Source organism: Embiotoca jacksoni, unplaced genomic scaffold (assembly GCF_022577435.1).
Source record: "Embiotoca jacksoni isolate LCO1_2020_lvr unplaced genomic scaffold, fEmbJac1.0.p SCAF_21, whole genome shotgun sequence".
NCBI lineage: Eukaryota > Metazoa > Chordata > Actinopteri > Embiotocidae > Embiotoca > Embiotoca jacksoni.
In genome coordinates, this window is record NW_027185352.1 from 2418821 (window position 1) to 2562999 (window position 144179).

Consider the following 144179-nt stretch of genomic DNA (forward strand, 5'->3'; position numbering starts at 1 on the left):
AGAGGAAGATCACCACCCGGCAAGATGGCGCAGAAGAGAACAGTCGCCGTCCAGGTTGCTTCATCTCATTTGCACTAGTAATCCCTTATTCTATTTTATCCCTTATTTTATGTATTTACTGTTATGACACATGTTTGTACAGTTACTGAACACCCCCATTTCACTCAGTGTTTTACTTTGTATCTCTGCGTGTGACAAATAAATCGATTGTCGACGCTTGATATATTTATAAATCAAATGGCATAAGTATTGTAACGGTGGTGTTTATGTTTTGTTGGATAATGCTGCTAATGCCACTATTTTATATCTATCCTCTTTCCAGAAATGCTGTTTTCTGCTTGGAGATAGGAAAAGAGGAAGGTTTTAGAAATTGAATGACAGTAGTAGCAAACAGTTAAAAAACATGGCTATGTTAAGCACCATCTGAATTTTTCTTTAAAGCTCCTTTGTCAAAGGCTGAAGACCAGTTGATCCTTCTCAACTAGCTGTTCAAACCTTGTAATTAATAAATATTTATTTGCCAGGGTGGAGAACATTCCTGATTTATGCACCAAGAAAAAACATTCATTAGATTTGGTTCTTGGTGGTATAGGGCCACTAATGTCGGAGGACATTAAGGAGACATGTACTGAAATAAAAACAAACAAGGAGAAACTAAACTGTATTGGACATGCTGTGCTTAATTTTAGGGTAAACCACTAAGTGGGAGCAACATTCTTCAAGAAGTTGTATGAACAGATAGGTGAATAGTTGGAAAATATTTTCCCATTAGTAGGGATGATAGCTTCAGGATGTGGTTCTCTGTTGGGGCGACAGGGATGCCTGATTTTTGAAAGATGAAAACAGGAAGAGCGAGGAGGCCAGGTGGAAGGGGAGGGTCAACTGGGAAAGCTTGGGAACAAGACAAGCTGTGAAGGCAACTGCTCTCTGTACAGCGAGGAGGCAGAATATAGTAAGCCTGTCGCCACAAACATGGCAGATTACTTTCTGCCAGATTCTGCATACCTTGGTTAATTTTGCCATGTTGTATTAAAATGGTGCAACCAAGCTCATACAAATCAAGAGGTACTTTCTTGACAGTTCATGACTGACATAGATTTTGTAGATAATCTATTGAATTCATGCATTGTGGAAGGTCTGCATTGGTTTTACAACACAAAAGAACATCACCAGAGTTTGATTGATTGCTTTCATGCTTTCTATTTTGGATCCAGCAAACATCTTTGGATTTGGAAGTTAAGTAAACAATAGCCTGCTAGTGGCTGAACATGAATGGATTCTGACAACACTACCACAGAAAGTGTTGTTTAGCTGGTTAAGTAGCAGCTTCAAACCCTGATAACCATCCATCCATCCATCCATGTCGCGGTGGCAGCAGGCCAAGCAAGCTGACCCAGACTTCCCTCTCCCCCGCAACATTTTCCAGCTCATCCTGGGGGATCCCGAGGCGTTCTCAGGCCAGCCGGGAGATATAATCCCTCCAGCGTGTCCTGGGTCTTCCCCGTGGTCTCCTGCCAGTTGGGCGTGCCCGGAAAACCTCCAGAGGGAGGCGCCCAGGAGGCATCCTGGTCAGATGCCCGAACCACTTCAGCTGACTCCTTTCGACATGAAGGAGTAGCGCCTCAACTCCAAGTTCCCTCTTGATGTCTGAACTCCTTACCCTATCTCTAAGGCTGAGCCCGGCCACCCTACAGAGGAAACTCATTTCGGCTGCTTGTAGCCGCGACCTCGTTATTTCGGTCACGATCCAGAGCTCGTGACCATAGGTGAGAGTCCGAACGTGGATCGCCCGGTAAACTGAGAGCTTCGCCTTCCGGCTCAGATCCCTTTTCACCAACACGGTCCGGTGCCTGTTGTACTGCTGCAGCCGCAACAATCCGGCAGTCGATCTCCCGCTCCATCCTCCCCTCACTCGTGAACAAGACCCCAAGATACTTAAACTCCTTCGCTTGAGGCAGGCACTCCGTCCCCACCTGGAGGGAGCAATCCACCAGTTTCCGGCAGAGAACCATGGCCTCAGATTTGGAGGTGCTAACCCTCATCCCCGCTGCTTCATACTCGGCTGCAAACCACCCCAGTGAGTGCTGGAGGTCGCGGTCCGAAGAAGGCAACAGGACCACATTACATTTAGCTGACGCTTTTATCCAAAGCAAATTACAATAAGTGCATTTCAACCATGAGGGTGCAAAACCCAGAACAACAAGAATCAAGAAAATACAATTTCTTCAAGAAAGCCAAACTACAAAGTGCTAAAATTTTAAGCGCTACTAAAGTTCTCCTATTCAAGGTAAAGTCGGAAGAGGTGTGTTTTTAGTTTGCGGCGGAAGATGTACAGAGTTCCCGCTGTCCTGATGTCATTGGGGAGCTCATTCCACCATTTAGGAGCCAGGACAGCAAACAGTCGTGATTTTGTAGAGTGTTTAGCTCACAGTGAGGGAGCAGCAAGCCGATTGGCAGATGCAGAGCGGAGTGAGCGGGCTGGGATGTAGTGTTTGACCATGTCCTGGATGTAGACTGGACCCGATCTGTTCGTAGCACGGTACGCTAGATAGGTAGATAGGTAGGTAGGTAGGTAGGTAGGTAGGTAGGTAGGTAGGTAGGTAGGTAGATAGATAGATAGATAGATAGATAGATAGATAGATAGATAGATAGATAGATAGATAGATAGATAGATAGATAGATAGATAGATAGATAGATACTTTATTAATCCCCAAGGGGAAATGTTTTCGCTGCAGCAGCATTATAGGTACAGGAAAGCAATAAAACAACAGTAAAACATTAAATATAAAAATGCACAGTATATACAATAAATAGAATAAAATAAAATATAATAAGTAAATTAAATTAAAACTAACTAAACAATAGTGCAAATATTTAAACAAACAAGAAAACAGACAACCAACAGTGTTATTGTTGTGTGATGGGTTTTGCCAGAGGTGAGTTATTGTACAGTCTTATTGCAGTGGACAGGAATGGTCTCCTGTATCTGTCCTTGTGACAGCGGAGCTGGAGGAGCAAGTACCAATGTTTTGAAACGGATGCAGGCAGCTACTGGTAACCAGTGAAGGGAGCAGAGGAGCGGAGTAGTGTGAGTGAATTTCGGGAGATTAAAGACCAGTCGAGCTGCTGCATTCTGGATGAGCTGCAGAGGTCGGATGGCAAAGGAAAGGCCTGGCGGAGGCCAACACCCACTGGAAACGAGTCTGACTTATTATCAAGAATACGAACACAGCTCTTACAGCTCTTACTGCAGTAAGCCTGCACAGCTTGCAGCACCCCCCCCACAAAAACCGCCAGGGCTTCTCCAAGTCCACAAAGGACATGAAGACTGGATGGGCAAACTCCCAGGCCCCCTCCAGTAGTCTTGCGAGGGTAAAGAGCTGGTCCACTGGTCCACTGTTCCACGACGAGGACGGAATCCACACTGCTCCTCTTGAATCTGAGGTTCGACAAACGGTCGGAGCCTCCTTTCCAGCACTCCGGCATAAGCTTTGCCCGGGAGGCTGAGTAGTGTGATACCCCAATAGTTGGAGCACACTTTCTGGTCCCCCTTTTTGAAAATGGGAACCACCACCCCGGTCTGCCAGTCCATGGGCACTGTTCCCGACTGTGATAACTAATACTGCTCAATTCAGTGGAGCGCAAGGTGCAAGGTTTTCATACTTGACAATGGTCCGTTGGTACTAAAAAAGCACTGAAGTTTGATGCACAACCCGAGGAGACAGCATTACATATATTGCAATCTGATTAGTGCAATTCCCCAAAAATCACATAGGTAAAGTGTCTCCACAACATCAGTGTGGAAATGAAAAACGGTTTATAGTCAGCTGCCCACAACAAGCTACATGACCTATTCAATAGAAGAAAAGTCTGGTATGTTTTAACATTATGAAACATTACTTCCTTTTTACTAGTTTATGCTTGATTCATCAAATGTGCTGACACAATTCAATGGTCACTTGAAGTTTTCCACACCAGTTCTATGAGCCTGGGGTGAGAAATGAAAAAGTTTTAGTCAGATCTGATATAAATGCTGTGCCTGAAGTGGCTGCAGCAGTGAGCTAATTGTAGAGCTGCCATGTTTTTCTGCAGCCTAAATGTAAAATGGCCAACTGTGCTGTGGTCAGGAGTTAAAATCATTTAGAGCTTTTTCTAATGAGACACTGCAGACAGCAGGTCTCATGAGAAGGATACTCTTTCCACTTTCCATGACTTTATGCACAATAAATATTAAGTGACAAGATGATTATTGGTCGACTTACTCATTACCCTCGTATGTGCATACAAGATTCCGAAGGACAAGAACAGACTGTTGAAATACTATGAAGTTGTGTTTATCACGTGTTGACATGTTTTTACTTTTGACATTAACCCTAAGGAAGACTCCGTTAATTATATTAAGCTTTTGAATGGAATACTATCAAGCAGTCACCTCCAAAACAAAAATGATTACAACGAAACAATCCTGCCTCAATATTCCCTTGTGATCCTTTCTTAGCCCTCAGAGCCCCTTTGTTTCATTTTAGTCAGGCTGTGAGCCGGTAAAACATGGCTGCCGTTAACATCATCACCTATGTTGCCATTTGCATTCCAAGATAAACAAGAGCCACCATGTTTAATTCATGAGACTGACCACTGCCTTTAAAATCAATCTTAACCAAGTTATCCAACGCCACTTCTTTTCTTTATAGGGAGGAATTGTTACCATCACCCTGGATAATGTCTGTTATGACTGCTATCAGAGGATGACTGCCAATACAGCCCAATCTTCTTCAACTAGGGTAATTTATCCACCATTATTATATGTGTATTATGGTGTTTACGGTCAAAAGTATGCAGATACCCCTGTCCCCTTACTACTGCATGTTTGGATTGAAGCTGTTTTTAGTTAGCATAAATTATTGTAGGGAAGAGCATTTATTGAGAGTGTTTAATCTAATAATTAAATTTAGAGCATTAGTGACTTTTAATAATCAAGACATCCAAGTTTGTCATGTAAGTAATGAGGCGATTGGGCAACGTGGAGGCCCGGATCTAAGAGGTGATAAATGATATTGTTTTTGTACAAGTTGCACATAGGTTCTGAGAAAAGTGTTTTTCTCCATTTCTCAATAAATGTTCCAGTATGAGTTATCTTAGAGGAATTTTTGGAAAACAATTCTATTTTTGGGAAAGAGCTGTAATGTGGACTATAGAAACGTGCCAGATCTTGTGCTGTACCGTTTCAGCTGTGCCATAACGTTTTAGTGTAACTTCAGTCAGGCTGCAAAGTCTCTGGTAGACAGGTATAAAAAGAAAAAAGAGTGGGTAAAATAGTCTGTCTACTTTTCATGAAAAATGTATCAGATTTGCTGAAGAGTCCTTTGATTGCCTTTGATTTGGAAACCATCACAATCCTCTGTTCATTTTGTGTGGTGTCTACTTTAATGCAACAATAAGGACAGATCAGTAAAAGTGTTGAATTAGAGAAACCTTCCATCTACTTTTAACCGACATTATCTAGCTTACCACCTTGACTATAAAACAATGCTGCGTTAAATGCAAAGTAACGCATTTTTACTGTGCGCTGCTTCCACTGGCTTTATTCTGATCTTTATTGGACTTTGGAAAGTCTACAACCACAGCTTGTCTTAATACTCATTGATTGGTCCTCAACTTCAAAGTGAAACATATTATTTGAAAATGAGAACAAATCATAAATCAAACTTTTGCATTACTGGTATCGTATCTCACTATTAGAAACATTCAGACAGAGTTGAGAATGGATTGAAAAAGCACTGAGCAGTGTTTGTTAACCAGATTGAAGGTGAATAAAATCTTAAAGATGATTTCCTCCTTCAGTGTCAAGCTAAATGTTAAAGATGAATGATCAGAGATTTGACTGGGCAGGTGTTGGGTGGTGTGAAAAGACCATCAGAAACAGATTGTCATAATAGCTGTGGTAGTCACACTGCTTTCCTGTCTGCTGTGCTACAATAAAACTATAGTTAATTTTGTGCTGCCACCAAGTGGTCAATATAAGTATGAGAAAATGTTTACCTATATAAACTAAAATTATGTCATGGTGTCATGGTCAGGTGCTTTGGAATAATCACTTTGCAGATTAAATACAACAATCAATGCATTCTCTGTTCTTCAGTTCAGACTAGATGCATAAACATACACACATCTGAAATAAAAGCAGACTTCCTGAGGCAGATATTCTATGTGTGTTATGATGTGGGCGGCTTGTCTGCTCTTTCAGAAAGTCAGCACTCCTCAAAGATTTTGGGGCACTAACAAAAATAGGGAAGTCTATAGTTCCACGGTGGAAAACACGCTGTAACTGATAAAACTGTGACTGTAACTGAAGCTGATAAAACCACAGTGGGAGGTACTCTCCTGTTTGCACTGGCACACGTCACTGAGATAGGTTGCAATCTAGCAATCCTCATGTAGGTGTGTTTATCAGTGGATAAAAATATGCCATCTTTCTACTTTTAAAGCAGTCTGATGGTGCAGCAATCTAATATACCCTTGAAAATGCCCAAACCGTTCAGAGGTCAGATTTACATTACATTACATTACATTTCATTTAGCTGACGCTTTTATCCAAAGCGACTTACAATAAGTTAATTTCAACCATGAGGGTACAAAACCCAGAACAACAGGAATCAAGAAAATACAATTTCTTCAAGAAAGCCAAACTACAAAGTGCTATCAGTAAGTGTCATTTTAAGTGCTACTAAAGTTCTACTGTTCAAGGTAAAGTCGGAAGAGGTGTGTTTTTAGTTTGCAGCGGAAGATGTACAGAGTTTCCGCTGTCTTGATGTCGGTGGGGAGCTCATTCCACCATTTAGGAGCCAGGACAGCAAACAGTTGTGATTTAGTAGAGTGTTTAGCTCACAGTGAGGGAGCGACAAGCCAATTGGTAGAAGCAGAGTGGAGGGAGTGGGCTGGGATGTAGGGTTGGACCATGTCCTGGATGTAGACTGGACCCGATCTGTTCTCAGCGCGGTACGCAAGGACCAATGTCTTGAAATGGATGCGGGCGGCCACTGGTAACCAGTGAAGGGAGCGGAGGAGCGGAGTAGTGCGAGTGAATTTCGGGAGGCTAAAGTTTAGTCCTTTTAACATTACAACCCCAACGTCTTTACACACCTATCAGCCACAACATTAAAACCATTGTCAAGTGAAGTATTGATTATTTCATTACATCAGTCCCTGTCAATAAGTGGGATGTAGCTGCCTTGGCTTTCATGTGGATGTTACTTTGACACATATGACCAACCAATTCATTGCTGCAGACCAAGTACCTTGAGGGCAACAGATTTCCCTGATGGCAGTGGCCTCTTTCAGAGGCATAATGCGGCCTGCCACACTGCCAAAATTGTTCAGGAATGGTTTCAGGAAGATGAAAAAGGTTCAAGGTGTTGACTTGGCCTCCAAATTCCTCAAATCTCCATTTGATTTGGCAGCTGTGGGATGTGCAGGAAAACCAAGTCCGATCCATAGAGGCTTCACCTCAATTTGCAGGACTTACAGGATCTGCTGCTAAGATTTCAGTGCCTTGGACACCTTCAGAGGTCTTGTGGAGTCCGAGCACCCACATGTCTGTCTGTGATGGTGTAGATCACCATGGTAACCTATGTTGCAGCTATGTCGAAGGTTAACTTCAGAAGATCAGCTCAAAATCTGTCAACATTAAACTAACAATACAAACTCAAATTCCAAAAGGATTCTAACAAGTACAGAAGAATTTTTAATAAACTGATAACAAAAACAGTCTAACGTTGCATCAGTTGCAGTTGAATTTACATGCAACACATATTCATAATAGTTTGTTTATCATCAGTCAGAGAAGGAAGGAAATACTCTACAAGTAAATATAAAAATAAATATAAGAGGGAAAACAAAATGGGAAAACTATGTCCAGGGGTTCATTGCTGAGATCTGGTGATGTAATTTCCTTTCACCTGGAGGTTTGTATCCTCTTTGATGTTCTAACTACTGAGGATTCTTGACCTGTTAGACTTATTTTTGGTGATGTCACTATGTTCCCAAATCTATACTTCTAACACAGGTTATATGTTACAGGACACTGACCACATCTTAGAGTATACAATAAACCCAACTGAGAGCTGCTTTAGCTGTGCGATTATACAGAGACCGGCAAAACAATCACCAATTTTGTCAGGTTTGTCATTATGAAGATGTTCTGTGGATTGTATGACTTTTGATAAAAACAAAACAAGAAAATAGACCCATATTAAACTTCTGTATGTTGGTCACCTTTACGGGGTGACTCCTGGACACGAGGCATACAAAAAAAACAACACAATATGGCATTAATGCTTGACTGAGAGGAATTCATCTCTACACCACACTACTATCAGTACTGTTACACTGTGCCAGGCTGAACAGGCTTCATGGAGGACTCAGGTTTACCTTTCTGCAGGCCAGTTCTCATCTGCCCTGTTTCGATGCCAGCAGAAGCAGCAGATCTAGTACAGGAGCAGGGAAAGAAGTTGAATCCTCCTTTCAGACAGTCAGGTATTGTATCTTTAGTAGAATGTTGACATTTTGGTCAACATTGGAGCCTCCAGAATGGACAGTATGTTGGCCAGTTGAAAATGTATTGATATGCTATGTATTATTATATTTCTACTTTTTGTTTGTGCCAATGCAACATGTGCGTTACATCAGTCCCTGACAGTTTTTAAAATACCTAACATATCTGATGCATTTTCATGCTGTATCCTACAGAGCAACCACCACCATCATCTGAATATGCGATCTGGAATGCTGTGAAAAATAGCAGGATACTGCATGAATACATCTTCTCCAGGATTCTGAAAATTGCAGATAACTTGCACTGGTACTGCTTCAGCCAAGTGATGTCACAGAAACACAAACAGCAGTGGCAGTTAAAGTGTCTCCCTTTTTGAAGGGAAGTAAAAACAGGATTCTGTGTTTTTATAAAGAATGAATTACTTATAATTTGGTCCTTTTAATTGAATTAATTGAGGTTCAGGTCTAGTCAGGACTCTGGGACTTCTAAAGGAGGTCCATCAGCCATGCCAGTGATTCCAGTCTGAACACAGACAATCGTAAGCGTAACCTAAGTTACACCTGTGTGGCTGTCGCTCTCTACCTGCTGTGGTGTGACTTGACATCAACTTGATGCAAATTAATGACTAACGGTTGCTAATTTTTCTACATTCTGCGAATAATATGGTGTGCTAAATACCTGAGTTACACAAATTTCCAGTTGAATGAAGGCTTGAGATACATGGCTAGCATCTGTGTTATGAAACATGCTAGTTGGGGCCCATCACAGAAAGTCCTCTGAAATTAGGTTCTGAAAATGTTGCTTTCCTGCCTATAATATGTAGATTCAGCATAAGTGAGTCGCAGACATGAGAGCTAATGAAGCTGTCATTCCAAAGCTGTGTTACAGAGGGCTGGAGAAGAGATGTAAAACTTTGTTTGAATCTGTCTAAGTGGCCAATTAAGCTGTTCTGAAAACCTCTGCAGGCAGAAACTGCTGGTTAATTGGCAAGAAATCGGGTGATTCCACAACACATGATTAACTTCAGTGCATGAGTAAGCTTTCAGCTAATGGACACAGTTAACATTTGTGACATGTTGTACTTGCTATGGGAAGCACTTTGTCTTTTTTGCTTTGATAGAAGGGTTCTTAAGTTGCCAGTTTCTGAAACTCTTATTTATGTGGTACTGTAGTCCTACCAAACCTATAAATGTTCTAGTTTGTACTTTAGACATACTGTACATCAACTGTACTGCAATGAGTCTATTTACACAATAATATATACAGCAGGGTCCTTTTTGTGACAATGCCTGTATGATGTGATAGTGTTGAATGAAACAAAGTCTACAGACTGCTGTCAATCTTGCAAGAGGAGCCCATTATCCAAAGACCGAACAACCTTGATAAATATTAATCAGGACCTTCAAAATCCCACATTGTACAGGAAAATACCTCATTACAACTACTCAGTCTCAAATCTTGTTTGGCAACACCAAACCAACTACAGCCCCAGTCTGTTGCAATGTCATACTGCAGAAACCAAAGGAACACGAGAGGCAAAGGACCCAATGCGAAGGCCTTAGCTTCTCTGAATATGTGCTTCATATACACTGTTTTAGAGATACCTCTGTTACACAGTAGTGGAAGTTAACTGTTAGAAAGAAGCTTCAGAACAATTATTGAAATATTTCAGTTTCTACTGTTTTACTAGATTTTGCTCCAACAGCAATTAGCTGCAACATTAAAACCACTGACAGGGGCAGTTAGCAATACACCATTATTTTACTGTGGTATGAAAATTATGTTTATCATGCCATGTCCACTTGACAATCTCCCAATGTTGGACAGCACAAATAGTAAATAATACAAAATTATATGAATTTTGACATCAATAATTTCCTATTTTAGCATGTCAATATTTCTGTTACAATTGCACATGACAGAGTGATATTTTGTGTGGGATATATAGTAAAGAGCATTTTATTTTGGAATTTAGCTTGTGACTCCAAATCTGTGTATTTTCAAAGAATGCTGTGATTAAATTCAAAAATAATGTGAATGGTAAAAATTGCGATTTTACAGTTTTTTTGGTCGCTGGTTGGTTGGCGGCAGTGGGGATACTCACGAGCCTCCGGCTGAGCGCCGATGTATTGGAGTTCTCGAGAACGAGAGGGTCACCTCCATGCACCTGCAGATTGCAGGGAGGAAGACTCTGACTATTGTTTGTGCTTATGCACCAAACAGCAGTTCGGAGTATCCAGCCTTCTTGGAGTTGGTGGGGGGAGTTCTGGAAAGGGCGCTGCCTGCCGACTCCATAGTTCTCCTGGGAGACTTCAATGCTCGCTGGTTGGTTGGTTGATCGATGTAACTGAATCATTCACTAAACCCCTCCCCTCAAAAAAGTCAAGCTTTAAAAAGGCCTGTCAAGCTTTACATTTCTCCACATGCTTAAGTATTATGTAGACAGTTAGAGCCACTGTTGTTATTTAAATAGTTTGAAACGTGTCTTTTGGCTCATTACTTTCCAAAACCAAAACCACAAGAGCAATACAGTATATAGAAATAACAGACCTGCATTTGCCTTTGTGTGCTTGAATCATCCAGTGTTTCAAAAAATTACAATGAATTATTGACAGTAGGAAATCTGCCAGTGCTATCAATGTAAAGTGCATATCTGCTGTGTGTCAAGAGAAGTCCAGACAACCATTGCAACAGTAACTACGGTGACTGGAGTTTAGAAAAATGCCAGTTCCAGTAAAATTATTTATCTGTTACAATACTGTAAAATGGCCTACACAGCAATGAGTTGCAAATCAGACATGTTGCTATAGAGGAGCATCACTGGTTTTCAAAGTTACAGTTGGATTCACCAGAGAGAGAGAGAGAGAGAGAGAAGGAGAGAGAGAGAAGGAGAGAAGGAGAGAAGGAGAGAGAAGGGAGCAGCCCTTTTTTTGTCAAATTCTGCAATCATAAAAAAACAAGAGCAAGAATTGTTTAACTACTACTTACATACCACCCTTGCAAATTGATTGCTCGGACTAGGTTCTACAATAACTAGAGTTTAAGCACTAGTTATCAATTAATCCTCCTCCGTGGATCGCCACCTTGACGTGGTGGAGGGGTTTGAGTGACTCAGTGATCCTGGGAGCTATGATGTCTGGGGCATCAGCCCCTGGTAGGGTCTCCCAAGGCAAACTGGTTTCAGGTGAGAGCCCAGATTAAGATTGGTTCAAGAAGACCCGCCGATGAATAGCAGCCCAGGATCTGAGGTCACCTCGCCCGGGTCAGGGAAACCGGTTACCCTGCCGGAGCCCGACCCGGGAGAGGAGCTTGCCAGCGAGCATCTGCTGGCTGGGCCTTCACCCACTGGGCCCGGTCGGGCTCAGCTCGAAGAAACAACATGGAGCAGCCATCCTGTGGACCCACCACCCGCAGGGACAAGCATCGGGGTTGGGTGCAATGCAGACCGGGTGGCGGGCCGAACCGGGGGACCCAGCAAGCCGATCGCTAGACCAGGCATAGACTAGTTCTAGGGATGTGGAACGTGGAGTCCTGGAAAGGGCGCCGCCTGCTGACTCCATAGTCCTTTAGCCACCATATAAAGCAAATCTCCAGAACTGTCTTCTTTCATCTACATAATATTAATAAAATCAGGAAAATCCTTCCTCAGTGTGACGCAGAAAAACTCATTCATGCGTTTGTTACTTCTTGGCTAGATTATTGTAATTCCTTGCTGTTAGGATGTCCAAATTACTCATTAAAAACCTTGCAGCTGATCCAAAATGCTGCAGCAAGAGTACTGACGGGATTTAGCAAGAGAGATCATATTTCTCCAGTTTTAGCTTCTCTTCACTGACTTCCTGTGAAATCAAGAATAGAATTTAAAATTCTCTTGACGACTTACAAAGCTCTACATGACCAGGCTCCATCATATCTTAGAGATCTTATAGAACCATATAATCCTAGCAGAGCACTTCTCTCTCAGTCCGCTGGTCTACTTGTGGTTCCTAGAGTTTCCAGAAGTAGAATGGGAGGCAGAGCCTTTATTTTTCAGGCTCCTCTCCTGTGGAACCAGCTCCCAGTTTGTGTTCGAGGGGCAGAAACCCTCTCTAGGTAGGTAGGTAGGTAGGTAGGTAGGAAGGTAGTTACTTTATTAAGGGGGAATTATTTTTGCTACAGCAGCCTTTATAGATACAGGAAAGCAATAAAATAACAGTAAAAAATATTAAATATAAAAATGCACAGTATATACAGTATATATATATTTAAACAAACAAGAAACACACACACAACAGTGTTATTGTTGTGTGATAGATTTTTCCAGAGGTGAGTTATTGTACAGTCTTATTGCAGTGGGCAGGAATGATCTCCTGTATCTGTCCTTGTGACAGCGGAGCTGGAGGAGTCTATTGGAGAACGTGCTCCGCTGTCCCTGCAGCAGGTGGTGGAGAGGGTGATCAGGATTATCCAATGTGGATAATAGTTTGTTCAGTGTCCTCCTCTCCACCACCTTTTCCAGGCTGTCCAGTTTGCAGCCAATGATGGAGCCGGCCTTCTTAACCAGTTTTTTAAGTCTGTTGGTGTCGCCAGATCCAATGCTGCTCCCCCAGCAGACCCCAGCGAAGTACAATGCACTGGCCACAACAGACTGGTAGAACATCTCCAACATCTTGCTGCACACATTGAAGGATCGAAGTTTCCTCAAGAAAAAGAGTCGACTCATCCCCTTCTTGTAGACAGCATTGATGTTGGTCTTCCAATTCAGTGTGTTGTCGATGGAGACACCCAGGTACTTGTACTCCTCAACCATGTCCACCTCCTCTCCCAGAACTCTCAGCGGTTGTGAAGCCCTCATCTTCCTCCTGAAGTCGACCACCATCTCTCTGGTCTTGGTCACATTCAGGAGCAGGTGATTTCTTCCCGCCCACTCCACAAAGTCCTCCACTACTGCCCTGTACTCCTCCTCCCATCCATCCCTTATACACCCTACCACTGCAGAGTCATCAGAGAACTTCTGCAGATGGCAGGACTCTGAGTTGTACTGGAAGTCAGTGGTGTATAAGGTGAACAGGAAGGGAGACAGAACAGTTCCCTGAGGCGCTCCAGTACCACTGACCACCGCATCAGACAGCACACTGCCCAGACGGACAAACTGTGGTCTGCCTGTCAGGTGGTCAGTGATCCAGGAGACGGTGGACGTGTCCACCCCCACCACCCGCAGCTTCTCACTCAGCAGCAGTGGTTGGATGGTGTTGAATGCACTGGAGAAATCAAAGAAAGTGATTCTCACAGAGTCACCGGTTCCATCCAGGTGCGACTGAGCTCGTTGCAGCAGGTAGATGATGGCATCGTCCACTCCCACATGAGGCTGGTACTCAAATTGCAGCGGGTCCAGTGAAGATTTCACCAGCGGCCTGAGGTGGGCCAAGACCAGCCTCTCCAGCACCTTCATCACATGAGATGTGAGGGCAACCGGTCGGTAGTCGTTGAGGCCGGATGGAGTCATCTTCTTCGGTACAGGAACCAGGCACAACGTCTTCCACAGCACCGGGACTTCCTCCTGCTTCAGGCTCAGGTTGAAGAGGTGTTGTAGGACCTCAGCCAGCTGGACGGCGCAGGTCTTCAGGACCCCAGGGCCGAAGCCGCTATATACTGTAAATAAAGTTGAATTGAATTGAATTGAATCCTGGGAGACTTCAATGCTCACGTGGGCAACGACTGAGAAACCTGGCAGGGGGTGATTGGGAGCCTGAGTGGTGTTTTGTTATTGGATTTCTGTGCTAGCCACAGTTTGGCCATATCAAACACCATGTTTCTACAGACTAGATAGTCTGGAAAAGGTGGTGGAGAGGAGGACGCTGAACAAACTATTGTCCATCTTGGATAATCCTGTCCACCCTCTCAACCACCTGCTGCAGGGACAGCGGAGCACTTTCTCTAAAAGGTTCCTCCAGCTCCGCTGTCACAAGGACAGATACAGGAGATCATTCCTGCCCACTGCCATAAGACTTTACAATAACTCACCTCTGGCAAAATCCATCACAGTACAATAACACTGTTGACTGTGTTTCTTGGTTGCTTGTATATTATATATATAGATATATACTGTACTGTATGTGTATATATATACTGACTGTTTATTGTTTATATATACTGACTGTTTATTGGTTTGTTGTATATAATATATATAGATATATAATGTACTGTATATATACTGTATATGCTGTGCATTTTATATTTTATATTTATATTTTTTTACTGCTATTTACTGCTATTTTATTTTATTGCTTTTCTACTATATTATTCTATTCTATTATTTTATTCTATTGTTTCTATTATTGCTTCTGTATGTATGCTGCTGTGGCGAAAAAATTTCCCCTCGGGGATTAATAAAGTATATACCTACCTACCTACCTACCTACCATGTTCAAGCACAAGGTGGCTCATAAGTGTACCTGGTACCAGAACACCTTCGGTGTGTTCGCTCAATCAATGATCGAGTTTGTAGTCGTATCATCGGATCTGCAGCTGTATGTCTTGGACACTCGGGTGAAGCGAGGAGGAGAGCTATCAAATGATCACCACCTGGTGGTGAGTTGGATCAGATGGTGGGGGAGTTGGCTGGAAAAACCTGGCAAGCCCAAACATGTAGTGAGGGTGAACTGGGAATGTCTGGTGGAGGAACCAGTCCGGCAGGTCTTCAACTCTCACCTCCGGAAGAACTTCTCCCACATCCTGAGGGAGGTTAGAGACAGGAAGTCCAAGTGGACAATGTTCAAAGCCTCTATTGTGGATGCAGCCGCTAGGAGTTGTGGTCGGAAGGTCATCTGTGCCTGTCATGGCAGCAACCCGAGAACCCGGTGGTGGACTGGGGGTGAGGGAAGCTGTCAAGCTGAAGCTTTCGGTCCTGGTTGGCTCTCCTGAAGCAGCTGAGAGGTACCAGCAGGCCAGAAGGGCTGCAGCTGCGGTTGTCGCGGATGCTAAAATTTGGGCATGGGAGGAGTTCGGGGAGGCCATGGAGAAGGACTTTCGGTTGGCCTCAAGGAAGTTCTGGCAAACCATCCGACGACTCAGGAAGGGAAAGCAGGGACTACCCAAGGCTGTTCTCAGTGGGGGGGACTGCTGACTCGGACAGGGGTCATTGTCGAGCTGTGGAAACAGAACTTTGAGGAACACCTAAACCCGGCCACCATGCCCTCTGGAGAGGAGGCAGCATCTGGGAACGCCTTGGGATGAGCTGAAAGATATTGCGGGGGAGAAGGGAGTCAGGGTCAGTTTGCTTGGACTGCTGCCACCGTGACCCAACCCCGGATAAGTGGAAGAATGGATGGATAATACTTACATACCACCCTTGCAAATTGATTGCTCGGACTGGGTTCTACAATAACTCGAGTTTAAGCACGGGAATTGACTTGAGTGTGGTCTTACTTTGGGATAACCATGAGATGATGCTGCTAAAATGCAACACATTTTAGCGAGGTTATTCTTGAGGATTATCAAGAGATGATGTTGCACCAACACGGCACCTTTTCATTTTTGTGCCTTCAGACTATTTGGTGTTTCCGCTGCATATTAAAAGACAGCCTCCACCGAGGTAGGCTCACTTCAGCCTGATAAGATCTGGCTGTATGTCTCATGGTTATTGTCTAGATTGCAACTTGGCCGCTCAGACAGCATATCTCCTTTTCAGCCAACATCACTGACTGCCTCTTTTGATGGCATTGGCAAATCTTTGATTGACTTCCTTTGATCCTACCCTGAGATTCCTATTTCCCTCAGGACTCTTATGACGGAACTGCTTATGAAACCTATGCAACCTGTCTCCAGCGGATGCACTTTTACATCCCAGCCTCACTCCTCTGCTTCAGTTACCACGTTAGCGTGTCGCAGTCTTTTCCGTTGGCATGAAGACATGCTGGCAGGAGTTGGATCAAAAGACGAGGTGCGGTCACAAGCCTGGGTCAATGCAAATGCACTACATATGCACATGGTAAGCAACAATTTTCAGATAGAATGAGGCATTCAAATCCTAATTGATTGGTATTAAGTGCCACAAAAACATAATGAGATGAGAGATGATTTTGACCGTTGACAGAAATCCGGTGGATTTCCGGTGTTGACCCCAAATCCTGACTTGAAATGGGCAGTCTGAAGTGAAATGCAGATGCTAAAAGCAGGTATGTTGACACAGGACTTTTGCTGGATCATTCGGTTTGATCAGACATGTCCTTCTCTGTTCAACAGAGCAGAAACCAAGAAACAGGAAACTGTTGGAGAATACAGGCATCATTCCCGCAGCCTCTTGCATGCTAAGTGAGTCCGCTACCATTTTAGCTAATTCTCCTCCCTGTAGTGCACAAGCTGTGCTCCACCTCTGACCTCAGCCTCCCCTCCCTCCACTTTTCCATTTTGCAAGGGGATCTTTGCACTTTCCTGCCTTTGTCGTTCAGAATATAGTGTTTTGCAAGATGTACCATTCGGAGACTGGCCACTAAACAATTCCTAACAAAGTCCTACCCTCTCCTTACAAAGTCCAACCCTCAGTTCCGAACAGCCAATAGCCAATCCGCAATCAACGTCTCGGCACACTGCTGTTTGATTGGTTATTGACTGTAGCCTATGCAAAACTAGATTGTAGTGTCGCCATCATCGCCATTGATTTACCTAGATGTAAATATTGGCCGCTGGACAAAAGTTTCATGTCGCTAACTATTATTGTCACTCGGGATAAAAATAAGTTTCAATCAAAGAATGAATGTAAAAAAATGCTAACTTATATATTCGTCCATTCATAATGTTCTTTAGTGGTGTATGAACATAATAAAGTAGTTATTGCGGTAACAGTCGCCGGTCAAGATTATCCAAGAAAAGTATAATCGGAAGACATTAATGTTTAAATATGGTACATTGATTCTGTGATCCCCACTTCATTTACAGTAGATGGGGAAATGATGTTAAATAAGTTTGAGCTGGCATCGCAGCCTGCTGTTGTCGAAGAAGTGCAAATTTGAATGAATGATAAAGCTGCTAAAATTGTTTCTTTTAGTTATATTAATACATTCATGGCTACTCCGAAAATGTGTGTTTAATCAGCGTCAGTTTAGTATTAAACTTAAAACTTTTTGCAGTCGTGGGGTGAGGTGACGTTAGCAGTTTTATTGTTGCACGGGCTTTGGTCCGAGGTGATTTAGTGTATCAGGCAGGTACATCAGCATGACATGACATCAAGACGTGGACCACCTTGCATTACGTGACCTATGGAAAATTACTGATAAATGTCAGCAGATTACAGTACCTTGTCCTGTTACAGAGTACTGTTCATTTCCTATACATATCGCTGAAGTAAAAAAAAAGTTGTGTTGCTTGATTTGAGCAGTTGTTGATGAAATGATTCCACTTGTTTTCTAATTGTAAAGTTGAAGTAATTCCATGTGTTTTCCTAATTGTGAAGTTGTTGTTGAAGTAATTCCACCTGTTTTCTAATTGTAAAGTTGTCATTTCAAAGTTCTATTCCATATTTTGTGTAATATTTGGCCCTGATATCTGCAGAATGCCAAAGATGGGTCAACCAGACTCCTACTGGGCAGGTGTCATGCACCTGTACACCCAAGGGAAGTTTTGATTCTCCACAGGCAAGAGGCCAAGGACTAGTAGGTGGAAGGCTGCCACTGAATGCATTAACTCCTGTCCTTTGACTCCTATGTTCAATCTGGGCTCCAATGCGGATGTGGGGAATCCCCATAAAGTGTGGTCAGTGCAACAACAAAATGCATTTAAACAAAAGTGAGGGAAGTCATTGACATTGACTCCAAATATTATTTAGTTGGAGGTGACTATCCCCGTTGCAAAAGGTGTATGATCCCTGTATGCCCTTGGAGTGTAGACATCATCAATTAGCTGGATCTCTCTCACAGGAACAAATTTCCAGCTATCCTTACTAACAGCTGGCACTGGACCGAAAATGTGTCACACTCTTGAAGCCGAGAACAGAAGGGAACAGCTCAAGCTACCTCCAACAAGCCTTGCAGGAAATTCACAGTGAAGAGTGGGCGAGAAGAACAATTGACAATTGTGCAATTCTGTGCTAGGTTATGTTTACAATAATACAACATATATGTATGCCATATCATATTAATTATATATAGGTCGTATTATCAACTATTAATCCTAAGGGATAGACGAAAGGCTGTGTTTGTGAATGAAGGTGTAGACAACAGGGTGTGGTTGTGAATGAAGGTGTAGACGAAAGGTTGTGAATGAAGGTGTAGACAACAGGGTGTGGTTGTGAATGAAGGTGTAGACAAAATACTGTGTTTGTGAATGAGAGTGAAAGTACTGTGCCAAACCAAAAGGTCACAGGAGGGGGTCGGCAACCTGTGGGGTCACATACTGTTGTTCTTTGAGGCATAAACAGGAATAGACGGCTGTCTGGAGGACTCCAGGGTGTGAAGGAAGACAACCACCACCTCCACCAACCAACAAAGGATACATCAATACACATGACTTTTTGGTGTCTGGATTATAAGGAGACTGGGTCAGGGAAAGTCAGGAGGTCAGACTTCGTGAACTGACACATACTCTGTTGCGGTCAGGGAAACATAGTCTGGACCCAGAGCTCTGTAAACTGATTATTCTGTTGCTGTTAAATAAATATCTTGAAGCCTGACATATTCTCCTATTGCCTCATTAAAGAACACGCAGGACTGGGGGCTGACACATATTGGCTTTGTACTAGCATGAGCCCAAGTCCAACACTATTTGGCTGATTATGAACTCCACAAGAAGACATGTGTCCTCACCCAGGCTGAAGCTATTTACCAACAGCCACCACCCTTTAGCCCCTCCCCGATGCTGTAGTTGTTGTGGCTGGATGCTAAACATGTCCTAACGAAGTCCTAACATGTCCTGCCACATTCCTACCAATTCCTAACAAAGTCCGACCAACTCCAAACAAAGTCCTACCCTTTCCAAACAGTGGGGCATGTCATGGGCACTTTCAGAGATATAGGTGGAGTGGTTCACAACCACTCTCAACTTCAGAACTACATATTTCGTCGCTTATTAAGCTGCGCCCCAAATGTTGGAGATAAATAAAAGCTTAATTACTACGAGCAAACTAGAAATGCTGGGGATTGAACCCAGAACCTCATACATGAAAAGCATGTGCTCTACCACTGAGCTACATCCCCCACAGCAAAACTACAATACTGCAAAAGAAAGTGTCACAGTACGGTAAAATGTGGAAAAAATATCCCGACAGGCGAACTTTTGTCATAGTAGATTGTGCAGTTTCAACACGTGTTATGCTTGATAATTCCCTGATAAAGACTGATAGAATACACAGTATTGAGAGTCTTTGACGAATCAAGAATGCCTCTGATTGCACTTGTCAAAACGAGGACAGGAGGCCCAACTCCACCTGCCTTGGATCAACAAGAAGACAGATAATGCGATGGCCAGGAATCAAACCCGAGTCAACTGCTTGGAAGGCAGCTATGCTCACCCCTATACCACCATTGCTTCCATTAGATTTACGAACTAGCCTACAGGGACAAAGGGCAGCGAACATGAGCGGAATCACATGAGGGAAGCACCTGTAACGTGTGGTTACCCAAACTGGAGGGGAAGAAGGGACACTCATTTGAGGTCAGTGGTATACAGATTACTTGCACATTTTTCCCACGATAGACAGATGGCTTGAAAGTGGAGTTTCAACACGTGTTGTGCTTGATAATTCCCTGATGAAGACTGATAGAATACACAGTATTGAGAGTCTTTGACAAATCAAGAATGCCTCTGATCGCGCTTGTCAACGCTAAGGAGTTTCTACGACCATCGCTCCCTAATGTAAAACATAACTGGCAATCAGTGGAAAGAAAACAATGGTAGTCAACAAAAGAAAAAATAACGCATGTAATGGCAGCCATTGCCCATTGAACTTTTCAAACGCCCACAGTTCTGTAACAGTCCCTTTACTATTAGAACAATTTGTTGGGATGGAGGGTGAAACATTTATTCTTTACCGTGGTTGTCCGAGAGCCCAATGCCGTCCAGTCAGCAAGAGGAAAACAAAACACATGTGAAGAGTGAGTGAATCAGACAGTGGCAACGTTGTCCCAAATATTGGATCTTGCTCGCACATTTGTGCACCCTTTGAGACGAGCTCACAATTCCCTGACCGGGAATCGAACCTGGGCCGGGGCACTGAAAGCCCCAAATCCTAGCCACGAGACAATCAGGGATTGGTTCTATTGTCGTCAGGCCAATTCAATGTATTTTGATGATACCTTCTATTTTTTTTTCAGCTGAAAATGATGAGAAGGGTTGTCCTGCTCTTTTGGATAAGTAACGACGAGGCATCCGACGGAATTGTGCGCTCGTCCCCCTGCAGGTTTGAATCCCGTTAACTACCAGATATGTGACTTTTACTCCTATGTTCATGAGCTGCATTGGTGTCAACTTTTGATAGCAATCCATTATTGCCCATTTTCACCCGCCAGATGTCAGATGTTGGCAAATGGCAATCTGGGCTAGTGAATTGTCACACAGCGCCGTGCCTATGTATTGGGGTAGGCATTGGTGGTATAGTGGTGAGAATAGCTGCTTGCCAAGCAGTTGACCCGTGTTCAATTCCTGGCCAATGCATGAGATAAGTCCAGTCAGCGATTGGCATTTGAGGTCAGTGATCCTTCTTTTGAAACGGATCTTTTAGTCACGTGTAATGGAAGAGTTTAAAAACTGCGATGAAACCTATGAGACTTGAAAACAAGTAGGCATGTTGCGTTGCACGTCCTATATTGTATGTGGCAACCCGTGGGACGCGACAATCCACCCAAACCTGAGCTTCTGGTAGTTTGCTTGGCACCCGGCTCTCACTTTTCAGCAAAGCTTTCATCCAGCTCTTTTGCACACAGTGATTCCACGTTAACAGATTACATCCACTTTTGAATTTCGCCATCCAATTAAGGCGGCGGAAATCTCTTGGTTGGACACCAGCGCATTGGAGTGCCAAAATAACATTCCCTGATCAAGATTTCATTCTTGACCGTGGGGGTGTGAGTACCCAATCCGCATCAGGGAGACATGGCAATGAGGAAGGATGATAACAAGCGTAATTAACCCACTTACCACGTTGTCCCAAAGTTGGATCTTTTAATAACATGACTAGTACTTTGGTATAAAACAGGGCTTCTTCCACCCCCTTCCCTGACCGGGAATCGAACCCGGGCCGCGGCGGTGAGAGCGCCGAATCCTAGCCACTAGACCATCAGGGAGACAAAGTGACACCGTTTACAGCAGGCAAACTTTGAAAACAACATCTCAACTTACACTAATTATGTTCAAATGAATCCAAGTCCTGAAAGTTATAGTTGTACACTGCAATCCTCTCCAGCATCGAAGGACATTCTACGACCATCGCTCACCAAGGTAAAACATGACTGGCAATCAGTGGAAAGAAAACAATGGACCCATATAAATTGTAGTCAGCCAAAGAAAAAACAACGTATGTCATGGCAGCCATTGCCCATTGAACTTTTCAACTTTCTGCTTACAGACAAATACTTTTTTCTTCATCCCTACTTAGCAGTTGCAAAATAATCTGTCTTGTGACAGGCGGGCTGCCAAAAGTCAAACAGGTGCAGTGCTTGCTATTATCCAAGACTATCAGGAAACTGGATCTAACCAGTGAGAAGGAGACAAGGGCTGTGTTCCGAATACCGTACTTCCTTTGAAACACTCACGTATGGCACTATTTCATGGTAGTATACTTACTGGTCAGTACACAAATTTCAACGGGTTCCAGGTGCTCTGTTAAAGGCCGCCCAAATGCAAGGCTTCATAGCTCGTTGGTCTAGGGGTATGATTCTCGCTTAGGGTGCGAGAGGTCCTGGGTTCAAATCCCGGACGAGCCCTTATGACTACAGTCTCAGAAAAACACAAGCAATATCGTCAGTTTGAAAAAGAGTCCTTGATACACTATGGTATTATTAAATATGAACATGCACTACCTGCACTTGACAATACCCAGATTCTGCAATAAAAGAGTCAGAAGTGGAGGAGTTTCGGCGTCCCTCTTCTGAGGCGGTAGCCTAAGCGATGCCCAGCGATGACATGATTTTTGAAGTGGCAATTTGCATTGCAGTTCATTAAGATGATGAGCAAACTAGGCCAACTGGAAGTGTGCTATTGCTGATTGTTTAGCGCATCCCTGGTTTTTACATAGCCTTCCAGACGGTTAGAAATCAGTTGTAGAATAAATGCTTTTACCGAATGAGGTAACTCAGACATGGCTTCAACGTTGTGAAACTTCCTGTGGAAGTCCCAGCGGGGCATATTCACACGTCTTTCTTCAGCATGAGACTCTCGTTCTTGACCGTTATTGTATAGCAGATGTATTTAGTGGCAGCCCTTACGCGACCCTGCCGCCACCGTGGGAGTGAAGGAAATGAATGGATACTTGATCTGCCAGAAAGGAAACTGGAAAAGTGGTCAAATTAGCAAGTTTCTGGCATTCACGTCTCAGGAGTTGCGTTTTATTTTTATTTTTTTTATTTTATTTTATTTTATTTTATTTTTTTTTTTTTTTTTTTTTTTTTTTTTTTTTTTTTTTTTTGTGTGGCTTGTTGGTCAAGGATTATGATTCTCGCTTCGTGTGCGGGAGGTCCCGAGTTCAAATCCCGGACGAGCCCACAGTTCTGTAACAGCGCCTTTACAGTTAGGACAATGTGTTCATCCGATGGATGGGGGGTGAAACATTTATTCTTTACCGTGGTTGTCCGAGAGCCCAATGGCGTCCAGTCAGCAAGAGGAAAACAAAACACAGGGGAAGAGTAAGTAAATCAGACAGTGGCAACGTTGTCCCAAATATTGGCTCTTGCTCGCACATTTGTGTACCTTTTGAGACAAGCTCACAATTCCCTGACCGGGAGTCGAACCTGGGCCGCGGCACTGAAAGCGCCAAATCCTAGCCACGAGACAATCAGGGATTGGTTCTATTGTCGTCAGGCCAATTCAATGTATTTTGATGATACCTTCTATTTTTTTTTCAGCTGAAAATGATGAGAAGGGTTGTCCTCCTCTTTTGGATAAGTAACGACGAGGCATCCGACGGAATTGTGCGCTCGTCCCCCTGCAGGTTTGAATCCCGTTAACTACCAGATATGTGACTTTTACTCCTATGTTCATGAGCTGCATTGGTGTCAACTTTTGATAGCAATCCATTATTGCCCATTTTCACCTGCCAGACGTCAGATGTTGGCAAATGGCAATCTGGGCTAGTGAATTGTCACACAGCGCCGTGCCTATGTATTGGGGTAGCCATTGGTGGTATAGTGGTGAGAATAGCTGCTTGCCAAGCAGTTGACCCGTGTTCAATTCCCGGCCAATGCATGAGATAAGTCCAGTCAGCGATTGGCATTTGAGTTCAGTGATCCTTCTTTTGAAACGGATCTTTTAGTCACGTGTAATGGAAGAGTTTAAAAACTGCGATGAAACCTATGAGACTTGAAAACAAGTAGGCATGTTGCGTTGCACGTCCTATATTGTATGTGGCAACCCGTGGGACGCGACAATCCACCCAAACCTGAGCTTCTGGTAGTTTGCTTGGCACCCGGCTCTCACTTTTCAGCAAAGCTTTCATCCAGCTCTTTTGCACACAGTGATTCCACGTTAACAGATTACATCCACTTTTGAATTTCGCCATCCAATTAAGGCGGCGGAAATCTCTTGGTTGGACACCAGCGCATTGGAGTGCCAAAATAACATTCCCTGATCAAGATTTCATTCTTGACCGTGGGGGTGTGAGTACCCAATCCGCATCAGGGAGACATGACAATGAGGAAGGATGATAACAAGCGTAATTAACCCACTTACCACGTTGTCCCAAAGTTGGATCTTTTAATAACATGACTAGTACTTTGGTATAAAACAGGGCTTCTTCCACCCCCTTCCCTGACCGGGAATCGAACCCGGGCCGCGGCGGTGAGAGCGCCGAATCCTAGCCACTAGACCATCAGGGAGACAAAGTGACACCGTTTACAGCAGGCAAACTTTGAAAACAACATCTCAACTTACACTAATTATGTTCAAATGAATCCAAGTCCTGAAAGTTATAGTTGTACACTGCAATCCTCTCCAGCATCGAAGGACATTCTACGACCATCGCTCACTAATGTAAAACATGACTGGCAATCAGTGGAAAGAAAACAATGGACCCATATAAATTGTAGTCAGCCAAAGAAAAAACAACGTATGTCATGGCAGCCATTGCCCATTGAACTTTTCAACTTTCTGCTTACAGACAAATACTTTTTTCTTCATCCCTACTTAGCAGTTGTAAAATAGTCTGTCTTGTGACAGGCAGGCTGCCAAAAGTCAAACAGGTGCAGTGCTTGCTATTATCCAAGACTATCAGGAAACTGGATCTAACCAGTGAGAAGGAGACAAGGGCTGTGTTCCGAATACCGTACTTCCTTTGAAACACTCACGTATGGCACTATTTCATGGTAGTATACTTACTGGTCAGTACACAAATTTCAACGGGTTCCAGGTGCTCTGTTAAAGGCCGCCCAAATGCAAGGCTTCATAGCTCGTTGGTCTAGGGGTATGATTCTCGCTTAGGGTGCGAGAGGTCCTGGGTTCAAATCCCGGACGAGCCCTTATGACTACAGTCTCAGAAAAACACAAGCAATATCGTCAGTTTGAAAAAGAGTCCTTGATACACTATGGTATTATTAAATATGAACATGCACTACCTGCACTTGACAATACCCAGATTCTGCAATAAAAGAGTCAGAAGTGGAGGAGTTTCGGCGTCCCTCTTCTGAGGCGGTAGCCTAAGCGATGCCCAGCGATGACATGATTTTTGAAGTGGCAATTTGCATTGCAGTTCATTAAGATGATGAGCAAACTAGGCCAACTGGAAGTGTGCTATTGCTGATCGTTTAGCGCATCCCTGGTTTTTACATAGCCTTCCAGACGGTTAAAAATCAGTTGTAGAATAAATGCTTTTACCGAATGAGGTAACTCAGACATGGCTTCAACGTTGTGAAACTTCCTGTGGAAGTCCCAGCGGGGCATATTCACACGTCTTTCTTCAGCATGAGACTCTCGTTCTTGACCGTTATTGTATAGCAGATGTATTTAGTGGCAGCCCTTACGCGACCCTGCCGCCACCGTGGGAGTGAAGGAAATGAATGGATACTTGATCTGCCAGAAAGGAAACTGGAAAAGTGGTCAAATTAGCAAGTTTCTGGCATTCACGTCTCAGGAGTTGTGCTTTTTTTTCTTTTTGTTTTGTGGCTCGTTGGTCTGGGAGTATGATTCTCGCTTTGGGTGCGGGCTAATGCATGAGCTAAGCCTCCATGAAATGAAAATGAGTTTTAAGTTGATCACACCACACAAGTATAGGTTGTTAACTACCCATCCAAATTTGAATGAAAATAAACACATGAATTATTTTAAATGAGGGTTTGAAATAGAGCTCCAGGCTTTTATTGCGTTTCACCGTGAGAGGAGGAGCCATGCAGAAGGTTACATAAACCGTCTGTGAGCTAACCTTGTGACGTCGATAGGTTGGCTTTAAGCTCTGCCTAAAAAAACCTGAGCTGAAAACGGGTGAGAAACTGTTTAACGGTCTAACTCCACATTTCAGTGCGACAAAGTTTTCTAGCTTTGCCCCATCTTTCAGCAACTCATTTGACACGTATATAATGTACTGAGAAGCAAATCTTGGGATTTGCTTTACAATGCACCACTCAAAGCCACACATTAGAGTCAAAAGTTCTTTACTGACGTTAATGCAGACATAGCAATCACATCAGTTGGATAATCCAAAATCTGAGTCAGGTCACAGTCCAAGATCAAAACCAGGTAATCAGAAAATCAGGCAGAGGTATGGAGTAGAAAAGAGGCGACGGAAACAGAAACTCAGGTCATACACAGAAAAGTCATCGGATTCAGGAAGTTAATGCTGGTACGATGCACAGGACACTACAAAGAATTAGCACAGGAAGTAAGGGAGATGCAGACTACATACACGAGAGGGTGGGGAGAAAATTGGAGACTCGTGAAAACAATACAAGCGGGAAAGACGATCACGACAGTTTAAAGACACGAGGACTGCAGGTGAAGCGACCTGAAACAACACGACAGGTGAATAACTAAATAAAACACAGAATAAACATTTACAGACTGAGAAAATCAAGAAACTTAATGGACAGAACAAGACGTAACACGTCCTGTCAACAACAAATTTCAACACAATTTAAGATACACACGCACACCACACACTCAGACACAATACCATGACTCTAAAACATTAGTTTTTCTATATTGCAAATTATAGCAATTTTATCTCCACGACTGTGGCAGCTCAATAAAGAATGAAGTTTACAGCAGTTGAAGCGCAAAAAAGGAAGACTGGCAATTTAGCATGAATCCTAATCAACAACACAAAATTACAAAATGATCCATCCTCCTCAGTACAAAAAAAACAGTTCAAATCAATTTCAGCACACTGAAAACATGCTCAACTACAAGTTAAAAATGAAAAACTACTTGTGGTATTTGTATTCATCCATTTATTGATTAAGAACAGTTGGAGCAAATGCCTTCAAAATGTTTTTTTCTTTTACTTTTAACATACTTTCAGCTCCTGATCCCAAAAACTGTATACAATTACATTTACATCATAAAAATATGTACAATCACAGATATTGCACTGAAACGTTCCTAAAATGGACATACAATGAGCCTTTTTTTCAATGTACAGTACTGACAGATTTGGAAGGTGAGATATGTGGTGTGAAAAACGTTTTTCGGAGTCTCTGAATTTCTTAATCCAACCTTATATTCCTCTTAAAGTCAAACAAATCCCACGAAAAAATCAAAACCAAGTCCAATATTGCGTGCCTGATTTCTCGGTGCAACAGAGCCCCATTTTAGTTTCTTTTGACTCGATCCCACATACGCTGTCCTTCTGCCAGAAACAGAGATTAGCATAGTTACTTCAGAAAGTATTCTGACCCATTCACTTTGTGTGGTAGATTTCATTTTAAATGGATAAAAACTCTCTCATTTACAAAAGTATTCTGGCCCTTAATTGAGTGCTTTGTCGATGCCCCACAGGCAGCGATTACAGCTTCAAATTGCTGCAGTCTCTGGTTGCTGCCCTCCGGAGCAGGGAATTGAATGTATTTGAATTTAGCACACATGAAATTCTGCCTCAATAGTTCAGGTTTTGTCTCATCGGAACAGAGAATCTTTTATGTTGTTCTTTCAAATACCTTTAAAAACATTATGGCAAATGGTCTCATGCCATCTACTCACGGGTCTAAGCTCTCTACCAGGAAGGTCTGATTGATGGAGTGCTGCTGAAACGGCCGTCCTTTCATCAGGCTCTCCCATCTCTGCATAGGACTTCTGAGGCTCTGTCACCGGGACCATTGAGTCCCTGGTCACCACCAAGACCACTGCTCTACTTAATTGGTTACGTTACTCAGTTTGGTTTGATACCCAGATTTTTAGGAAGAGTCCCGGCGTCATGGCTTCAAGCCCTTGCCCTGATCGAGGCCTTGCTGCAGTTTTATTGTGGAGGTCTTAAATTAATTCCTTGGACTTAAGTTTGGTTTCTGTCCGCACATGTAGTGTGAATTGTGCACCTTTCTAAACTGTGTCCAATCCATTCAACTTGCCACAGGTGGGTTCCAACCAGGTTTTTAACCCATCTTAAGGATAATCAAACGGGATAACCTGAAGATAATTTGAAGTGCCACGGCCAATAACCTGAATACTTTTGTAAATGAGAGATTTCCTTTTTTTTTTTTTTTTTTATTTTGTATAAAATTCTAAAAACAAGTTTTTGCTTCGTCATGGGTTGTTGAGGGAGTGACTGCTGGGGAAAAATATAAATTTTGTGTCAATTTGAAATTTAATTTACAATACTGTAAAGTATGCAAAATTTGAAGGGGTCAGAATACTTTGTGAAGAGACTGCATATACTGTATAGATTGTTTTTTGGTGCTGTTTACCATATTTGGTGCTCTAATGTGGTTAATAGTGAGATGTGGATTAAGCTGTAATTTAAACTATTGCCAATTCATGAAATGCCCAATTTTGTATTATGTGTTTAAAAAATTGTCAACTAAAGTATAAAAATTGTTCACGTAAAAATATTGGAATTGGAATGAAGTGTCCACTGATAAACCAGGGTCATCACCTCCCTCTGGATCTGTGCACCCTTCGGTCACTGAGCTGTGTCATAAAAAGTACTTTTTAGTTTCAGATTAATAAAAATATCACTGATATTGATGTGCACAATAAAAACTAAATCAGTGAACAGAAGGAGATTGTACAGCTACCAGGAAAGAGTTCACCAAGTACACAGCTTGTGTTTTGAAGTTACAAAGGTTCCTTTCTTTAAACTACCAGTCACATGGACAGACAGCAATCAAAGCACAGGCATATCACAGACTTCTAGGGAGGCTGTTAGGATTGATGGCAAGGTTTTGGATCTGAATGAAGTAGTTTGCTTTGATACCGCATTTTTTTAGTGCTTCTTCATCGAGTCGAGGACACGCAGGATGTGCAGAAAGAGATTGACAATGTCCAGGTAGAGGTTGATAGAAGCCAAAATGTGCTCCTCGGGGGAAAGCTGCTTCATCAGCAGGTGGGTATCATAGATGATGAAGCCGCAGAAGACCAGAGCCCCAGCTCCAGCCAGCACCACTTCTGTAATGTCACTGTTGAGGAAGAACTGTCAAAAGAACAGAGTCAGCATGAAGGGCGGACAAGACGGAAGGTGTGTGTAAGATGAGTGGTGAGTGGGTGGGAGCAGAGAGCAGCAGGCACATTAAAAGGCCACAGGTATAGGGATAATCCTATTGCACTAAGGCTGGGCAGTTGCAGGGTTTTCACTACCTTTAAAACACTTAAGTTTATTCAAAAGGAAAAACAATATTTTTTGTGAAGGTGTAGGTTGTGAGTGTAGTTAGACAGAGAAAGAATCAGCTTCATGAGCTCCTAAAGACGTTCTGCTTTTAGTTTTTAAGGTGAGATAAACTTCTACTTGTCTGACAGAATCGGGAGGAGATACCAAGAAGAAATAATCATTTAGAAGAATTTTCCCTCTGGAGGGAAAAATAAGAGGAAAATAAAACGGAAAATACAGTTTAACTGAAAAACCCAGCTGAACACTGAAGCAGACTGCCAGTTAACGAAAAGCGTCTGTCCAGCTAAGAGGAGGAGACGTTAGACACACAACATAACCTAAGAAAGCATTTATCAAAAGTTCAACTGCAATAACTGCTCAATGCTAAACAAACTAACACTCCTGTGTTTTAAAGTCAACAGCTAGCAAACAAGCTAAATCGAAAAAATGGTGGCGAAGGAAGAGCAGCAGAGCAGCAGCACAGCTGTACTTTGTTATAAAGCAGTTGGAGACAGGATTTCATCAGGGACAACTGGAACTGGTGCAACAGCTAAGATGTGAGGCTTCAGCCTGGCACACGGCACTAGTGTTAATCATTTTTGAACTATATCCTGGCATATCTTTTATTACAGTGGTTATGGTAGCACATTTGCATATTATAGATCACTACTGGACTCTCCGAGTGCTCCTTTGAATTTTCGTGTGATTTTTGACTAAGTTGTTTCGTTCATGTTTGGGGGTGTGGCCCTATATGTGTTGAAACTGTAGAAAGATTTCCATTTCAGTGTGATCGTTTCTGTTGTCATTATTATTATTAAAGAACAACAACAAACAAAAGTTGTTAAAGTGTTATTCAAATCCATTTATAATAATATTTAATTTAGGAGTTCCAGGAAGTGTTATAAATGACATCTTAGGATTTATAGCTTTCTTTGATGTCTGAACTATAAGCCTCACCGATTAGTTAAGACTAGATCCTTGTAAACGATATTCACGAAACATCTTCGAGAGCTCCCAAGGTTTAAAACTGTTAGGAGATGGGAGGAGGACTTTTACAGGCTTAAGAATTTCTTAAGCAGAATTTCTTAAGCAGACGAGGATATTGGCGAGTTTGATGCTGAACTTGTACATTTCTTCCTGACTGTTAATGAATGGAGCGAAGTAGCGACATGATACGATTTGTGAACGTGTCCCCAGAAATCCTCGATCATATGTGCAGCCCTCGTCTCTTTGTCTATCTGTCTGTTTTACCTCTGTCATATGGAATGGACACATTGATGTCAGACAGCTTTACTCACCCTCATAAAGCTTGCAATGATGAGGATCCACAGGCAGGCGAAGAGCCTGTAAGGACAGAACAGATCAAGCGTTACATTCCTCCTCCAAAGGGGAACCGCCAGTCTGACGGTGGAAGCAACAGCTGGCTGCCAGCAGCAGCCACAATACATTTTAGGTGACTTTATTGTCTATCGCAGGGGTCACGAGTCACCGGGTAACTCAAAGTAGCTAAAAAAGGTTGGAGACCTCTGGTTTATCCAAACTGCATGTAGAATGGTGGAAACCTGTCTCCACACACCTCTCTGATGTCAGATAGGAGGCGTCTGTGTTGCTTATGATCTGTAGCTTTCCAAAAACCAACAATTCACACATACTTAACATTGACTGGCTACACATTTGACTCAAGGCACGTTTGGACAGCGTGTAAAAATTCGCCACTTTTTAAATTGATGCTACATTGTCAACTAAAGAAATAAATTCCTCAGTGGAGGGAAGACCAACTTTTACTTCCTCGATATGCTTCAATAGACTCTATGTAGCATCAACACTGAGTAGAGATCCACATTTTGAAGAAGTAGTCCTGAGACACAGTCCCTCACCATGCTCCTGTTTTGCTGAAGTCTCTCTTGGACTGGAAGGTGTAGGCTGTTAGTCCAGCAAACACGGCACAGGTCAAGAATAAGGCTTGCAGAATTGTGGAGTATTCATAGAAAGTCACTGTGAAGAGAAAAAACTGTCAGGACAGAAAACCAACAGGCTCAAAGAGGGGAAAACTACTGACTTAAAAAAAAACAACGTACAGGCTGTGGCCACGGATACCGCCTCCAGCAGAGTCTGAGAAAAAATACCATTTAATTAATGTACACTTACTGTAAGGATTACAGTCTCTGAGCAGATAGGATTAATTTAAACTGTAGCCCATCTGTTACAGTGATGGACAGCTTTAATGTAGTAAAACTTAAGCTTCCAAGAGGACACATTCACCTGCCATCTAATCTACGTTCCCTAATAGCCAGCGGGACAAAACAACCACAACAACAATGGAGCTTACAAACACAAGCAGCAGGTAGAGGTTGACGGGATGTCGGTGCCGGTACATAGCCAGGGCCAGCAGCAGAACCAGAGAGAGCAGAGCCGTAACCAGAACCACAGCTGGACTGAGGAAGAAACCAGGACACAGACAGAAAACATGGCCGACGCTGCTGTGCGAGTAATACGCATAAATGCACAACCAATGAGTGATGCAAGATTAAAAGGTGTCCGACGGTGTGCTACTCTTCACCGACAGTGGTATACTACTGTCGCTGGTCTTCTACTGAAAACAACTCATTTTAAAACGGCAGGTGTCACTTGATACTGGCAGACCAGTCTTACATCACATCAGCAGCGTCACATTATATATGAAGGTAGTTACATGTAATTCAAATAAAATAAATGTAAATGGAATCCATTACAGTTACTGAGAAAAAATAAGTAATTAAATTACGGATACTATTCAAAATGTTGCTCATTGAAAAGGGTTTATGTATAAGGCTTATATATAGAATATGATATTCAGTCTGTTCCTTTGCATATTTATATATATATATATATATATATATATATATATATATATAGGGAATGCCCTCTGTCGACGTACAGACAGACTCGATTCTTCTGGAAGAATGCGCTCAAATTTTGAGCGCTGTTTTTGATTGGTTCTTATTTGAATTTGTCTGCCAATCAAATTAAAGTGTACTGGTCCAACCAATCACACTTAGGCAGTCAGCCTTGTAGTCAGATAAGATAAAGACGTAGTTCGAAAAAAAATCATAGGAACCGGTGTCGGAAACTTGTGAACAGTGATAGTGATAGTTTTGTCGTCAGTCAGCACAGAGTTGAATTGTGGTTATGGGAGCATCTTCCTTAAAATAAAATCATTCCAAACTTAATTGAAGTTTCATTGGAGAACTGTTAATTAAAGTCTGACCGTAATCAGTGTAATGTTAATAATGTAGAGTACTATATATTGAAATAATTCAGTTACATTACTTATTACAGTTTTAAATTTGGTAACCTATTACATTTTAAAAATAACCATACCAACATTTCACATAAATAGTGTGAATTAATGCAAATGACACATTTTCAGTAAAAAGAATTGGCATGTGCCACAGAACCAGAACATCTCTTCGTAACTGCAACCAATTCCACTTGGATATGTTTTGTTTATTTTCTTTTGTTCGTAACTATAATCGTGTTTTCTTCCATACCTTCTGAATTATAACACAGTCCAATTCCAAAGCTAAATAGGGGCATAACGTGGATATAGAGGAACTTGAACAAAGGAGCTTGTCTTAATATAAATCCCTAAGCTTTCAATGTTGAGTGGTTCATGAAGCTGTCCAATGTAACATTTAGTCATTCACATATTGTTTAGATGCCATCCTCACCTGCTGTGGACAAAATCCTTGATAGTTTGAGAGAACATGAAGAGAGCGGAGGTGGCTGTAGTCAAGATGATCTGCAAGCTCAGGAGGGTGTACACCTTCCTCAGGAAGTCTGACCAACACAGACAGCAGTAGGGACAAATTATCACAGCAGCACCGTCCTTTATCTGGACGGTGAATGTATACCAGAGCAACCCAATCTGGGGCCTGTGGGCCAAGTTTGGCCCGCACTGTGTTTGTTTTGGCCCACCATGGTGATTATTTTCCTTATTCTTAAGTGCTGTAAAATCAGAACTAGCGTGACTCTAAAGAGCAAATTTTGTGCAGCTAAAAAGTACACAATACAAGTTTTACTGCAATGTACAGCGTAGTGCTGTAATGCTTACTATTGGCTCACATTGGTCTGTGTATTATCTATCATATTTATGATATTATTGTAGTATTGTCTCTCGTTCCTGCTGATGCTCGTGTGTCCTAGGTCACTGACTTTGGGCTGCCCATCTATAAGAGATCGAGGCAGTGACACACTGACAAGGGGAAATTAAAAGCAAATTGACAAGATCACTGTTTATTCACTGTAATTCACTGTAAATTCAGCAAAATAATGAAATTACAATTATGCAGATTCAAGAGTAGTGTTTTAATAATTCTGAAATTCTATTTTAGATTTTAAAGTTGAATTTTCTGTCAAATATATTACATTTTGATGATCCAGATCCATTTTTGGCTCTTCATAAGTAAGAATTTGATGTGTAGCTAATATATGTAAAGAAAATACCATGAGGAGACTTTATTAATTAAACAGTTTACGTGAAGCACAGTCAACAGATGTGAACAGCTGTTGTTTTTAACTAGCTTAAAGCCGGTGTGAGCAGCTCGTTAGCGGTGGTTTGCTGTGAGAATATAAAAGCCTATATATGCATTAACACTGATGTTTCACCTGGTGATGTCATGTTTGGCCAACGCAGCTAACATCGTGGAGGCTTTTTGTAAAACCAAACATTAGCTATAGTGACCACAGTCCGATGGCAGCACCGTGAACCAGCGGCAGCTTCCATGTTGAGCTGCTGTCAACACACCGACACCGACACCATTGGACTCACCCATACGGATCTGGATGCTGGCGGTGGCCACATTTGTGCCGTAGTTAAAGTCGTCTTCAATAGAAGACCTGGGGTACTTTTCGCTGCTCATCCTGTTCCTGTCACGTTTTTCTCTGATAAATAAGAAAAGAGAGGTCGTTACTGTGGATTACTGGAAAATGCGGAAGTCTTGTGTCCAAAGTGTGGGATGTGCGGATCGATACTGAAATATCGACACTTCGAATCCCAAACGTTTCTGTCATATCATCTTTTTCTTTTCATTTTAAAAGATCGATATATAAACTCGGTGATTTGGAATAATTGTGTATTTTACTATCAACAGAAAAAGTAATTAAGCTTTGAACAGTATCAGTCCAAGGAAGACCCAGTTGGTAGGAACTACTTTTCCTTCCGCCTGTCACAGTCACGTGTGTCGGCGTTGACGTCAGCAGCCCACAGTCACTGAACGAGAGCAAACCGCAGTTCGACGCTTCTTTTTTTATCTTTTTTTTTTTTAAACAAACTTTATTAACATACAATGACGTTTTACTGCAAACAAGTCACATCTTAACATTAAACAGAGCTCTTTTTTCTATCATCTTTAATAAATATGTCGAAGGGACAATGCTGCAGACACAATAAATAAATAAAATCAACAGAAAACAATTAGGCTACATTTAAATATAAAATGCAATTGACTCATTTTAGTTTTTATTGCTTTCTAATCTTGATTTAATAATGTAATATATTGCTGAAAAATATTGTATAAGATATAAAAAAAGAAGCTTTGCTGATGTAATTTGTGTAAAAAAATTGCCAAAGATATATGATGAGCTAATTTTTTTAATTAGTCAAATCATTCTAAGAATTATAATGTCAATGATTTATGCTTGTTCTTCATCAACTTGCTGAAACACCTCACAGTAGATGAGACAAAGCACCAAAAACATACAACAAGTACGTGGGTTGTAAACCTCACACCTGAAAAGGGAAACAACCTTCTTTTCAAATAAACGATGTGTGGCTCTTTTTTTTTAAGGTCAATATAAATAAGAAAACCGGCTCGACAACTCAGAGCGCCAGCAGGATGACTCGTGCTAATGGAGCTCAGGATTCTGAAAAAAAGCAAGTAGTCCAGCTTTCTGTGACGAGATGGATTTGTATTACATGATTGTGCTGCAATAAAACAAGAGGACACTTTGGATGTGGAAATATAGACAAACCCCAACCCTAACCTGCCCTACGTCGTCTTTGGACTTTGTGTTCCTGAATTAGTCCAGAGAGGTTTTGGGACATCCTCCTTTGAAATTAGCCTCTGTGAGAGAGGTGGCTCTCTGGGAGCCTTTTTTTTTTTTTTTTTAGCCTTTTCTAAACTTTTTCTGAAACTACCAGGAAACTCACACATCATCCCCAGTATACTTGTGTTCCCAAGAAACACTACTGAGTACTCCGCATCCAGTGGGGTGGTGTTTTTTGTGTGGATCCTGTCAATGTGGGCAATGACATTTCAATATTAAAATATAGGCCCTCTCTCTCTCTCCTTGCCCCCTAAAGTCTGAACTTGGACCGGCACTATGGGCCCGTATTTGCACAACATTGTACTTATTCATACTGCAGTTGAGCGTCACTGTGGTGGTTGTCTTTTTTATTGTTACATATTTATACTTTTCTTGTTTTGTCTTTTTATTTTGCACATCGTGGGACTGTGAGAAACAATTTTTCAATCTATCTGTATGTCTGTATGTCATGTGGTGGATTGACATTAAAGTTGAAGTTGAAAATGAAAATGAAAATGAAAATGTTGTCATTATTTAAAAGTAATTTAATCTACCAAACACCCACGATGACATATCAAGTTAATAAATAAATTAACAAATTAATGTCAGCTGGGTGTCCAGTAGCCTGCATGATGGCAGGAAATATCCTAAATCATAAGAATATGACACATTGAAAAGGTATTTTTACATGCTCAGAGCAGTATGCATTTTTTGTTAAACTGAGCTTTGATTGACTTTAAAAAGAAATGCTCCTGAACAACACAGAGAGATGTGAAACAAATTAAGGGAAATGGATGGACAAAAGAAAAGAAGTGGAGAGAAAAGAAATATAGTCGAGAAAAATACAGAAAAGGAGTGGGACTATAGAAATGGTCTTTAATAAGCCTTCTATGAACAGTGGGATTGCAATATATTCCTGTTATGGGGGTCGCATTTATCATTATTATTATTATTATTATTATTATTATTATTATTATTATTATAAATCGGTTGTTATAGCCTTATAAAGGCGGTGGTGACTATGGGTCTTTAGGGAGTTTCCGCAAACCCTCCCTACCCACAATAATCCAAACCTGTTTGATAATGTTTTACCTGGTAACAGCACAACAGAAATTCATGATTGGCCAGTGTGGTGTAGTGGGCTGTCTCAGAGCATTTGGTTATAACGATGTGCCCTCATGCTTTCGCTTCAGATTCTTTCTTTCCGCAAAGTGGACGCACGTCTCGCCATTTCTCACTCATTTGACAAAACAACAAAAGACGACTTGATCAAGCATGAAGTTTGCAGTTTTTCTTGCAGCCCTGGCAGCTGTCTACTGCTCAGTGGACGCCAAGCACAGTAAGTGTCTACCTACTGATCTACCTTTTGCAATGTAAATTTGGCCATTTTCCTGAAGAATGTTAGATTTTAAAGTAAATTTGCTTTTATCCGTGATTGCTAAAAAAGATAAGTGTCAGTTTAATTAGGCTGTGTTTCTGATAGCCAACATACAGAACAAATGGCGGGTCAAAGGCTTTTATTTAGCTGCTAGTGATTTGATTAAAAAAAATAAATAAATAAAATAAAATCAAATTAAATAGAGCATATTTTCATTCCAAACATTCCAGTGGCTCGAGTAAGAGTGATATTACAGCCAAACGCAAAAGAAAAAGACATGTATGTCATGTTTATAATTTATTGGAATTCCCCTGAAACGACTGGATTTAGTTTCGATTTCCTGGAAAACAACTGCTGTGACAACAGCATCCTCCACTGGCCGCAGGCTGCTACACACAGATGGCTGTTTCGAATTGCCAAGTACATTTCTAATTCTCAGGTGATATGAGAAGCAACTATAGGATACAAATTCTTGACTCTTTTCGTTTTTTCACCAGAGAGCTTAATGCTGTGGAGATGTTCTGGTGTCAACATGTTGCAGACTGGAAAATCGCAAATAATTTCACATTTGAAATCATCTCTGTGAATTTTTAGTCTGAACTGGCCCTTAAATCAAGAAGGCACCTTGGTAGCGATTAGTTTTATATTTTATTTCCCCTTTTTTGAGTTCAATTAGTTCATTTGTCGGTATGGTTGAAGATAATCAAGTCTTAAAAAAACGTTTTTTAAACATCAAGTCATTATGTGAGTCCTGTGAGCTTTATGGAAGCATGCTATGATTCATTTTTAACTTCTCTTCATTTTATACATCAAACATTCACAGATGGTGCAATGTGCACTTTACAATACAAAGCAGTTGATGAAAAAATACGAGACACATACTGCGATTCAGTGTAATTTCCGTCTCATGTTTCAGCAAGTGGTCTTTACAGTTTTAATACATGGAATCAGAAACATGTTTTTTGACAGGCTGCTGCTCAAAAAAATTCGGATAGTTTTTTCCTATTTCCTCCTGTAAGTTGCAACAGGTAAAATGGCGCCCTGTAGCGTTCATGGTATTTTGACATGGTTTCTCTTTCTGTTTTACCTCTAGCTCCGCCCAAGGTTCTGCTGTACAGCCGTAATGCAGGAGAGTTCGGCAAGGACAACGTCCTCATCTGCCATGTGAGTGACTTCCACCCTCCTGACATCACCATCCAGCTGATGAAGGATGGCGTGGAGATCCCTAATGCCGAACAGACTGACCTGGCCTTCAAAGCCAACTGGCACTTCCACCTGACCAGGAACGTTCACTTCACACCAGCAGCCGGAGAGAAGTTCAGCTGCAGAGTCACTCATGGGACCAAAGTCACAGAGCACGCTTGGGGTGAGTTGGGGTCAGCCAAAACATGTGACACACATATTAAGTTTTTCATAACCAAGAAAAGACAGAAATAAACGATATATTAGCATCTAATGCAGTCAGTAAAACATTAGGAAGTAAAAATCAATCAATATACATCTTCATGCAGATCTGCAACAATATTGATATGTTGTTTATAATCATAGAAAAACACAAAATCTACAAAAGTACATGGGAAAAAAAAATCAAATATGAAGGAAAACATCCCATGCCAAATGCAGATGTTGCTTCACCAGCATTTATGAGATGAATGACAACCTCTGTGTTCATTCTTCTTTTTTTCTTTCTACAGAGCCGAACATGTAACTGCGAGTGGAGGCCCAGCTAACTGATTTCCATTCTATGTTGTCTGCGAAGTGACTCCATCCCTCTCCAGGAACATCACATTTGATGAGAGGTTTTGTCCTCAGTAACAGCAGCACTTTCTCTTCATTTCTTCAATCAATCATCATGATCCATCGATCATAGCTTGTCATGACTTTCTTACTTTTCTTTTCACAAAAATAAGCACTTAGCTGTTTATATTCATATTGTACTATGAGTGGATGCTGGGGCTGCAGGTGGATTGTAATTTAACAATGTGTTGCTCAGATTATTTGTGTTTGAGAAATTCTATAAAAAGTTGAAATGTCAAGTTGCTTATGTTTGTTTTGCTTATAATATTTCTCTTCATTTGCAAACTGACAAATTAATTACTAGTTAGTTGTATTTTTTTATGGGCCAGACAAATTGTGTTCTGTAGTTTAATTTGATCTTTCAAGATATTTGTTCCCTACAGCCGAATAAACGTCTCTTAAAAATTTCTTGTCTTCATTTTTCAATCACAAACATTTCCAATTTTTTAAAGGGATTTTTATACAAATAATATTTGTCTTTAGGCTTTGGTAAATGATAACACCTAATGGATTCATTTCACAAAGAAGTCACTTAATATGCTGTGTTATATTACAGATATACAGATATTGCCCTTCGATTTGATTTCATAGCTTCTATGTAAAATAATGTGCTATACAATACATTATATGGTAATAACACATGGAAGTAGTATATACTGGGGTGGTAACAATGAGATAATGTGACCGTCATCTTCCTGGTGGTTTGTATCATAACTTTTTTACAATAACCTTAGATTAGGGGCTTCACTGAAAGTGGGTGGACTGTTATAGCTGGTGAAGAGTGGAGCACCTGGTAGTGCTGGTAGCTCCAGTAAGTGAACACTAATGGAGGAGACAGAACCTCCTGCAGTGTGTGTCTGCAGGGTGTATAGCCTGCTGTACAAGGTCACATTAGTTTTGAACTGTTCCAGCTCTCTGTTGTCCTGCTGTCGGTGTGCTATACACATTGTGAAAAATGTACAGATAAAAGCGCCTCTTAAACATGCTCTAAATTAAACGATTAAAAAAATATAAGGTGAAAATGAACCCTCCTTTTATTGCTTATTTCTTCAACTTCAACTTTAATGTCATTTCACCATATGACATACAGACATACGGAGAAATCTAAATATTTGTCACAGTCACATGGTGTGCAAAATAAAAAGATAAAACAAGAAAGGCTAGATATGTAACAATAAACAAGACAACAACCTCAGTGACTCTTACCTGTAGTATATATATATATATATATATATATATAAACTTTTACACTATGGACCCGTATTTGCACCACAATGTGTATATATATATACACATTGTGTAAAAAAAGTTCCCCTCGGGGATTAATAAAGTAAATACCATACCATACCACCATAAAAGTTCCGACTTTATGGGGAATGAGGGAGAGAGTTGAGCATCCTGACAGTCTCATGGGCGAAGCTGTTCTAATGTTTCAATTAAATGACCACCGAAATGGTCATATTATATAGTAATTTTAGGTTTGTCTATCTAAAGCAAGTTTTCTTTATAAATACCTCAGTGTAATTGTTAACTATCGGCCCTAACAACCCAAAGGAATATTTATCTGATGAAACCACGAAAAGGAGAACATGTTAGAGTAAGCTCTACCTAGCAACACGTTCTATTTATTTCCCAATTGGTCGAATTAGAGACGCATATACCTGATAGGTCTAAAGTTATGCTGGTGGGCGGGTCTGATTGGCCGAGTTGGTACTGCGCGTCCCGTGACGTAACAGGAAATGTTCTAGAAAAACACGACCTGTTTATTACTTTCGGTTTGACTTGTTCACCGTTTCTCTTCTTGAAGCAAACATACAGTAACTTTACCACAGAGACCGTCTTAAGGTGAAATCATGAAGGCCCCACTGTGTGCAGTTGTTGTCGGTCTGCTATGCCTCGCGGGTTCGTCATTTGCCAAAGATGGTAAGTGATCAACTGTACTTGTTCATTTTCCAGTTTATTTACAAATGGCGTAAGATCGTGAAATGGCGTCGCACATTTAGCTTTACCAGCCTCGAACGAAACAGAAGAAGAAGTAGCCCAAAGAAATGGGTCCTCAAAGTAAAGTAACAACTTTTACAAAAGCTGTGTGTCACAATAGGAACCACTTGCAGAGTGAAATGATTGTGTTCCCTTTGACGGCGCCGTAACGCAAAGTGCGTAGTCGGGGAATACTGCTTTGGTTCGAGGCCATTTTATATATTTAGTGATGTGATGTGATGTGATGTGATGTGTTGTGTTGTGTTGTGATGTGTTGTGTTGTGTTGTGTTGTGTTGTGTTGTGTTGTGATGTGATGTGTTGTGTTGTGTTGTGTTGTGATGTGTTGTGTTGTGTTGTGTTGTGATGTGATGTGATGTGATGTGTTGTGTTGTGTTGTGTTGTGTTGTGATGTGATGTGTTGTGTTGTGTTGTGTTGTGTTGTGATGTGATGTGTTGTGTTGTGTTGTGTTGTGATGTGTTGTGTTGTGTTGTGTTGTGATGTGTTGTGATGTGATGTGATGTGTTGTGATATATGATATGATGTGATGTGATGTGATGTGATGTGTTGCTCTGTGCTACGAGTCCCTCTAAACCGACGGAAATAATTAATAACCGAAGCCTGAACTTTTTTTTCATTTACATCTGGCAGAAATGCTCATTTTTTTACTCCTTCTCGTGGCATAAAACGGTAAAATCTCCTGTAACACTTTATCTCAGTGCCAGAAACTAGAACCCCAGCTAGATTTATGGCGCAGTGACGGAGTAAACAACATTTATACATAACATATTGTGAACACTTTGGTTGATAATGTCAATTATAGAAGTAGTGAAATCCAAATGAATGCTTTCCAACTATATGGTGTTTTCTGTTGTTAGCTCCACCCAAGGTTCAGGTGTACAGTCATGGACCAGGAGAGTTCAAGAAGGTCAACACCCTCCTGTGCCACGTGAGTGGCTTCCACCCTCCAGAAATCACCATCGAGCTGCTCAAGAACGGAAAAGAGATGCACGATTCCAAGCAGACTGACCTGTCCTTCGAGGAGAACTGGCAGTACCACCTGACCAAACATGCACCTTTCACTCCAAACCAAGGAGAGCATTTTTCCTGTAAAGTGACTCACATGGGAAAGTCCAAGACTTACAATTGGGGTATGTGTTTGTTTGTCTCTCTCTGCTCCTTTGTCTTAATAATTTATTGGTATAACCATCATTCGGTAAAGCTTTTCTTAATAAGTTTTAAACCACACACAAAGTGACATATTAATGCAGAATAGAATAGAATAATAATACACCCACAAGGGTCGACTGATTCATTATTATCACCTGTCCTCTTACCAAACGCCTCACTAATTCTCAGGATGCTAAGCTAACACTATGCATGCTATGCTCATGCACCAAAGAAAAGACACGGCCTACTACAGAACAACCACAGGAAACATCACACCACCAACCTGAGACAACAGGTTTACGAAAAGAAATGTACAGTCTTTATTACATGATGCTGTCAAAGATGTAAACAAGACAAGCACACACTCATTTTTCCTTCCCATGAAAAAAACAACCTAAATCTTGATTAATTTCTACATTTGTAGTTTTCTAGATGTAAATTAATAAGCAAACATAATGAAGAGACATGATTTTGGAATGGGATACAATGGTTTCTTTTTTGTAAGATAGCATACAAAACAAATACATAAAGAAATCAAGCTTTTTTTCTTTTTTTTTAACTAGCTCTAGTAACAACAATATACTACTTTAAGAAATTAATTTGGAAACTGCAATTAACTGAAACAAAATCCACAAGGCAGCCTCGTCACATTGTTCAATTTGCACTATCATCCCCTAAATTTTTTGACTGACAAATATAATCTGAAATGCTGAAACTGCCAATAAATAGAAACACAGATTTAAAAATGTAAACGGAAGCTATATGGATGGTTGTTGCAAGTGCAGCATTTGAGCTCTTGTGGCAAAAAAAAAACATTCAAAATGTTCAGCTTTACATGAACCCCTCCAGATTAACAGTATGAACTGTCCTGATCAATATGCTTTGATTTCTCTCTACAGAACCAGATATGTAATTTCTCCACCATGTCTGGCTCCAGGTAAATAACATATTCATTCATATTCATTCATATTCATATATATATATATATATATATATATACTAAAACTAAATCTACTGAATTCATAAATAGCAGTATATATATATATATCCAGGAGCAGTTTTGAGTGACTATAAATAGTTTTTATCCTTTGTTTGTTCACCACAGGTTTCGTCAGTGTCCGTGAGATGAAGAAGATTGGAACGGATCTTAAGTCCTGGAACTGTCCATGAGCTTGAGTTTAATTGTAAAAGACACTGCACTTAGATTGGCTTTGTTTTTTGTTTGAGAAAATGTTAATGACAATACAGCCTCATTTAGTGATTACTGAGCAGAGGAGGGCAGAAAGACTCCAAGTAACACACCTGTTACAACTGGATCAACTGGGCTCGTTATGAATGAGGATTAAAAATGGCCAAATATTGCTTCTCACTCAGCTTCTACATCAGGTTTTTTTTTTCTTCGCTTTTTTGGCTCTACATTGTGTCGCAATCAGATATATGAGTGTTAGTCTGTGAATGTGCACCAGAAACAAATGCTATCATCAAGTCAGGCATAGTCAAGAACTCTGAAATTAAAAAGATCTAAATACAAATAATTTAAATGTAAATTATTCTCAAAACATTTTGTATAAACAAATATTTTAAAATAACTTTTTGGTCATGATTTGATTGAATATTCACATGAAAAAGGTTATTTCCTCATTCATTCTTTTGTACTTCCTTTCTGCATATAGGATAAAAGTGAGCATTTGCCTATGTTTATTCTGAAGTATATACTAATGAATTTCTGTTTTCTTTTAATGGATTTTATACAATATGGTTAGGGAATAAAAATATGTCAAAATAAATAAATTTGAAAACATGTGATACTGTTCTGAACTCTTCAGTTCATTGACTTCTTAATCCTAATAAATGAAACATTTTCGTGTGTTGGAAGGAACAGTGCCTGTTAGCTGTTAGTTTAAAGCTTTAGTTTATAAGTTTATAGCTTCACATGTTTACGTTAACCTGTGAAGCTGTGAACATGTCCTTTTTACAGTAAAACAAAAGCTGCACGATCACATTTTATTTATTAATGTTCCTCAATTGCTGTTCTTAAAATGTTCTCTCAACTTCTCCAACTTTCATAAGCCATCTTTTATATATTTATCAATGCTATAAACGCAACTATTCTCACAAATGTTTTTTATGGAATAATCTAAAAATCTTATACAGAATCTAATTTTTACTTTTGGAAAATTGTTTTAACAGCAACAGTTTGCTTGTAAAAACGTCTATTTAAATGTGAAGGACTTCTGAATTCATATGAATATATATTGTCAGACAATGGGATGAGTATGAAATAGTAACTGTAATGTGGCCAATTACAACTACATCAACAGCAGTCACTTCCAGGTATTTCCCAGCTGCTGCTTTGAACTGCTAAAATTGTCAAAATCTGTCAAAATCACCATAACATGTAATTTATAGACAATAGCTGTGCTGTTGTAGCAGCTATATTTACCTGAAAAATGATAGATCATGGAGAAAGTTGGAAGCAACAGAATGCTTTTTTCTCTCTCGTTCACAGCCACTCTGACACTTTTTCATAAAATTGAGACAGATTTCACATGTTCTCATATATTTACAGATAACAGCAGTAATGAAACCTTCATCAACTACAACATTTTATTGTAACTGAGACAGTACAGGAAACTGAATAACCAAATCATTGGCCTAATACTCCCATGGACTATTTTTCTGCCTGTATTTTCCATAATTACAAAAACCTAAACTTGAAAAAATACTCTCATTAAATTGCAGGATTTTTTTACTCATAATTTTAACAATGCTATTGTTATTACTTTTGTTTAATTTGATTGTTTTTGCTGTTTAATAGTGATGTTACGAGGTGTGCCGACGCTTCGAAGCGTGTGTCGAGTAACGGAGGGGGCGTGTCCTCGAAGCGCGTGTCGAGGCTTGCTTCATTTAGGGGAGGAGCCAAAAATGATGACGTCCGAAGCCTCGCTGTACCACGTGACTGCTTCGGGAAGTGGTTCAGATTTTGCAGGGAGGTTTGACAGCAATATAAACTCTTCAGGCTCCATTCAAAATGTGGGTTGTTGGTGGAGAGTTGTGGTCAGTTGAGAGTTTAGATAGTTTGGAGAGTTTAGAGAGAGAGAGAGATAGTTTGGAGAAGTTAGAGAGAGAGAGATAGTTTGGAGATGTAGGAGAGTGAGGAGAGAAGGAGGTGATAAGATGGAGCCAGCTAGGAAGAGGAGGATTTCCCCTGTGTGGGAACACTTTGATTTGATAACTCCTAATAAGGTAAATCTAACTCTATTTCAGACACATTAGGTTTGCTTATCAAGAACTGTATTTTTCACAGTTTCTTATTTTATTCAAAGGTGAGTTGGGGTACAATAACAACACCTCATCCATGCTGAGGCGTTACCGTGCCTTGCATGAGAATAAGGAGGAAACTGGAGCGTCACCCAGCCAAGGTAAGTCATTACAATATTACAAATGCACCATCACAATTTTTCCCTCTTCACTTTTGTTTATTGTGCAAATAAAGACAGGTAACAGACTCTGTATTTATTCTCTTTTAACCAGCCACCAGAAAACCAGAGCTGGATGAAGCCCTCGTCTCCATGATAGTGAAGGACACACAGCCCTTCAGTATTGTGGATGATGTTGGATTCAGGGCATTTGTGTCCAAACTGGATCCTAATTATGTTCTCCCTACAGGGCAGGTATGTATGGGTGCATGCATGAAACAAATGAGTACTTTATTGTGTCTCACAGTTCAGCACTATGTATTTTTTCCTTGAGGCTCTGAAGGCCATGGTGGAGGCCAAGTATGAGTCAGCTAAGGAGAAGGAGAAGGCTAAAGTGGAAAAGGTGGCTGCTGTTAGCCTTACTTCTGACATGTGGACATCCACAAAACCAAAAACTGTTGAGAAACTGTTATTTCTGAATAAAAATGAATAAAATGTCCCCTGTCCTGTACATCATTGTCCAAGTTACACAAGCATATTCAGTCCCCTCTTCCTAGTTCCACAAACACTTCCACTGTCCTCTGCCTGCTGAAGCCCATGCCATTTTCCTAAAGTGACAGAAAAACATGATTACACAACTTGCCATATCATATGATACTACCATTTTGGGAAAATTTACACACACAGAATACATTCAAAAGATATTTTATTATGCACATATGTGATAATTTATGTACAGAAATTATTTGGTCATACATTTTAGTAATTCATAGTCATTCCCAACAGCCATAACAGACACAAACATTCAATGCATCACGTGATGTGGTTCAGATACAGCTGCCTGTCATTATACACTTGGCCAGCAGGTGGTTTCGTGTTCACGTGAAGCTTCGAGTAATGAACCCTTTCTCGAACCAAATGGCTGAAGTGGTTCGATGCCTCATGAGGCTTCATCTCACCATCACTACTGTTTAATAATATTCAATGGGTGGGTAAATGTGACACGTTTTTTCGCCTGAAATATTTCAACCGGAAGTTGTTCCTCCGAGCGGAAGCAGTGCCGGCTCAGAGCGGAGCACGAGCCGCTTCAGTCCCGGGAACATACATCCTGCAGCATGGCTGCGATCGGGGTTCACTTCGGTTATACATGCGCCTGCGTGGCGATATTTAAGGTGAGTTGCGTTCAGTTTAGCTCGACCAGCCGTTCACATGCTGAACTTCTTATCACGGTGGTCACGAACTGTAAAATTCCTCGGAAATTGCGGTGGTTGTTAAGCTGCTGGTCAGCTCCGTTATCTACATAATATATGAATGAAAACGCCGCAGCGTCCTTCTAAGTACTTCTTCACATATGGTACATGTGGTACATGTGGTACATGTGTTTGCCAGTCAGACGTATTCTTTTAAAGTGCGCAGTGAACATTTAGTGAAAAGTAGGCCCACTTCATGTACAATGAACTGAGGGAGTAAACCCGGCAGCCTTCCTTTAATGGTTCCTCCTAACGAGTGTAATGTGAGTGACTAGTACCTCCTTCAGTAAATGTACCTCCTTCAGTAAATGTACCTCCTTCAGTAAATGTACCAGCAGCACATGCACACAGGTTACACTTTAAACGCATCTCCTTCTGATTCTTGCTTTTAAAGTGTAGCCTATATTTTGAAATGGCTGAACGTATTCAGATTTTTCCTGCATTACTTATTCTTCACAAATCTTAATGGATTGGAGGTGACAGAACATCAATCATAGTCACCAATTTCAATACAGTCTCTTATCAAAATGTAAAACTTTTGCTGTGTCCAGCTTCTTTATTGTGGATATCTAAGGCTCTGTTTTTTGTTGTTGTTTTTTTAACATTAAATAGGTCTGTACAATCTTAAGAAGAAATTGCCTGTATTTATTAAAGAAAATATACATTTATTTATATTTTTGCCAAGTAAACAAACAAATATTTTTTGTGTGTTTTCAGGATGGCCGGGCTGATGTGGTTGCTAATGATGCAGGAGACAGAGTGACTCCCGCGGTGGTGGGCTACAGAGACACTGAGCAGGTACAACATGCGTCACTTCTCTGAAAGGGATGATGGAGATTTGTAGAAATGAGGATGATGACCAATATTCCCTTTTTATTCTCTTTTTATTCCAATTACTTGTAAACATTTTGGGGTTCAATAGGTAGGTTATCATACGTTGTATTTATTATATTCAGGATTTTTTTCTTGTTCAAAATGAGGCGGTGGCGGTACCATCCTGGTGCGTGTGTGTGTGCACACATTCAACGTGCCATCAACCGGCTGGTTTTACATATAGAGCCTCGGAATTCCAGGTTTATTTTCTGGCTTAAAATTTGCTGGAGCTGGTAATCTGGTAATTTTATTAATTTAGTCAACGACAATTATCACGTTAAAGCATCTCAAATTCAATCAAAGGAGCCCTGTGTAACATTTAATACAACATAAAAGCTAGTGTATTAATTTACACACAAAATTATTTAAAAACAAATCTAAGCTGTTGTTTATATGTACAGTAGATATAGATATAACAAAAGCTTTTGCATTCATTTACACATATTAATACCAACGGAATGTTTTAACCCTCGAATAATGTCAGGGTAATTTCACATCCTTCACTTTAAGCTGTTTTCTCGGTCATATGACCACCAGTCATGCGTTATCTTTTTTTTTTTCAGAATATAAGGCTATCCAGATCTTCCATCCGTTGATAGGATACTTTCATATTTTTATATTCAGATTTATATTGAAGGAAAACTCATCTTATGAAAGCATTATGTTTTTACAAGCATCTCATCATAAAGTGCTGGTAGTAGAGATTTCTGTTCATAATTGAGTTGGAGAAATTGTCTTGAAACTAAAAATATTTGAACCTTGATAGTGGGATACTCTAAAATGTGCTCAGTGCCTAAAAAACATAAATGTCATTGTTACATTCACTGACGACTTCTGACCACAACTTTTAAATCATTGCACACATTTATTCATCTTTTTAAAGATTAATATCAATATCTGTTGCCTAGATACAGACACTATTATGCTAAGATACAATATACTGTGTTGGAATAAATGTACAAAATGTTCAGCCTCATTGCTGGTTGCCACATTAATCATCGTTACTGCTGTTCCATTAGCAGTCTTGTTAACAGGCAGCTCACTACGTCTGTGTGCTCGTATAATTATATCGTAAAAGGTCATTGGTACGATTTTGTATTTGTCTATAATGTAGCTTAATGTCAATAATGTTACTTATTCCATTATTTGTCCACAGTTGAATTATTAGTTTTCTGATGCCTCTTTTTTTATATTTAAATTGATACCATAAACCTGTTTCAACTATTGGGTTGAACCAACAATGCATCAAAGTGTCTTTTTCTTTTTTGTGGTTATTGACCAACTTGTATCTTCTGCAGATTGTTGGCATCGCAGCGAAGCAGGGACGCGTTCGCAACGCTGCCAACACAGTTGTTAAAGTGAAACAAGTGTTGGGGAGAAGGTGACGCACTTCATTCTGTCTTAACGCTACAGGGCAACCAGTGTCATAGGAGAATACATCACTTGTTGGATATTCAAATGAAATAAATGGTCAATTAGAATAAGAATTGTGTTAAATGCATGTTATGCAGTTCAAACATACACCTAACATAATAAAAACGCCTTTTAAAAAGGATTTTACAGTCACAGCAGGACATACTGCTTCGTGAAAACATAATGATAAGAGTCTGACTGAGACCAAGTTCTTCCCAAAGCGTCAAACTCTGCTTTTGAAAAAATGTCACAGTTGTACAACAAGTTGATCTTTTAGGAGAACGTTCATGCTGATAACACTTAATAACAAGGAGCTCGATTCTTGGCTTGAACACTGGAGGATGCAGTCATCCTTTATATACATTAAAACCAATTAAATAACAGATTTCTTCTCCTTTGGTAGGTTTGATGATCCAGTGACACAGACTCACAAAACAGAGACCAAGTGTCAGGTGAGTTTGTTGACAGAAATTCTCTCTGCTTTTAAAGTCTTTAAATGTTTAAATTGAATACTTTATGATGTTAGATTTTGTTTCCTTCGTTGAGAGTCTTTTTTTTTTTTATCCTTCTGTTAATATTATTGAACAGCTTTCATCAGTCAGGAGCATTATGGCTTTTTATGTTTGTCTTACAATCCCATTTGGGCAGGATCTATATGATTTATATGATGGTTGGGTTTTAAACTTTGCAAAGTTATGGTGCACGGTCTGGTCTTTCACAGACTTTGGAGTTCTGCAGAAAACTTGTAACCAGTAGCCTGTAGTTGTCGAAACAAGGCTGCAGAAAGGATTAAAAATTGATTAGCTTAGATTTGAAAGATTAGCTGCTAGTTCACTGAAAAACAGGTGGAAACTTGTTCTGTGATTCGAATGGAGCTTCAGATGTATTTTTAGAGAGTTTTGTGTACTGAAGCAGCGGTTGTTGTGTTCAGGTCGTCAGCAGAGACGAGAAGCCTTATTATGAGATCACAGCAGGAGAACACAAGGAGTATGCTGCGCCGGGCGATGTTGCAAAACTCATCCTCCACAAAATGAAAGGTGCGCGCGCGCACACACACACACACACACACACACACACACACACACACACACACACACACACACACACACACACACATGCTGGCTGGCTGTGAAAATCAACAGTAAATTGATGGATCATTTTCACCTCCACAGAAACGGCTCAGTCAGCTCTGGGGTCTGACGTCAGTGCAGCGGTCATCACCGTCCCTTTTGAGTTTGCACATGCTCAGAAGCGTGCCCTGAGGTGAGCTACATCACCCTTCATCACAACTGTACCCTTTTGTTGTGTGACTGTGAAAATCGTTGCACTTTCATTTTGAATAGTCGCATCACTGTCTGTCTGCTGTGTGTGCAGAGAGGCAGCCGAAGCTGCAGGCTTCCACGTTCTGAGGCTGATCCACGAGCCGGCTGCTGCTCTGCTGGCCTACAGCATCGGACAGGAGTGCTCTTCTGGGAAGAGGTACGGCGCTCCAGACACACGTTACATTTGACTACGGACCTTTTTAATAGCAGACATTTTGACTTGTCATTGTAGACTTAAGGTGAGGTTGTAACACTGAGAGTGGCTCCTGCTTTGTGCATGTTGCTTCACCGTCGTATCTTACTGGGATGTTTCATGGAACTGAGCCCTCATTGAAACACCTGTGTAAGACCTACCACGAGTCAAAATGTCTCCAGTGAAACAGGTCTGTAGCTAACTTTAAAAATTTCCACTCGGGGATTAATAAAGTACCTACCTACCTACCTACCTAACTTGTTTAGTGATTTGCTGATGTCGACGTTTTTTTTTTTTGTTTTTTTTTACCAATCTTCCATGAAAAATTCCTTCAGTTGGAAACAGTTTGATGTTTTTTTTTTGCATGAACAGCCTGTCTCCTCCCTCCTTCCCTCCTTCCCACCCACCCTCTCTCCCTCCACACACACACACACACACACACACACACACTCTATAGGTGCTTGCATGTATTTATTTGACTGTACTTAGATGGGTTTAATCAGGTGTTGATCATTGATTGGTAGTTGCATTATTAATACATTCGTTAATTCAGAAAACATTAAATGTGGATGAATGTTGCTGCTGCTAATGAGCTTGTTGATGGAGAATAATATTGCCTTCAGTGTTGCTGTTATTAATGAATCCTGTTAAAAGTTGAAGCCCTCGGTGCTCAGATTCAAAGCATCACTGTCCACTTCATGAACAGTTACTTGCAGGCTACATGCCACCGTTTCTCTGTAATATTCATGTTTTTCCTTGTTTCGTGTTGTTTTTCTTTTTAGTCACAATATTATTTGTTTGAAAGAAAAGTCTTGTATTTTTTTTAATTATTATTATTAGATGGAGCCTTCTTCTCACTTGTTGCTAGGATGAAGTTATTTTTTAAGTAAATCAGTTAATGGTGAAAAACATTTATTATTATTTTCTACTGTGGTATAGAGAATCACAGACTTCAAGGAGTAATGGTTTTGTTATTGTAACATCCCTAATACGCATACATCACCATGTGCTGTCATCACTTGCTGAAAGTCTTCCAACATGATGTCGTCGCTGCTTCTAATGTAGAATATAGGAGCACGTTTGTTTATATTGTTTCTCCCTGAGTTCGATCGACTCTTTCTGAACATTTCTCCTCATACTTCCACGTGTTGTGTTGACAGCCATGTTCTGGTGTACAAGCTGGGCGGGACGTCCCTGAGTGTGACCGTGCTGCAGGTCACTGGAGGAATCTTCCGGGTTCTCAACACTCACACTGACCACAGCATCGGAGGAGAGAGTTTCACCGAGGCCCTGGCGCAGCACCTCGCCTCCGAGTTCAAACGGTGAGTCTCCTCAAAGCTCCCGGCTCACTTTGGAACTTGAAATGTTTCACATGGCATGTGACGGTGCAGAACATCCAGATGTTTCTGTCCAGTAGCATTGTGACAATATCAAATTTGAATGCTACAATGATGAACGTATACATACTGAAGTGCTTTTTGTCTTTGTTGGTTGTGCAGCGGCTTTAAACACGATGTGAGCAGCAACGCTCGGGCGATGATGAAGCTGATGAATGGTGCTGACATGGCCAAGCACTCCCTCTCCTCTTTGGGATCAGCCAACTGCTTTGTGGACTCCCTGCATGATGGCATTGACTTTGAATGCAACGTGTCCAGGTGAGATATTGAGCTGACACACAGCTGACAGCTGTGTTATTAACACACTGGAAATGAGATTATGATAAATATGAAGTACTAAAAAACTAAGTATGTACAGATGAGCCTGGTAGTGGAACTGAAGAATACTTTGTCACAATTGGTATTAAAATTGGTTAAACTCAAGGAGCTTCCTATTCAGGGATCACGCATGACGGGAATAAGAGGGGGCAGATCAGGAGAACTCTTTTAGAAATGAAAATGCAACTGCAGATGTTCTGTACATCTGAGCAGAGACACTAAGGATGAGATATAAAAACCTTACAATAATCAAACAGTTGTCAAGACATGATTTATATGTTGTATGTATGAACAGCAGTTATATTCAAAATTAAACAAAGAGAAAATTTAAGAGCTACACACGTTTAGCTCACTTCAAATATACAAAGATGTTGCAATACAGGTCAAAGAAGAAATTTCTGGTAAATAGCAATCATTAGTTCAATATAAATGCACACTACAATGATGCCACACCTTCTATTCAAGCAGCTTGAATGGTGTATGTTAAATATTCTGCCATGTCTTGCTTTAGCTATTAACAAAAAAAAAAAAGCAGATGCTGTGGAAATGTGTTCCAAATCAAAAAATGCTGGACGAGCACAAATTAAAGTTATCCTCAATGCAAAAAAAATGCTGGAAAATATCAAAGTCAGTGGGAACTGCTGCAACTGAATGTGTGGCAGAAGCACAAGTGATTTGTTCAGAGCATAACACGGATTTAAGATGTATTGCCTTCCATTTTTGTTTTAATTTAAATGAAATATGCCTATAATGTGCAGATATTTTTCCCGACATGCTTTACAACAGGTAAATAAATACTGACAGTCTGTGTTTTTCTCTTTCAGAGCTCGATTTGAGCTGCTCTGCTCGTCACTCTTCAACAAAAGCATCCAGCCAATCAGAGCCCTGCTGGAGGAGGCGGGACTCTGCACCAGCGACATTAACAAGGTACACACACGCTGTCATTGATGGTCCGTTGTTTGAAATGATCCAGTTTCAGTTATAGTTGTGAAATAGGGTGAATAAAGAAAAGTAAAAGCCTTGAATCCTGTGATTGAACTGACCTCCACCAAGGCTGATAGTCCACTCTTTTATTATATGCAACACCTGTGCTGACGCTACAGTTATTCGATTATATTAGATTAGATTTGACTTTATTAATCCTACAGTGGGGAAATTTGGTTGTCACAGCAGCAAAGAAAACCAACAAGTGCACGCAATATGAAAAACTTTACAAATACAAATAAGATAATGAAATATGATTAATAAAAAAATATTATTTTAGAACAAATGCACACACACAGACTATATACACGAAAAAAACAAATACAATCAAATAAAAATACATAAATATAGTTTGGGATGAATGGAAAAAAGTGTGAAATGAAATGAGATGAACAGTGCAACGTTATTTCACTTGAACAGTCTTGAAAGCTGTTGGGACAAACGACCTGCAGGTGGCGCTCTTTCCTGCTCTGAGGGTGCAGCAGTCTGAAGGAGCTGCTTAAAGCTCCTACAGCCTCATGGAGGGGGTGAGAGGTGTTGTCCATGATCCATGTCATCTTGGCTAACATCCTCCTCTCACCCACCTCCTTTATGGAGTCCAGAGGTTATAATTCAGTCTGTAAATCTGTCACTTTTATGACTCAGTATTGATTCGTAATTTTAAACCAATAAACCTTTAGGTTAAGGAAATTTTAGAAACTCCAACATTTCCAGCTTTGTATGTGAAGAACGGAATGCTTTCTACCGTGGTAAATAATTACAACAAGACTCTTTCTTGGGTTGGAGTTTTTTTTAACAGAAAATCACAAATTTATCACAAAGACATACGTAAAATACAATTGAATAGGAATGAGTTATGAAAGGGTTTGCAAATTATCACCTTCTCGAGTGCCTCAGATTTTTTTTAACTCAAACCACAAAACTCTGCAACTTGCATCATAAGTTTTGAGAAAAGCTGCTGCAAAATCAAGCCTTTTTAGTTGCAGCATTCCTCCCCGTTGCTCTGATCTGCTCTAAGACGTTGCTCTGATTCTCTCTCTGCCTGTGCTGCACGTGAAAAGTAGGCTGGTAGATTTTCCGTAATCCTACTGACAGCCAGACAAACGAACAAATAAAGCGCACAGACACCATGTTTGTGGCGGAGGTCATAGATGCAACGTGCTGTTGAAGTGATGGCTTCGTGTATGTTTCAGGTGGTTCTTTGCGGCGGCTCAGCGCGGATCCCTCGTCTCCAGCAGATGATCCGCGAGATGTTTCCTGACGTAGAGGTTCTCAGCTCGGCGCCTCCTGACGAGGTCATCGCTGTGGGAGCAGCTCTGGAAGCAGGTTTACTGGTCGGCCGAGACGGCCTCGGCCCCGAGGAAGAGTCTGTCACAGTGGATGTTTCTGCCACCGACATACTAGTGAAGGTATTCTCCTCAAGAAGAAACACACTGGATGTTATATTTGAATGCTAATCATTTTTAGTGTTACTTGTGTTTTAATTCTCTGAGTGGATTTGACTGTAATTATATAACGCAGTACATTCTGCCCGGCTTGGTGGTGTGTGGGTGTTGCAGGAGATGGATGAATCCGGAGCGGAGATTTTCACGGTCCTCCTTCCATCGGGAACGCCCCTCCCGGCCCGCAGACATCACATCCTGAGTGCAGAGGGGAAGCTGTCCTCCCTCCGTTTGGAGATTTACCAGAGAATTTTAGCAGAGCAGCCTGAAATGCTATCTAAGGTAAAGAACAGTACTAACTACGGATTACATTTCAACCTACTACTTCCTGTTTTCCAAGTAGTACCGGTCACTGGTGACATGTAAAGTCACATCTTTAAAAATATCATGTGTGAGTTGGGAGGAAAATCGTTAGATTTGGTTTCTCCAGTGTCACAGAGTTCATTTTCAGTTGTTCAAGCTCCATTCAATTAAATTTGGCTTAATTTATATCGGGCCAAATCACAACACATAGTAAACTCCTTCCAAAAGATCTTTACAACATTAGAGTGAACCCAACAACAAAATAGTTCCCCTGTGAGAAAGGATTTCTATTAAATATAGAACAAACAATGATGGAGGCTGATTACTTTGTCACTTTCAGCTTATTTCAGAGAAAACTGCAGGTTTTTCTGTTTCTCATGGAGAGATACCAACAAATTCATCCACCACTGTACATTATCAAAGTTACATTATCTTACCTTTATATAGATAAAGTCAGTGTTTCATCAATGTTCAGTGTCTCTCAGCTATGTTGTTGTTACATCCTCTCATTGCAATTTGTAGATAAATTCATAAATCTGTTCATTCCAAGAAACAGTAATGTGGAACAACATAACAGGTACACAAAACTACTGTCACTCTAGTTTAATTTCTATAGTACTAAATGACAACATGGCAACCAAACAATTGTCCTTTGAGCAAGTGGAAAAATGTCCTTCTGACCAGACAGAGTGGGCGGCAGTCTGCTGCGCCTGGTCGGGGTGAGAGGGGAGTGGAGAGAAAAGAAAAGAATCGACAAAGCACAAACGGTAAAAAGTGAGCAGGTTGGAGCAACAGGAAGTGCAGATCAGCAACATGCAGCTCCGGAGCCAAAGATACCCGCAGACAGAAAAAGAGGACAAACTATGGGAGAGAGAATTGACAAAGTTAATGATGTGTAGTGCTGACATGTGAATGCGTGGAGAGGAAAAGAGAAAGTGGAAGAGAGCAGCTCGGTGCATCCCGGCTGGTCCCCCAGCAGCCTGTAAGCCTGTCGTAAAACTGGAAATAACAAAACCCTGCAGCAGTTTCACCTCACTGAGGACTGAAGTGTTTGGTTTTTTAGTTCAACATTATGTATCAACTCTAAAAACAACAAGACACTTTATAAAACAAAAAATTAATAATGGATTAACTCACCAAAAATTGGAATTAATTACTTATGTCGTTGTGTCTTTATTTGTGTGTCCAACGTACAGATAATCTTCAAAGACCTGCAGTCTGGAGAGGAGAACCACAACATTGACACTGTGGTGACCATGAAAAGGTATCGTTGTCTTTCCGGGATCAGTTTATGGGCCGCTCGATGAGATTGTTGCTATATGATTATTTCTGTATGTTTCAGGGATGGCTCGGTTCATGTTTCCTGTGTAGAACAGAGCACTGGAAGGTCAGAGGTCATCACCATAGCAGCAGCAGCATCATGAGTCCCAGATGTGCAGTCCAAAGCAAACTAGCACAACAGTGTTGGTGCAATCTTTTTTTTTTTCTATTTTTCACTCAATAAACATGACACTGTACACTGTATGTGTAGATTCATTATTATGTGGATGTTTAACAGTCGGGGGATGATGTAGAAATGCACGTATGCACTTCCAAGCTTTATTGTAAAGTACTGTACATAATTGCAAAGCATGTTTTATGTTTGAATCTGTATCCGTTACACACTACAATCAGGAAGGCATCTGATCTGTCCAAAATGGTTTCTGCAGCAGGTCGAAATCGTACAACTTTTTAAAATGGTTTTCTAGTTCAGAAAAACTCCTGAAAAATGAAAGCGACAGTAAAATATCCTGAAAGCCAGTGAGTCTTCCTGGAATATAACTTTGGCGTCGTCTTTTGCTGTGAGATCTCCGTAACAGCTGATATTATGTTTAGAGACCGGATGAGTTGCAGAATGACGTCATCCTGGCTGAAACACTTCAAAGTTATGGGTGTTTGAATGCACTGATTCCGCAGGATGCTCTCGTGCACCCTTCAGGACGGATACACCGAGAGAGACAGAGGAGACAGACTGCATCAGCAAAAACTTTATGGACTTTTTGCTTAGTTTTGTCTGTCGACCACAAAGCAAAGTTAAATCCTGTGTTTTAAAACAAGATACAGATAAACCATGACTCCGATACTGTTCATTATTTATATATACACCATCCTCAGCCGTTGACAGCACTTCTAGAAACAGCTCTCTGCAGCAATGATGCATTATTTGCCTGTAAGAGACCTTGCTGATGTAGGATGACCATTTTGTGTCTTCTTGTTATGCTCACTTTCGCAATTACTAGGACTTTTAGTTGAAACTGTTACTCCTCCAACCTCCCTCCTTTTCATCTAGTCTGTTGAGACATCCAGTTTTATTTCACCTGCACAGCTGATTGTGTTTCAGTTTCTAATTCTAGTTCAACACAGATATTACACTGGTGTTAAATGGCCCCTGTTTGGCATAATTATTTAGTCATACACGTGGCTATATGCCTGCAAATTCATTTGTTGTTTATTTTTAACTTGTAAATTTCCCAAAGCTTTTGCATAGTACTGTATACAGTCTACGGCTAATTCTGTAGTGTACTTCTGATTCAGATTCAGAGTTTTGCAACGCGTTCTCTTCATAGTCTTGAGCAGTAGAGTCAACCCAGGAATTGTATCTAATTTGCTATCTTTTATATGTAAAAGGGGAATATTTTAAACTACGTCAAAGAAAATTCTAATTTCCTAAGATTTTGAACATAGATATTTGTAAACAGCTTGCTACTATTCAATTCAATTCAATTCAATTCAATTCAATTCAATTCAATTCAATTCAATTTTCTCTATATAGCGCCAAATCACAACACAGGTTATTTCATGGCACTTAACACATTAAAGTCCTTACAGCAGAACTTTACAATATTATACAGAGAAACCCAACAATACAACAATTCCCACGTCAACATGAATGTTAAAGTCTCCCACTATCATCACTTTATCTGAACTCAGCACTAAATCTGATAAAAAGTCAGAATTCAGTTAGAAACTCTGAATAAGGACCAGGTGGGAGATAAACAACAACAATACAATCTGTTTCTCTGCTTTCCAGTTTGGGTGAGAGACTAAGAGTCAGACTCTCAAATGATTTATAACTAAGTTTAGGCTTTGGATTAATTGATAAACTTGAGTGGAAGATTGCTGCCACTCCTCCTCCTCCTGAATCTCTAGGAATATGATAATGAATATGACTGGGAGGAGTTGCTTCATTAATCCTAACATATTCTTCCTGTTGCAGCCAGGTCTCTGTGAGACAGAGTAAATCAATCTGATGATCAGTTATCAAGTCATTTACTAACAGAGATTTAGACCAGAGAGATCTCATGTTTAATAGTCCGCTTTTAATTGTCAGATTTTTTTTGATCCATTAATTTGGTAGGATCCATTTTTATTACATTTTTATTGATAGATCTTTTCTTGAGTTGTTTAAATATATGTGGTCTGGGTACAGACACAACCTCTATGGGATGTTGAAGGTTTTGGGTGAGTGACAGCTCTAAAGAAGCTGCAGAGGAGCTGTAAGACTGCAGCTCTGCATCCTGGCCTCAACCCTGGATGTCAGGTTTTAGGGCTGTTAAGAGACATGGCCATGTTTCGAGAAAGAAGAGCTGCACCATCCAAAGTAGGATGGATGCCGTCTCTCCGGATCAGACCAGGTTTCCCCCAGAAAGTATTCCAGTTGTTAATGAAGCCCACATTGTTAGCGGGACACCACCTCGACAACCAGCGGTGAAGTGAAGACGTACGGCTAAACATATCATCATTGGTCCGGTTAGGAAGGGGTCCAGAGAAAACTATGGAGTCCCACATCGTTTTTGAAAAGTTGCACACCGATTCCACGTTAACTTTAGTGACCTCTGATTGGTGTAACCGGGTGTCGTTACTGCCGACGTTAATAACAATCTGACTGGATTTATGATTAGCCTTAGTCAGCAGTTTCAGGTTTGATTCAATGTCGTCAGCTCTGGCCCCGGAAAGACATCTGTCTCTGGCCCCTGGAAGACATCTGTCTCTGGCCCCTGGAAGACATCTGACTCTGGCCCCGGGAAGACATCTGACTCTGGCCCCTGGAAGACATCTGTCTCTGGCCCCTGGAAGACATCTGTCTCTGGCCCCTGGAAGACATCTGTCTCTGGCCCCGGGAGACATCTGACTCTGGCCCCGGGAAGACATCTGTCTCTGGCCCCTGGAAGACATCTGTCTCTGGCCCCTGGAAGACATCTGTCTCTGGCCCCTGGAAGACATCTGACTCTGGCCCCTGGAAGACATCTGTCTCTGGCCCCTGGAAGACATCTGTCTCTGGCCCCGGGAGACATCTGACTCTGGCCCCGGGAAGACATCTGACTCTGGTCCCTGGAAGACATCTGTCTCTGGCCCCGGGAAGACATCTGAACGCAGATGTAGTCTTGAACGCAGCCTCGTTGGTCAACTGCCACTTCATCTCTACGTCATTTCCGTCACACAACCGTCTCAGTGAGTTTTTTTTCCCCAAGATGGCGTCGACGCAGCTAACGGATGAAGAGCTTTTCTCGGAATTAAAACGATTTGGTTTCACTCCAGGCCCGGTTACCGAAAACACTCGCCCGGTGTATTTGAAGAAATTGAAGAAGCTTCGCGAAGAGCAACAGCAACGAGGATCCAGACCGGGTAAAACCCGTAACAGCGGGGCCATCAATAGCACCACTGGCGGCGGCGGCAGCACGGCGGCATCTAGGCCAGTCAGTCATGACGTCACGCACCTGAGCACTAGCAGGAGACCGGGCCGGAAGTCCTCCGTCCTCGGCTTCAGCTCCGACGAGTCTGACGCCGAGACTCCACTGAAAAGAAAGGGTCCCGATCACAGCAGCAGGGCGAACCGAAGCTACGGGTTCCAACAACAACCAAAGACGAGGCCGGTGGCAACAGTGAGTGTGGCTATCAAGAGTCAGTATGGCGCTGGGACTACGATGAACAGCAGTTGTTCCCCGGGTCCGGACAGACAGAGAGGGGTCTCGCTGGGCTGGGAAGTTGGTGCCAGATCCAGCCCTGACGCGGAAGGGAGACATTACGACGAATCGGGGGATGATGACGATTTCGATGAAGAATCGAAAAATAACTCTCGCTCTTTAAACGGCCGAGGTGCGTCTCGTCTGAACAATAGCAAACTAGCCGGGGATTACTCGGACTCGGAGGAGGAAGAAGTTGGGGGCCTCGTCGCAGGAGACCGGGAACGGGAACGGTTGGAGTCCCGACGGAGCTACCCGACCGTGCCGTTCTCCTCTCATGTCGTCAACCGCGGTTCTCGGACGGGAGGGAACAACAGTGTCAAACCGCCTGGGAGTCTAAACAGGGCGGGAAGCCAAGGAGAGGATGAAGAGGAGGACGAGGTACAGAGACGGGGCCTGGACCTCTCGGAAGGCTCGCGGAGCAACAGGTTTCCCAGGAAGTCCATCTACGTGTCCCTCGCAGAACTCCACGGAGGGAAGTCCGGTAAAAACCACGTCGACGGCGGGGACGGAACAGCCAGAAGCAGCAGCACCAGCAGGCTCAGCATCGGCTTGAGACCGCGCTTCTCCAACTACAGCAGTCTGTCCCAGACGTACCGGGGCAACCACTCCAACCACAGCCCCGCTCCCAACCACTCATACGGCCAAGCTGTGCTGAAGAAGAAGCTGTCTGTCCCGGAGGATGAGCTTCTCCAGCAGTTTAAAAGGGAAGAGCTCGCTTCCTCTGGGAGCTTCAGCGCTCACTACCTGTCCATGTTCCTGCTCACAGCAGCCTGCCTCTTCTTCCTGCTGCTGGGCCTCATGTATCTCAGGATGAGGGGCTCTGGATCCTCGGAGGTGGACGGCGTCAGTAAGTACTTGACCCAATGTGCTATTTCAACTTTTCTACTAAGGGTAAAAGGTGTCGACTGACCATTTAAACCATGTTAAAGGCAGATGTGATGTTTTTACTTCATGTGTTGCCTGGGTGTGGTGGTTTCTGTGTTTTGAGTAAACAGTTGCTGAACACACCTGCCATAGTTTTTCCTTTTCATTTCAAAGAAAGGGAAGATTTTCAGCAACAGTTGCAAAACAAAACATTTGAGCAGAAATAATACGACTGCTGTTAAGCCCATTATATTGTGGTCCCTTAGGACCCAACAGCTGCAGACATGGGAAAAGCCCACAAATCCAGAAATGCAGAGAATATACAAATAGTCAAACAAATTAAAATGGAGAAAAAAAAAAGCCCGTACCAGAGTGTTTAATTTTGAGCAACAACACCAGAGAGGCTCAGCATTATCATTGTTGTCCTATAACTGCTTTCATGTCAGCTAATTAAGTTGGGATATTTATATGAAGCAACATTTGTGTTAGCGGTCCACATATTCTCGCCAGAATATATGTCGAAACCTAAATTTTGCCTTTGCAACATTGCTGCATCTCCAAATTGAGACCACAACTGCCTCCAATGTCTTGGAGGATTATCTGGAATCTTCTTTTTGCCTGGTTTTTGTATGTTTGTAGTGTTTCTCCTCGTGTCTGCACTCACTCTTATGTGTTTAAGTTCTTGCTGCATTTCTGGCATTGGTGCGCTTCTCTTAATGTATCTGCTTTGTATGGCTAACATCATGCTGAAGGGCAATTGGTCAAATGTTTAGTGGTTCAACAATGTGTGCAAACAGCTGTGTTGAATGTTTTGTGTCGCAGAGATATCTACTGAAGATAGCACGCTAACCAGCTAACGCTAAGCCCGACCTGCCTCATTATACCACTGTGTACCACTAGATGGTACAGTGAGTTGCTGGAGTATAAAGTCCTCCTTCCATCCAACATCAGAGGAAGAAGTATCCTCACATTTAGTTGTGATGAATGAAACTATAAATACAACACCTGTACAGAGTACACCTGTGTAACGCTACTGTTAACCCTCCTGTTGTCCTGCAGCTGTGTTCAACCAACTTCTATTTTATTTCTATATTTTTATATTTTTTTGGGATCATTGGTCATCATTCTTTAAAGAAACCCTCACAGCCTCCTTGTCACCAATGATCCCAAAAAATATGAAAATAAAATAGAACTTGGTTGAACACAGCTGCAGGACAACAGGAGGGTTAATATTAGTTAATATTTAGTTTGCTGTTTTTAGGCAGTTCAGCTCAATCAGCTCCACATCTGTCTAACAACCTGACAAACCCTGTAGCAGACAGACCAGGTCTCCTGACCTTGTTTGGACACTTCAAGACAGATATTTAGTGCAGCCAAGAACAACACGACCCATACGGGAAAACCGATCTGCGTAAATGCAGTCTGTGTGTTTTTTCAGTGGCTGTGTTCTTGCTGCTGTGTGCTTCCTAAAAAGTGAGATAAACAAGCTATAACGTCAACTACAGTTTAACCGATCACGTTGTTTGGTCAACCCACCACTTTACATACAATCTAACTTTACAATCAGCAGTTATGAGGACACAAAATAACTACTAACTAACGGCAGAGTGAGAATTTGTAAATTCTGGCTAACTGGTGTTTCACTGAAATCTGTCCCCCATCAAGTTCAGTGAGCTGCTCTGATATTGCGTCACTCCTCTGGCCTAAACCGAACCAACCTAACCAACACGGTTGTTCACAGATTCTGACGAAGCAAAGATTTCATTGTAACAGCGAACTGAGGGACGCTACAGTGACCCAATACCGCCCCTAATGTACAAAGAGATATCATTTAATTCTCACAAATTTGACCTCGAAAAAAGGAGGACACTACCCCATACAGCTGTGAGCTGTCACTACTTCACCTAAGCACAACTTGCACATCTGCTTTATTCATTAGTTTAACACAGACAGTACAGAGAATTCAAAAAATCTGCATACATTCTTCTCCCACTTCTTTACACTCATTCACTGCTCCCTGCTCTCCTCATAGGCAGATCTTTGGAGGCTTTATGTAGTTAGCTCGCTGGCTAACTGGAAAAACGCTTGCACACACAACATGGGTCAATTTCTCTGTGCTGTTAATTACACAACTTCTGTCGCCCAATTAAGATGTACCTGATTGACTTCGGCTGGTGGGACATCAATAATGAGATAATTAATATTTGAATAAATGCTGACATGCATTTTTTGGATAAATACATATCATACTAAGCATATTTTCCCATAATAATTAATACAAAGTCTTGTGCACTTGTGATGCACTGTTCTGCTTAAATTCAACATGTTTACACCACAACTTGTAGATTTGTCTTGTGCCTGTAGACATAAGTACACTACACTCCTTTGTAAGTAGCTACATCTGAAAGGTTGTCCTAAAAAAAACAGCTGTTAGAGCCACCAAATATCAATCTTTGTTTTTGCAATCATTCCAATACTTCTGATCAGGTTAACAAGAGGGTGCAGGGGGGTTGCATTTAGCATTCACAGATTACATTCACAGATTACAAGAGTGTGATTGTACTGTCACATAGCTTCAGTGTTTTTGCGTGTTTCATTTCATGACACCTTTGTGTTGTCATTTCATTTACCGTGTGAACATCCATCTCAGTATTGCAGACAGAAAGTCTTATGGAAGTGTTTCCTCTTGACAGGACTCGCCGCTCCTGTGAGGTCCGTCTCTTTCAGCACAGCTGTACAACATGTGTTAACACGTAACCGGTAGACTGTAAAACAACCAACTAGTCTGTCGGTAGCATTAACCATGTTGACACATGCCAATTTAGTCAACAGATATTTATATAATTACAACTTCACGTGAACTTCCATCGAGCTGCCGAGACAGATCACCAGGAGAAACTTTGCTCCTCCTCTCTCCTCAGGTGAATTCATTTCACCACATCGTCGTCGGTCCCTGAAGAGATTCAAATTAATTGACATTCAATATTTCTCTAGTGTTTATGTGACACTATTTTAATTTCGCGACTCACAAAGTAAACACAATAGTATCCCATTTAGTTGTAATGTGGCGGTGCCGCCGGTGGCATTAAATGTACAAAACAGGGCTGGCTAACGTTAGCGGCTGTAGCGTGAGCAGTTTGGGCAGTAATTTACACACAAGTCGCAATTTATTCCACAGCTAAGAAACCGTTAAACAGATCAACATGTAATCTGGAATTAAAGAGAAACTTGACTGAGCTCATGGCAGCTCATGCTGCTCTCTGCTCCTGTCTGCCTGCCATGCTTCGTTCTTTGTAATGCATGCTGGGATATATGGCTCGGGTTAGTGACAATCAGCTGGATGCAACCTTTCATGATGCATTGAGATATTTTGAATTCACAATATTTGATAATGTAAATCTTTATTGACAAGACATTGAGGAAGAAAGGAAAAATCCCATTTACTATGGTTAATGCCCACCTAATTAAAATAACATATAAGATGTGTTTTTCTTCTATATCTTTTTCCTCATCTTAACGCGTACAAGATAGTAAAACATCTACAAGCTCAAATATCACTGCGCTCCAACACCTCTTCCACCCTAATGTCGGGTTCCTGCTTGTGTGGGTGTTTGTGTATACTCAGTAGTAGTAGTAGTATTCACTGTGTTACCTTCAAAGTTGAAGTTCAGTGGTTCCAAAGTTGCACAATGAATGAATGAAGAGGCAGATGTCAAGTTTTCTTGAAGCTGTTTCCTTCCAGTATAATGTCAGTAGATAATTGTGGTTTGGCAGCTAAACCAGGGAGTAAATATATTCATTTGAGTCTTCATATTTCATACAGTATACTTCCGTCATGAAATAGTTTAGTCTAATTATGGTCCGTGTAGTCGGATGAAAGCGCTCCGAGTTACTGAGGTGGTGAGATTTCATGCCCAGACGCTGACTCACGTGTTTGGATCTCTGAACTGCACCCAGATTCCACCGTCTCCAAATATGCCGTCCTACCGTAAAAGAGCGAGTTGGTTCTTATGATCCTGCTCGTGCCTTCCATGTGTGGTGTGTTTGGTTGCCAGTGTGGTTTTAAAGAGCATGCTGTTGTGTGTGTCCCTGACTGTACCTCTCTCTCCTTTGTTTTAGTTAAGAGCCACCCCTTTGGCAGCGACTTTGACTCTTCTTATGTAAGTAGATGTTCTCTCTGACTCCCTCTTCTAAATCTGTGCACAGCAAAGTTCTGGTTTATTATGTTCAACATGAGCTATGCAACTGGGACATTTAACATGGAAATAGATTGTAAACATACTGAACGTGAACACAGCTTAAGAGCTGCCATGTCACCAACCGGAGTTCTTTGTTCACCCTGTTTATATCAACAAGGGTTATATAAAAGCCTGAGTTGTAAAAACCTCTTATCTAAACGTAGAAACAGTTTTAGCTAACTGGATTGGTTTTCACAAAAAGAAAGCTGATCAAAGTGAGTGACCCTGACTTCAGGGGCTGACTCGAGTTGGCTAATTATCACTAGTAAAGAGTGATGACGGAGGCTCTCGCCAGCAGATCATATCTACAACTGTTAATGATTGGCTTTTAGGTAGGGCTGGGCGATATGCATGAAATCAAATACCCCAGTACTTTTGACCAAATACCTTGGTATTCATATTGCAATGATATTATAGGGCTAATGACTAATTGTGCTTTCAAAAAACATTTACGTAATGAGATTTTTTTTTTTTTTTATAAATAATCATCATTAATTGTAGATATAATCACATTAGTGGATAAAAATGAAAACAGGAACAGCTAGAACAGTCTTGCAAGTTCAGAAAATGAAAGTGACATCACTTTATTGTAATTCAGCCTTTAAAACCAGGAAAAGACATCACTTATACCAAGTGACATTATCACAATATCCAATATATATAAAAAAAAAAATAAAAAAAACCCGATCAATATAAAATATCGATCAATCGCCCAGGCCTGATTTTAGAAGTCATTTTGTTTTGCTAAAGTCAGTTTGTATCTTTAAATCCGTGATTTAATTTCTAAAATTGAAAAATCTAAATTTAAGCTCCAGAATTTAAGTAAATTGTGTTTGAGGTCAAGTACTCTACTGTTATTTCTCTGGGTCAGATACACATTTCATTGGCTTTTAAGAACATCTAAGTACTGGATCAAACTTCGATGATGTGCGATAGAGATGCTCAATATTGAACTAATTGAACAAATGTACTATTAGATGCAGATCTGTTGATCGTGTGTTCACTATGTATCTATGGTTTGCAGGATAAGGCAGAGAAGGACGTGATACTGAAGCTGCTGCTCAACCTTCATGACCACTTGGCCCTCATCGCCGGTAGCTATTAACTCTCTGCACGACACACTGCGACCACCGACTGACTGCAGACTGTTGTCGTTGTGACAACTGAGCGAGAAGTGATTCTTTATATTTCCATTTCCATTCATTCATTCCCCACATAGATGATTACACAGCCTGATACCCAGTGCACAGCCTAATTATAGCTCGAACATCATGTAACATACAGAAAATACTTAAATACTGCAGTGTTTCGTAGTATTGATTTGTAGCAGCAGAGATAAAGCACCCATGCATGTGGGCTCTTAAAGCATAATTATATACTGTGGAGCACCTTTTTTTTGCAAAATAATGAGCAAGAGAAATGTCTGTCTATCTAACATATAAGGTGTCTCAAAATTTAGAAAAATAAACCTTTATTTACCTTAACAGAATTATAAACGCAAATGTTATTGACATTAATTGAACAAAAACTAAATGTCTACCGCCAGCCGTATATAGTCAAATCTGGAAGTCCAGTCATCTGATTTGACTAACTAATGAATTTGCATACTATGCTGTTGTATTATCAAACAGTGTTCATTTACTGAAATGTAATGACATTTTAAATAATAACAAAAAAACCCAACGAACATTTATAACATTTCTTAATGAGAATTTGGCCCAAATACAAATGTAAAGCTAACATGTCTGAGGGAATCTGTCGGCTGTCTTTGAGTTGACAGCTGTGACGTGTCACTTTGGCCTTCTAGTGACCTACTTTATTTCAATCAAGATATATTGGTGAATTATAATCCTGCAAACGTAAACATCATTATTAGTTAGCTTCATTGTTAACATCTACTTACTGCAAATGTCACAATTGTTGTGCGGCCATTATCAGCTAAGCAGAACGTTTCTTGTTTCTATTCTTCACTCACGAGTGGACAGGAAGCGTCTTTAGTGCAAAATAATATAATTTTACTGACTAAAGACATAAGACCTCTTCCCTCCTCCCATCTGCCCGTTGAAAACAAAATAAAAACCAAACTATTAGCTACTAAATGCATAAAGGGCAAACACTGTACTGGGCTTCAATGGGATTGCTGACTCAACGTTTGTACTATTTACTTCTGATAGAACAAACAGGGACTGGTGAACAGAATCCACACATTACTGTTACCACCGCTGTTATTACATCACTGATTTGTTTTGTGGAAAGATGAAAGTAAGCAGAATCTAGTAGTGTGTAGCACCGAGACATGGAGACATCGTGTAGCACCGAGACATGGAGAGACCGTGTGGCACCGAGACATGGAGACATGGAGACATTGTGTAGCACCGAGACATGGAGACATCGTGTAGCACTGAGACATGGAGAGACCGTGTAGCACTGAGACATGGAGAGACCGTGTAGCACCGAGACATGGAGACATTGTGTAGCACCGAGACATGGAGACATCGTGTAGCACTGAGACATGGAGACATCGTGTAGCACCGAGACATGGAGAGACCGTGTGGCACCGAGACATGGAGACATGGAGACATTGTGTAGCACCGAGACATGGAGACATCGTGTAGCACTGAGACATGGAGAGACCGTGTAGCACCGAGACATCGTGCGGCACCGAGACATGGAGAGACCGTGTAGCACCGAGACATCGTGTAGCACCGAGACATGGAGACATCGTGTCGTGTGGTCGAGTGGCGATGGTTGAAAATATATTCCAGAACTAATGTTAGCAGTCTTCTGGTTCTTTGGTTCTCCAATGACTTATTTAAAACGTAGACATTTATACTGTACACTATTCATATGGATTCATAATGACACATTGTCAGATGGACAACAGAGGTCCTCAGTCACACCTGGTGCAGGCTGATTTCAATGTTGTAATAGAAAGTATGTTATTGACTTTATGTAAGTGATGCTACCTTAATACTTTCTAACCCAAAAGTACTTTATTCACATCAAATCCTATTGACATAATCTATCAGTGCCTTTTGTACCACTCATATGAAGGTGTTTGATGCTTTAATGACTTATTTTATGTGAAGCACTTTTAAGTTTAGTTTAGAAAACTATACAAATATATATTATTATTATTCTAAACATGAGTGCTAATCAGTAGGAACAGGATGTGTTCAGTGATGGTTTGATGTTGGGATTCCAGGCCAGCATGACTGTGGAGACCAGCAGCATCCCAACAGGAGTCTGTCCATGGATGAGGCGTCGGCGTATTTACTGGTACGTCCACACATGAACATCCCGCTCGTTCAACAAAACCTTAAACAGGCTGTCGGCGAAGCTTCTGTGTCTTTGGACATGAAAATTCACAGGATTTGCATATGAGGCCGGATAACCCGAGAGCACCATGTGTTTCGTGATGTTTAGTGTGAATGTTTTTTTCTGAGCGATGGAGTTGCTTTTTGAAAAGTCACAGGTGGCATAAATGCTCCTGCTTTCAACATATATTTTGCTCAAGCAGGAGCATTTATGCCACCTGTGACTAGAGTGAATCAGCAGTGAATTGCTTGTGTGTCTGCAACTGATGTTCAAATCCTAAAGGTTCAACAAAGGGCAGTATTCACTGCATTGATCATGGAGTAAAGGGGATGATGTTTTGTCTCTGTTAAAGCAGAGCTGAAAGGAAAACCCACCGAGTATCGAGGATTGCTGAAAAGCGGTGTTAATATAACTGGATACTTAAGAGTGGGAGCTCACTGAAGCTGAACAAATTAGTGAGAAGTGATTTGTGCTGCTTCTCTAATCAGTTTCATGTGTACGATGTGTCTTTTGTTCAGGCTCAGAATCAGGAGTTTGGAGACTTCATTCATACTTCTCTGGAGTGGATCATCCGGACGGGCCAGGATGTCGGTATAAGGTAATAGACCATGCATACGTCTGTGGTCCAAAGTTTACATGCAATCGTCATCATGGACATGAATGTCATGGCAATATTGAGATTTCAATCCTTTTTTAAAAACTGTTTTATTTTGGGCCGAAAGATCCAGAAGTCGCCCTTCATTTTTTCCGTCCACTTTGTGCAACTTGTCGGTTCCACCTGCAGCAAACAGCCCGAGAGCATGATGCTCTCCACCATCACCACCAGGAGGTGGTGGTCTTCTCACCTTTACACCTTCAAACACACATCTGGTCGTTGTGGCCAAACAGATCAATCTTTTCCTCATCTGACCATAAAACGATCCTCCAGAAGGATTTTGTACCGCAAACTTCATTGAAACCTTTAAAGTTGAGGTTTCTTTTGTTGTGTGACAGTATAATACTCGCTTGATAGTTCAGAGCAGACCTGAGCCTCGATGGTTTTTGGGTTGTTCCTGATCATCTAAGCCTATTTCCTTACAGCGGAGGCTGACAGCTCCAGACCGGGTGAAGCTGCTCTACCTCCTAGTAACTTCTACTACACAGCAGTTTTACCTGGTGGTCCTGCAATCTGCAGTTTTAGAAATGGCTCCAAGAGACATTCTGACTAGTGGAAATCTACAATCTTCACTCTGCTCCTTGGTGTTACGTACTATGTTACTCACTGCACGAGTGAAGGCGGATTATTATGTTTGAGAAAATGGTTCAAATTGTTGTTGTTGTCGTCACAAAACAGTTTGAATATAATCCACAGAAAGGGACAGCTGTCATCGTAGTTATTGAGCCATCACTGTTAGCAGAGGGCGGCTACATGCAATTACAAAGTAGTAGGATGGGAGTTCCTTCTTTGGAGGATGAGATACAGATGCGCTAAACCATGCACGTTCCTCTTCTTGACAGAGTCGAGCGTTTTCTCAGCTGCACTTTAGTCAGAGCAAACGACAGGTGATTGTACATCTGACAGTCCTTCTCTTCTTGATGCTGCAAAGTCAACTGACCTAGTTAAGGAGTTACTGTGTTTTCTTTAGAGATGAAGGGGAGTTCATTAAGTATAAGTGCTATGTTGCTCACCGCACATGTGAAGGCGTGTTACTACGTGTGAGGACATTGTTCCGTTTGTTGTTGTTGCAGCTTTGTGTTTGTCGATCCAGTGAGAATGGAGCAGCTACCAGCTCAATATTGCCATGACAATCATGTACATGATGAGTGCACATAAACGTCTGACCACACCGGTCTCTATTTAAATACAAGCCTCCCACTGTGTGTGCATGTTAGCGCTGGGCGTTACTGCGGTTTATCTGGTGAAGCAGTTTTTGATTCTCGTACAGTGTTGTAATAATTGCTGCAACTGTACACGCTAAAATGATAACCAATCAACATCACTTTGCTGTGTTGAACACTGGGACCATGTTTTGATTTGAAAACGTATAACACAACAATTAATAACCCACAACGAACTCTCTTTAACATGGCAGACTGTTTGGAAGTTTTTGGGTGTTAAATCCTCCATTGTAGACCTAAATTGTAAAGTTTTTGGAAGCCACTGATGTTGCGGGCAAATTACATCATTATCATCTCATCAGAAAACGTGTCGGTATAAAAAGAGTGTCTACGGTTACGGTCATCAGATTAGAGGTCGTCAACTGGTGAAATAGTGAAGCCAAAGAGGCAGACATCGCTTGGAGAGGCATTTTCTCGGGGTACTACGTATGACAGGAAAGGGAAGGGGAGGAGTCACATTACAAATGCAATAAATATCAACCTGAACAGTGACATGGAACCGCTACAGATAGTCAAGACAGAAAAAAAAATACAGATATTCCAGGAAACCGCCCGGATCTTAAAAAATACTGTAATAAGAAACGGTTGGGCTTACGGCCTAACACTCATTCATGTCATAACTGTACTCGCTGTGTGTGTCTGTGTGCAGGCTGACCGGGCAGGTAGCTGATGATCCAGTGACTGATGTGTCTGAGATCTCTTCCCTGGAGTCCACACATCCCAAGATGCCTTTTAGATGCCGCTTACGCCGAGCCTTCCTCACCGTCATCAGCAGAGTCCTCCTCATCGCAGTCGGTCAGTAAACCACAAAACATGAATATCAGCAGCTCTTACTGCCCATCAGGACTGAGTGCAACAGATAGTTTAATTATGATCAAAGATAAAGATCTGACGAAGAGATGAGAAAAAGAAGATATGAACCTGTGTGCTGGAAAAAGATTAATAGTAATATAAAGTATCAGTATGTCAGTATCAGGCAGGTATGGCAATAAAACGTGGAATTGTATTGGTGAAAACTGCCGCAATCAATTAGATAAGCAGGATTCATCTTTGTGGACTTTGTGAATATCTGTACAAAAGGTCATGGTATTTCATACAATATTTGTCAAGTCATAACGCTTATACAACAAATTGTGATAAACAATTTGTTACAGTAACAAATGTTACTTAACTAACAAAGATCTCCTTCTCCTTGAGTCACCATGTGAAGAGCCATTTTGGATCTCCAAAATCCAAAGGCCCACTACTGCCTGCAGTGCACAGATAATCCAGCAGAGGGCAGAAGACATGTCTGATTATAGACAACAGGCTTTTCTGGAAAGTATTGACCATATTGATGACGTGGAGGTCTCAGAAACTCGTGTAGCAAATATTATACGATTCATTAGTGGTTCGGGGGAATCCTGAGACAACGTGCCTTTGTTTTTATGGCGTTAATCGTTAGCTTTGTTGTTGAGTTTCTTAACCAAATTAGCAATAGACTTTTCCTACTCCTGCATTTTTAGTTTCAAAGTGTTCAAGGGTCCAAAATGTCTCACAGAAAGTAGACGTAAACTGTAATTGTCGCCATCAACTGTTTATTTACATTCTGCTGAAAGACGTTTGATGCTTGTTTATGTTCACACGGGGGAAAGACAAACACGGCCTCCTGGCGGGGTTCACAGTAACGGTCCAGAGCGTTTCCTTTGCTGAGTCATCGAACATCATTATGGGCGAGTTAGTCAGTGTGTTCGGCAAACGTGTCAACAAGCAGCAGACGGAAACAGTGTTGTAGGCTGTAGGAGGAGGGAAGGACATTCAGTGTCCGTGGGGGGTTTTCGGATCAGACTGATGATTCTTTTGAACCTTCAGTGTCCCTCCAGCAGAACGTGTCTCATCATCATTCCCTCCATCAAAGACAGTCGCTGTACGTTCCTTCGGTCCTCCGAGCCCTCAGAAAAAATGAACCAAAATGCGACTTGATTTGACTTGAAGCGCTTCATTACATTGTATTCTTTCATCACAACAATGCACACCTGCTGGTTTATTACTAAATGTGCTGGAACACCGACGATGCTAGCTGCTTACATCACCTCATCAGAAAACGTACGGGAATACAAGAGGTGGCTGTCGTCACAATAGAGGTTGTCGAGCGGTGAAACGGTGCAGCCGAAGAGTCAGATACAACTCCAACAGTCATTTTCTCGAGACACTACAAACGACGTTTATTGCGAACATAGTAACAATCCACCTAAAGGTCCAGACATGCAAAGAGAATAATAAAAAATGTTGTCTGTACTGCCGAGCACTAACGTTGCATCGAGCAGCGTGCCATAATGCCACTTTGACATTTATAATATGGGCAATATGAACTCATCAATATTTCAACAGAGTTTTGTTCCATGCAGCTGTGTTTGAATCTGCTCATCCTGTGTGTGTGTGTGTGTGTGTGTGTGTGTGTGTGTGTGTGTGTGTGTGTGTGTGTGTGTGTGTGTGTGTGTGTGTGTGTGTGTGTGTGTGTGTGTGTGCGCAGTGGTAGGCTGTGTGTGGAGTGTGGTCTGCTACATGAAGTATCGCTGGAGGAGAGAAGAGGAGGAGACCAGGAACATGTATGACATGGTGGAGAGGATCATCGGTGAGGACTTCCACACGTGTTGTTTACTTCCAGATAATGAAACTGTGTGTGTGTGTGTGTGTGTGTGTGTGTGTGTGTGTGTGTGTGTGTGTGTGTGTGTGTGTGTGTGTGTGTGTGTGTGTGTGTGTGTGTGTGTGAGTCCCGGTTAAAACTACTGCTGATAAACTGTGTTGTCTCCAGATGTGTTGAGGACCCACGGTGAAGCTTGCCAAGAAAACCAGGACTTGCAGCCCTACCTGCCGATCCCACATGTCCGAGACTCCCTGGTTCAGCCTCAGGAACGGTCAGTACCATCACTGCTGCGACTGGACCTTTATTTAAGAACATTTCTGAAGGGTTATATCAGAGCCTGACATTAACAGCTGCCATGCAGCTACTGCAGGTCAAAACGAGATAATAATCCTCCAGTTTGCTACTCAAAAATGTTAATTTATATACAGCACATGTTGTGGTGTTTTTTTCTCGTAAAACATCCAAAAGAACCAATTACAGTGTCATTAGAGAAGGGGTGGGCAAACGTTTTGGACTCAGGGGCCACATTGACCTTTAAAATTTGACAGACGGGCCGGGCCAGCACCAGATGCATACATATCAAACATAAACATAAAAAAGGCATTACAGTGTTAATACGTACATTCACTTTTAGTGGGAACAGTGTTGTTGATCACCCTTCTTTGCCAGTGCATCGAAGTCTGGTGTTAGTTTTGTTGTGTTCTCAGAACAGATCTGAGGTGTTCATCACTCAACTGGGATCTGTGAGGTGCTTTGTTGGTGTTCATCACACTAAAAGTCTGTTCAAACACGTACGTAGAGCCAAACAACACCAGCATCTTCTGGGACATCTTCTGGATGTTTGGAAATGTGGCAGCGCTTAATGAAGCATAAAACTCATCCAGTTTAAGAGAGTTGAACTTCTCCTTTAAGACGGTGTCACATTGGAGATCAATCAGTTCCAACTGCAGCTCCTGTGGCGCCGTTTCAGGGTCTTGTGTGAAGGGACAGGACACCAGCTGGAGGGACAGGACACCAGCTGAAGGGACAGGACACCAGCTGGAGGGACAGGACACCAGCTGGAGGGACAGGACACCAGCTGAAGGGACAGGACACCAGCTGGAGGGACAGGACACCAGCTGAAGTGACTTGTCAATTTTTCCAAAATCAGAGAACCGATGGCAGAATTCTCCGTGCAGGTTGTCCAGTGATTTGCAAAATCAAATCAATGTATCACTGCGCCTAGTGCGCCACCTGGTGGACCGCCAGGTATTACAGGACAAGGTCAAATGAATGCAGTCATAATTATGATATGATTTGATTTGGGCAATTCTGTACCAATCTTCGGTGGGCCGGATTAAAAAGACCAACGGGCCGGATGTGGCCTGCGGGCCGTAGTTTGCATTAGAGTATTGGATCAGTTGCCAGTATCATTAACATCTTAAATATCCACTTACTGTATATACAGGAAGCAATTCAAGTTATTTCAGGCCAAAAAAGTCATGATTAAAAAAAGAAAGAAAAAAAAAAATCTAATTATGGGAGAGTAGTAAGAGTATCAATAAATACCTGTACCAATGAGCCACATTAGTATTGATGCTCTCTGTGTACAGCTGGCTGAGTTGAATGCAGGGACCGTCTACAAAGTGCAACACCGAAGAAAAGAGAGATACTTTTTACATCAGCTGTATTTAATTCACCAAAATGACTTCACACATCAACGGTCTCCTGGTGGAGATAATACCAGACTTGGTTTTAAAAATAAAAAACTTTTTTTTGCATAATTTGGGGGATTTTGTTTACTTACTACCATACTAAGAGTTGCAGTAAAATTAACAGGAGACCACTGATGTGTGAAGATATTTTTGTGACACTAAACTATGGAAGAAATGAAGTTGTGGAAGATTCTGGGAGAATGAATCCCAGCTGATGGCTGATGTGGGTCAAACAGAAAACTCAAAGCTTGTAGTTAAATCAGGTTTAAATTTTCAGATTTGACTGTATATGGATGATTGTTGATATATATTTGTTGTTCAATAAATGTCAATAGTTCTGCGTTCAAAAAACTTATTTTGCGCGAATGAGCATGAAAAATAAGAATATTCGGCTTCCCTCCATTCTAGAGGAAACACTGGAATATTAACAGCTCCAATATTTGACAGGAAAAAGATGAAGAAGATTTGGGAGCAGGCGGTGAAATTCCTCTCAGCCAACGAGTCCAGGATTCGAACGGAGACGCAGCGGATCGGTGGAGCCGACTTCCTGGTCTGGAGGTGGATCCAACCTTCTCTCAGTTGTGACAAGACCTCCTTGATACCCTCCAAAGTCTGGCAGGGAAAAGGTGACACACACCAGAACATATCCCTCAAACTATAGTCATAACACGTTCAGACGCATAAAAATGTTTGGTAATATTGGTAAACACAGATTTATGGCTGACTGCAGATTATCCCCGCCCAGAGCTTTTAAACCAACCGGCCGTTTGATAGAGCGGTGAGCTGCAGAGAGGCTGCAGACCTGCAGACCGGGATGTTTGAAGTGTTTTTCTACTTCCACTTGTGATTGTGGGGGTTTGTGGGTACATGCATGTCTGGGCAGGAAACATGAAGCTGGATGAATTCTGGCACCCTGAAAGAGGGCAAATAGCTGTTGGATTTAGAGACAGATGTGTTGTAATGTCTTCAGTACTACGTGTCTGATTAAACGTAGCAGCGTTGTGGATTAAGAGACGGAGTTGACGGCAGTCGGACGTGTTTCTGCAGGTTTGTGTTTGCACTGCGTCTGTTCTCCGACCGTCGTCCTCTTCACAGCAGGGAGTTGCACTTACGGTTGACAGACAGCGTCTCTGGTCTGGTTCCTTCTCTCTGCTGTTCTCCAGTGACAGAAATTACATCCCAAAAAGGGTCCCAAATGTTTTTAACATGATCTACAAATGGAGAAAATGTATGCGTAGTATTGGGTGCTCATAAATATGTTCCAATCTCCAAATGAATGAAGAACAAATGCTTATGAAAATTTTTCACAACTACCAAGATCTGATGATTTTCACTTTCAAAAACTTCCTGTGTATTTAAGTGTCAAAAATATTTGTTTCCTGTTGCCCCCTTCTTCTGGTTTGGATGACCTTCAGCCTGGACGGTCTGTTTCCCAGCAGAAGAAGAAGTCCGCTACGTCGCAGCTGTATCCTCTGCTATGCTGTCGACTTCAATAGTAACAGAGAAGAAAGACACGCAAAAAAAAACCAAAACACTTTTAAGTTGCATCTGCTCAGCCACTGGTTGGCGGTTTGATACCGTGGTCCTCCTGTCCACATGCAGAAGTGTCCTTGGGAAAGACACTGAACCCAAAGGTTGCAAGGTCGCTCTGCCGCCGGCGATGTGAGAATGTGTGGAAGTCAAACTGTGAAGCACTTTGAGAGTGTTGAGGTGAAGAAGCAGTAAATAAGAGCAGACTTTTATCATGGAAGCTTCAGGAAGCTGCTGATTGCAGGTCGTTAAGTTCCTGCAGTGGAGAACAGATGTACTTCCACCGTGTTTTCTGACGTCATCCTTTTGTGTTTTCGTTCCAGCTTTCCCTCTGGACCGGAGGAATTCACCTCCCAACAGCTTGACTCCATGTCTGAAGATCAGAAACATGTTTGACCCCGTCATGTGAGTCATCTGCGTGTTTGATGAGCAGTTCGGACCGACTAGAATGTAAAGTTTCCCTGATTTGACTTTTCTGCTCTACATTTGTTTGTACTTTTTGTTTCCAGGGAGGTCGGGGAGAACTGGGACCTCGCCATCCACGAGGCCATTCTGGAGAAGTGCAGCGACAACGACGGCATCGTCCACATCGCTGTCGACAAGAACTCACGAGAGGTGAGCTCCGTCCTGGGAGTGGTGAGGTCGGTCATACGTGCTCAGCTGCGTTGATGTTAAGCGCATCTTCCCGGTGTCTCCGCAGGGCTGCGTCTACGTGAAGTGTCTTTCTGCAGAGCACTCAGGGAAAGCCTTCAAGGCACTTCACGGCTCCTGGTTCGATGGTAAATTACATCCACACAACATACTTTTACAGCACGTCAGCGGTGTTGCTACATGTGAGGACGTACGTGTGTGTGTGTGTGTGTGTGTGTGTGTGTGTGTGTGTGTGTGTGTGTAACACCTGTTGTGTCATGATGTTAATGTAAAATTCAAAAAGTATTTTAGAAGTTTCTTGTTAAACCAGTTTAAAATGTCCATATTCACATAACCATTGATGACATTACTTTTTCAATGTTTAATAAATATCAAGACTTTATTTGAGATTTTTGAGCCTGCAAAATATTTCAAATGATAAAACAAATTAAAATGGTGATGGAAAAAATGCATGGGACCCTTAACTGAGACGATCACTGGAAACCAACGACTTGTGTAGCTGCCAGCGAGCCTCGTTCACCTGCCAACAGGTAGCTCGACACAAACTACTGCGGCTGTCTCCGGTTTGAAGGCTGCCTTCCCCCGACAGCTTGTTTCAGCTCTTTCCATAGATGTTCAGTAGGATTCAGATCAAGACTCACAGAAGGTCGTGTAATAGTTCATTGTTTTGTTGACATGACAGGAATTGGAGCACAATTCCTAAAAATCCTCCAGTTTTTGGTATTTCTTTAGTATCCAAAGTAATTCAGTAGTAGTGGACTCTACATCTAATAGCACACAAAAGGAACTAATAATAGTTTATATTGCAAACTTCTATGTCCCTAAAAGTAAATACATAAAATGGGTTAATTTTGCGAACTCGCTGTATTAACGGCAACGTTATACTTTGTTTCTTGTAAAAGTTTATATCTGTTCACACAAATGGATACTTTAAATGTAAAATTGACCAAAATGCTTTACATACATTTTCAAGCACATATTCAACATGTTGCCGACGTCTGTGACCTGCAGCTCACACTGGTTGTACAGATGAAAGCGCTGCAGCGGGCGGTGACCGGTTCTCCTTGTGTTCCCCAGGTAAGCTGGTGACGGTGAAGTATCTGCGTTTGGATCGGTACCACCAGCGCTTCCCACAGGCCCAGGGCTGCAGCACACCCCTCAAAGCCTCCAGCCACCACCTGAACATCACGAGCGCCATGAACACTACGTCCCGCCCGCAGCAGCTCGGCTCAGCCAACTCGTCGGGCTTCTCATGAGCTTTAGATTTTCAATTCTCCGCCGGTCCCTCCCGGCGTCGCAGCACCGGTCGGCTGTCGCTCCTTCACTGCTTCAGATCAGGGAGGACTTCAGTTTGTGTCATGGGAGAGCTTCTTTTTTTTTTTTTTCTTTTCCATTTGTTTGTTTTTCTTTTCTTTTTTTTTTCAACACAGGATATTTACACCAGACGTTGTTCGGCGGTGCAGTGTTTGTTTTCTGTAATATTTGTATTAGAAATGTCATGGATTTAAGAAAGAGGCAACGTTCTTCTGGAATATTTAAGATGTGTGCAGAGACTCCAATCTTCCCTTCTTTTCTTCCACAGTATATCTGATGCCATTGATGGAGTTCATTTGGCCACTGTACCTGTATGGAAATGGCTGCATGTATTAAGAGTATGCCTCTATGTAAGCTTTCAGTACAACACAGTGTGGGTGTTCCTGAATTTATTATTATTTTTTTCTGATTAGTCTCATTTTGTTTAGTCAGCTGGGGAAGGACAGACATGAAGAGGTTGTGCATGTGAATACATGTGAATTGAAGCACAAGCTTTCTTACATCCTCTGTTAAAAGTAAACCTTAAGCACACGTTTTTCTCGCTGCTCACTTACCACAGCAGAGTACTTCTATATCGTATCCAGAGGCGAACGCCGACAGACGGGCCGCACCGGCATCAGTGAGCACGCTGACTCGGCCGTCCTGTTTGTCGTCCGCTCCACGTATGACCCTTTCTTCCCCTTTTGTCCTGGATTTTGTTATCGCATCCTCACAGTCCTCCCAAGTGCTCCACTTCTGAGCGACGTAACAAAATCAGGCAGTGTATGTTTAACAGTCACCTGAAGCTGTCATCTCCAGATATAGTCCAATATATTGCCAAGTTACCATTTTAATTAGTAATTATATTTATTATTTAACTCTTTCAAGTTGGGTCATTTTTACTGTTGACGTGTCCCTTCATTGGATGTGATTTCCAAACCCGCTGTGACTGAGTGGTGTGTATCGTCTCTGCGTACACGACCTGCAAATCAGAAGAGCGCACAGGAAGCCAAACGTCCAGTTTGTAATCTGTGCTCATCTCACCCGGGTGAGAAACACGTCTCCTCGTCACGTTGGAACCTGATTCACTGCTTGTGTTTGGTCATATCGGCTTCTTGTAATGATCCTACCGCTGTGGTGGAGAACTACGAAGACAGCATTTTTAACATTTAAAATTCCAGATATTCCAGAGGCTGTAAGGGGGCTGTACCGACTTTAGTGATTCCTGGTTTTGTGTGCGTTTTTACAGCACCTGTGTATTCATAAAACACAAGAAAACACGGAGTTACCAGACATATTTTATTTTAATGCAGTGAATTGAAATTTGGATTCTGTTTTTGCAGTGTGAAATTGTACAAATGGTGCACATTTCAAATGTTTAAAGCCTGCTGTAACAATTTGCAGCAGATGGACCCAACTGTGCCTTAAATTTGTGCTTTTTTTTTTACTGGCACTGCAATACTGGAGAATGTACTGGATTTAGGAAATGTTAAAACAGGTTGAAGGGTGAGTACGGCCTAGATGTAGTTCTGTTAGTTTGCCATCTTCAGATTTGGTATTTTGTAGCAGTTTCCTTTGATATTAAACCAAAAGCTTCTATTTATTATTTTTTGTAAACAACCAAGCCGATGTACTATTTTAATGTCATTAGATCTGTTATATACGTGTCATAACTTTTTTTTTTTTTATTATTATCAAGGTTCTACCTTACATCTGCTTTGAAACAATTGTCAGGATCTGTAAAACGACAAAATAAAGTAAACACTTTCTGAAATACAGCGTTGGTTAGTGCATCAATCTGCTTTAATGGTGCTCCTGCAGCGTCTCTCTGACTCACTGGAAATGTTTGATATGATGGCTCTTCTCCAGATACATATACAAAACACAACAGCCAACAAAAAAATAACATTGTGCGACTAATGAATAATGTTAAGAAATTTAATTGGATTTGTGCTCAGCTCAGCTACTCCTGCAAGTGCTGTAAAGGAATTTCACTGTGGACATTCATGGGTTATAAAAAAAGAAAAGATATTTTATGAATATTTATATGAATAAATTCCTACACATACACTTAACATTGTAATCTGAAGAGTCTAAAAAAATAATCTTAATGTGAAATTGTATTTAGTCCTGCTTGTTGTGGTTATTTGAGCTTTTTCAGGACTTTTAAAAAAAAATTGCTTTTCAGACCTTATTTTTATTTCAAAAAACATTTTTCAAAGTCTGTTTAAGATCCTCTGAGTTTAAAAAGACTGTTAGGTTCACAATCACATGGTTTACAATATCTGTCCACATTTATTTATGGTTATGTTACAATTTATATTGAACACTTCCAATCAATCTTTTAATCGACAGAATTATGAGGTTCTTATTTCCTGATTTTTACTTTAGAACCGTGAAGTCATCAGGAAGAAGCCTTTCAGTCGTTCTTCCACACTGAACTCTTCATAACCTTCACGGATGACCCCCCGCTGTGTGCACGGATATCATCCAACATGTCGTTGTGTCTCGTCATCTTCGTTGGTTTTAGTTTTGACGACTAAACTGTTGTTTTCGTGGCTTTTTAGAAATGAAATGAGACGCGGTTTTATCGGTTTTGTTTGTGTTCCGGTTGCATCATGCTGTCACGGGGCTGCTGACACGGAGCGGGTCGTCCGGACCATAATAGGAGAAGCGCAGGTCCACACGCACACGCACACACACACGCACACGCACACACACACACACACACACACACACAGCCTGCTGGACACCGAGCCGTGCCGTGTTAGCGGTGTTAGCCCGTGTGAAGGTGCCGAGCTAACATCAACGTCAACGACCACTTCACTGTCTGCTGCTCCTCTCCGGTACGTCGGTGTGTTTTTAGTACTAACACGGTAGTCGTGAACCGGTGAACCGGGACACGCGGCCGATCGCGCTGCTGCGTCCTCAGAGTTCCCCCATGTTGGACAGAGTTACTGGACATGAAAGGCTTCGGGAATAACTGCGTGTACAAATGGAGGCGGTGTGTTCAGGGTACATGCTGTACGCTGTTTGTTTGTTTTCTTTTTAGTAAACATTAGGTACAGGCACGCGACAGGGCACCGACGCTGCGTCTAACTTTTCACAACATCTGCTTGGTCATGATCAGATTAGACAGTCTGAGAGTGAAGCAACCTGTCAGGGATCAGTGTCCTCAGCTCTTCCTGTGTTTCCAACATGGCGCACTTTACGTCAACAGACAAAACATTCCGGTACGCGACACACAGCTGACATCTAGCGGCCGTCGGTGTCACTGCAGCTTTTTTTGTTTTCCACCACAACTGAAACCGGTGTCGACGTGTCTGTCCTTGAGTTGGGCATTTTAACTCTAAAGAAGTTTGTTGTAATTGGACTTCAAAAATAATAAAATATAAAACCAGTAAAAAAAACCTCGGTAATAAAGAATCAAAGCTACCGTTGCCAGCTCTGGCTGTCGTTGCTGCTGCCGACACCCAGGGATGCTGCGGGCTGTTTTTCAGTGTTTGAGTTGGAGTTATTCGGCCAAACTCATTGTGGAGTGAATAGAAGACAGAATAGAGGAAGCGAAAACCTGGAAATACTGTCAGAGTGGAAACGTGACAAAATTGTAATTTTGGTGATCCTGCCCTCAGTAAATCTGATTTGCATTCAAACATTGATATCATGACAGCTTACTTTGATTGATAGTTGTATTATATTGTAACTTGTATGACAAGAACACAGAAAGAGTCAAGAGAAGCACAAATCTGGAGTTTGATCTTGTTCCGAGCGTGTACGAGTGGTTCTTGATCACGTGTTGTGTTGCCACGTTTAAAGTATTCTTCAGTTGATATGTTTGCTGCAGTTATTCAAGGGTGCGTCTGGCTCTCAAAGACAAGACATCAGTCACTATTCATGACAGTTCACACAGAATAACACAGAATTTGGGATGCAAAATTAGCCCAAACTAACATGATCCTCAACTCTCTGCACCTTGGGCCCAGTAGGTTGTAGTTGCATAAACCTGCCATATGGACAATAAACCTAAACAATTGAACAATATAGTTACAATATAGTTAGTGGCGCCACAGCTCAGGCGGTTTGCTATGAATGTTTTCCCTCAGGCGCCTCAGAAGGTCCCGGTAGAACTCGGTGTTGACGATCTGATCCTGGGAGACGAATTCACACTGCACTATCCCGCAAATGTAAAAAAAAAAAAAAACTTTGAAGAAATTTGTACAACGTATTAATTAGAGGTAAAACGTCCTCCTGCTGTATGTCACGGTGCTGCACATCGTTCGTGCGTCACAGGAGCAGTCTCAGAACTTATTGATAAAGAAATGAGTCCTCCATTCAGGATAAGGGAGACATTTGTTTTACTTCTTTAACCTGTGTCCTTCAAAACCTTCACAAACAGGGCGACTCTCAAACACATCTCAGTCACCACTTTGTTATTTTCAAGTTTAGTTTATGATCCTGCTATTGTCTTAACCTTTGACCTTTCTCACTCTGTTTGCTCCTCGTCGTTCAGACCGGTCCTGGGTTTGGTTCTTCAGCAGCCATGTCGGGCTTCAACCTGCTGCATCTAATAAACCGGAGTCAGCCTGTAGCTCTGAGATCCTGCCGACTCCCCTCAGGTCCACTGACTTGGTGCCGTGTGCCTGCTGTGCTCTGCCTCTTTAAAGCCTTACACCTGGCTGGTGTGTCAGCATATCTTTATTATCCAAGTCTGCATGTGTTCACAGGGACGTGACCTGCTGTCAGTTTTTACCTCCGTTAAGGAGGTGATGTTTGTTTGTCTGTTTGTCGGTTCGTCTTAAAATCCTGCAGTGCGGTTTAATAGAGACAAAACGTAAACCGTCGTAGAAATACGGAGACTTCGTATCACGATCCACCTTCACGGCTGTCAGGAATCATCTGGATACACTTGACTTTCTCCAACTTAACACAGTGAGCCGTTATGGCACAATTGTAACATGCTACAGTTGTAAATATATCCAGACGTATACAATATGTCCGGTGGGTGGTTGCAGATATGCCCATATGTCTGGATTTAATCACAACTGTGGCGACATGTCAGTTTCCAGTTGCCCCCGGTGTAACCACGGCAACCAGGTGCTCCTAAACGACTGCTCACTGTTTAATTTGAGAAGGTAAATATTGTAGAAGATCACTGTTACCCGTCAGTGAGGATTGTGATACGGTATATTTTCACCATATTTCCACCTTATGTTTGGTCACTTTTATACGTCAACACTATCCAGTGGATTTTAGAACGTATGGCATTTATTAGACTTTGGCCCAATCCCAGATCCCGTCGTGGTCATCTAGCTCACAACTAGCCCTCCAAACACAGCACCCTAAGATGCAGACTCCAACTGGAGGGGTAGACTCCATGAAAAATTATCCATGAAATAAATGAATCGAGGTTTTTTTCAAGAATATTTTTGTAATCTGAAAGTGCAGTTTTGGGATAATAAAGCTATTTCTGGTTCAAACAGATTGAATGAAGTCTTGTTTGGGAGCATTAATAGCAGATTCTTTGAGATTCACTATTTTAATGTATATTTCCACACATTTAATGATCAAAATCCTGAGACTTACAAATTTATAAATATAAAACTAAATTTATATATAATTTAGGCGAATTTGGGATACTGTCGATGAACGAGTGGTGTCCCATTTCCTGAGTTTAAGATTTGAAGCCCTGCAGCTTCTGTTTCCGTTCTGAAGGGCCACTACCCAGAGGGCCCTCCTAAAGAGGGACGGGGCAGCGGGATGGGAAATGGGATTGGGCCTAAATGACCGGTCTTGTACTGTTAAAGGCAGTGAAACATGAGTTATGGATCCGCTCCATAATTCTGATCCTCTCCAAAATGTAATTCCTTCTACTTTGGCCCTGCTGCACCCTTCTAACTCTCTCGTTTCTCACAGTACTGCTGACAAACAGACAAAAAACAAACAAGATGTGAGATATGAACGTGAGATTCAGTAGTAATATTCACACAGAACCTTTAAAGTGCTCCGTGACTCTTTTGAATTCAGCCTTTGTTAAGTTCGCAGCTCTTCTCACTGCTGCTGGCACACAGCTGAGATTTCAAGCGCTAACACAATAACTGAATGACTCACTGGACTTTCTAGCAGCTTGCACACACTGTGTGGTTTGATTGTTTAACAAAACAATTAACAAATCTACACCAAATGTTTCGTTGCTCATTGGCGTTTTGTTTTTTGGATGTAAGTAAGCAGGTTATCGTGTCAGTAATGTTGTCTACATGATGGAAGCGGGATGGTTCTTCCACAGCAGCGAGTCCATACAGTTCATCTACTGATCATATCAGACAAATAATTATATTTTATATAATAACAGCCTGCAGTGGCAAACGTGCATGTGGGTGAAAACATCCTCTTCCAGCTTCAACATTTGAGAGTTAAAGTGTAAAAATAGTTTAAAAAAACAACTTTATAATGTAAATATATATGTAAATATGATGTGGTTTTATAATGTAAACTGTTAGTGTGCCGTAAAAGCACCGTTCAGCTATTTTCAGTCATTATCATACTGTGAGCTATTTTGCTCAACCTGTTCTTTTTAAATTTGTATTAATGTATTAATGTATTAATAAGCTGTGAGATATTTTTCATTTGTATTTGTAGAGAAGGAGATAGATGTCGGGGATCAGAGACCTAATAATATTAATAATATTTGTTGTCCCTCCGTCCTCCGCTCTCAGGAGCATGCAGGACGAAGAAGACGTGGCCGGTGAGCTTCTCTCAGGAGGATCTGAGGAAACGGCTCACAGGGATGCAGTTCCACGTGACCCAGGAGAGAGGAACCGAGAGGTGAGTGGACCCGCCGCAACACACTCTCAAATCAACTTCTATTTTCTGCAACACATCGGATTATTTTGTTGTCACAAAACAATTTTTGTCACAAAATGTACTTCAATGTGGTCTGAGACATGTACAACGGCCTCTGGTGGGTTTATAAAGGACATTTTTATTTCATTATTTACTTCAAAACCATAATTATCTGTTTAGCTGGGATGTTTCTTTGTATCAATTTGAATGAAACCGGCTTGTTTGAACATCAACATACAAAATAAATGACTTCCCCACAGTTAGAGGCTGTGATGAACTCTGTTCAATGAGACGGCCATCGTTCTTACTTCAGACTGCTGCTTCACAACCTCATCACAATATGTATTGTGATTTAATTTCAGATGCTTAACAAGGTTTGTGGTGTTGCCATAGCAACTCACAGTCCTCCCACACACATCACATACAGAGGTTGTTGCTGTTTTGACAACTGGTTTTGAAAAAGGTGCACACAAATCAACACTGATGCTGTGTTCCAGATGTTGTATTTGTGTTCCAGATGTTGTTCTTGTGTTCCAGATGTTGTTCTTGTGTTCCAGATGTTGTATTTGTGTTCCAGATGTTGTTATTGTGTTCCAGATGTTGTACTTGTGTTCCAGATGTTGGTCTTGTGTTCCAGATGTTGTTCTTGTGTTCCAGATGTTGTATTTGTGTTCCAGATGTTGTTATTGTGTTCCAGATGTTGTACTTGTGTTCCAGATGTTGGTCTTGTGTTCCAGATGTTGTTCTTGTGTTCCAGATGTTGTACTTGTGTTCCAGATGTTGTATTTGTGTTCCAGATGATGTTCTTGTGTTCCAGATGTTGTACCTGTGTTCCAGACATTGTACTTGTGTACTAACTCTCTACTCTGAGTACATCAGCTGTTCTCTCTGTCAGTACAGAAACATGAGTTCACTACAAGTACCAGGACGAAGCACTCAGAACGTTCCAACATAGAAGAAGTGTGAAACTCTGGACACTTTCCACCCTAAACGGTCGCCATCTTGGCTCTGTAGAGGAAGGGGCGGGGCCACCAACGTAAAGGATTTTCAAATTAAAAGCGTGTGAGGAAGCTGCAGCTGTTCCTGAACATAGCATATTTCTTCACTGCTGCTGCTGGACAGAAGAATCAGAGTGTTTATTGAGTGTTAAACAGAGGACACAAAAACACACTGAATTCTGGGTAAAATAATTAAAGCTGCAGAAACAACTTTACCATGTCAGAGTCCCAACATTAAGATCAAAATTTGTTCGTGTACTGAGGGAAGGATGTCATTTGAAACACAGCATGTGGCTCATACGTAGAGACTATAGTTCACATGACGGGCAGAAGGAGAAGTAGTTCCCATCAGAAAGGTAATATTCAGAAGTAGTAGTAGGAAGTGCTACAAACAAGCTCCTACAAAAAGCCTGAGTGTGCTCCTGTGAATACACGATTTGTTTTTGCACACTAAGAGCACCATGATGAAAACATGATTGACTTTTTCATCACGTTGAGACGTTCAGTTTTGCTAATGCAGTCTTTCCCACAGTGCTTTCGCCGGAGAGTTCACACACAACAAAGATGAGGGTACCTACACCTGCGTCGTCTGTGGGTCCGTCCTGTTCAGGTAGGAGCCCGACTGTGTGTGTGTGTGTGTGTGTGTGTGTGTGTGTGTGTGTGTGTGTGTGTTTGTGTGTGTGTGGAGTCTGGCAGCAGGAACTTAAAAAAAAAAGAATTTGTGAATGAATGAAGATGGTGGAGCCATAAACACTCCACTACATTATACAGTAAAAGAATATTGTTATAAAGACAAGGTTTTATTTTCACATGGAATAAAAAAATAAAATAATTCTAACTGACTCTTTTTTTTTTTTCTTTTAAAAGCTCGAAGTCTAAATTTGACTCCGGATCTGGTGAGTTGAATCACCTCTAACTTTTTGAAGCTGTCTCTGTTTCTGAAGCTTAAAATTACTTTTTGAATATACTTTAATGAGATGATAAGATTTGTTCATTTTTGAACTTAAACTGTTAAATTAATCTTCATGTACATACAACAAAACTATGTATGTATTTATGTTTAAGTGTCTGATTTTCCTTTTGATGAAGCACACTGTCACGATCATCATTACGCTCATAGTTCCTGCTGTGTTGTGTTCAGGTTGGCCATCCTTCTTCGACCTCATGAAGGAGGAGTCCATCCATTTGACAGATGATTTCTCTTATGGGTTACACAGGGTGGAGGCCACCTGCAGCCAGGTACACTACGAACATCTGATCACACCCTGTCGCTCTTTTAATCCACAGAAAACAGAAGGCATCAAGTCTTTTTGATATTTTACGGATTCCGCCGTGATTCTGCCGAGCAGAGCTGAAATTTCCACGAAGCAGAGAGATTTACGTGGAAGGTTACGTGTCAGATCGGACACCAGAGGAGGTCTGCTCGCTTGCACAGTTCCTACCGGCCTAATTAAATAAACTAAACCTGAACCGAAGTAATTGTGTTGCATCTGGCAGTTCAGGTTGTGAATTACAGACCGTCATGTTCTGAAATGTACAAATGTGAAAGAATCTATACATTTATAACTGATGGTGCATCAAAAGTGAGCAAGGATGTCTCATTTTGTCTCGTCTGTCGCTTCGACTCCTCTCTCCTCACGTTTCTGTACTTCTTTCCGTGTATATTTACTTGTTTACTTCAATGATGTCACGTCCATTTGTTTATAGCGATGAACAGCTGATCATGTCCCCCCTTGTTGCTGAATGCTAGTAAATCCCTCCTGATGTTTTTTCAGTGTGGCGCTCACCTGGGACACCTGTTTGATGATGGTCCAAGACCCACAGGAAAACGCTACTGCATCAACTCCGCTTCGTTGGCTTTCCAGCCCGAAGACTCCGCCTCCTCCAGCTCCGGCTCGGCGGCAGAGGGCGGAGCTGCCGGCGGCTCGGTGAGCGACGGGAAGACGGACCTCTGAAAGAAAGATGCACAAACAGCAGCGCACTGACAGCTGCGTATACGAGAGTCCAACAGTTCACACACAGGAAACAGTAAAGGGGTTCGCTGCTTTTGATTAACTGTGTTCAGAGAAAGGGGATTTCATTTAGACAGGACGGGAGCTGCTCAGCTGTCAGTCACAGACCAGGTACCCTGAGGCACAGTCATGTTCAAAAATGTAATACATCCCATGGAAATTGATCTCACGCCACCATTTCTATGGAATGTACTTATATTTTCACGAGTGTATAACTTCTCATCGGGGAAAGTGCTCACTTTCCAAAGAGCTATTTTGCAGCCACAGTCGAGACCGATTCAGCTCATTTCAGAGGGACTTCCAGTATTTGTCAGACCGTTAATCTGAATCTCTTCTATGATTATTAGTCACAGTAACATCTGCAGGGATGTGGGAAGAGGACGTGGAACATTGTATTTTGAGCTTTATGGACGAGACGACGGTTTCCATTCAGTCAGATTCAAAGAGTTCAAAGTGCTTGAAGTGATTTCTGCTGACATTTTTAGAACGCATGTACTTCATGCACCATTTAATATTGTTCTTGCTGTATGTATTTCCCAGTTGTCTCCAACTGGAATAAGATGTTGAATAAAATGTTGACATGACGGGGCAAAAACTGTCATGTTGACAAACAGCAGAATTTTCTTTTAATGGCCTTTAACTCCCTAAATCTGGTGTGTAGCTCGTAGTCTGCTAAAGTGAACGTGGTGACAGGCTTTGAAGTAGACACACTCGCATACATAATGTTCAGCTTTTGATATTTTATGAAAATATTTTATTAGAAAATATTTTGAAGTGATATTTGATATGGAGAAATTGATTTCATGAAATTTTGACTAAGCAAGTGCTCCCGCCAGCTTCGACAGAGCATACTGCGACAGATGACATCTTTTTGTGCTTTTTATGTCACTTCTTATATTTATTACTTCTTTAGTTAATCACTTTTGGAAATATTCTCACTTTTTTTTGTCCACAGCTTGGATTGAAATAATTAATGAAGAAATAAAAATATATCGAAACACTGGGACTTACTGTTCTCGCTTTTTAAAAAAGAAAGTAAATTGTACATCTGTTAATTGATTCAAATATTTGAATTACATGATGTCCATAGTTTGAAAATATATTTTTTTATGTCTTCAAAATTCAAAACGTCAAACCAAAAACAAAAGGAGAGAAAAAGGGCAGCCTGTGTCTCGTCCTGCAAGGTAAAGACGGACAAAGCAAAGACAAAGAGCAAAGCTGGAGTAGCGCAGTAATCCTCGTCACAGCATCAGCGATGTCGAGGGAAGAGGCAGAGCAGCGTTCCAGTGACGTCACGGCCGCCCGGGGGAAGTCATCAGGACATCTGAGATTTGTGGGCCTCTACAAGCAGAAACATCTCCCAACCCTCAGGTGTATGAAGTCTGCATGCTCCTTATCTTCTGGGCCAGTTTATCGTCGTCCTCGTGATCTTCCTTTTGAAGTGATCCTTGCGAGTTCTCGTGCTTCGGACTGTGTCGTTTCACCTGATAGTTTGCCTACCTGTTCTGACCACGTGTTTTTTGAAATGTGAATTCCGGATCCCGTTTTTTTCACTTTTGCTTTCTGTAAAAAAAACTACCAAGTAAAAACTTTAACCTTTGACTTTTTGTGTGTGCGTTTGAGTCCAGTTTCTACACTGTCACACAATGTTCTAACCCTGGTCAACCGCTATCACGTACAGGTTGAAGAGCAGCATTCCCTGAAGACAGTAACTAATGGTAAAGTGACAACACCATATAAAAAAATACACATTTATACACCTGTGATACTGCGGAGAGTGGAAGCATTGCTAACTATCTTACATGAGGGTAGATAGAATTATAAATCCTTGAATATTTTGACGGTGTCTGAGCTCCCAGTCTCTGTGAAAGTATTTACGGTGCACACTGTTCCCATGTTCCACATGTGGTCGATGAAACAGGTGAAAGTGATTTTAGATGGCTGTAATGCGGCCTACACAGTAACCCCTTCTTTGGGGGTCTCAAGGCTGTTTTTTTTAATGAATGAAGTAAATACCAACAACTACTTAACCACACAATTTCTCAATTATTCAACTGTGTTGTGAAAATAAATGTTTTGTACAATAATTAATTTGGCCTACTGTTATATTTAAGAGAGCTCAGCATGTGACTGACAGTCTGAGCATTGAAGATACTTTTTCTTGAGTGGCCGGAGTTAATCAGACAAGATCCTCCACTTACGGCCCTTAATTCTTTGTGTGTGCTGTTCTTGTGTAATTGATCTTATTCCATGTCCATGATATTCTTCAAAGCTCCACATTTCATGGCTGAACTATTCCATCAAGCAGAAATATTCTACTTGTCCTCTGCATTTTTTTTTAATAAACACTTCTCTGACATATTTGGTAACTTTGAAAACTTTTGGATCCGTGTTAGAATTTAACTTAAGTTTTGTGTGTGGTAACAATACAAGGCGAGGACAAAACTCCATCTGGAGAATACATCTCCATACAGCCGACTGTATGCAGCGTCCAATGAGGAGAAGGGAAAAGACGTGGAACGATTCTGAACAAACCATTTTGAGAACATTTTGACAAACAGGAATCTTAAGGGAATGTTACAGTTTGCTGGGTATACATTAGATTAGTCCTTTATGCACACAACAGAATCCATGATCATGGTTCATATTTACTTTAAAATCCTGACATTTGTATTTAACAGATGTTTGTTGTGAACCCCATTTTAAACAAACATGCAGAATTAAATAAAGAAAAAAAAATCTAAAATGAATTCACCTGAAAATGGTAGCTTCATTCACGCAATGTACTTTCCCCTGCTAGGTTGGTCAAGGCCAATGCTCTGTGATTTTTATTTACTATATGCAAATAAATTTCATATTTTACATGTTTGATCTTGATCAACTGGGAAATCACTGTTACTGTCTGTCTATCTATCTAAATAATAATAAAAAGGTCTTATTCCGGTGTTGAGGCCAGAGCCAACTATCTTTCCAACTTCCCCGGCTGAACTTCAGATGGTTGTGTCTGACAACAGCATATTGCATTGAATCTTCTGACCATGTGAACTTAATTCCTAAATGGAGCCACTCATGTCTGAAGCGGAGCAGGGTTCCCGTCTCCTGTGTTTTCTCTGGCTTTCATCCAGACCTCCCTCCCATGGCACAGCTGATTTCTGGTTTTGGATTGCAGATGCGGGTGTTAAGCCCACACTTCTTAGACGATCCGCGCTGCGCTGTCGCGGCTCGCTGGAGGTTTGAAGCCCGGACTGAAGCCTCGGCTGTTGTTTTTTTATGCTCATTGAAGCCAACCTTCTTGCTTCTTTTACCAGCTTCGCAATATCCCAGTCATCATGCCTCTGGAAGGCTTCAAAGTGGACGACAGATCTGTAAAAGTGACATCAAAGATACCCTGAAGTATCTCTCCGTGTCTTTTTTTTTTTTCTTCTTCTTCTCTTTTTGGAGTATTTTCGGTTTACCGGGAGACCGGAGGAGCTTCAGCACCGGGAGGCATGAGCGCACGTGGGGAAAGCTCTGACTCCCAGGTGCCCACGAGGACCGTGGAACCCCAGAAGAGGGGGCCAGGGAGACCGAAGAAGCTTCAAAAAGTAAGTCAGAGTTTGTGTCGGCAGCAAGACGTTCTGTCACTGAATAATCAGGCCCAAATTGTATCTGCACATTATGTGACCAATGTGTTGTCTTAAAGCAGAACACACATCCACCTTAACTGCTTCCTTTATGCTCCCACGTCTAGTTATTAAAGCGCAATTTAAGGAGACGTTGTTTTTCTAAATTCAGTTTTCCTGAATATTCTTCCATACAAATGATAAGAAATGTTCCCAGTCTTGAGCTTGACCAATGTTTTCGGCAACATGAAAAAACAAAAAACAAAAAACATTGTGATGGATGTGAACTAATTGTGCATATTCTCAGCGAGTTGAATCAGAGTCGCCATGACAACTGAGGGCATTGGACATGATTTATGTCAATATCTTTCTGATGTGATTCAATAGTTTGTTAAAATCCCGCCAAAATTTAACATCAAATCAGATCCGTTGACACAGCAGATGCCACTTCTACTGTGGGTGTCAGAACATTGTGATTGTGTTTAAGAAGCTAGATTTCAGAATAAAAGTAGTGTACAGCAGTGTTATGTGTTTGGAAACATTATGCTGTCACTGTACCAGGATGCAAATAATAGAAATATTCACAGCAAATTGTGCAAAGTTAAATGTGACTCACAATACAATAAAAAGTCCCTCTCTGTTCTTCCCTTTATGGTGGGTACCCACTGCCCACACATACGTACTTCACAACTGACCAAAATCTAAGGAGCTTTGTTTGAGTCCTTGTAAAACTGCCTTTCACCGAGTTGTTTCAAAGAGGGAAAAACATCTGACACAAAGAGATGCATTAAGATGTGACAGCAATGCTTTTTATGCACTGGTGGGTTTCTCCATGAGTCACAGTGGCTGTGAATTTCTACTGTCCCACTGCCTTCATTAATACTGGACTAGCAGCAAAGTATGTTTGAATGTCATATAATTCATAATTCATAATTCGCCCCTTACTTCTGTGTTTTCTGAAGCACATAGGACAAGAATGAAATTCAGGATATTCCATGGCACTAGCTAAACTTTAATCTCTCCAAAAAATACATTTAAGAACTCCCTGAATTTTTGACAATACGCCCTCCGTTTCAGGCGCCCAGTGAAGAGTCCGTCCCCAAGCGGCCGAGGGGCCGCCCCAAAGGAAGCAAGAACAAGGGCCCCTCCAAGGCAGCTCAGAAGGTAAGGAGCCTAAACACCTGAATGACACACACGTTTCTAATTCAATTTTGGGTGCAGTCATTGACTTACCACTCCATAACAGTACATACATTGTATCTTAAGAAGTGGACATGTGTGTGACCAAAAGCTGCTCTGGTCCAGTCACTCCTCATAAATAAAAAAGAAGGAAAAAACAATAGTCTGAAATGGTGAGCAGAAACCTTGTGGTGTACAATAAAATACAAGCTATTTTAAAATTCATGTACACAGTCCTTCTCAAGTGTCGTTAGTCACCATCTCATCCAAATATGAATTATGTCCGTTTCTTTGTTACTTCCCTACAAAATACAGAAATGTAAGACAATCTGTTCTTGCAGGATTTGTGTGTTTGCATCAGTCATTATCAGTCAGAATCTACCCATGTATTCTTTGAGTGTCAGCGAGATTTGTTTCAAGTTAAAAAGATGTCATCATATCATTTTAGGTTTGTAGTCTCCAGTTTAGAATAATACTTACACAATATTCAGATTCAAATACAGTCAGTGTGAGACTCCCAGCCTTCCCAAACGTTTCCAGACTCCACCCATCAGAAAGAGCCATCTGAACTGTTGGTGTCCCACGTTCACAGCTCCCCATTATCTGCTGTTATTACTGTCAGGAGTCCGGTTTTCCTCTGTTTTGCCCCCCGATCCCCTCTCCTCCTGTGTCCCCTCAGTCCCCTGTCTGCTTGTTCTGTGTCCTCCTCTTCTCACCTCCCGTGGCCACGCCCCTCACCAGTCCCAGCAGCTGCAACCACTCACCCCTGATCACCACCTGCAGGTGTGCTGCATCTCCCTGATCACCTCCCTGGACTACATGTACCCTGCCCCTGCACTCCTCTGGTTGTCGGTTCACTTGTTAGTCACCTGTCCGTCCGTCTGTCCGTCTGTCTGTCTGTCTGTCTGTCTGTCTCCCTCCCGTTCCCATTCCTCCTGCGGAGCTCCCTGTCGGAGTCACCAGTCGGTGGAGTTGCCCTCCCGACTCGGAGGATTATTGACTCCGTTCCTTCCAGCGGTCCTGTCCGCTGGTCTGCCGGCTGTCCTGCCAGCCGTGTCTCCCTGGATCTGTCGGTCGAGTTGCCCTCCCGACTGGAAGCAAGTGGACACGATAGGTGCCACCTTTTGGTTTGTTTGTTTTTGTTTATTGCAATAAAGACTGTATTTTGGAACCGATACCCAAGTCTGTGAGCTTCAATTTGGGTCCTGGTAAACACCACCTCATGACAGAATGAACCGACACCAAGGAAGGATCCAGCGGCCACAGACTCGGGTCCGAGGTGCATGACTTTGTTTCAATATTTTGCCAGTCAGGCCCGCCGAAATGATCCTGTTTCCGCTGAACCCAGGACTGGGTTCGTGGGAACCCGCCTGGCCTTCTGGGACCCCCCCAGAAGGAGGGGGCGATGCCAGGGTCACCGGCCATCCGGTCCTGCTACGCCCTTGGTCTCTGGACGTGTAGCCGTCAGTCGCCACGAGCGAGCCCACAGCCCCGTCAGTCGCCACGAGCGAGCCTACGGCCCAGTCAGTCGCCACTACGGACTCTCTACCCCCACAGCATCGGCGAGCAATCCAGACACCATTCGGGATGAGGAGTTGGTCCACAGGATCATGCAGGCCCTGCCTCCAGCTGCGGCCAATGATCCAGACGCCATCCGGGCCTGGGCGTTGGCCCGCAAGGGCCTGCAGCGTGGCCTACGCGGCAGTAGCGCTGCTCCTCCGTTTCCTGTCATTGGACAGGTCGTCGACATCCTGTCTCCAGCTCCTGCATCCTCCGGCACGGTCGACACCCCGCCTCCGGCTCCATCCTCCAGCGCGGTCGACGTCCCGCCTCCTGCTCCGTCCTCCGGCGCAGCCGACGTCCCGCCTCTGGCTCCTGCTGCCTTCGGGTGGGTCGAAGCCCTGCCTTGTCATCATCCCCCGGAGCGGTCCCCCGAGCCCGTCCTGCCCCGTGGGCGTCCTCCGGATAGGTCCCCCGAGCCCGTCCTGCCCTGTGGGCGTCCTCCGGGGCGGTCCCCCGAGCCCGTCCTGCCCGGTGGGCGTCCTCCGGATAGGTCCCCCGAGCCCGTCCTGCCCGGTGGGTGTCCTCCGGATAGGTCCCCCGAGCCCGTCCTGCCCGGTGGGCGTCCTCCGGGGCGGTCCCCCGAGCCCGTCCTGCCCCGTGGGCGTCCTCCGGAGCGGTCACCCCGGTCCGTCCTACCCTGTGCCCGTCCTCCGTCCACCTAGGTTTCCCTTCTCGTGTCTTGTGTTGTTGTGGTCCTCCGTCCCTCCTCTGGTCCCCCCTCGTCCGGTCCAGTTTTGGTTGCCGAGAGGCTCCCTTTTTTTTGGGGGGGGGACTCTCAGGAGTCCGGTTTTCCTCTGTTTTGCCCCCGATCCCCTCTCCTCCTGTGTCCCCTCAGCCCCCTGTCTGCTTGTTCTGTGTCCTCCTCTTCTCACCTCCTGTGGCCACGCCCCTCACCAGTCCCAGCAGATGCAGCCACTCACCCCTGATCACCACCTGCAGGTGTGCTGCATCTCCCTGATCACCTCCCTGGACTATATGTACCCTGCCCCTGCACTCCTCTGGTTGTCGGTTCACTTGTTAGTCACCCGTCCGTCCATCCATCCGTCCTGTTCCCGTTCCCCCGGCTTCTGTTCCTCCTGCGGAGCTCCCTGTCGGAGTCACCAGTCGGTGGAGTTGCTCTCCTGACTCGGAGGATCATTGACTCCGTTCCTTCCAGCGTTCCTGTCTGCCGGCTGCCCTGCCAGCCGTGTCTCCCCGGATCTGTCGGTGGAGTTGCCCTCCCAACTGGAAGCAAGTGGACACGATAGGTGCCACCTTTTGGTTTGTTTGTTTTTGTTTATTGCAATAAAGACTGTATTTTGGAACCGATACCCAAGTCTGTGAGCTTGCATTTGGGTCCTGGTAAACACCACCTCATGACAATTACACATAATTCCATTGTGAACAAAAATAGTAATCTGATTTTCTTATGCATACTGTATACTTAAATAGTGATGGTGATGGAGAGACTGTGGTTTGGGTTTGACACTAAAAAGGTTAAAAAAAAAAAAAACCTTGTCATCGGTGAATGGATGACTTGGTTAAGAGAAAGGACAAACGATGAGTCATCCTTCCACCTTGACCTGTATGACATGAACATGTCATGCTGCAGCGAGGATGGATGGATGGATGGATGAAACGGTGTAAAATGTAAATAAAAACGCGATCATTTGCAAATCATGTAAACCCATATTACATTGTTAATAGACAGAAGACAATATATTAAATGTTTACATTGAGAATTTTTGTTGATTTATGTAAAAATATATGGGATATATATAGGGATCTCTGGGGGATTCTGATGTGACAGCACCTTTGAGGACGGGGACGCCGATCAGAGTCGGGCACGGAGAGTTTAGTCCAACAATTTTAATGATGAAAGGTCGGACATTTATGGGTCATTTGGATAGGTGAAGAGTGTGAGTGTGTGTTCTTTTGGTCATTGACGCATACTTAAAGGCGAACGTTCAGGTTGTCTCTGAGGTACCAGAGAACTTGGGCAGCCGACACCTGATCACACTACCGGGAGACAATGTGGGTTACCGGCAGTCTCCAGCCAATGACATCATCGCTGCAGTTAAAGGGAAAATACCTCAATATCTTAACCATGGAACTTTTGTACAGAGCTGAACCAAAGTGTAACATACAAATGGAAATTAAATCAGTAGACTGTCTTACACAGCCGCCCATACATGTAAGCATTAAATTTGAACTTCAGAAAGAAAAGTATACACATTGCTGGGTTTAGTGTCCTCCTCATCTTCCCATGCTGGAAATTTCACCAGGCCATCCTTTGATCTTCACCTCAACCGTGCTGATGTGGCCATCCACACCAGGACAGGTCCTGACCATCCTGCCAATGGGCCACTGGACCCGTGGTAGTTGAGAATCGACCACCATCACAACTTGTCCAGCAGTCAGGTTTTCACTATCTCTTTGTCGCTTCTGCAGGTCAGGCACATGGTGACGAATGATGTTGGACCAAAAGTGGTCAGCAAGAATCTGGCTATGTCGCCATCTTCCGAGTAGATCACTGGATGCATAGATTGTCTGGGGGAGAGATGCATCACGACGTCCCATAAGCCACAGGTTTGCCGTGACCGGGTCAGGGTCTGCAACATTGGAAGAGATTTATCTGAGCGGCTTCGCATTGAGCATTCCCTCCACCTCGGTCAGGGCAGTCTGCAGAACTAAATCTTGGCATCTCCACTTGTGGTAGGTCCACCAGTTCATCCTCCCATTGTCTCCATCTATCTTGTAAGGTCTTGGGTTGAATCTCCTCATCCCAGCCTCCTCCTGCTTTCCACAGGTCTTGGATGAGGATCCTAGCTCGTGTTGAATAAGGCACGAGATATCCCAGTGGATCATATTGCCATGCCATCACTTTATAGACATTTCTCAATGTTGGCTGGGAGTACACCACAGGGCGATGTCGTTCGCCAAGGCAGTGAGGCAGTTCCAACGGAGACCCAAAGCTGGTTCTTCTGGGTCTTGGCCGTGCTGGGAAAGCCACAGTTCCAGCTAAAGCTGGCTGCTTTGGCTTCCACAGGAAGGTGTTCTACTAGTGATGGATCATTGTTTACCCACTGTCTTATCTTAAACCCTCCTGCAGATAGCAGCTCACGCATTCGGTCAATGAGGTTCCTTGCTTCTTCGGCAGATGTGAGGCTGTGTAAATAATTGTCGACATTGAAACTCCTCTCACCAGTGTCTAGGATGTCCACATTGCCCTGGCTGTTGTCCTTTACATGCCTCTGGAGTGCATATGTGGCGCAGCTAGAACTGCACGTTGTTCCGAACGGCAGGACCTGCCACTCATACACACTTGGCTCCTCCTCCTTCTTCATGGCATGGACGTGTCTCTGGCTGCTTAGATAGATGGAGCTGTTGGACAGCAGGAGAAAGAATGATAGTTTGTTCAGATCCATCATCAAACACAGCAAAGGCTTCTAGGGAGAGATCAGCATTATGAAAACGGACCTTCACCACCTTTCGCATGACTCTCTGGGGACGGTTCGGGCGGTTAATGTAGATGAGGTCTGGGTTGGCGCTGACCATTAAGACCTTCTTGGGCTCCTGCTTATGAACTTCGTGCAGTACGGTGATGTTTTGCTTGCAGGTTTTACAGGGCTTCTTCAAAGTGCATGCTTTGGGTGCATGATTATGGCCATAGCGCCAGCAGCCATTGTCTCTGATCCACTCTGCAATTTGGGTTATGGACAATGTCTTAAATTTAGGGCACAGACTGAGATAATGCTCACGGGCATTGCAATACGGGCAATAAGCCTTTATCTTCTTGTGGCTGTCTGTATTGTAGTACACAGTGGACAGGCATCCTTGTATGCTCTTGCCTTTCCGAACTTGGTCTGATCCTGGAACATGTCAGCCGCTCTACTGGAGATTTGCTTGCTTTGTGATTTCACCTGCAGCCATGCAGAGAAGTCTGGGAGTGTGTAGGTTTTATCAGTTCCAGTTTTGAGTATGCCATGACTTATGCTGGACTCAACAAACCCATCTCGATAGCTGGGAAGTAGTTTGCTCTGTAGCCTATCGACATGAGAGCCACATCGAAGTTCATAGCCATTTTCACCTTCTAAAGATCTGTGCATGCCTACTTAAGCATGTATGGAGAGGGCGAAGTTGTCAAAGTCCTCTATCTGTCCGTCTGTCTGTCTGTCTGTCTGTCTGTCTGGGTTCAGTGTTCAGGATCGCTCCAAGCTCACTCTGGACGAGTTGGCGAGGTTGACCATATTTGTCTTGGAGAGATAAAGTGCTGTAGTATATGGCCTGGGCTCATGCATGTATGCTTGTGCTAGTTTGTAAGCACTTGTCAGCTTTAAATGCTCGAGGAGCACTTGGTATTTTAACTGCTCTGTGAGACTTTCTAACAATATGTTTATCTTGGATTCAGTGCCAACAACACATTTTAAAAGACGGGTAACAAAAGACTGGAAAAGTTGTGTAATGTTTTGCTATGCCAATAGTAAATTGTTGTAAATGATCCAGTAACAAATGCAAGTTGATGCTAACAGCTAATTGGCAATTTATCTGAAAATCAGTTAAATTTTTGTAGACTTTGAGGCTGAGATCAACCATGCCCTTCTTCCCTGTAACTAATTATTCTCTCCCCTTTGGGACGGAGGGAAGCAAGAATAAGTGACAACACAGGAACCCCTTCTACTGTATGCAGTCCTCATGTAAGCATTAAAGGTAACAGCATGTTTGGCAAGGTAAGAGAAAAAAATCTCAAGAAATATTTTCCTCTCAACATTTTTGCATTTGAAAGATGAATCTATTAATCTTATGGTTTATTGTGTAGGCATTGGCCACTACAAACAGATAATTATTAGTTACTGTTATTGCCCATATTTATGCTTTCCTGGGTTTTGTTGATAAAATTGACACTGATGAAGCAGTATTAAACAAGCGGCTACACTGTGTTGTCACTTTGATTTGTATTGTTGTTATATCTTATAAACGAAAATGTTTGAATTCATAGTAGGTTGCCTCATCTGATCTATGAGTATTCAAGGCTGTTACAGACATTCTGTGTTTCTCCTCTCAGACACATAAAACACTCTGATGATTAATTGAACAGGGTGTTGCCTTTCAGACCATTAAATCTCCACATTAAAAATGCAGCATCCTAAAAAAAGAGAACTGGGATTACAGTACACAGATTGGCTAGCCAGTGTGCAATGTGATGAGCCTTGATATAGACATGCTAATTAACATCGTATCACCACTGTGTTGACATTTAATATACTTATGCTTCACTAAAATGGGAGATTCCTAACTAGTCGCTTCACCCACTTGACACAACCTAAAAGGTCTTCCTTTTTTTTTTTTTTTTTTTTTTTTTTTTTTTATTGACAAGGACAACGGTTTGTTTTATTTAAAGGAGCAGTGTGTGGGATTTAATGAAGTTTTTTATGTAAGTTCAACAAGGAAGCTCTGCTACCTCGCGTCTGGGCCTTATTCCACCTCGGTGAACAATCCTTCTCTATCTTCTCTGTCTCTTCTGCTTTCCCACGCTGTCAAAATAATTTAAATTCAATTTTATTTAATTCAATTTTATTTATATAGTGCCAACACAGGTTATTTCATGGCACTTAACCCATTAAAGTCCTTACAGCAGAACTTTACAACATTATACAGAGAAACCCAACAATTCAACAATTCCCACGTAAGCTAGGAGGGACAAAACTCCTCTTTAAGGGAGAAAAACCTCCAACAGAGGGAAGAAAAACTCTGTTTAACAGGAAGAAACCTCCGACAGAACCAGGATCAGAGGTGGGCGGAGCATCTGTTAACAGAACCAGGCTCAGAGGTGGGCGGAGCATCTGTTAACAGAACCAGGCTCAGAGGTGGGCGGAGCATCTGTTAACAGAACCAGGATCAGAGGTGGGAGGAGCATCTGTTAACAGAACCAGGATCAGAGGTGGGAGGAGCATCTGTTAACAGAACCAGGCTCAGGCTCATCTGCCTCGACCGGTTGGGGTGAGAGGAGAGCAGAGAGAGAAAAGGACAGCATAGAGATACAAGAGAAGAACTGTTGGTGGAGACGACAATCACAGAGCAGAGACATGCAGCTCCATGACGGGACATCTGGAAAAGAAAGAACAGAAACTACACGAGCGAAGGAACTGAATGGAGACAACAGACAATAAGCAAAACCTGTGAGAGACAGAAAGCATGAAGTTAATGAGATGTGATGGTGAGACATGAGTTATGGAGAGTGAAAGAGAGGAAAGAAGCTCAGCATGTAACGAGGTCTCCCAGCAGCCTCGGCCTATAACAGCATAACTAAGGGTTGGTTCAGGTCTACCTGAGCCAGCCCTAACTACAGGCTTTATCAAGAAGGAAAGTTTTGAGTCTAATCTTAACGCTAGAGAGGGTTTCTGCCCCTCCAACACAAACTGGGAGCTGGTTCCACAGGGGAGGAGCCTGAAAACTGAAGCTCTGCCTCCCATTCTACTTCTGGAAACTCTAGGAACCACAAACAGGCTGAGAGAGAAGATCTCTGTCAGGATGATGTGGTTCTACAAGATCTCTGAGATATGATGGAGCCCGGTGATAAGGAGCTTTGTAAATCAGCAAGAGAATTTTAAATTCTACTCTTGATTTAACAGGAAGCCAGTGAAGAGAAACTAAAACTGGAGAAATATGATCAGTCACTACTCCGTGTCGATCAGCAGAAGCTCCTGCATCGCTTCTCATGCACTCTCCGGTGTCTCCTCCAACTTTCAGAGCCTCTCCAACATCAATCCTGCTCCCTGTCTCGACGCAGACCAACTCCAAGAACTCACTGCCTTCACTAACTCCATTCAGGACCTCGCTCCGTCCATCTCTCAGGATCCCACTATATCTGCATATCTGCTGATCCTGCTCTGGGTTCTAAGCTGCCTACCAGAGGCCGAAAGAGGACAAAGAAGTCAGATCCAGCCGAAGCTCCTCAAAACAAACGCCTAGCACCGTCTAGCCCTGGTTCCTGTTGCCCTACATAGCAACGGTGATGTGGCGCAGTCTCTCCAGGCAGTTAAGGCATCCCTGCTTTCCATCGACGCCCGCTTGCAAGCCCTGAAGAATGCCGCCCTGGCTTCAGGCTGCACTCACCGCTTTGACAGCTGCCGCCTCAGCCTTGACTCCTTTGCTGCAGTCTTCTCTGGCCTCCGCCACTCCCCCTATATCGTCCCTATATCGCTCAAGCAGCCAACATCTCACCAAGACAGCGCTCCCAAATTCTGCAAGGTAAAGACATCAATCTTATCAGCCTTTTACTTTGATCTCCCGAATGCAACAATCTAAACCTCAAATACGGAAGAAACCTTCTCTACCAGTACCACAGAGCACTGTCCAGCTAATCTGCTCTCTACATTTCTCACACCCGCATTAACTGCTACGTTCTTGACACCAAACTTTTGGTCCTGTTAGTCGGGGGTCAGCAGCCACTCTCCTGTTATTCATGTGGGAGTTTTGGCCACTCACTGTCTCTGTGCCCCACACTGCCTTGCCTTTCCTGCTCACGGCCCCCCTCCCCCAGCAGCTCCACCTGTGGCTCTAAGCTGACCACCGTGGCCGGCAGGTGCATATGTTCAATAATTAACTAATCTGCAATCATTTCAATGAAAACGTGTGCATTTACCCAACTGCTATTTCCTCCATATATGCAGCACATGCAGCGAGACGCACCCCAGATCTGTCTGCCCAGGAATTCTGTCCCGGCCCCGTCCTCAGCGAAGGAATCAAGTTGGTTCTAAACTACCATAAAAAGACACCCATCGTCTCCGATTAACATCCACGCACTGGCAAATGAACTGCCTCGGCATCCATACCCAGTGTTCGTGGATCACTTAATAGCTGGACTGTCACAAGGTCTTCGTGTGGGTGTGATTGCCGATATTAATGAATCCTTCATCTGTAAAAATTTACAGTCTGCAAATAAAGAGCCTGAAATTGTCTCTCAGCTGCTGGAAAAAGAATCGAACAAGGGTTTATCTCATAGGTCCGTTCACTACTCCTCCATTCTTTCTATCCCGTACCAGCCCAGTAGGTATAGACACTCGAAAATATTCTGACAAGAAAGGGCATTTTTGTAATCTTTTTGCACTGCACTCAGGTCCGTCTCCAAGCATAGGTTTTGGGGGATATTATCAGGGCAACTGGTTTGCTGGCCCACACAGATTTCCTTTCTGTATCCATCCTCTGCACTCTTTGAAGTCTACCCCATTGTCGCCGCTTGCTTCATTTGGGCTCACAGTTGGCAGTGTAAACGCATCTCTGTGCTATGCGATAATGAAGCCGCTGTCAGCCTTATCAACAAAGGCCGCTCATCCTTGGCAGACATCATGCCTGTTATAAAACGGCTCACATGGCTCTCCATTTCACATAATTTGATCCTAACAGCTAGTCATGTCCCAGGTCACTTGAACACCATACCCGATTCATTGTCTCGTTTTAATTTTCAGACTCTCAAGATCCTGTGCCCAGATGCCAGCCCCATTCCTGTACTCATTGCACCTTATTCAGCTCTAGTTCTGAACTAGTCGATCTCTCACTATCAATCCCACTTAATTCTGCCAATTACTGAGAAAAAGGTTTAGTTCTCTCAACCTTAACCGCCTATGATGTTGCATGGAAAATGTTTGCCTTGTTTTGCCTCTTAGTTAGCTTGCCACTTCATCCTATCCTGATCTCCACTGTTTGTGCTTTTATCTACGATTGTAAAGATGTAAAAAATCACAAGCCTCCATGCATTCACAGTCTAGTTGCTGTGATTCAGTTCCTTGCAAGATGTCATAACCCTGGTTATCCCAGTCTGTTTGCCAATCCATCAATAAAATTGCTACTCAAAGGCATAGCCAAAGACTGTCCTTCAGTCCCCGATAGCCATCAACCCATTACACTTTCTCTTCTCCACAGGTTGTTGTTTATTCACTGCAAAGACATGTTTAGCACTTATGTAGATTCCCTCTTAGATTGTGTTTTCCTTCTAGTTTTCGATGGGTTTTTAAGGTGTGGTGAGTTTGCTACTCCCTCTAATGCAGGGGTCTTCAACATTTTTCAGGCCAAGGACCCCCAAACTGATAGAGCTATGGAGCAGGGACCCCCTACGATATATATTGTATAAAATTGTGATTTATATTTAACTGGGCCTAGTGCCATGTATAAACATACCTTGTTATTGTGCATTCAATACTAAGCTATCCAAATAATACACAGGTTCATATATTCATGTTTTTATTTTAAACAAGCAAATGTCGTTGTTTTTTCATTTTTGTTTGTACAACGGTATCTTCTTTTAAAATAACATTGCAGCGTGCCTCCTTGTGTCTGGGATCTTAGTCAGCTGGGGACTGAATAGGCTCTTGGTCAATCACTGGGAACCTGACAAAGCCAGCATGTAACATGCAGCCTTGTGATTGGCTCAGCAGCGATAGGGGCGGGTCCTCCTCTTTGTGTGCAGGAGGCTTGGAGGGACAGGTCCAGGTTAGTCTCACTTTGTGAGTGAACCGGTGCCCAGTTTGAGAGAGCTCCTGTGTCATGTGAGATAACATCTTCTGCCTCCATTTATCCATTCACTACAATATGTTGGATTCATGTTAATGTGTATTTAAAGACATTTAAATTTGTGGAAAAAAATATTGTCTAATCAACCAAAACTTTCAAGACCCCCTGCAGTACCTCCGCAGACCCCCTAGGGGTCACGGACCCCCTGTTGAAGACCTCTGTTCTAGACAACAAAGGAAGAACACTGTTTGTGCAGCTACACATGAGTTGCAACCCAGTTCTGGTTAAATATGTACAAGCATTGTCCTTGTTTTTCAATGTTCACCATGAAATTGTCATCTGAATAAGGGCTTTTTAAATTTTGCAAGAATAGAACTTCGGAGTTTTTCTTGCTTTTTAACCAAGTTATTCCAAATTGAAGTTGCTTGAAATGTACAGTCACAAGTGATGAGATAAAATGTCAAAATAATATAGTATAATAGTTTTTATTATTTATTTGCTTGGGTTAGGATTAGGGTTATGGATAGAGATTAGGGATAGGATTAGGGATACGGATAGGGATTAGGAATTAGGGTTAGAGATAGGGATAGAGATAGGATTAGGGATATGGTTAGGGATTAAGGATTAGGAATTAGGGATTAGGGTGAGGGGTAATGGTTAGGATTATGACGTCTTCTTTGCAGGAGTGGAATCTGCTGCTTCGTTTCTTGCTTGAATCCATCTCATTCAGCCTTCAGCCTCTGGATCTCCTGCTGGTGCGCTGATACAGTTTCAGAGTGAGACCTCCTTTCTGTCTCAAGAAGGTGCTGAAAGGTGTCGTTCTGTCTTTTGGTTTCTTCCAGCTGTTTTCCCAGTTTCATCTTCTCTGTCCACTCATTGAAACTCGTGGTTTTCTCTTTGCGTAACAGTTGGCTGCGCTGCTCCATTCTGTACTTCAATCCCTCTCAGTCAGCCTTCAGCCTCTGGATCTCCTGCTGGTGCTCTGATACAGTTTCAGAGTGAGACCTCCTTTCTGTCTCAAGTTGCTGTTGAGGGGTGTGACTCTTTGTTCTTTCAGCGTCATATCTCTGGTTGCCAAGGTGTAAAACTCTCATGTTTTCAACCTCCTTCCTCATTTAATTTTGCTTATTCACCAGCAGATTCACCTGTTTCCTCTCATTAGCCAGCCGGCTCTGGGTTTCTTCTAGTTCTCTGCTAAATGTGATCCTCAGTCTCTGCTGCTCCAAATACTTGGCTCTCTCGTTGCGATACAGATCGCGCTGCTCCTTTGCCAAGGTCTTTTCTTTGTGGAGCTCGACGGTCAAGTATTCAATCTGGTCCCAGAGTTCTTTGTTTTCTTTCGTTTCTGACATCAGGTTGTTGGAGAGCTCTGTGAGGTTCTTCTCCTGAGAGACATGGTGTTCCTCGGCCCTTTGCAGCTCAGCCTTCAGCTCCTCCACCTGTCCCCTCTCATGAACCAGCTGCTTCTTGGTTTCTTCTAATTCTTTGCCGAGGTTGATCCTCAATTTCTGCTCATCAAAACATTTGGCTCTCTCTTTGCTAAACAGATCGCTCTGCTCCTCTGCCCAGGTCTTTGCTTTGTGGAGCTCGACGGTCAAATATTCAATCTGGTTCCCGAGTTCTTTGTTGTGTTGCCCTTCTGACTTCAGGTTGTTGGAGAGCTCTGTGAGGTTCTTCTCCTGAGAGACGTCGTGCTCCTCGGCCCTTTGCAGCTCAGCCTTCAGCTCCTCCACCTGTTGGAGTAGAGCTTCCTTTTCTCTCAGTAGGGCTTCTTTCTCTTGGTGTTTCCTTTCCTTTTTCATTCCTGTTGTTGGTGCCTTGGGCAGATTGACTCGCTTTGGAACTCATCTTGTATTACTGACTTGTTTGTTTTGTCTATGTAAATTTCCCCTTGCGGGATTAATAAAGTATCTATCTATCTATCTATCTATCTATCTATCTATCTATCTATCTATCTATTATCTATCTATCTATCTATCTATCTATCTATCTATCTATCTATCTATCTATCTATCTATCTATCTATTATCTATCTATCTATCTATCTATCTATCTATCTATCTATCTATCTATCTATCTATCTATCTATCTATCTATCTATCTATCTATCTATCTGTCTCTGTCTGTCTGTCTGTCTGTTTATCTATCTATCTATCTATCTATCTATCTATCTATCTATCTATCTATCTATCTATCTATCTATCTATCTATCTGTCTATCTGTCTATCTGTCTGTCTGTCTGTCTGTCTGTCTATCTATCTATCTATTATCTATCTATCTATTATCTAGCTAGCTATCTTAAGACTCACTCAGGGTATTGTGTCAGCAGATGCAAGGTTTGGAACGGAATGACCTCACAGTTTGCCAGAGGTCTAAGTATAGACCTGATGATGTCATAATGGAAGGGAATTGTGGTTGCCAGGGCAACAGGGTTCCACAACATGACCAGTAGGGCGTGTCTCTCACCCTCAACAACACACATGTTGAGGGTGAGAGACACGCATGTTGAGGGTGAGAGACACGCCCTTCTCACCGGAACTGTCTCCCTGCGACTTCTTTCTCTTCCCCAAAAAGCGACGAGCCGGGCGAGGTGTACTGAGAGACGTTCAGGTTTCAAGAGGAGGCGGAGCTTCACCGTCCAAGACTGAAGAAAACACGTCAGGTCAGGAGACACCAGGTGGGTTTTCTTTGACGTCGGCGGGGTTGTGTCACCGTGAATTCGTCCCCCAGGGTCAGACTGTCAACACCGAGTTCTACTGGGACCTTCTGAGGTGTCTGTTATGGTTTGAACTTCTTTTTTGCTTTAATAACTTTAATAACTTTAATATCAAGACAAACTTTCAACATCCTTCAAGACAATATATTCTAGACCAGGGGTCTTCAACGTTTTTCAGGCCAAGGACCCCCAAACTGATAAAGAGATGGAGCAGGGACCCCCTACGATATATATTGTATAAAATTGTGTTTTATATTAAACTGGGCCTAGTGCCATGTATAAACATACCTTGTTATTGTGCATTCAATACTAAGCTATTTAAATAATACACAGGTTCATATATTCATGTTTTTATTTTAAACAAGTAAATGTCGTTCTTTTAAAAAACTTTTTTTTTTTTTACAACGGTATCTTCTTTTCAAATAATATTGCAACGCCACAATATGTTGGATTCATGTTAATGTGTATTTAAAGACATTTAAATTTGTGGGAAAAAAAATTGGGGGAAAAAATATTTAAAATACACAAAAGATTGTCTAATCAACCTTGCAGGTCCACGGACCCCCTGTGGAAGACCGCTGCTCTAATGTATTTAATCCTGAGCTAAACATTTCTTTTGCCGATTTGACACCCCAGTTTTACAGTGTTTTTCTTAAATGATCCAAACAAAAGGGGGCTCGCACAAACACCTCTTTTTGCCCTTTCACATCCATGATGAAATTTTGAAACTTTAGGAAAACTTCAGATCCCCTGTCTCCTCTCTTTTTGACTCCTGACAATCATCCCATGTCCAAATTCTGGTTTATTCAGCACTTCAATCAAGTGCTTCTCAAATGTGGTCTAAAACCTCAGCATTACTCAGGTCATTCATTCAGGATAGGCGCTGCAATGCAGAGTATTCCAACCTCCTCACTTCAACATCTGGACCGCTGGTCATCTTCAGCTTACTCGTCATACATCTGCCCCGATTTCAACGACATCCTCTCTGCTCAGAAATCTCTCAGGCCCTAAATCACCCGGTAAATCCAACATATAGCTGGTGATGGTGTCTCATTTTGACTTGCTCGTTAACTATTTTCCTGACTATTTTACGCTCTTGCCATATTTTCTGGCCTCTGTCGGCAGCTTCCTTCTCTCTTCTCGGATTTTCTTCTGCCGCCAAACTGGGATTGCACGCTCTGTTATCACTCTTACAGGCTCCGATGGCCTCGTACTCTATTTATTGCTCATAGTCCAGACTTCTGGTAGCTAATCTCTCGCTACCTTTCCTCTGGCCTTCGACGGCCTCGAGCCTCCACTACATGCTAAAGTGTCATGCATCTGGCCTTTTTGATGGCTATTTCAGCCTCCATCGTTCGCTTCCGAATCTAGACTTCAGCTGATTTCTACCATTTTTTCGCTGCTTCTCCTGGCCTCCGACGGCTGCCTCACCTCAGGTTTAGCCATCTGTGATCACAACGCTAAAATATTTGACAACTGGGAAGATTCAACAGTGCCGCAGCGATGACTTTGGTCTGTCACAACCTTCAATCAGCAGAGTGGTCACTCAAACAATTACAGCGCTTTCACAGCCCCTTACAAAAAGGCATTCATGGACATAACGGGCCTTCCCGGTGTTATTAATGTCATTGATCCACATTACTGCATTATCAGAAGATGAAGACGTTTTTGTTAACAGAAAGAGATTCCATAGCATCAACATTTAAATCGTAGTCGTGCGGACTACAAGATTTTGGATGTTGTTGCAAAATGGCCATGCTCAACACATGAGGCCAGATACGGACTGAGTGGCCTGAGGCAGCTTTTTGAAGGGCACAATGTGCCAGCCAGTTGCTACGTGTTAGGGGACAGTGGCTACCCATGCAAACCACAGCTCCTCACACTTTACCTCCCCCAGACCTAGGATCACAGCTAAAGTACAACAGGTAACATTATGATGCACCCTTGCATTATTCTAAAGGGGAAATATGGTGTTCGAGTAATTTATTAGTTTTAAGTATTTCCCTCATTTCAGTTGAAATCATGTAATGAAAATAATTCATATTGTTTTCAGTTGTTTAAACTCTGCTGAACTATTTGCATGGATTATAGGGCCCATAAGAAAACATGAGCAGTAGTTGAGTGGGGTATTGGCCAAGTGAAGATGCCGTTTCTCCTTCATGAAGAGGTGCGGCTAACGCCAGATCAGGTCTGCAAGATTATGACTGACTGTGCAGTAATTCATAACATCTGCAAAGCGAGACACATCCTGACATCTTTGAGAACAGTGATGAGGATGATGAAGACAAAGACAACAATGTAGAGAATCGCCCTCCACAGACCTGTCCCACAGTGGGCTTCACAGTGAGGAAGGGGGAGAAAACAGCCTAATTATTGTTTTGTTTTTATTGGTTTTCATTCTTGTAAAGAAACCATGGCATTGGTGTTATACATGAGAAACATGAGAAAGGGCCTACATATGTCCTTGAATAAAGAATCTTCTGTTTACTTGGTTTAACACTCTGCTAGGCAGCGACTAGAAAGATGGAAAGGAAATGGCGTTCCACTAATTTAGAAGAATTTCACCTGCCTGGAAGGAGAGTCTAATATTATATAAGAAAGCTCTTCATAAGGCCAGAACTTTATATTATTCATCATTAATAGAGGACAACAAGAACAACCCCAGGTTTCTTTTCAGCACTGTAGCAGGCTGACAAAGAGTCCCAGTTCTGTTGAGTCCTCTATTCCTTCAGCTCTCAGCAGTAATGACTTCATTAACTTCTTTCCCAATAAAATTCTTACTATTAGGGAGAGAATCGGGCCGACCCTTCCTGATACCATCACTGATGTGATGTTAAGCACAGCAGCCCTGAAAGCAACTGTAGGACCAGATGTAAACTTGGAACATTTCTCTCCTGTTGAGCTCTCTGAGTTAACTAGAATTATTTCTTCATCTGGATCCTCTAACTGTCTGTTAGATCTCATCCCAACTAAACTTTTTAAGGAAGTCTTCCCTTTAATTAATACTTCCAATAGAATTTAAAATTCTCTTGATGACTTACAAAGCTCTACATGACCAGGCTCCATTATATCTTAGAGATCTTATAGAACCATATAATCCTAGCAGAGCACTTCTCTCTCAGTACGCTGGTCTACTTGTGGTTCCTAGAGTTTCCAGAAGTAGAATGGGAGGCAGAGCTTCAGTTTTCAGGCTCCTCCCCTGTGGAACCAGCTCCCAGTTTGTGTTGGAGGGGCAGAAACCCTCTCTAGCTTTAAGATTAGACTCAAAACCTTCCTTTTTGATAAAGCCTATAGTTAGGGCTGGCTCAGGTAGACCTGAACCAACCCTTAGTTATGCTGTTATAGGCCGAGGCTGCTGGGGGACCTCGTTACATGCTGAGCTTCTTTTCTTTCCTCCTACTCTTTAACTGACTCATACCTCACCATCTTTTTCTCTCCCATAGCTTTTTCTTTTTCTTATTATCTGTTGTCTCCATTCAGTTCCTTCGCTCGCGTAGTTTCTGTTCTTTCTTTTGCAGATGTCCCGTCATGGAGCTGCATGTCTCTGCTCTGCGCTTGTCGTCTCCACCAACAGTTCTTCTCTTCTATCTCTATGCTGTCCTTTTCTCTCTCTGCTCTCCTCTCACCCCAACCGGGCGAGGCAGATGCTCCGTCCACCTCTGAGCCTGGTTCTGTCGGAGGTTTCTACCTGTTAAACAGAGTTTTTCTTCCCTCTGTTGGAGGTTTTTCTCCCTTAAAGAGGAGTTTTTTTCCCCTCCTAGCTTATGTGGGAATTGTTGTTGGGTTTCTTTGTATAATAGTGTAAAGTCTTGCTGTAAGGATTTTAATGTGTTAAGTGCCATGAAATAACCTCTGTTGTGATTTGGCGCTATATAAATAAAGTTGAATTGAATTTAACTTGTTCTACCATTGTTGCATTTCCATCAATTGAATCATGGACGTGTCTATGCCTTTCGGCCCTGTGACACTTAAATCTGACTGTCTAAAGACTTTGTAGATTGTCTCCACTACTTGAGACAGCGGTTTAGCAGGTGCTCTTAAAACAATTGAAATAGTGTGTTTGTTTGGGATAATTTAAGTTGCGGGCTAATCTATGTTTATTGTTTTAGAGAGTATGTCTGGTGTAAGCGGGTTTGAGTCAAAATAACCGTCAGTACTCATGATATTGAAGGAAGATATCATCCAGTGCAACGGTGTGACTCGTTCAAGGTTTTGGGGAAGTAATATCATAAAAGAAAAATATGTAGCGGTTCTTACAGAGGAATAAGATATTTTGGTTACATAAAGGATATGTGAATACGGTTTATCAAAACTTATAAGTTAATACTTTAAAAAAAAATTTTTTTTATAGATTTTGAAGGTTTTGACAATTATCATGACAACTTTGTACCCACTAATTTAATTAGAGCTGATGTCCAAAAGAACAAGTAAAATGGGCAGAAAACAAATCTCCAGGGAAGAGAAATTTATTTAGGAGGGAAAAAAAAAAAAGTCTGTTGTAAACATCCACCACAGTTTGCAGTCCCACTTTATGCATCGTTTAGCCTGCTGTATACATTAAATCCAATAAAGACTAAAACATCTTGAGAAGCTGTAGCAACACATTATTTTGTCCCAATCATGTTCTAATGGACTTCTCGACTAGAGAACCCCAGGCTATGAAATTTCCCTGGAATGAATGGAGCATTGGACCAAGGTTTCTTGAGCTACTGAAGTAATCCACCAATGGGAAAAACACATTCAAACACCAGAGTACATCCCTTTTTTATTTTGGCTGATTTATAATCAGGTGTATAATAGTTGAAGAGATGGGATGAACAGTTAAAATGCTCCTAATCTGTGCTTTCACAGAAAGCTGAGGCAACCGGGGAGAAAAGGCCAAGGGGGCGACCCAGGAAATGGGTAAGACAGTTTCTCTCTTAAAGGTGTAATTTGTATGAATTAAATCCCATTTTTTTTAATGCCATTTTGTACGTTAAAAGGTAATCAGTACTCTGCCCTGAGTTCAGTGTTGCACTCAAATCTGTGAGCCATCAGATTCTTTGACCGACAGTGTTGGTCATGTAGTTGGGTTTCGGCATGAATATCAGGTCATGTCACAGAGTCTGATCAGGAATTGATTTCAGTGAAACACCTGCTCTCAGAGTTCCTGCAGTTTGGTAGACTTTTTATATTCTTGTCCTGCTGAGATTTATTCTTTTTTTTTTCTTCTTTTCTATAACTGATGATTGTAAGGTTCGATTGTATGCACCTCGTAGTAGATAGAAAAAAATGGTGATTAGTTAAGTTTCCCTTATGTTTTGCTTATCTCCCTTTTTAGGTAACAATTAGTAACAAAATACAGCCACTGAAAAATGACACATCAACTATATTTAGAATGTTTTTCAGGATGGTTCCGTGTTGTCATTTTGAATTGTTTGAACAAGGGCAGTACGACACCTAATTTGTCTGCTATATAAGATTATCTCAGTTTAGTTGATACTGTAGGTAGCTGATGGGTTAACTGAGCTCAGTATCTAAACTATTCTAACTGGTCTGAACCGCGTATCAACAGCAAGCTAAACATATTAGCACTATCAGTAACATGTAGTGTTTTTTATGTGGTGGAAGACGTACTATGTGCAAAATAAGCTGCCAACGCCACAACTCAACATTTCCTCTTTGGAACTGTTGCCTTTAAATGACTCAAAAACAGATTCATAACCTAATAAAACAAATGAGCTAAAGTCAGCTTTGTCTGTAGCGCAGCCTACAAGTCCTTCCAGTTTCATCAGGCCACCCCAGAGTACTACGGCTGATATATATAGGGAGACAGGATAATTAGTGAATACCAAACACAAATACCTCCCTGCCCAGCACCGTTCCCTGAACCACTCCCACCATCTCTCTCTCCTGCAGCTGACCCACAAACTGTGCCCTATTACCACATACCCACCAGGGAGGCGTCCAGCTAACCTACCCCCCCCCCCCCCCATCCCCGAGAGCAGGAGAGGAAGTCAGCCACGGCCATCTGTGCCCCTGGCCTATGGACCACTTTGAATTTGAAGGGCTGTAAAGCCCGATAGCACTGAGTGATCCGGTTGTTGGTATCCTTCGTGTGGTCGAGCCATTAGAGCGGAGCATGATCAGAATAGAGGGTTAATGGGCGTCCCAGGACTAGCTGTGATTTTTGGGCCCTCAAGCGACACTGTATTAAAAACAGACATAAATATGTAGTGGAAATCACTGCATGGGCTCATTTACGAAAACCATTGTCTGTGAACACAGGTATGCAAACGATAAAAAAACGACATACAAACGTGAAAAAAACCAACAACACCACCTTTGATTTCTGGGTGAGAATTTGACAGTGCTAGTCCGGTTCAGTTAGGTTACGTCTTAAAATTTAGGTCATGGGCCGTGATAGAATGAACCTGTGCACAAGTGCATTCACTGTACATTGCTGTGCTCCTGTCATACTTCCTGCGATTATCAATCCCGCTCAAAGCTCTCAATTGACCACAAATCACAGCAGATGTAATAAATGTAAATATCTTTGGGTAGCACTGCGCATTCTATATTACTCATGTTTAATTATTTTTGTTGTTGTTGGTGCTAGCATTCATTTCCAGTTAAATCATTAGCCAGTCAAATCAAAATTGTTCAGTTATTTTCTTTTGATTCACATTGAGTTCTAACTAGCCTCCATGGGACATGTTAGCTAAATAACGCAAAGATACTAGAATTTGTTTTTGTTAATGGTGGAATAATACTAACTTCTCCCTCCTGCTCTCTTGCAGCCACAGCAAGTCGCTCAGAAAGAAACTACTCAGGTAAGATCTTAATCTTGATTTCTTTTGCCCTACTAGCTAAATTAAAATGGTAAAAGATTAACTGCATTTACATCTACCACCTCAGCCACAGCTGCAACCAGTTTTGACCAATATAAACTATGAAACTAGGACCAGAACTTGAAGGGAAAAAAAACATTTTCCTCAAAAGGAATAAGTCCACATAGAAAAGTTGTGTACCACCACATTGGTCTGAAGAAAGAACATTAGTTTGTTAAGTAAGACTGTATTTTGTATAATGGTTTGGTTCAAAGAGGACAGAGTTCAAATTATGCACATGACTCTTTCCTGTCAGGGATTAGCCACCTACTCATATATGGTAATGTACAGTGCATCCGGAAAGTATTCACAGCGCTTCACTTTTTCCACATTTTGTTATGTTACAGCTTTATTCCAAAATGGATTAAATTCATTTTTTTCTGCAAAATTCTACACACAATACCCCATAATGACAAAGTGAAAAAAAGTTTGTTTAAATTTTTTGCAAATCTATCAAAAATAAAGAATGAAAATACAACGCATACATAAGTATTCACAGCCTTTGCTCAATACTTTGTTGAAGCACCTTTGGCAGCAATTACAGCCTCAAGTCTTTTTGAGTATGATGCCACAAGCTTGGCACACCTAGTTTTGGGCAGTTTCTCCCGTTCTTCTTTGCAGAACCTCTGAAGCTCCATCAGGTTGGATGGGGAGCTTCGGTGCACAGCCATTTTCAGATATCTCCAGAGATGTTCAATTGGGTTCAAGTCTGGGCTCTGCCTGGGCCTCTCAAGGACATTCACAGAGTTGTCCCGAAGACATTCCTTTGTTATCTTGGCTGTGTGCTTCGGGTTGTTGTCCTGTTGGAAGATGAACCTTCGCCCCAGTCTGAGGTCCAGAGCGCTCTGGAGCAGGTTTTCATCAAGGATGTCTCTGTACATTGCTGCATTCATCTTTCCCTCCATCCTGACTGGTCTCCCAGTTCCTGCCGCTGAAAAACATCCCCACAGCATGATGCTGCCACCACCATGCTTCACCGTAGAGATGGTATTGGCCAGGTGATGAGCGGTGCCTGGTTTCCTCCAGACATGACGCTTGGCATTCAGGCCAAAGAGTTCAATCTTTGTTTCATCAGACCAGAGAATTTAGTTTCTCATGGTCTGACAGTCCTTCAGGTGCCTTTTGGTAAACTCCAGGTGGGCTGTCATGTGCCTTTTACTGAGGAGTGGCTTCCGTCTGGCCACTCTACCATACAGGCCTGCTTGGTGGAGTGCTGCAGAGATGGTTGTCCTTCTGGAAGGTTCTCCTCTCTTCACAGAGCAACGTTGGAGCTCTGTCAGAGTGACCATCGGGTTCTTGGTCACCTCCCTGACTAAGGCCCTTCTCCCCCGATCGCTCAGTTGGCCAGGCGGCCAACTCTAGTTGAACTCTGGTTCAAACTTCTTCCATTTACAGATGATGGAGGCCATTGTGCTCATTGGGACCTTCAATGCTGCAGAAAATGTTCTGTACCCTTCCCCAGATCTGTGCCTCGATGCAATCCTGTCTATGAGGTCTGCAGACAATTCCTTGGACTCCATGGCTTGGTTTGTGCTCTGACATGTCAACTGTGGGACCTTATATAGACGATGTGTGTCTTTCCAAATCATGTCCAATCAACTGAATTTACCAGGTGGACTCCAATCAAGTTGTAGAAACATCTCAAGGATGATCAGTGGAAACAGGATGCACCTGAGCTCAATTTTGAGTGTCATGGCAAAGGCTGTGAATACTTATATACGTGATTTTTTTCAATTTTTATTTTTAATAGATTTGAAAAACTTTTAAACAAATTTTTTTCACGTTATCATTATGGGGTATTGTGTGTAGAATTTTGAGGAAAAAAATGAATTCAATCCATTTTGGAATAAGGCTGTAACATAACAAAATGTGTAAAAAGTGAAGCGCTGTGAATACTTTCTGGATGCACTGTAGCACACAGTGCTAATGACTCTGGTTGGCCAACCCTGTAAATGAAGAATGAGGATGTCTGGTTGTGCCATTTTTAGGTGAGCCAGTCAGGTGTGAAGTAGGATTCTATACCATATCTAAACGAGTTTAAATTACATTATGTTTTTATTCACAGGAAAAACAGGACGAAGAGGCTGGAGAGTCCCAAGAGGAGGACTAAGCTTCCACACTGTGAAACTTCTACCTCGCTCACATGTCAGGTCTTACAAAGGGAAAAGACTTCTTGACCACTTATTTTTGACCTTTTTCCTTATGTTATTTTATCTGGTTTGATTAAGAAAATGTCCATGTCAGTTTCCAGTTCATGGGTACATCCACAATGATCTCTTATTCAACAATCATTGATTCAGAAATCAATCCGTACCCGTCTGCATTGTCAGATTCCTCTGATACATCTTCAGCAAAGCTGTTTAGACTGCAGCAACCCAAGAGACATCAAAATGAAGCTTTTCTGAACTGTTCTGCTGCCAGCTTGTTGAATGAACAGATAAAATGGAGTTTAGCGAAAAAAAAAAACAGACCTCAGGCAGACGTGTCATCCGTTCTGTCCACCAAACTTACTCTCCTCAATGAGAATCAACTAAAAACAAACAGAGAGACACAAAACTAAAAGAGTGGTCACATTGTAATTGTTTGGATTTGTCATTCAGGATCCTCAGAAAATCATCACCGTTAAATGAGTTAGAAAATTTCCAGTAGCCGCATCATTCTGATCGCCTTCGTACTGAGGTGCGAATCAGATGCACTCCTTGTGCCACTGCAGGCTCTTTCTACAGGCAGACACAAGTTCACTCTTCTTCATACACCCCATCATTTCTGACAGATTCGACAAAAACTGGCAACTGAGGAGAGAGTTTTGCTTCTTAATAAACTGAGCCAGCTCCTGACTCTCCCACCTCCCATCCGAACTGGTGTTCCATGAAAGACAGGGAGCTGCAGAGATCTTTCACGTTGCCTGTGTCATAATGCATCTCTTGTTATATTGTTAACCTCGATCAGTTTGGGAAGGACAAATTGCTGATTATAATTAAGTGAGCACATCCTGACTTTATTTGACTAGAAAACACATCAGCCATCAGCCTACCTCCAAATAACTCATATTCTCACTCACATCCTTCATCACAGAAGCAAAAAAAACAGAAATACTGAAATCAATTTTTTTTGATATATCTCCAAGGTTGGTGAAAGTTTTAAAAAGGCAATCTAGGTTGCAAACAATTCTTTTACATAGCTTATTGTCAAAACATCAACAAAATTGAACAAAAAAGTAGTCCTGTCCAGCAGTGCCTCAGGTACTAAAACTTTTATATTGATATACTGGTCATGACTTGTGCCAGGATAGTTTTCAGTTTTGCTTGACAGACCATCAGGGAAGAATATAAGCTCAGTTTTTTGCTCTCCTTGCTGTTAGTGGACTAACATGGTCTTGAAAATGATACAACATCTGCACATCCTGTTGCTCCTCCACAACCAAAAGCTTTGACGTTGCATCAGAATACTGTATATTTTTTGTGCAACATAGCTTTAAAACCTTGATTTCATCATTAATGTCACGCTGTAAACAAATCTAGAGACTTGGTCTACCTTGAAAAAAGAATAAAAATCGTAAGAATAAAACACACGTTACCTCATAAAACACGTGATACCTGGATTTAGTAGCAATGTGACATTATAGATGGCTAATCTCACTGTAAATCTGGGAGCGTTGTGTTTAAGGAAACCTGATGGTACGCTGCGTTCTCATCTTGCAGTATCTTTTCCTGATTTCAAACTACCTCTGACTTAGCACAACAAACTCATGAACACTGTGGCTCAGCACGCACAAACAAATGCACAGGAGGGCAGTGTGTGTTCAGATATTTCATAATGTACTGTACATTCAACCAATGTTATGCGAGCTGTTGTCTTGTTGTGAGGAACAATCAGGTAAGCCATCTACAAAGAAGGAAATGTCAGGTATGATGTGTCATATGCAACAACATAAAAAAAACAAAAAACTTTTTTTTCCTTCTTTTTTTCATTTTGACCATCTTTTCTGTCATTTATGACAATCCAGAAAAGTGCTGAAGGGAAACATTTGCCAGGTTTTATGTGCATGACCGCTCAGTGTTGATGGTGAACATTGTCAGCTAAAGCAGTAAATTCCTCAGTGCGTGCTATACTGACGGAGAAAGCTGAGTTTTCCTGTTAGTGGAGCCATGCCAGCACAGCCTACATGTAATAGGATGCATGATGCATGGTGCATCCAAATCCCTATGGTTCCCTCTTTCAAGTCTCTCCTCTATCACCCACTCCCAAAAAGGATGAGCAAACAGATGATAGTGTTTGTAGAGAGAAAATGACAGGGAAGATGATGGATATTCATCAGGAAGCTGCTTGTACTGATGTACCAGCAGTTATTGCAAACACAAACAACACATGTTGTCCAACATGGCGGTGTAACACCAGCAGAGCCCTCTGTAGCCCAAACATAGCGCTATATGACAAGAATACTCACTTAACGATTGTGTGCCCTCTCGGCTCTGCTGTTTTTGGATGTCTTTTCCAGTTGAGCTCGATATTCTGGAGAAAGCCTGCAACATAAAAAGCTATGTTTTATCTGGTATTCTTTCATTGTGATCTATTTACATACACAGTATTATCGTCATCAGGACAACAGAAGCTCAACACTTAGAGTTAAATCACATCATTAAAGCTTCCGAGCTACATTTGGAGTCTCAACTTTAAAGTGACTTCCAGGTTTTGGAACATTCATGTTTGGATTTTGTCTTTTGTATTCATGAATATGTTTGCTTGTTTTTGATTGATAGATATCAATATACTTGATTATCTATTTAGTGTACTTTGCACAGATGTAGTTTTTTTTTTCTAGTGATATCGCTAAGTCGAATGTATATGGAATTGTTTTTTTACTTACTGATGAATAATAGCATTTTTCATCTGTCACCATCCTTTAAAAAAGTTTAAACGGTGTTATGGCCTGGGACAGGCTTATTTTAATATTGAATAGTATTTGTTTTTTTGCACTATTGAGTGTTTTGAGAGGATATTTTTTAGTTAAAGCACAACATTGTTTTTTGTGTAACAGTGCTAAGGTTGTGAAACCTTTATTTTTTCAACAGACGCACAAAATAAAGATTGAAACACAGTCAGTCTTACTCTTGTTCTTCATCAGTCAAACTGCAATACACCATTGCTCAAAAAACGTAACAGAATAATTATCATTTACAAAAACATAAATGGTGTTTAAAATGTTCCTTGGTTTGTGAAGCTGTTATTTTATTTGTTAGAATGCTCACTCAAAATGCAATTTCGTTGCTTCTTTTTCCCAACCAGACCACTCTGGAACAAATTTAGATAAAAAAAAAAAAAAAACACCATAACTGGGAGAATTTAAACTCCCAGAATCACTGGTTCAGATTAATGAAACCTCTTTTCTGTTTGTTAAAAAACAAACAAAAGATAGTTTCACAGGAGAGAAATGAGGGGAAGAGGATCTGTTAAAGAATAGAAATGAGTTGGCCAGAATGACAGAAGTGGAAGGCAGAAATAAATATGATTTTGAGAGGAATTTGAATAAATATACGTCCTCAAAGAAAATAGACGTTGAAGGAGGTTAAATCCAGCAGAGGGCAGTAAAGCAACGGCTCTGCTGTCAATCCTTAAAGAAGACGAAGAAGAAGCAGACTGGCGGATCCTCTTCCTCATCCTCGGAGATGCTGTTGTGTTCAGGGAATCATAACTACAGATCAGTGAGGCTCGAGGACAGAGTTGCTGTTCATTTCAGGAATACTTCCTAATCATAAACATGACTGCTAGAAATCCAGGGACGATGCTCGGTAAGTGAAACCATGTCGAGACTGAACCGGAATAAACTGTAACTGTGACGGCAGGTTCAGTTTAAACACGTGTGGTGATCTTTGTACCGCTTTCACTCAATCACAACTTTTCATTTTACGAATATGATAGACGACCTTCATTTAATAATTCTTGACTTGCACATACTTTTACCTTTCACCGTTTCATATTACAAGTCCAGCAGTCAGGACGGATAGCTAGTCAAGCCTGAACTTGTTTTAATAAGTAACATTATGGAGGTGACTGACCGGAGGAACATCCACAGGTTACTCAATAACTCCGAACATACGTGACGTAGGCATGCTGTAATAAATCAGCAGTTATTAAAACGCTTCTACATTTTGTTACAAACTATTTTATTGTCTAACTTCATTTTTACTGCAGCATATGACTCCTTCACGACATAATGAGCGTCAGCTGACCAGTTAACTCTGTAGTTCACTATTAGTTTGAATGTAATCAAACCAGCTGACATGCGCAGAGGAAGACGTGACCGATGACAGGAGCGTGTGTGTGTGGGTGTGTGTGTGTGTGTGTGTGTGTGTGTGGGGGGGTAGACCGATAGCCTGGTCCCTTCACACCACGTCATAATCACACAGAGCCTTCCGAGTCTGATGGTTTATTGAACATCGAGTGTCTCATGAGAGCAGCTGAAGTGAAATTGTCTTCATGAACCATTCGGATCTCATTGTTTCTATCGATGAGTTCCCCAGGAAGTCACATGGCCATCATGAGTCCTGCCAACACACGTTTGTCATAAATCCTATGCATTACAACACATATCTTTCATGAACTATATTCCCTATAATTTCAAATGCACACTTCTGCTCATCAGCTGCTGTTTTCCTGTGTAGTGACACAAAAAGGTCCGACATCACACCGACACACACAATCCAGCACTTTATACTGTGAACTACACAAAATCAATACTCCTATTATGGAGATGTTGGTAAGTATATATCAAAAAACGCATATATATAGGTGGGCAGACAAAGAAAAATCCCCTACACAGTGTCCTCGGCACCATTTTACTTCTTCACATGGTCGGGCTGGTTGAGTCCAGTTCCCAGAGTGGAAGAGATGCTGGGTGTTAAACATGACCGGTCCATCGAGGCTCTGCATGACGGCGTCTAGATGACGGCGGTTAAACATTTTCCAAACCCCCGTGCAAGATTTCTTTCATTTTGTTCGTGAACATTTTGCTTGAACTTACTAAAAGGAATTAGATTTGTGTCATCTTTTAATTAACACGCCTGTTTGGGTTAGACTCCTAGAGTTACATGAGGAAACTAGCATCGGTCAAGTTTTAAAAGTGAAAAGAATGCAATTTCTATTATCTCCAGCATATGATTGTAGGATACTTTGTTGGATAAAACAAAGTAAAAGGAGCCGAATGTTCTTATCTGACCACTTTTCTCAATATGTCCGACAGCTCTTTCAAAGAAACTGCTGACTGTTAGTGGAAAGTTTAAATGTTACGGCCTGGTGAAAGAAACTAATGCAAATACTGAAACGGATCAAGGCCAAACATATTTATATACTTTGTGTGTATTTCTTTTTTTGGGACATCAGACCTGGAGTGGATATCCAAAGTGAGAGTGAACACACAGGCTGTGCTGAAGAGGGCCGAGCTCATTCAAGGGAAGAAGATTCCCAAGAAGCAGTGGCAGGTGAGCTCTCTTTATGTGGATCATGCAGTGGACACGATGACCTACTTTAACTTAACACAGATTATGATATATTATTATATAATATACATTGTATGGGTGGTGATTGCGGATCATCTTGATCTGCATGAGCAGCACGTGTAACGTCTCACTTCTGCGGCTGATCTTCCACAGAATAAGTCTCTCGCCTGTTTTCATGCGTGACGTGACGTTTTTGGTTCGCAGCAAAAACAGACGGAAAAGATCTGAGATCAGATTTATACCAGAAAATATGATCAAAAAACCAACTTGTGCTCCGATTCTGTTAATTCTGATTTAACAGATGAAGGGTGGTATTATTACAGCATGCTCCTCTCTCTCTCTCTCTCTCTCTCTCTCTCTCTCTCTCCCTCTTTCTCTCTCCATCTTTCTTTCTCTCTCTCTCTCTCTCTCCCTCTCTCACTCCCTCCTCCTCCCTCTCTCTCTCTCTCTCTCTCTCTCTCTCTCTCTTTCTCTCCCTCTCTCACTCCCTCCTCTCTCTCTCTCCCTCTTTCTCTCTCCATCTTTCTTTCTCTCTCCATCTTTCTTTCTCTCTCTCTCTCTCTCTCTCTCTCTCCCTCTCTCACTCCCTCCTCCTCCCTCTCTCTCTCTCTCTCTCTCTCTCTCTCTCTCTCTCTCTCTCTCGCTCCCTCTCTCACTCCCTCCTCCTCCCTCTCTCTCTCTCTCTCTCTCTCTTTCTCTCCCTCTCTCACTCCCTCCTCCTCCCTCTCTCTCTCTCTCTCTCTCTCTCTTTCTCTCTCTCTCTCTCTCTCTCCCTCTGTGTCTTGCTCTAAATGTGGGTAAATAAAAATCGTGTGTGCTTTTTGGTTACAAGTCCTCAGTTATTGGACCTCAGACATTGATCCCTGAACACCTTATTAAAGGGAAAGCTCACTGTAGAAAGATAGAGCTGACAGTAGCAGTGTGTAGTAAACACTGTGTACACACACACACACACACACACACACACACACACACACACACACACACACACTAAACTAAACCCACGCCATGCAGGCAGTGTGTCCCAGGCTTTATACCATGAGCTTCACCTGTCGTTGGTTATAATGTAATGTATGGATGTCTGTACCTACATGTCTGTGTCTGTATATTTTTTCCATTCTGTTGACTGCTAACCCTCAACCAAATATCAAATAATAAAAAAGTGGTCACAAACCAACAGTTTTAACAAAATGACCAAATCTGATGACTGACGATTTTGTAATTTCGCACGTGACACTGAATTGGTGAGACCTACAGGAAGTGTCTCAGAAGTTGATGTCCCACTAATCTCCATGCTGTTTGCTGCTTTGTAAAACAATCATGTTTATCTCAGAAGATGGATCCAAAGTGAGACCATCTTCTCCCTCGTTGTTCGTCCTGCAGACCGCGTGGCTGCTGAAGGCTCTGACGTGTATCGACCTGACGACTCTGGCCGGAGACGACACACCGTCTAACGTCCATCGGCTGTGTATGAAAGCCATCCAGCCGATCCGATACGACCAGCTCAAAAAGATGGACATGCATGACAAAGGTTTCTCCTGCTGCTTTCACAAACATCACAAACGGATCAGGGTTCACACACTATTATCAGCATACTGTGAACTGTTATGGCCACTGTGATGCTCTATTAAAAATCCAAAGAAACAAATTAAATAATTTTGCTTATTATTTGATGAGAACAGTAGACTTTCACTTTCAGCAAATATGGAACCTGATGAAAGTATATATTCAACCTGCAGAGGGAGACACAGACCGGGTTATCACCACGTTTCCTCACAGCTCTGCTTCCCGTGTTGTGTTGTGTGTCAGGAATAACTACAGCAGCGGTGTGTGTGTATCCATCTCGTGTGGCTGATGCCGTCAAATCACTAAAAGCTGCCAACTCCCGCCTTCCTGTTGCCTCAGGTAAATCCCTTCAAACCGAATCCCATCTGTAGGAACCCTTTACGCCAGGGAAACGAACGCCGAGCTGAAGTGTGTGACGGTGTGTGTAGAGTAGGCAACGTCCCTGAGTGTCACTGATGGTGTGTTTTCTTTGCTTTCCCAGTGGCCACTGGTTTCCCAGCAGGCCAGACGCCGCTGCAGACCCGCCTGCAGGAAGTCCGCATGGCGGTGACTGACGGTGCCACCGAGATAGACATCGTCATCAACAGGACACTGGCCCTCACAGGACAGTGGGAAGGTAGGCTGGGGCCTCACCGGGAGAAAGTCATTTTTTGGACAGGTTGCTGTTACCCTGACACCTTAAGTTTAAGTTTATTTACAGTGGAGACCAGGTAAAGAATATATTACATTTCAAAAAGAGAGGAGATGCTCTGTACCAGATTTAGCTACGAGCTCATTTTGCACCTACTGCAGGTGCAAAATGGTAAGTTAAAGAGAAAACAATACAACCTTCTACTACACATTAACTAACAGCCCACCAACACTCGTACATAGACACACAACAAGACACACGTAACAGGAAGAACATCGGAATAATTCATACGTTCAAAATTTGTAAAGACGTGAAATGTATAATAATTGCTGACAAGTCTGCTTATTTCAAATCCATGTTTTAACTTTGCGGGAAGAGATGTTAAAGTCTTTTACCCTGCTAAAAGTTCAAAGCTTCACTTTTTAAAAATGGTGTGTATTTAAGCTTGACTGTATAAAATATGGCAAAAACAATCTACCAATGGTGCAGACACACATTAGAGACCGTACGCATCGATTAGCATTGCAGCGGTTTACTGGTGTCACTGGTTATTATATGATGTACAATTGCTTGTTACTGCTGTTGGACAAAAAACTGCAACGAATGGAGATTTTCTGCCTGCCTGTTTCCTCCTCCACTGCCCGACAGACTCGGTAACGGGTGTCACACAAAGCAGCAGAGAAAGCCAAACTTCTAACATCACCTTCTTCTCCACAAAAAGTGGCTAAAATCAACATGGGGGAACTTTGTTTACCTCAAACATGAACGGGGTTTTCTTCAAGGATGGATCAACAACAAATCTGGACACAAAGTGTCTGCTTCCATCTTCTGAGAATCCAGATCAAAGCGTGTGTCCCGGTAATAACTTTAATCCCTAATGAAAAAAACATGTTATTTAAAAAAAAAAATCACACATCCCAGGTCCCAGCAACGGGCTGACGTGTGTGTGAGAATGAGATTGAGGTGCCAGCAGGATCAGTTTAACCAGCAATCGTCTTGATAATCATTTAGAGCTCTTGTGAAAGCAATTGAGATGATGTTTGGATTTTTAACAAACCAATCAATCAAACATCCATCAATCAATTCATGGAGAAAAGAAATCAGCAGATTAATCCACAATAAAAGATAACAAATCATGAGTTTCATCTCTACACAAGAGAGTTCAAACGAGCTCAAGCAGCTGCTCGCTAGCTCAGCTAGCTTCCCCGTGTGACCGGAAAATCTTGCTTTACATTAATGTGTGAAAAAACACTGGACTTTAATGCCGATGCACTGAACCGCTGACACTGGTCGCTGAAGTTGTTAAACTAATCTGGAAATTAGCGCCGAGCGATATGAACAAAAAATACCATTCTATATCCGTAAAATGTTCACTTGGAAGTCAAAGCCACATGCGAGATATCAAATACACTTTTATTGAAGGAGAATGATCCAAATAAAATGCAAAGCTGCAAAACATGGAATAAAAATGTAAATGAAATGGACTGGTATCTGTGAGAACGCTCCTTTAGTTCTCTACAACACGAACAGGTCTGTGTTGTAGGAGGCGCCTTGTCTGGTTTCAGTTAGCAGCCTTCCAGTGTTAGTGGCAGCGGTTTGGCGGCGCCGTCTCATTCCCGACCCGGTTCATCTGTTACGTCCCTCATTACCGCAGCTAATTACCCGTTGTACATTTAAACGTACACTGATTCTGCACAAGCACTCGAAGCTCTCGCCTTCTTTGAACCACTTTCTCGCTAATTCCCCATTTCCATCTCTTTCAACCAACATCTCTTATGTTTAGATATTCCTTTAGCTCAGTCAGTGAGTTAGGAGGTGAGGTTTAGTGGAATGGAAGCATGACTCGGCACCATGAAAACCCTTTTGCATGAAAATGGCATGGTAGCACTATATTTTTACAGTTTGGCGTTGAGCACATAACACACAACATACTTATCTATGTGAGCCTTGGAGTTATTACGTCATCATGTATGTCAGAAGAGTCAAAATATGAAGTCCAGAAACTTTGACAATATTTATGTTAATTCTGTTCATACAGACAACAACAAGACTAAAGGAGACGACTCAAGGAGGTTTAGTTTGCTGATGTACGAAATGATATCGCAAAGGAAAGTTCAAAGACAGGCTGCAGAGGATCATAGTGGTTCAGTGTGTCCGATGCGAGTTCAAACCTAGACACACCTGGGGAGGGATTTTCTTTTAAGGAGGATCAAGCAAATATTTCAGACTCTCCATGTTCTCCTGCTGCCGTGGCGGGATCGGCATCTGTAAGCAGAAAACAGTTAGTGCCTCAAAAACCAGAAGCTTAATAGCACCTACAATAGATAAAAAAAAAAAAAAAATCACATTCCATCCTCGCGTGGTTTTAATCCACAATCAACAAAATATGTATATTTTTTCAATCTTAAAATTTATGCTTTTTAAAACAATACTTTCCATCAGCACAAGATAGCACTGTACTTCAGATTATATGTCTGAGTTTGAGGTTATGACATGGAAAATTATGTTCAAGTGGTTCAGACTTGAGAAGAACGCTGCTTGGCAACAGCAACGTGGACGGCGTCCATCCAGCAAGATCACTGTGGGCCTGGTGGCAGCACAGGGCTCTTATGGGGCCGAGGGTGACGAGGTGTAAATAACACAACCAGCTGCAACTTAACACAACAACAGTTTTCTTTTATTACTTTCATTTATATTTGTTTCCATTTGTGGGTCTACAATTAATCAATCAAACTTTATATATATATATATATAGCTCTGTTCGTACATTTTGGTGAAGTTCAAAGTGGCTGACAGATGATTGACAGGCCAATAATAAGACAGACGGTTGTAGACCAGCAAAATAAAATTAATTAAAAAAAAAAAAACATTTAAAAAAATTTAAAGAGAAAAAAAAAAGACAATTAAAAAAACCTGAGACCAACGCACGCAAGACAATTGAGATAATAGAAATGTCGAAGATAGATTAAAAGCTAAAATGATAATAAGAATGGTAAAATAGAGTGAGATAAGAACTAGAAACTAAAAAAAAAGAATAAAAAAGAGGACAATAAATTAAACAGCGACGAGGATAAAACAAGAAAGAACAGGTATGAGCAATAAAAGGATGATGAAAGTGAAGGAAATAAAGAAAGAAAAGAAAATAGATAAAAATAAACTTTAAAAGTAAATATAATAAAATAAATATATGTTTAAAAAACATTTTAATTAAAAGCAAGGCTGAAGAGGTAGGTTTTCAGTTTACGTTTAAAAAGTTCCAACACGTTGGTTCCCGTGTTGTTTAGTTGCTATCAGCCGTTGAAGGGATTAAAAGCTCGTGTTCCTGCAGGGATCATGGACGAAGTATGTTTCGTGAGTGTTTTCTGTCTCTCCCTCCGCAGCCATGTACGACGAGATCCGTCAGTTTCGGGAGGCCTGCGGCGACACCCACATGAAGACCATCCTGGCCATCGGAGAGCTGGGCACGTTCACCAACGTCTACAAGGCCAGCATGGTCGCTATGATGGCTGGTCAGTCTCACCACTCAACGCGCTCTGACATGTTTGATGTCTGCGATCATCACCGTTTATATCTCGTTAAACATTAATTTAACGGAACAGGTGCCATTATTTTAAATGAACATTTGCTCAACATTTCAGCTTCTTTATTCTCATTCTGTCAGAAGTTTACTGTCATATCTAGGTTTGGGTCATAGATGGACACATCTCCCTAAAACATGTTGCTGTAAATGCCACATGAGTCTAGTATGTTTCTAGTAATTATGTGAACAAAGAAGTGTTTTATGGTATCTTGAAGATACGAGTGTTTAAGAAATAATCTGGAAGATTCTCATTTAAATAATCAATCACTGAATGTGTTAAAACGGTGGTGATTGGACATGCTAGGAGGAAAAAAGTCCACTTTAACAGGAAGAAACCTCGGACGGAACCGGGCTCAGGGAGGGCGGCCGTCTGCCTCCACCGGTTCACCCAAAGTGTCTCTTTATGATTCAAGTCTGTTTTCTTCTGTGTGATTGTGTGATGTGGTGTTAATGCTGCCAAAAGTTAAATGATCCACTCTACGCCTAAATGCTCCCTGTGTGTTCACAGACGGGTCATTTAAACTACTGCTACGTGCTGCTTGTGCTGCACCCCCGTTGCAGACGGAGTGTTACAGTGTTACAGTCACTGGTGGAGGGAGGTTTTTTTCTTCAGATTCCTGTCAGAGGCTAAAGATGAATATCAGTTTGCGTGCAGGCTGATGGATCTCTGTGGAGAACTGAAATGTAAGAGATGAACCTGTGAAGAAGCACAGCTCACTATTTCATTCATTTACTTGTTTTTACTGCCACACAGAGGCCCAGTGTGTTTCTGCTGTCAACTGCAAGCTCTTTTTTTTTTTCTTCTGTAATGACGTGCTGACTTTCATGTGGCACTAAAGAGTTTAAAATGATCTTAAGTCTATTTCAGTAAAAGGCTTCATGCAGTTCTTGTTGCTGGCCATTTTGGGGCACTGCTGCTCAGCTTTTTCTTCTGCCTCTCACAAAGGTGGACCTGATGAGTGGAGCTCTCCTTTTGTTGCACACACACACACACACACACACGCACACACACACACACACACACACACACACACACACACACACACACACACACACACACACACACACGCACACACACACACACGCACGCGCGCACACACACACACGCACACACAGTCTGCTTAACTAGCCATCACATAAGCCGATTACAGAACCAAATTGTAAGGGGCTCTGATAGAGATCATTATTAAAATGCATTGCTTTTGTCGCCACACTCGCTCCTTAATCTCCCCTTGTTCCTATGAATTGCGAATGAGATTTCTGAAATTGAATGATAATTTCACCTATTAATCTCTGATGCAGGCTATTTTACTTTGCTTTCCCCCACCAGTATCCCCCTGCCCACGCAAATGAATAGAGCTTCATTACCGCCACCCGCATTTAATAACCGTTATCCATTATCTGGTAATTAAGACTCCCCATAACGAATCCTAAGGATTATGCCAGTTTGAGGAAGAGGGGAGAGCAGCTGAAAAAAAGACCTGACTGAAAAAATACATAGAACATGTCTTTAATGAACTGGAAAATGTTCATCTTGTTCTGCTCCGTAATGAACAGTCATTATACACCAGGGAGGCAGAAGGGCTGTTTTTTGGGGGTTTTTTTTGCTTTCCTGAAGCCTGCAGTTTGTGGGTAATCTATTAAAGAGCGTCATTTCATCTTCTATTTTTATCAGGAAAGCTGATAAAACATAATTGGCCATGAAGGAAGGGAAGGAAAAATGAAGGGTTTTATTGATGAACATGCAGCTGCCCTCTGTGAGCCATCAGCAGCAGCATATGTTCTTGTCTGGCCGGGCTGGGCTGTCAAAGTAATGTCTGGTCCGTTCTCTGTCTGAACCAGCGCCGTCGCTGACTCTGCTTCTCTACTGTAGCAGCTCAGCCGATGTTGAATTCTCCTGTTTCAACATAGTGAATGTGACAGATGAATTATGAGTGCGACATGACAATATCTGCTGGACTTGATGACATGCTCGGTGTGCTGAAGAATACATATCACCTGTTTAAAACCAACAGGTTCTGACTTCATTAAGACATCTACAGGAAAGGAGGCTGTCAATGCTACTTACCCCGTTGCCATAGTGATGGTGAGAGCCATCCGTGACTACTTCCTGTCGACAGGCCACAAGGTACAGTAGTTTTTGTGTGTTATGAATAATTCCTAGTTAATGAGGACTTCACAAAACAATCTGGCTGCAGTATAGAATACATAAACTACAGTGGTGTGAAAAAGTGTTTACCCCTTCCTGATTTCTTTTTTTTGCATGTTTGTCACACTTAAATGTTTCAGATCATCAAACAAATTTAAATATTAGTCAAAGATAACGCAAGTAAACACAAAATGCAGTTTTTAAATTAAGGTTTTTATTATTAAGGGAGAAAAAAAATCCAAACCCACATGGCCCTGTGTGAAAAAGTGTTTGCCCCCTAAACCTAATAACTGGTTGGACCACCCTTAGCAGCAACAACTGCAATCAAGCGTTTGCGATAACTTGCAATGAGTCTTTTACAGCTGTGGAGGAATGTTGGCCCACTCATCTTTACAGAGTTGTTGTAATTCAGACACATTGGAGGGTTTTCCAGCATGAACCTCCTTTTTAAGGTCATGCCACAGCATCTCAACAGGATTCAGGTCAGGACTTTGACGAGGCCACTCCAAAGTCTTCATTTTGTTTTTCTTTATCCATTCAGAGGTGGACTTGCTGGTGTGTTTTGGATCATTGTCCTGCTGCAGAACCCAAGTTGGCTTCAGCTTGAGGTCACGAACAGATGGCCGGACGTTCTCCTTCAGGATGTTTTGGTAGACGGTAGAATTCATGGTTCCATTTATCACAGCAAGTCTTCCAGGTCCTGAAGCAGCAAAACAGCCCCAGACCATCACACTACCACCACCATGTTTTACTGTTGGTATGAGGTTCTTGTTCTGAAATGCGGTGTTACTTTTACGCCAGATGTAACGGGACACACACCTTCCAAAAAGTTCAACTTTTGTCTCGTCAGTCCACAGAGTATTTTCCCAAAAGTCTTGGGGATCATCAAGATGTTTTCTGGCAAAAATGAGACGAGCCTTAATGTTCTTTTTGCTCAGCGGTAGTTTTGGTCTTGGAACTCTGCCATGCAGCCATTTTTGCCCCGTCTCTTTCTTATGGTGGAGTCATGAACACTGACCTTAACTGAGGCAAGTGAGGCCTGCAGTTCTTTGGATGTTGTTGTGGGGTCTTTTGTGAACTGTCGGATGAGTCGTCGCTGCGCTCTCGGGGTAATTTTGGTCGGCCGGCCGCTCCTGGGAAGGTTCACCACTGTTCCATGTTTTCTCCATTTGTGGATAATGGTTCTCACTGTGGTTCTCTGGAGTCCCAAAGCTTTAGAAATTGCTTTCGAACCTTTTCCAGACTGATAGATCTCAATTACTTTCTTTCTCATTTGTTCCTGAATTTCTTTGGATCTCAGCATGATGTCTAGCTTTTGAGGATCTTTTGGTCTACTTCACTTTGTCAGGCAGGTCCTATTTAAGTGATTTCTTGATTAAAAACAGGTGTGGCAGTAATCAGGCCTGGGTGTGGCTAGAGAAATTGAACTCAGGTGTGATAAACCACAGTTAAGTTATGATTTAACAGGAGGGGGCAAACACTTTTTCACACAGGGCCATGTGGGTTTGGATTTTTTTTCTCCCTTAATAATAAAAACCGTCATTTAAAAACTGCATTTTGTGTTTACTTGTGTTATCTTTGACTAATATTTAAATTTGTTTGATGATCTGAAACATTTAAGTGTGACAAACATGCAAAAAAATTGGAAATCAGGAAGGGGGCAAACACTTTTTCACACCACTGTACATGTGTAAAACATTATGTTTCAAATGCTTTTTGAATATTCATTCAAACATACTATATGCACAAAAAAACAGTGCAATCACACAACTGGATGTCATCTAACAAATACTATGAGACTGGGCTGACAGGCAGCCGTGACAGTTGGTAGCCGATCATTTTTAAGATATGACCACATTTCCAATAAACAGCATCACCGCCAGTTTGGCCGTTTGTCCCGGTCAACCGGCCTGTAGTTGGTTTCGCTGATGACGGAAAAGGTTCAAGAGCTTTTGTTTGTTACGGCTTACTTTGGACTGGCCTTTAGCACTGGTTTGATTTATGGAAATTCTGCAGAATTTCTAGCTCCCACAAATATTGCAGAGATTGGTGGAGTTTGCATTCAATTATTGCACCTGGAAGATTGTGATTTCCTGGCGGGTCTGTTGCTCCTCCATGTGACCGATGGGTTCTGGTGTCAAGGTGTTAATTAAGCAGAGCAAATGGGACTTGGTTTCAAATGAAAATTACTTATTCTACATTACATGTAAACTCTTAAAGCTGTTAAATACCTTGGTGTGTCATCATGTTTTATTGACAGAGTTGTGAATGTGTTCTCTCAGGTGGGCTTTAAGCCGGCGGGGGGGATCCGGACAGCTCAGGAGTCTCTGGTGTGGCTCGCTCTGATCAAAGAGGAGCTGGGCAACGACTGGCTCTGCCCTCACCTGTTCCGTCTGGGAGCCAGCAGCCTGTTGGCTGACATCGAGAGGCAGGTAAGAACTCCATACACACACAGCATATACTGGAGGCACCTTACTTTTTCGTATACATTTCTGTATCATTTGTTCTCGCTTGCACAGATCTACCATCACGTGACTGGACAGTATGCAGCCTTTCATGAGCTACCGATGGCCTGAATATTCTGACGGTTCCTGTTGTGATGATGATGGAAAGTCAGACTCACCACACAAGCCTCAGTCAGAGAAGTTGGCGCTTATTTGTGAGGGACACTAACGCATCTCTTCTGTGAACCTTGCCACAGTCTTTACAGACATGCTAATTCAGCGTATTGTGCCTGTCGGTCATGTGAAGGAATAACTGGCGGTATAGAGTTAAGGAAATAATGAAGAGTTAAGTTTTGTCCTTTGTGGCCCTTCACAAACCTTTTTAAAATAAAACATAATACATGCCTGTTTCCTTTGTTCTTGTGATTTTGGAACTTGTTAACTAGAACTGGAGACGGAAAGCGCTGTTCACGTACAGTGGTGCTAAAACGGGACTCCGGAAAGAAGGTTCCATCACATCGAGGAAACCTGCATTTTATGCTGCTTATGCAGATGTTTGACAAGTCGAACTTGTCCCAGCGATGTGTGCTGAATCTGTTATTGAGGCTTTGCCTTTGCTCTCAATTTCATTAGTGGGAAACTTGGCCAACTGAAGAGCACCAGGGATTAATCAGAGGTTAAGTGAGTTTAAAACATCTGATTGAACAGCTCATACAGTCGAGGCCTAATTTGAAGACAGAAAACTTTCTTCTTTCTTTTCTTTTTTAATCAAGATAGCACAGACCATGACCTTGACCGGAGTTGAGGATACATGAATGAGTTCATTGTGGAGGGAAGAGGATGCAAGCATTTGGTTAAAATATGGGATTTGATGAACAAGTAATGGGGAGTGGGCTGGCTTCAGGACTCTGGTGGAAGAGCTGGGAATGAGGCCATGCTGAGTTCCAAATTGAAGGTGGTGGATTTATACAGAACTTTGAATGCTCTTCTGCTGAGGTCTGGTCAATAAAACGGTGCTTTCTACACAGATTATACTGTGTATGTATATAAGGTAACACAATTTAAACTGCATGTCAGGAGAAAAAATAAGACAGAGTCAGAGATTGTGGGAAGGATTACCTGGATTGAAAGCAGTACCACAAATGCCCACAGCATACAGCCAAGACAATGCTGGAGTGACTTTGGGAGAAAATCCCTGACTGTCCTAAAACCCATAAAATATCTTTGGAGAGACCTGAAGAGCTGCAGATCTTTCCTATCCAATCCAATGGAGCATAAGAGGATCTGCCAGGAAGAATGGTTTATAACATTTCTAATCCAGGTGTGCAAAACTGCATTTATGGTAACATTCGATTTACCTGCTGATAGCTGGGAACACTGACATCACTACAACAAGGTAAGAAACACGAGCAGTCAGAAGCAAAATGATGATTTTCTTTTAAAGCAACCAGAGCGTCATTATGGTTTTGTTCATGAATTTGAAGCAATTTGGCAAAATAATCCTAACTTGAAATCCATGCTTGTTCCAGGGCTTTCAACTAAATCTAATCTAAATCTTCATTAGTGAATGGAGTTTGCTTAATTAGTTTCTTTTTCTCTGTCATCAACAGCTTAATTCTTAAATCACTTAACTATTCCTGGTTGTTGTTGTTACATGTTACATGGAGAGAGACTGCTGGCGCTCCTAAAACATGAATTTTTTTTTTTTAAACTGTTAAGACGTGACCTAACTATGTAACTATGGTCACAGTAAAATCTGAAGACAATATAATGTGTTTGAAATCACATCAAAAGAATTCAAGTGGACTTTGAGCTCAGATGATGTCCAAAGGCTTTTTCCAAAATGAACTTTAATGCTACTGATGATCTGCATGATTTATTGACTGAAACAGTTCATGCTGCCTTATTTTATGCAATTAGTTTTTCTTTATATTTCCTCCTGGGAGATAAAATGTTCCCTCTCTGTGTGAAGTGTGTAAGCACGAATGATTGAGCCTATGCAGTCTGCAGTTGATGGATTAGTCTCGCTTACACAAAGGCATGCAGATCATGTCAAATCTGGACTATCGGTCAGCACACTGCCACTTGATAAGACAGAGGCACACAGACTGGAACTTGATTCTGCTTGATTGATTCCCTAGGCCATCCATAAAGATCTCTTTCTCTCTTTCACACACACACACACACACACACACACACACACTCACACGTCACACTGTCTTTTTCATCAGGTTAGAAAAATTGCCACACACTCTCCTGATTGATCAAAAAGGAGGTTTCAGCTATTGGACAGTCTGACAAGCACTTTTTAAGTATACTGAAGCCTTAAGTGTTCACATTTTTTACATTTTGGCTTGTTCAAAATTCACTCTACCAGTCATTAAATAGCTATTGAACATTTTGCAGTAAAGCCTAGTTAGCACACTATAACGTATTTCTAAATGTAAATTAAAGGAATATGCTTACAGTATGACAAGATATGTAGCTTTAGATTAACCAAAGTGAAAAAAAAAATACATCAAGGCTACATGGAGCACTTAAATGTTATTGTGTGGGTATTAGGTACATTTTGTTCCCACATTTTTCTATTTCGTTCCTGCACAAGAGAGACGATGTGCAAAGGTACTATACTTCTCATACCAGACTCATCATGCAGTCTCCCACTATAAAGAGTAGTGTATTAATTTGTATAATCTTCAGGTGAAGCTTAATGACCTTGAATATGAGTATGGAGATGTTTCTTCTTTCCTCGCAAGTTCTAGGGAGATACACCTTCTTTCAGACTGCATTTTTTTTGCTGCCTCAAAAATGCATCACTCCTCCAGAATTCAGACTCTGCCCCATTATCAAGTGTTTTATGTTGTATGTACACGAGATCGTGTCTAATAACTTTGTTGAATATACTGTACATTCTCTTAGACTGCAGTTTCTTTTTTTAATTTTTTTATAAAGGTTTGTTTTATTGAAATATGTTCAATTTATAATTATTTTTGCAAATTTGTTGTAAATTGAACAACTTTCAATGAAACATCTTTTTGAAAAAGAAACTGTAGTCTGAATGAATATGTATCCGCCTATAACTTTTACTTGGAAAGAAGAAACTCCTCCATATTCACCAAGGTTATTAGGTATGATCTGAAGTATACAGAAACAGAACACTTAATGACAGCAAAGAGACCAAGCATTATAATGGGGGTTACATTAACAGGTAGACTGAATGTCTAGACTCGCCATTTGTGTGCATAGAAGAAGACTTACTGTAAATGCTAATTAAACAGCATGATTATTGCTAAGGTGTTCCTTGGACTGGTCACAATAAAAGAACGCTATGTTGTGTATTTTATCTTGAAAAACGTTTGGGTGATTTGTCTCTTACTTCAACTCATAAAAAATGGGAGCAAAAGCAAAAGTATTTTGTTGAGTGCATATACATACACAGTTGTGAATTAATTTGTTGGCACCTTTAAGAGCTGATTATCTTTTTTTTTTTTAAGTGATTAAACCAATTTTCTCATGAATACCTGCAGTGTCGTAAAGTAAAGCTAGAAAAGTGTGAATTTTTTTTAAATTATTGCCTACTTTACAAAGATTCTTCTATAATGGCCTTGATAGATTTGTTGGTACCTCAAGAAAAGATTATAAATAATTGGATTATAGAGCACAGAGCTGTCTGAGGAGATCATAATATTAAGGGAAATGTGGAAAAGGTAAAGGCTATAAGACCATCTCGGGGCAGCTTTATGTTGCTGTAATGTGCGTAATAATACGTTTACAGTCCATGGGACACACAGAAGAGTGAGTTTCATGAGGATGAACTGCATGTTTAGTTGTTGTTTTTAATTTTCATCTCCTCAAAAAAGTGGCATTTTCTCACCGACACAGCCCGGGTTCGATTCCAAAATTACAAAAGGCGTAGTCGTGTTGTTAAATGAGCCAATTTTAGGGCAACCAGGTAATTGTTTGAAATAATGTTTGTATCATACCATTGTCATGTCTCCCAAATGTGGCGTGGATAGGAATCGGGCGCTCAAAACCAGGATAAAGAGTGAATTCTTAATCAGGGAATGATATTTTAGCACTGCAATGCACTGGTATCCAACCAAGAGATTTCCTCTGCCTTATTACGATCGGGGTTACTGAAAAATTGACTGAAAGAGCAGGACAACCCTTCTTATCAGCTTCAGCAGAAAAAAAAGTGCCATCAAAATACAGTTCATTGGCCTTCACAAAGAAGAACTAATCTCAACAGAATCAATTGCAGGTGTAAGTGTTGGTTTCAAACTTTGTCTCCTTAAACCTGTTGTACAGCGGCTCCCTGATTGTCTAGTGCCTAGGATTCTGCACTTTATATATTGCGTATATATATTGCATATGTATATATTGCATATATATATATATATATATATATATATATTGCAATAGGTTGTTCTGATAATGGATTGGCCAATGTATGGACTTCCAATTTGGCTCTTGCACTTTTCAAGTCAATGCCAATAATTGCGTTGGCTTGTTTGATGCATTGGATGGAAATTGAACCTGGGTCAACTCCTTGGCAAGAAATTATTCTCACCACTATAAAGCTTTAAAGTTTTATCCAAAATGCTGAAGCAAGTGTACTGGCAGGATTTAGCAAGAGAGAGAGATCATATTTCTCCTAATTGGCTACCTTAGAATCAATAATTGTATTTAAAATTCCTCTTCTATTGCGAAGATCATATCGACTTTATTATCCTCATAGAATGCTTCACTCTTGGAACTCTGGCCTTGTGATTCTTAGTTTTTCCAAAAGTGAAATGAGAGGCAGAGACTTTAGCCTTCAGGCACGGCACTTTTGACATTGTTGGCATGATTTTTGGTCTTGTCGGATAACAGCTCTCTCTCTCAAGACCCAATATATCTGCCGCAGATCAGCAAAGAGAAGTTCAAGGCCTGGGTGCAAGAATTACTCATCATTCTCCTGGATCAGAAGTCTGGCATTGAGGTGATCGGAATCCAGCATATTTGGATGTACAGTGTCTGGGTCAAGATGCTGAGTTCTGGAGCCAGGGATGACAATTTACTTGCTGTATGGACAGCAGTTCAGAGAGCTTTTTGTCTCTGATCATCAGCTGTAACTCGGGTGTGAAGATATTTTATACAAACCTAATCGAAATGAGCCAATGCCAGAAATTAACCAAAAGAGTAACGAGTTTTTGTTAATTCCTCTGAAATTAGCGTCTGTGCGTTTGAGCTGTAGCAATCCGTGTCAGCACGGAGGCAGGGCTCTGTGTGTAGCTGCCTCGATGTGTTCACACAGCTAGTGTCTGTTAGAAGCCTTCCTCAGCATAGATATTGACACATTTACTCGGATGATAGATAGATAGATAGATAGATAGATAGATAGATAGATAGATAGATAGATAGATAGATAGATAGATAGATAGATAGATAGATAGATAGATAGATAGATAGATAGATAGATAGATAGATGGATAGATACTTTATTAATCCCGCAAGGCGAAATTTACATAGACAAAACAAACAAGTCAGTAATACAAGATGAGTTTGAAAGCGAGTCAATCTGCTCAAGGCACCAACAACAGCGCCTGGCAGCAGATTTTCAACAAGTTCTCAGGAACGAAAAAGGAAAGGAAACGCCAAGAGAAAGAAGCCCTACTGAGGGAAAAGGAAGCGCTACTCCAACAGGTGGAGGCTGAACGAGATGCATGCAAGCAAGAAACGAAGCAGCAGATTCCACTCCTGCAAAGAAGACGCCATAATCCTAACCATTACCCCTCACCCTATCCCTATCCCTAATCTCTATCCCTAATCTCTATCCCTAACCCTAATCCTAACCCAAGCAAATAAATAATAAAAACTATTATACTATATTATTTTGCCATTTTGTCTCATCACTTGTGACTGTACATTTCAAGCAGGTTCAATTTGGAATAACTTGGTTAAAAAGCAAGAAAAACTCCAAAGTTCTATTTTTGCAAAATTTAAAAAGCCCTTATTCAGATGACAATTTCATGGTGAACATTGAAAAACAAGGACAATGCTTGTACATATTTAACCAGAACTGGGTTGCAACCCATGTGTAGCTGCACAAACAGCATTCTTCCTTTGTTGTCTAGAACAGAGGTCTTCAACAGGGGGTCCGTGACCCCTGGGAGGTCCGCGGAGGTACTGCAGGGGGTTTTGAAATTTTTGGTTGATTAGACAATTTTTCATATTTTTTAAACATTTTTTTCCCTCCAATTTTTCTTCCACAATTTAAATGTCTTTAAATACATATTAACATGAATCCAACATATTGTAGTGAATGGATAAATGGAGGCAGAAGATGTTATCTCACATGACACAGGAGCTCTCTCAAACTGGGCACCTGTTCACTGGCAGCGTGAGACTAACCTGGACCTGTCCCTCCAAGCCTCCTGCACACAAAGAGGAGGACCCGCCCCTATCGCTGCTGAGCCAATCACAAGGCCGCATGTTACATGCTGGCTCTGTCAGGTTCCCCGTGATTGGCTGAGAGCCTATTCAGTCCCCAGCTGACTAAGATCCCAGACACAAGGAGGCACGCTGCAATATTATTTTAAAAGAAGATACCGTTGTACAAAGAAAAAACAACAACATTTACTTGTTTAAAATAAAAACATGACTATATGAACCTGTGTATTATTTGAATAGCTTAGTATTGAATGCACAATAACAAGGTATGTTTATACATGGCACTAGGCCCAGTTTAATATAAAACACAATTTTATACAATATTTATCGTAGGGGGTCCCTCTCTATCTCTATCTCTCTATCAGTTTGGGGGTCCTTTGCCTGAAAAACATTGAAGACCCCTGGCCTACATGTTTGCTGACCATCTTTCTCAGGTGTTAATGCAGTAGTTAAAGGTGGCCAGAGGAGACTACACGGAAATCAATACACACCATCATCAGGATAAAAACACACACTCAGACCAGGACAGATGGAAGAAGGCACTCGGCTGTCCTATCTCCCTTCCCTGCCAGTTTATAATACTACAAATAGAGGCCAAAAAAAAATGTACCTCAATCACTTCGCCCTCCATGGTAACAGCATCCTAAATACCCTTGCACATGGTCAGAAGGGTCAGTTGACCCAAAGCTTTTCTGTGTAAGCCACAGGAGGGCTTCAGAAGAATTGTGTGTTACGGCATAGAGGGGACTGCTATCTGAGAGTGTGTCCCCCATAGCTGTTTCCAGCAGTAACATTGCCCTTTAAATATTGTCACTTTTGAAACAAATGTTCCATCGGTCATTGCAGCTGTTTTATTTGTCATTATGGTGGCTGGTGTGGCCATGTTATTTTGAAATTCCTAGGTCACCAAGCTGCGCTCTTCTTTTAAGGCCATCACACAAAGATGAAGTGGTGGGGACCCAATAAGAGTGGTCTGAGCTGGGCTGCTAATCTGTGTATTAGCACTGACAGTGCCTCGGCTAAGCGTGGTTGTTTGAGAAGCCGCTGGAGAAGGACAGGCATCGTACATTGATCATTCCCCAGAGGTCTTGCCTAAGCTGAGGAAAGACAGCATCATGCTTGCCTTCAAGTCCTCCGCGAGGGTCCCGGCCACCGGGGGTGAAGGTAGGAGCCTGATGCCCATACGGTCGGTCGGCTGTTCACTTTTTATACCATTGGTCAGAACAGATTGAGGGTGTTATTATAGCACTGAGTTTATTAACATTTTGAGTAAACCCAATAGTCTAATAGAGTCTAATATTGAATTAAATGCAGTGCCATTTCCTACGTCAACATGAATGTTGAAGTCACTTTATCTCTGCTAAGCACTAAATCAGATAGAAATTCTGAGAATAAACAACAACAAATAGAACTGTTTTTTGGGTGAGACAAAGAGTAATGCTGTGTTTCAGATGGTGTACTTGTGTACTAACACTCACTATTTTGAGTGAATAAGTGTGTTCACACTGCCAGTACAGAAACACACAGTTCACTACAAGTACCAGGATGATGCAATCAAAACCGTCCAAAAAAGAAGCGTGAAACTCGAGACACTTCCACCCTAAACGGTTGCCATCTTGGCTCTGTAGAGGAAGGGGGCGGGGCCACCAACGTAAAGAATGGTCAAATGAAGGCGTCTGATGAAGCTGCAGCTGTTCCTGAACAATACTACTGATGGACAGAAGCCATTAGTGTGTTTATTGAGTGTGTTAAACAAAGGGCATACAAACACATCAATTTCTGGGTAAAATAATTAAAGCTGCAGATATTTTGGAGGGTGATGTGTTCACATGATGAGGTCTTTATTCATTTATTTGGTTTGAAACAACACCACACTGTCAAAGTTCCTGCACTACACTAGTAAGAGTCCTAACATGTAAGAGCACTATTTGTTAGTGTACTAAGGGAACACAGCATCAGGCTTTCAAGTGAGTTATGATGTTGAAGTTTTGGTTTCAGATTGATTGTTGTGATTGAATGGAAGATTGCTGCTACACCTCCTCCATTATCAGAATTTTAAGAATGTGATAAATAATATGACTTGGCGGAGTTGATTCAATATACTCTTCCTGTGGCAACCAGGTTTCTTTGAGATTAATATAAATTAATTTGATTATCAAATCAATTCCTAACAGAGATAGAGATGAGATAGTTCTAATATTTAATAGTCCACATTTAATCAGCACATTTTTTGTTCTGATATTGTTTTTGTTTCCGATTGTTATGAATAACAGACACAACCTGTACGGGGTATTGGGAGTTTATCGGGGGTGACAGCTCTAAAAACAGCATAGAAGAGAGTAACACTGGAACTCTGCCTCCTGGTCTCGGCCCTTGAATGTCTTGCTTTAGGGTTCACGCCACACTGTCCTTATTAGACGCCATTTGAGGCATGTTGCACTATCGCAGGCTGAATTTGGCTGCCTCTTCCGGCCAGTATCCACACAGCTTTGATCACACATGGCTAAAAAGCTCCTCTATCAGTAATAGTCTGTGCTCAAATATCCGAGCAAAGACTTATTCAAGGTTGAGGCAGGTGAAACTCAAAGAGAGAATAATTGGCCCTCCGACTGCAATGATATTAATGATACAATTAGAGCAGGTCTTTGGTTTCTTCTGTGGCAGAAACAGGAAGTGATAGGTGATACCGGGGGACTTCACTAGTGTCAGTCCGATCCTTCTGATGCTGTGCTGATCCCACAAAAGTGGGAGGCTGGCAGGCACTCACACAGGCTCATTTCCCATGGTGCAACCTGCTTTTGAGGTGCTGACCTTTGTTGGAGGCTCCCTTGTGGTAAGAGAAAAGATGGAATACATGTTTGAAAGATCAAAACAGTCCAGGCTCACCTGTCTCCACGAACACTGGCAAACAGTTTTTACAGCCTACATTCATTATAGAAGTTGATCAGCATTGATTCAACTCAGCTCCAAGACACAGCTGTGTGCTGTGAATAAAATGACACAGCTTCCAAGCACTCATATTTACTGTACACAAACTGCCTCGGTAGCGATGGTTACTAAATCTTTTTGATGATTTGATCATGAAATGTATATAATGTCAAAATACATAAATAATATTACATAACATAAAGAATATTTCAACAAAGACAAATTCAGATTGCCTACATAAAATAAGTTGTGACTCACTTATAGTTATAAGGTAGGACGGTGAATATATTGTCCTAACTGTCGACATGTGTGGCAATTGTGCAAAACCCTGCAAGTGTCCCTGACAATGTAAAGGAAGGTATACGCTGTCATTACACGTTAAATGATACTAATCATGCCAATGGGGATGAGACAGCGGAACATACAACCAGTGAGCAAATCCTGTGCTGAGAAATGTGATCCTGCTGGTTCGACAGGCTCTGATATCAGCTGAGTGAGGTGGTGTACAGTGTATCATTGTTAAACGAAGAAACCACTGTTGGTCCTGGGAAAAAGTCGGTGGAGTTATGAATTCTTGCAAGGCAGCTAAGGCCGCCTCTGCTACTAACTTTCTGTTGTTCCTGATTTAGTCTGGTCTGATGTCCTGTAGTGGTCTCATTCCACGCACCTTACCTGACATTCTGTAAATAAACTGGATTCTCCTTCCTTTGCCAATGATTCTGGTGACCCAACATAGACAAGGACACCCTTGTATTAGTCTGTGCCTGCTCGGTGTCTGTTCGGACCAACACTTCCACCAAACCTACCGACGGCTTGCTTCATCCTCTCCCTCTGCTTCGGCGCCCCTGGCACCAAATCGATCTTGAGTTCACATCTGCTGCTGCTGCCTCCTCCTCCTCCTCCTCCAACTCCTAGTAGCTACTTGTCAGCCTTCTCCTTCTCTCTCTCTGTCTGTGTGTGTGTGCACTGATTGAATGAAAGGAGGCGGGTGCACCGGGGCCCGGAACAGAAGAAGCTCTCTTTGTAGATCCAGCTCAGCCATTTCCACCCTGCCAGATTGTAAAAGATACGCGTTCTGTCTGCTCTGGCTCTGCGTCCTGACCTCCTGGATTCCTCCCTGCTCCTCGGGCTCTCCAGCCTGCCACACCAGTCCCTGCAACTGGCTCACCAGCTCGCCTCTCAGTTATTGCCCCGTCAGCTCATCACCGGCTCCATACCCTGCTTCCTTCCTCATCCACTACCGTCTTCAGCTCCATTGGTCTCCATCCATCTGTCATTCATTCCATTTACGATTGTGATAACAAATCTTGTTTTGTCCACATTGTCTCTCCCTGTGATCTTTGTCTGCACTTAGATTCATCCACGTGCCCTTGCATTTATGGCCTTTGGCAAAGAGTTCAAACAATACATTTATTCAATTCAACACTCTCGAAAACACAAAGCAATTAAAACTGCAACAGCAGGTGCTGTTAAAGTTCTATATAAATATTTATCCCTACTACCGTAATTTCCGGACTATTGAGCGCACCCGAATATAAGCTGCACCCACTGAATTTTAAAAAAAATAATTATTTTGAACATAAATAAGCCGCACATGTCTATAAGCCGCACATGTCTATAAGCCGCAGGTGCCTACCGGTACATTGAAACAAATGAACTTTACACAGGCTTTAACGAAACACGGCTTGTAACAAAAATAAAAAATGAGTGGTAAACAATAGCCTACCAAGAAAGTCATTGGTCACTATCTTCCTCCTCCTGTGCACTGAAACCACTGAAGTCACCTCCTTCGGTGTTGGAGTTGAACAGACTCAGAATTGCTTCATCCGATGTTGGATCGTTTTCATTGTCGCTCTCGTTACTTTCATCCGGAGGCAAATTCCCCGCTGAGCTCATGCTGCCCTCTTCAACACGCAGCAGTCCAGCCTTTCAAAACCCGTTGAATCCATAAATTAGCCGCGTCATTGTTTAAGCCGCGAGGTTCAAAGCGTGGGAAAAAAGTAGCGGCTTATAGACCGAAAAGTACGGTAACATTAAACTCTGATGTCAAAAAGACGAAACAATTGAAACCTTACTTCAATCACATGAAACGATATTCAACCACATCACAAAAAATTTGTAGAAGTAATAGAATGTCTTGTATTTCATGGGCTGTCTATCAATGGCTTATTTGCCCTGCAGTCTCACGTACTCGCAGACTTGACGTAATGATTTTTTAAAAATTTTTTTATACACTTTATTAATCCCCGAGGGGAAATGTCTTCACTAGAGCAGGGGAGCTCTCAGGGGGGAGATGCTGCAACAGGCTGCCACTAGCGCGGCGCCAGGTAACCTGACCTGAGGTGCATGTTTTTGGATGATGGGAGGAAGCCGGAGAACCCGGAGAGAACCCACGCAAGCACAGGGAGAACATGCAAACTCTGCACAGAAAGGCCCAGGACCGGATTCGAACCCGGAACCTTTTTGCTGTGAGGTGACAATGCTAACCACTGCACCACCGTGCCGCCCTAAATGATGTTGAACATGTCACCGTACGACAGATGTATGTCTGCGAGGGCTAAGCCCGTAAGTACGAGGGTGGATATTTAAATTCAACCACCAGGGTATGTATTTCTCTGTTAACTAAGCATTTTGACACTTTCACTGATGAATTATAACAAATATGGGACATTTAAATGTTGCATGTCCTCACTTGGTTGCTAATGTTTGCTATGGGGTATATTCAGAGGTGGCCGAGTATTATGTTGAGTCGAAGAATGTGTGAAGCCACTGCTGAGGCGGGGACTTCTGGAGAACTGTGTGCAGTCACCTAGATGAAGCTCGCTGCTGCGGGATGTTCGGTAAATCTCCCGAACTGTGGAGCTGCCTGTGTGTTAACAGCGCAGACTTCACTGTGATGGACTACTGACAAGTTTCAAGTCTCTGCAAGTAGATTTTTACTGTGTACCAAAATAAATAGTATGGTAGAAAAAACAGGCATAACACCTAGTATATATTGTATCATGCCAATGTAATATTACAATGGTATAAGCTTTGTGTAGCCAGTCAGGAAATGTCCCTCCTGAGCTACTGTAGGTTCAGGCAGGCCTTGGCACCTCCTACTTCCTGGTTCACCCATTAGGCAGAGTATAAAAGCTGCACAGAATGAGCTGCTGTCAGCCTGTGTGTCCCTTTGGTGTCAGTGCTGCATTGAGGATCCACAGTGATCTGGTAGGTGTCCTTAGGTTTCAGTATTTAAGTAAAGTTATGCTGCTATTTGTTATCTCTTGTTTGTTTGTACCCCAGATCCAGCTCCTCATGGAGCCCCAAACCAGGTGTAAGCCTACCCAGATGAAGGAGGCACAACATTCAGACTAGAACTGAAAGCCACTGCTGTTTTGTTTTGTTTATTTCTGTGGTATGGTTTAATTAGATACATTTTGTTGGTGTTAGTTTCCTGTGTTTTAACTAAACTGTGTTTGCTATTTCCCCCAACAATATTGCTTTCCATAAAATTGTATTTTTTGTCAAGTTTGATTATCCTGTTTTCTTTTAGGAGTGCTTCGGGGCTGGCAGCACTGTGGTGGGTCTGGTGACTGGGTCTCTCACCTGCTCCTCACATTCTCAGTTGTGTGGTTGATGGTATTTTCTTTTTGTCTTACACATCCTTTCAGTATTTGCATGCTTTTGATTATAATTTTGTATAGTTTGATGTGAGTGTATGTGGTGCACAGGAGCTGGTGAGGTCCTTGTCCCAGAGTCTACCCCCCCCCCCCCCCCGCCCCCCCCCTGCTGTTACTGCCTACAGCTGCGGCCTAGTCACCACCAGCACTCCACTTATGTT

General features: G+C 41.9%; 7 protein-coding genes and 5 non-coding genes across 13 annotated transcripts; 8 read left to right on the forward strand and 4 right to left on the reverse strand.

Moving 5' to 3' along the window:
• Positions 1-19648: 19648 nt before the first annotated feature.
• Positions 19649-19720, reverse strand: trnae-uuc (transfer RNA glutamic acid (anticodon UUC)). Its single transcript has one exon. It is a non-coding gene; the product is annotated as a tRNA-Glu (tRNA).
• Positions 19721-21733: 2013 nt separating this feature from the next.
• trnae-cuc (transfer RNA glutamic acid (anticodon CUC)) lies at positions 21734-21805 on the reverse strand. The gene has a single exon. It is a non-coding gene; the product is annotated as a tRNA-Glu (tRNA).
• A 567-nt stretch (positions 21806-22372) lies between these two features.
• Positions 22373-22444, forward strand: trnap-agg (transfer RNA proline (anticodon AGG)). The gene has a single exon. It is a non-coding gene; the product is annotated as a tRNA-Pro (tRNA).
• A 2034-nt stretch (positions 22445-24478) lies between these two features.
• On the reverse strand, positions 24479-24550 carry trnae-cuc (transfer RNA glutamic acid (anticodon CUC)). Its single transcript has one exon. It is a non-coding gene; the product is annotated as a tRNA-Glu (tRNA).
• Positions 24551-25117: 567 nt separating this feature from the next.
• trnap-agg (transfer RNA proline (anticodon AGG)) lies at positions 25118-25189 on the forward strand. The gene has a single exon. It is a non-coding gene; the product is annotated as a tRNA-Pro (tRNA).
• A 1111-nt stretch (positions 25190-26300) lies between these two features.
• tmbim4 (transmembrane BAX inhibitor motif containing 4) lies at positions 26301-34555 on the reverse strand. Its single transcript, XM_069156389.1, has 7 exons — positions 34271-34555; positions 33171-33279; positions 31790-31895; positions 31539-31572; positions 31338-31455; positions 30759-30804; positions 26301-29286 (listed from the first exon to the last, which is right to left on the reverse strand). The coding sequence occupies exons 1-7, from the start codon at positions 34359-34361 to the stop codon at positions 29080-29082; spliced, it is 711 nt and encodes a 236-aa protein (XP_069012490.1). The 5' UTR covers positions 34362-34555; the 3' UTR covers positions 26301-29079.
• A 2150-nt stretch (positions 34556-36705) lies between these two features.
• On the forward strand, positions 36706-39108 carry LOC138202429 (beta-2-microglobulin-like). Its single transcript, XM_069156390.1, has 3 exons — positions 36706-36865; positions 37998-38270; positions 38599-39108. Exons 1-3 carry the CDS (start codon positions 36802-36804, stop codon positions 38610-38612), a joined length of 351 nt encoding a protein of 116 aa, XP_069012491.1. The 5' UTR covers positions 36706-36801; the 3' UTR covers positions 38613-39108.
• Positions 39109-40438: 1330 nt separating this feature from the next.
• Positions 40439-43656, forward strand: LOC138202430 (beta-2-microglobulin-like). The gene is made up of 4 exons (XM_069156391.1): positions 40439-40624; positions 41559-41831; positions 42750-42787; positions 42956-43656. The coding sequence occupies exons 1-3, from the start codon at positions 40555-40557 to the stop codon at positions 42761-42763; spliced, it is 357 nt and encodes a 118-aa protein (XP_069012492.1). The 5' UTR covers positions 40439-40554; the 3' UTR covers positions 42764-42787; positions 42956-43656.
• Positions 43657-46266: 2610 nt separating this feature from the next.
• hspa14 (heat shock protein 14) lies at positions 46267-56281 on the forward strand. The gene is made up of 14 exons (XM_069156395.1): positions 46267-46441; positions 47237-47317; positions 48691-48773; positions 49209-49257; positions 49737-49842; positions 49978-50068; positions 50180-50284; positions 51481-51642; positions 51820-51975; positions 52860-52962; positions 54213-54428; positions 54579-54743; positions 55961-56028; positions 56107-56281. The coding sequence occupies exons 1-14, from the start codon at positions 46385-46387 to the stop codon at positions 56186-56188; spliced, it is 1524 nt and encodes a 507-aa protein (XP_069012496.1). The 5' UTR covers positions 46267-46384; the 3' UTR covers positions 56189-56281.
• A 2985-nt stretch (positions 56282-59266) lies between these two features.
• Positions 59267-79638, forward strand: lemd3 (LEM domain containing 3). Its single transcript, XM_069156392.1, has 13 exons — positions 59267-60617; positions 64754-64794; positions 65897-65966; positions 68078-68151; positions 68709-68788; positions 70718-70863; positions 72581-72682; positions 72863-72965; positions 74836-75014; positions 76242-76323; positions 76428-76533; positions 76619-76697; positions 77647-79638. Exons 1-13 carry the CDS (start codon positions 59276-59278, stop codon positions 77823-77825), a joined length of 2583 nt encoding a protein of 860 aa, XP_069012493.1. The 5' UTR covers positions 59267-59275; the 3' UTR covers positions 77826-79638.
• Positions 79639-80312: 674 nt separating this feature from the next.
• msrb3 (methionine sulfoxide reductase B3) lies at positions 80313-89314 on the forward strand. Of its 2 annotated transcripts, none has more exons than XM_069156396.1 (7): positions 80313-80541; positions 82373-82541; positions 84576-84684; positions 86233-86310; positions 86568-86596; positions 86842-86939; positions 87476-89314. In XM_069156396.1, the coding sequence occupies exons 1-7, from the start codon at positions 80323-80325 to the stop codon at positions 87653-87655; spliced, it is 882 nt and encodes a 293-aa protein (XP_069012497.1). In that variant the 5' UTR covers positions 80313-80322; the 3' UTR covers positions 87656-89314. The 2 variants fall into 2 exon arrangements, with proteins under 2 accessions (XP_069012497.1, XP_069012498.1); XM_069156397.1 differs by having other exon boundaries at positions 80314-80541; positions 82373-82478.
• Positions 89315-118758: 29444 nt separating this feature from the next.
• Positions 118759-131405, forward strand: dera (deoxyribose-phosphate aldolase (putative)). Its single transcript, XM_069156398.1, has 9 exons — positions 118759-118919; positions 120511-120608; positions 122010-122157; positions 122436-122531; positions 122674-122808; positions 126204-126332; positions 128419-128531; positions 130835-130984; positions 131072-131405. The coding sequence occupies exons 1-9, from the start codon at positions 118889-118891 to the stop codon at positions 131126-131128; spliced, it is 957 nt and encodes a 318-aa protein (XP_069012499.1). The 5' UTR covers positions 118759-118888; the 3' UTR covers positions 131129-131405.
• Positions 131406-144179: the final 12774 nt, after the last annotated feature.

Coding starts and splice junctions, on each gene's coding strand:
- tmbim4 (XM_069156389.1), bottom strand. CDS start 34,361: ATGAGCAGCGAAAAGTACCCCAGGTCTTCTATTGAAGACGACTTTAAC. Junction 33,280..34,270: donor CAGCATCCAGATCCGTATGG/GTGAGTCCAATG, acceptor TGTGTTGGTCAG/ACTTCCTGAGGAAGGTGTAC. Junction 30,805..31,337: donor TTCAGCAAAACAGGAGCATG/GTGAGGGACTGT, acceptor CTGTCCTTACAG/GCTCTTCGCCTGCCTGTGGA.
- LOC138202429 (XM_069156390.1), top strand. CDS start 36,802: ATGAAGTTTGCAGTTTTTCTTGCAGCCCTGGCAGCTGTCTACTGCTCA. Junction 36,866..37,997: donor CTCAGTGGACGCCAAGCACA/GTAAGTGTCTAC, acceptor TTTTACCTCTAG/CTCCGCCCAAGGTTCTGCTG.
- LOC138202430 (XM_069156391.1), top strand. CDS start 40,555: ATGAAGGCCCCACTGTGTGCAGTTGTTGTCGGTCTGCTATGCCTCGCG. Junction 40,625..41,558: donor TTCGTCATTTGCCAAAGATG/GTAAGTGATCAA, acceptor TTCTGTTGTTAG/CTCCACCCAAGGTTCAGGTG.
- hspa14 (XM_069156395.1), top strand. CDS start 46,385: ATGGCTGCGATCGGGGTTCACTTCGGTTATACATGCGCCTGCGTGGCG. Junction 50,069..50,179: donor GCTCAGAAGCGTGCCCTGAG/GTGAGCTACATC, acceptor CTGTGTGTGCAG/AGAGGCAGCCGAAGCTGCAG. Junction 54,429..54,578: donor CCACCGACATACTAGTGAAG/GTATTCTCCTCA, acceptor TGGGTGTTGCAG/GAGATGGATGAATCCGGAGC.
- lemd3 (XM_069156392.1), top strand. CDS start 59,276: ATGGCGTCGACGCAGCTAACGGATGAAGAGCTTTTCTCGGAATTAAAA. Junction 68,152..68,708: donor AGGCGTCGGCGTATTTACTG/GTACGTCCACAC, acceptor TCTTTTGTTCAG/GCTCAGAATCAGGAGTTTGG. Junction 76,698..77,646: donor TCACGGCTCCTGGTTCGATG/GTAAATTACATC, acceptor TGTGTTCCCCAG/GTAAGCTGGTGACGGTGAAG.
- msrb3 (XM_069156396.1), top strand. CDS start 80,323: ATGACCCCCCGCTGTGTGCACGGATATCATCCAACATGTCGTTGTGTC. Junction 80,542..82,372: donor CCATAATAGGAGAAGCGCAG/GTCCACACGCAC, acceptor CTCGTCGTTCAG/ACCGGTCCTGGGTTTGGTTC. Junction 86,311..86,567: donor TGTGGGTCCGTCCTGTTCAG/GTAGGAGCCCGA, acceptor TTCTTTTAAAAG/CTCGAAGTCTAAATTTGACT.
- dera (XM_069156398.1), top strand. CDS start 118,889: ATGACTGCTAGAAATCCAGGGACGATGCTCG. Junction 126,333..128,418: donor CATGGTCGCTATGATGGCTG/GTCAGTCTCACC, acceptor TAAAACCAACAG/GTTCTGACTTCATTAAGACA. Junction 130,985..131,071: donor TGGCTGACATCGAGAGGCAG/GTAAGAACTCCA, acceptor TCGCTTGCACAG/ATCTACCATCACGTGACTGG.